This window comes from Uranotaenia lowii, chromosome 1, assembly GCF_029784155.1.
Source record: "Uranotaenia lowii strain MFRU-FL chromosome 1, ASM2978415v1, whole genome shotgun sequence".
Lineage (NCBI taxonomy): Eukaryota > Metazoa > Arthropoda > Insecta > Diptera > Culicidae > Uranotaenia > Uranotaenia lowii.
This window is the reverse complement of record NC_073691.1, coordinates 192,189,284-192,319,658: the sequence shown is the minus strand read 5'-3', so window position 1 is coordinate 192,319,658 and position 130,375 is coordinate 192,189,284. Positions and strand designations below refer to the sequence as shown.

Here is a 130,375-nt window from a genome sequence, read left to right as displayed (position 1 = left end):
CAAAATTGTCAAAATTGTCAAAATTGTCGAAATTGTCAAAATTGTCAAAATTGTCAAAATTGTCAAAATTGTCAAAATTGTCAAAATAGTCAAAATTGTTAAAATTGTCAAAATTGTCAAAATTGTCAAAATTGTCAAAATTGTCAAAATTGTCAAAATTGTCAAAATTGTCAAAATTGTCAAAATTGTCAAAATTGTCAAAATTGTCAAAATTGTCAAAATTGTCAAATTGTCAAAATTGTCAAAATTGTCAAAATTGTCAAAATTGTCAAAATTGTCAAAATTGTCAAAATTGTCAAAATTGTCAAAATTGTCAAAATTGTCAAAATTGTCAAAATTGTCAAAATTGTCAAAATTGTCAAAATTGTCAAAATTGTCAAAATTGTCGAAATTGTCAAAATTGTCAAAATTGTCAAAATTGTCAAAATTGTCAAAATTGTCAAAATTGTCAAAATTGTCAAAATTGTCAAAATTGTCAAAATTGTCAAAATTGTCAAAATTGTCAAAATTTTCAAAATTGTCAAAATTGTCGAAATTGTCAAAATTGTCAAAATTGTCAAAATTGTCAAAATTGTCAAAATTGTCAAAATTGTCAAAATTGTCAAAATTGTCAAAATTGTCAAAATTGTCAAAATTGTCAAAATTGTCAAAATTGTCAAAATTGTCAAAATTGTCAAAATTGTCAAAATTGTCAAAATTGTCAAAATTGTCAAAATTGTCAAAATTGTCAAAATTGTCAAAATTGTCAAAATTGTCAAAATTGTCAAAATGGTCAAAATTGTCAAAATTTTGTCAAAATTGTCAAAATTGTCAAAATTGTCAAAATTGTCAAAATTGTCAAAATTGTCAAAATTGTCAAAATTGTCAAAATTGTCAAAATTGTCAAAATTGTCGAAAATGTCAAAATTGTCAAAATTGTCAAAATTGTCAAAATTGTTAAAATTGTCAAAATTGTCAAAATTGTCAAAATTGTCAAAATTGTCAAAATTGTCAAAATTGTCAAAATTGTCAAAATTGTCAAAATTGTCAAAATCGTCAAAATTGTCAAAATTGTCAAAATTGTCAAAATTGGTAAAATTGTCAAAATTGTCAAAATTGTCAAAATTGTCAAAATTGTCAAAATTGTCAAAATTGTCAAAATTGTCAAAATTGTCAAAATTGTCAAAATTGTCAAAATTGTCAAAATTGTCAAAATTGTCAAAATTGTCAAAATTGTCAAAATCGTCAAAATTGTCAAAATTGTCAAAATTGTCAAAATTGGTAAAATTGTCAAAATTGTCAAAATTGTCAAAATTGTCAAAATTGTCAAAATTGTCAAAATTGTCAAAATTGTCAAAATTGTCAAAATTGTCAAAATTGTCAAAATTGTCAAAATTGTCAAAATTGTCAAAATTGTCAAAATTGTCAAAATTGTCAAAATTGTCAAAATTGTCAAAATTGTCAAAATTGTCAAAATTGTCAAAATTGTCAAAATTGTCAAAATTGTCAAAATTGTCAAAATAGTCAAAATTGTCAAGATTGTAAAATTGTCAAAATTGTCAAAATTTTCAAAATTGTCAAAATTGTCAAAATTGTCAAAATTGTCAAAATTGTCAAAATTGTCAAAATTGTCAAAATTGTCAAAATTGTCAAAATTGTCAAAATTGTCAAAATTGTCAAAATTGTCAAAATTGTCAAAATTGTCAAAATTGTCAAAATTGTCAAAATTGTCAAATTGTCAAAATTGTCAAAATTGTCAAAATTGTCAAAATTGTCAAATTGTCAAAATTGTCGAAATTGTCAAAATTGTCAAAATTGTCAAAATTGTCAAAATTGTCAAAATTGTCAAAATTGTCAAAATTGTCAAAATTGTCAAAATTGTCAAAATTGTTAAAATTGTTAAAATTGTCAAAATTGTCAAAATTGTCAAAATTGTCAAAATTGTCAAAATTGTCAAAATTGTCAAAATTGTCAAAATTGTCAAAATTGTCAAAATTGTCAAAATTGTCAAAATTGTCAAAATTGTCAAAATTGTCAAAATTGTCAAAATTGTCAAAATTGTCAAAATTGTCAAAATTGTCAAAATTGTCAAAATTGTCAAAATTGTCAAAATTGTCAAAATTGTCAAAATTGTCAAAATTGTCAAAATTGTCAAAATTGTCAAAATTGTCAAAATTGTCAAAATTGTCAAATTGTCAAAATTGTCAAAATTGTCAAAATTGTCGAAATTGTCAAAATTGTCAAAATTGTCAAAATTGTCAAAATTGTCAAAATTGTCAAAATTGTCAAAATTGTCAAAATTGTCAAAATTGTCAAAATTGTCAAAATTGTCAAAATTGTCAAATTGTCAAAATTGTCAAAATTGTCAAAATTGTCAAAATTGTCGAAATTGTCAAAATTGTCAAAATTGTCAAAATTGTCAAAATTGTCAAAATAGTCAAAATTGTTAAAATTGTCAAAATTGTCAAAATTGTCAAAATTGTCAAAATTGTCAAAATTGTCAAAATTGTCAAAATTGTCAAAATTGTCAAAATTGTCAAAATTGTCAAAATTGTCAAAATTGTCAAAATTGTCAAAATTGTCAAATTGTCAAAATTGTCAAAATTGTCAAAATTGTCAAAATTGTCAAAATTGTCAAAATTGTCAAAATTGTCAAAATTGTCAAAATTGTCAAAATTGTCAAAATTGTCAAAATGGTCAAAATTGTCAAAATTGTCAAAATTGTCAAAATTGTCGAAATTGTCAAAATTGTCAAAATTGTCAAAATTGTCAAAATTGTCAAAATTGTCAAAATTGTCAAAATTGTCAAAATTGTCAAAATTGTCAAAATTGTCAAAATTGTCAAAATTGTCAAAATTGTCAAAATTGTCAAAATTGTCAAAATTGTCAAAATTGTCAAAATTGTCAAAATTGTCAAAATTGTCAAAATTGTCAAAATTGTCAAAATTGTCAAAATTGTCAAAATGGTCAAAATTGTCAAAATTTTGTCAAAATTTTGTCAAAATTGTCAAAATTGTCAAAATTGTCAAAATTGTCAAAATTGTCAAAATTGTCAAAATTGTCAAAATTGTCAAAATTGTCAAAATTGTCAAAATTGTCAAAATTGTCAAAATTGTCAAAATTGTCAAAATTGTCAAAATTGTCAAAATTGTCAAAATTGTCAAAATTGTCAAAATTGTCAAAATTGTCAAAATTGTCAAAATTGTCAAAATTGTCAAAATTGTCAAAATTGTCCAAAATTGTCAAAATTGTCAAAATTATCAAAATTGTGAAAATTGTGAAAATTGTCAAAATTGTCAAAATTGTCAAAATTGTCAAAATTGTCAAAATTGTCAAAATTGTCAAAATTGTCAAAATTGTCAAAATTGTCAAAATTGTCAAAATTGTCAAAATTGTCAAAATTGTCAAAATTGTCAAAATTGTCAAAATTGTCAAAATTGTCAAAATTGTCAAAATTGTCAAAATTGTCAAAATTGTCAAAATTGTCAAAATTGTCAAAATTGTCAAAATTGTCAAAATTGTCAAAATTGTCAAAATTGTCAAAATTGTCAAAATTGTCAAAATTGTCAAAATTGTCAAAATTGTCAAAATTGTCAAAATTGTCAAAATTGTCAAAATTGTCAAAATTGTCAAAATAGTCAAAATTGTCAAAATTGTCAAAATTATCAAAATTGTCGAAATTGTCAAAATTGTCAAAATTGTCAAAATTGTCAAAATTGTCAAAATTGTCAAAATTGTCAAAATAGTCAAAATTGTCAAAATTGTCAAAATTGTCAAAATTGTCAAAATTGTCAAAATTGTCAAAATTGTCAAAATTGTCAAAATTGTCAAAATTGTCAAAATTGTCAAAATTGTCAAAATTGTCAAAATTGTCAAAATTGTCAAAATTGTCAAAATTGTCAAGATTGTAAAATTGTCAAAATTGTCAAAATTTTCAAAATTGTCAAAATTGTCAAAATTGTCAAAATTGTCAAAATTGTCAAAATTGTCAAAATTGTCAAAATTGTCAAAATTGTCAAAATTGTCAAAATTGTCAAAATTGTCAAAATTGTCAAAATTGTCAAAATTGTCAAAATTGTCAAAATTGTCAAATTGTCAAAATTGTCAAAATTGTCAAAATTGTCAAATTGTCAAAATTGTCGAAATTGTCAAAATTGTCAAAATTGTCAAAATTGTCAAAATTGTCAAAATTGTCAAAATTGTCAAAATTGTTAAAATTGTCAAAATTGTCAAAATTGTCAAAATTGTCAAAATTGTCAAAATTGTCAAAATTCAAATTGTCAAAATTGTCAAAATTGTCAAAATTGTCAAAATTGTCAAAATTGTCAAAATTGTCAAAATTGTCAAAATTGTCAAAATTGTCAAAATTGTCAAAATTGTCAAAATTGTCAAAATTGTCAAAATTGTCAAAATTGTCAAAATTGTCAAAATTGTCAAAATTGTCAAAATTGTCAAAATTGTCAAAATTGTCAAAATTGTCAAATTGTCAAATTGTCAAAATTGTCAAAATTGTCAAAATTGTCGAAATTGTCAAAATTGTCAAAATTGTCAAAATTGTCAAAATTGTCAAAATTGTCAAAATTGTCAAAATTGTCAAAATTGTCGAAATTGTCAAAATTGTCAAAATTGTCAAAATTGTCGAAATTGTCAAAATTGTCAAAATTGTCAAAATTGTCAAAATTGTCAAAATTGTCAAAATAGTCAAAATTGTTAAAATTGTCAAAATTGTCAAAATTGTCAAAATTGTCAAAATTGTCAAAATTGTCAAAATTGTCAAAATTGTCAAAATTGTCAAAATTGTCAAAATTGTCAAAATTGTCAAAATTGTCAAAATTGTCAAATTGTCAAAATTGTCAAAATTGTCAAAATTGTCAAAATTGTCAAAATTGTCAAAATTGTCAAAATTGTCAAAATTGTCAAAATTGTCAAAATTGTCAAAATTGTCAAAATTGTCAAAATTGTCAAAATTGTCAAAATTGTCAAAATTGTCAAAATTGTCGAAATTGTCAAAATTGTCAAAATTGTCAAAATTGTCAAAATTGTCGAAATTGTCAAAATTGTCAAAATTGTCAAAATTGTCAAAATTGTCAAAATTGTCAAAATTGTCAAAATTGTCAAAATTGTCAAAATTGTCAAAATTGTCAAAATTGTCAAAATTGTCAAAATTGTCAAAATTGTCAAAATTGTCAAAATTGTCAAAATTGTCAAAATTGTCAAAATTGTCAAAATTGTCAAAATTGTCAAAATTGTCAAAATTGTCAAAATTGTCAAAATTGTCAAAATTGTCAAAATGGTCAAAATTGTCAAAATTTTGTCAAAATTGTCAAAATTGTCAAAATTGTCAAAATTGTCAAAATTGTCAAAATTGTCAAAATTGTCAAAATTGTCAAAATTGTCAAAATTGTCAAATTGTCGAAAATGTCAAAATTGTCAAAATTGTCAAAATTGTCAAAATTGTTAAAATTGTCAAAATTGTCAAAATTGTCAAAATTGTCAAAATTGTCAAAATTGTCAAAATTGTCAAAATTGTCAAAATTGTCAAAATTGTCAAAATCGTCAAAATTGTCAAAATTGTCAAAATTGTCAAAATTGGTAAAATTGTCAAAATTGTCAAAATTGTCAAAATTGTCAAAATTGTCAAAATTGTCAAAATTGTCAAAATTGTCAAAATTGTCAAAATTGTCAAAATTGTCAAAATTGTCAAAATTGTCAAAATTGTCAAAATCGTCAAAATTGTCAAAATTGTCAAAATTGTCAAAATTGGTAAAATTGTCAAAATTGTCAAAATTGTCAAAATTGTCAAAATTGTCAAAATTGTCAAAATTGTCAAAATTGTCAAAATTGTCAAAATTGTCAAAATTGTCAAAATTGTCAAAATTGTCAAAATTGTCAAAATTGTCAAAATTGTCAAAATTGTCAAAATTGTCAAAATTGTCAAAATTGTCAAAATTGTCAAAATTGTCAAAATTGTCAAAATTGTCAAAATTGTCAAAATAGTCAAAATTGTCAAGATTGTAAAATTGTCAAAATTGTCAAAATTTTCAAAATTGTCAAAATTGTCAAAATTGTCAAAATTGTCAAAATTGTCAAAATTGTCAAAATTGTCAAAATTGTCAAAATTGTCAAAATTGTCAAAATTGTCAAAATTGTCAAAATTGTCAAAATTGTCAAAATTGTCAAAATTGTCAAAATTGTCAAATTGTCAAAATTGTCAAAATTGTCAAAATTGTCAAATTGTCAAAATTGTCGAAATTGTCAAAATTGTCAAAATTGTCAAAATTGTCAAAATTGTCAAAATTGTCAAAATTGTCAAAATTGTCAAAATTGTCAAAATTGTCAAAATTGTCAAAATTGTCAAAATTGTTAAAATTGTTAAAATTGTCAAAATTGTCAAAATTGTCAAAATTGTCAAAATTGTCAAAATTGTCAAAATTGTCAAAATTGTCAAAATTGTCAAAATTGTCAAAATTGTCAAAATTGTCAAAATTGTCAAAATTGTCAAAATTGTCAAAATTGTCAAAATTGTCAAAATTGTCAAAATTGTCAAAATTGTCAAAATTGTCAAAATTGTCAAAATTGTCAAAATTGTCAAAATTGTCAAAATTGTCAAAATTGTCAAAATTGTCAAAATTGTCAAAATTGTCAAAATTGTCAAAATTGTCAAAATTGTCAAAATTGTCAAAATTGTCAAATTGTCAAAATTGTCAAAATTGTCAAAATTGTCGAAATTGTCAAAATTGTCAAAATTGTCAAAATTGTCAAAATTGTCAAAATTGTCAAAATTGTCAAAATTGTCAAAATTGTCAAAATTGTCAAAATTGTCAAAATTGTCAAAATTGTCAAATTGTCAAAATTGTCAAAATTGTCAAAATTGTCAAAATTGTCGAAATTGTCAAAATTGTCAAAATTGTCAAAATTGTCAAAATTGTCAAAATAGTCAAAATTGTTAAAATTGTCAAAATTGTCAAAATTGTCAAAATTGTCAAAATTGTCAAAATTGTCAAAATTGTCAAAATTGTCAAAATTGTCAAAATTGTCAAAATTGTCAAAATTGTCAAAATTGTCAAAATTGTCAAAATTGTCAAATTGTCAAAATTGTCAAAATTGTCAAAATTGTCAAAATTGTCAAAATTGTCAAAATTGTCAAAATTGTCAAAATTGTCAAAATTGTCAAAATTGTCAAAATTGTCAAAATGGTCAAAATTGTCAAAATTGTCAAAATTGTCAAAATTGTCGAAATTGTCAAAATTGTCAAAATTGTCAAAATTGTCAAAATTGTCAAAATTGTCAAAATTGTCAAAATTGTCAAAATTGTCAAAATTGTCAAAATTGTCAAAATTGTCAAAATTGTCAAAATTGTCAAAATTGTCAAAATTGTCAAAATTGTCAAAATTGTCAAAATTGTCAAAATTGTCAAAATTGTCAAAATTGTCAAAATTGTCAAAATTGTCAAAATTGTCAAAATGGTCAAAATGGTCAAAATTGTCAAAATTTTGTCAAAATTTTGTCAAAATTGTCAAAATTGTCAAAATTGTCAAAATTGTCAAAATTGTCAAAATTGTCAAAATTGTCAAAATTGTCAAAATTGTCAAAATTGTCAAAATTGTCAAAATTGTCAAAATTGTCAAAATTGTCAAAATTGTCAAAATTGTCAAAATTGTCAAAATTGTCAAAATTGTCAAAATTGTCAAAATTGTCAAAATTGTCAAAATTGTCAAAATTGTCAAAATTGTCAAAATTGTCAAAATTGTCAAAATTATCAAAATTGTGAAAATTGTAAAAATTGTCAAAATTGTCAAAATTGTCAAAATTGTCAAAATTGTCAAAATTGTCAAAATTGTCAAAATTGTCAAAATTGTCAAAATTGTCAAAATTGTCAAAATTGTCAAAATTGTCAAAATTGTCAAAATTGTCAAAATTGTCAAAATTGTCAAAATTGTCAAAATTGTCAAAATTGTCAAAATTGTCAAAATTGTCAAAATTGTCAAAATTGTCAAAATTGTCAAAATCGTCAAAATTGTCAAAATTGTCAAAATTGGTAAAATTGTCAAAATTGTCAAAATTGTCAAAATTGTCAAAATTGTCAAAATTGTCAAAATTGTCAAAATTGTCAAAATTGTCAAAATTGTCAAAATGGTCAAAATTGTCAAATTGTCAAAATTGTCAAAATTGTCAAAATTGTCAAAATTGTCAAAATTGTCAAAATTGTCAAAATTGTCAAAATTGTCAAAATTGTCAAAATTGTCAAAATTGTCAAAATTGTCAAAATTGTCAAAATTGTCAAAATTGTCGAAAATGTCAAAATTGTCAAAATTGTCAAAATTGTCAAAATTGTCAAAATTGTCAAAATTGTCAAAATTGTCAAAATTGTCAAAATTGTCAAAATTGTCAAAATTGTCAAAATTGTCAAAATTGTCAAAATTGTCAAAATTGTCGAAATTGTCAAAATTGTCAAAATTGTCAAAATTGTCAAAATTGTCAAAATTGTCAAAATTGTCGAAATTGTCAAAATTGTCAAAATTGTCAAAATTGTCAAAATTGTCAAAATTGTCAAAATTGTCAAAATTGTCAAAATTGTCAAAATTGTCAAAATTGTCAAAATTGTCAAAATTGTCAATATTTTCGGTCAAAATTATCGTTCTCCGCATGTCGAAAATTCGGTTCAAAAACCAATTTGTGCGATTTTCGTTTACTGTCTATACTGAACTCCCTTCTAATTATCATCATTCTGGATGCGAATAAATCATACAAGTTGTGCGAATGCAACACGAAGACCGAGGAACAATTAGTTAAAGTTCATTGCTGCCCGAAAAGTAATAAATAATGTTATTGTTTGTATGTATTTAGCATCCCATTTGAACGTTTGATTCCCAGCGGCATGCATTGTGTTATCAACAACTTAGTCTAACTGAAAAAAAATCAATTCACTCTTAGTAAGTATGTAGGGAAAAAAAACTCCAATACACTCGGAGTCTCAAAACACATTTCAACGTACAGCTGGTTGATGTTATCAGGTGGCCCAGTTTGGTACAGATCTAAGTTTTTTAGTTTTGGGTGTATATCTCATTCCATTCATGTGTAGATTTGATAAGCGATATTCTAAATTTTAGATTTATTTGAATCGGATCGTTGTCTCGTGAGTTGAGAAAATAAAAACATGAATAAACCAACAAAGGTTGCCATTAATCGGAAGCCGTTACGCTATCAGCGTAACGGCGCGCGTCGTTGTGCCAAATTTGAATGAATTAATTTGCATAAATTTCTGACGCATATGAGATCATCCTAATGATGATCGTCGGGCGCTTTTTTTTTCCTGCTAACCCGAGGGCTGGCAAATAAATAGTCTGAAATGTTTGGCTCGCAGGAAAGCAGCGTTATTTTTCAGCGTCCTACGAACTGCCGGTTTACACAACCTAATCGTATCGTCAACGCTTCTTGTTGACTGGTGAAAGCTTGTCTGGTTTAGTGCCTAACTTGAACTTGTACTAGCCAAGCCTGCCGGTTGATATAAGTGATATGCGTCGCGGTTTAGTCATTGAAAAATTAGCCCAAGTGATAGATAGGGATAAAGATACGTTCTGTAAGTTGCTAGTAACTGTCTGACATTCACGTCTAGGGCAGGTACTGATAAGCGATTGCGATAAAACCGACGAGTGTTTTAGTTTCAATCTTCATAGTTATTCCGAAAAAGTCAGTTGGAATTTCCGATTTCCAGATTAACATAAACTTAGAAGAAGAAAAAACTTCCGAAAAAAATGTCAAAGCAGGAGGAAGATGGAGATGCTGCCTTCGATCGGATCATGGAAATGGTGGGTGATGCGGGACCCTTCCAGTGGCGATACAATCTGATATTCAACGTCGTTGCGGTGACGTTTTTCGCGATGAATGTGGTCAACATTCTGCTCATTCTCACGGTTCCGGAACATCACTGTGCCGTCCCCGGGATGGAGTTGTACAACGTGAGCGATCAGGAACTGTGGAACAATTTGACACTTCCCAGGTGGGTACAGTTGGTAGAAAGAAGAAAAAAAAATCGGTTGAATTACACATTGACATGACACACATCATACGAGATCTGCAATGAGCCAGTAGTTATGTATGCTAATGACCTAGCAATCGTGCGATTGAATGATTTATGGAGCATGAACGAGTGACTGACAAGATAATGAGCGTGTGCTGAGAAAGAGTGAGCTAGAGACCAGTTTAATTAGTGGCTTAGAAAATAGATTGTTGTTTTTTCCTGGAATAATCTACGTTAAGTACAAAGAAAGAATTTAAAATGGTATTTTAGAAAATTGTTTTTGGATCATAGGCTTAAATATATAATGAACAATCCAAGCGAAGGTACTGTTAAAAGAACACTTTAATTTAAACCGGTTAAGCCAGTTTGAAAGTTAAGCATGTTTTGATTAGAAGTTGTATCTTAAAAGCCTAAAGCGCCTCTAGTTCTCCTTCGAGCAGGTATTAGCAAATATGGCTTTAAAAGTTATCTTGGCAAAATTTTGATGTATAATTTCTAACCTACAAAAAAAAATGCAACGATTTAGGACTGAAATTTTATGTGCATATAATTAAATGGAGTTCAATATTTAACTAAAGGAGTTTAAACATTGGTTGTGATGATAGTTAAAACAAAGAAAACAATCATTCCCAAATAAGTGAGCAAAGAGATTCTTAAAAAAGGTTACATTGGAAGTGAGATATCCAATTTTTGACGGTCGCCATTCAAGGAACACATTCACCAAACACAACGTAAATTAAATCTTCGATTTCTCTCAATCATATAAATTCCGCAAAAGATACTTGAACAAAAGGAGGAATAAAGAGTGGAGTTCCCTACCAAACGCTTCTTATGGTTTATGTACAATAACTTTATACAAAAATCATGCAATGCTCAAATCGTAAAAAAAGGTTGGATCTCACCAGATACTTCCCTGAATTGGAACCGTACATCTAATTTTGGCAGGAGCCAGGCTGATGCTGTTTGATATTGGAACTTACTGCAACCAAAGTTTCTTAAGCTGATACGTTTCTTCCCACATCCTAAATAGTTTTTTTTTCTCAACAGCACACGTTCCTAAAAATTTTGTAACACTTTTGCGGTTATTTTGAAATGAATTGGTGGTTCTTCCTTACCTTAACTTTTTCCTTTCTCAGTTAACAACTTTTTCGCGGATCGAAAATTGTTGACGTCTGCGTGAGTCAACGCCTACTCAAACTTTTCAAATGACACTGCGAGCCACTCCTGAAGAAACTAATCTTAAAAACTGAAGTCATATGATCTTCTTAAAATTAACTCTTAATTTCAAGAAGATAGAAAATCAAAGCTTTAAAAAATTTTAAGCTTAATTTAAATTTTCGGATTAACCATAAATTAAAAGTGTATTTTAACAGAAATACTTGCAATTAGGATTTATTAAAATCAGAAGCCATAACTTGTTGAAAACCTTTAAAACCAATGAAAACTTAAACATTTTTTTCTTTTGAAAAACAGTATTAGAATTTTTTTTTACGTCAATAAACTACAGTAATAGAAGTTTGAACATATTTTATTTTCATCTGTTATAACCTTAGTTTAAATTCTAAATTGATCCAAAAACTGGTTGAAACATTTGTATTTTGGAACGGTCAACTTTGAATGGAAACATAACAAATTATCATAGATGGAAAATTCGAAACTTGGATTACAATTGAGAGCTACTCATGAGATTATCTTAAACACAATTCGCTATAAACACGCATTTCATGATTTGAATCCTTTAAAAAATACAAGCTCGAACATTTCTGGACAATCTAAACTTGGCCCAAGAAATCAATTTAAAATTTTATTTTATAATGCGTTTTTTTATCTGACATTTATGTGAAATCGGCTCGATGAAATACTTTTCCAAAATCAAAAACTCAAGCCACACAGCCAAAATTATTTCCCGTAAAATTACGCAAATGTCCTGTAACAAAAAGGAGCAGGACATTTACCGTAATTTACAGGTCGAAAAACAAATTACGTGACATTTAATTTTCAGTGTACAACTTTTTTACAGGACATTTGCTGTAATAATAAATGAATCTTCGTTAACTTTCCAGGAAAACAATTTAAACTTACAGGTTTTGTTAATGACAGGTTGATTTATTTTAAAGGTTGCAGTTTCAGTGACACGTAATAGTAAAAAAAAAATTTCTGTGCACAATTTAATGCTAGAACCTGTAACATAAAAATAGAATCAGAAATCAAATTTTTTGTTCTAACTCAGAGATTAAAAATTTTAACCCTCTGCTGCCCAAAAATGGTCCCGAATTTTTTTACATTTTTTTATGCTTAATTCAGTTCTGTAAAAGATTTCAAACAATTTTCATGCATCAAAAATACAATCATCAAATCTAAACCCTATATTTTCACCATCTTTTCAAAATAAAGTTGCCACTTGATTTTGATTAACATTTCAAAAATTCTTTAATTTTTGATTGAAACGAAGTTCACTAACTAAAACTTGGTTGGCCAGTTCCAGCTGTTTGAATTTATTACAGACTATTTCTGAAGCTTGGTAATTTGAATGTTGGATACCTCTGGTACAAGCTTGTAAACAACTAGCGAACCAGAGTTACCAAACATAAGTGACCTTCAGAGAGAACAGAACTTCAGGTAGATAAACGAAATTTCGAACCCGCGGCACCAATTTTCGTCACCTACAACCCAAATCCTTTCACAAGAGGAGTCGCAAGTTGAAATCGGAGCTTATGTTATTCCTACCGGCACTTACACTAGTAGCTTGTACTAGCGAACTTATGACCCTAATTTTCTTCACCTACAAGTCAAACCTTTTCACTAAAGGGGTCGCAAGTTGAAATCGGAACTTATCTTATTTCTACCGGTACTTACACTAGGTAGCAGCTTGTAGATACTAACAAACTCGTGACACTAATTTTCGGCACCTACAAGCAAGGTTGCCCACAAAAATTCTGTGTTTTTGAGAAAAAAACTGACTTTCTGTGATTTTAGCCAAAAACTCTGTGATGGTTTTCTGTGATGCTATTTCCGTTAAATTCCTTGAAAATTCATGATAAATAGGATCTTTTTAACATCTTAGTGGGAAAAAATCAATTAACATTACCAATCTTATAATACTTTTCTAATTCTAAGAAGAAATCTATACTTTATTTCGGCCAAAAAAATTAGAATTTTGGAAATCAATTTAAAATTCAAAATTTCTGTGAAATCTGTGAATATTTCAAAATTCTGTGTTCTGTGACACGGATTCTGTGATTAAAATTTGATCAAAACTCTGTGAAATTAAAGATCTTTCTGTGATTTCGGCAACCTTGCCTACAAGTCAAAACCCTTCACTAGAGTTGAAGTTGAAATCGGAGCTAAACTTATTTCTAGCGATACATTAATATTAGAATCATCTACTCAGGTCTCAGGTCTCAGGTCTCAGGTCTCAGGTCTTAGGTCTTAGGTCTAAGGTCTCAGGTCTCAGGTCTCAGGTCTCATGTCTCAGGTCTTAGGTCTCAGGTCTTAGGTCTCAGGTCTCAAGTCTCAGGTCTCAGGTCTCAGGGCTCAAATATCAGGTCTCAGATCTCAGGTTTCAGGTATCAGGTCTCAGGTCTCAGGTCTTAGGTCTCAGGTATCAGATCACAGGTCTCAGATCTCAGGTCTCAGGTATCAGGTCTCAGGTCTCAAGTCTCAGGTCTTAGGTCTCAGGTTTAAGGTATCTGGTCTCAGGTCTCAGGTTGTAGCACTAGCCACTAGTCAGTCGGCAGGCGTCCCAGAGATTCCCTAAACAATCCCTAGGGTCGGCAAGCTTACTGATCAAGCAAAATGCAGGGAATATTCGGAGGAAGAAAAACTCCACCTTCTAGCTTAAACTTAAATTTATTGGGGAGCACAATCCAAGCTTTAATTCCACCACTTTGAATAATACACTCATGAGTAACAATAATGGGTATCTGACCTTATTACGGCTACCACCTGGTACTGGTCCTCGGGTTGGTCCGACCTTGGGTTCGGTGAGGTCTAACTCGGTCCAATGACGTTGACACGGCGATGTAGCTGGCAGCGTACTAGGGTAGCGACCAGCGGCAGGCGCGAAGCAGTTGACGGGTAAGTTGAAGTGTACCTGGCCCCACCTTGGGTGCTGAACCAGGCACGGAAATGTCGAAAAGCGAGGCTGTCGCAGGGTAAGTTGAAACGTACCTGGTCCCACCTTGGGTGCTGAACCAGGCACGGAAGTGTTGTTGGTCGGATCAAGTTCGCCAGCGAGAAACTCACCCGAACTAGCGACGGATCGATATGGCGAAACCAACGGCTGATTTAAATCCGTCTAACGGTGGATTTAAATCCGGAAGCGATGGGGTTACCTCTATTGTAGCGGCAGACGTAACCTCCAAGGCGCAACGGTTTAACGGCAGATTCAAATTGTGGGTTCGTATTTGAATCCGATTGAACGGTGACGGCTCGGCAGTGGGTTATTATTCCATCCCAAAACAGCGGGGTCCTAAATATAGGGTCCAAATATCAGATGATATCGATGGCGAGAGCAAAATGGCGAACTTTACCTGCTGTCCGAATATGTGACTTCAAACTTATCACAATATTCCAAATTTCTTCCGAAGTTCTTTCGCCAACGTTCAAATTTCAAATGACGATGGCCGTTCATATCACGGGCTTTGGACAGCAGGCAATCGTTGCTCTCGCCTCGCGCCTTTTTTTATCTCGTCTAAATCCCATTCGCCTCTTCTATTTCCATTCGCCTCTTCGCTCCGCTGGGTAGCTTGCGGTCTCTGGCGGTGAGTGGTGGAACCAGTAGTGGTCGTGGCTGCGTGCTGTTCGTGGAAGTTTTCGCCTTCCAGAGGAATAGTTCAACCCCCAAAATACTCACTGCATATAAAATTACAACTACAAACAAAATCGCTGAGACCTCTTTCGAGAGACTAGCAACGCTTACACTCTCCCCCTGCTTGGGAAAAAAATAGTTACGAAGTAAATATTTTTTCCTACGAACCACTGCAAATCAGAAACAATTACACCAATAACACATAGCTCTGAACCTGCACTGCACTTGTTTTACTGCGCACGGACTGAATTGATCGAGCTTTACGGTAGCTGATAAAATATTTTAAACCGCACGTACTAGATCCCGATTGACAAAGTTCAGAGGAAAACGTGTATAGTTTCTAAGAGTGTGATTGGAGTATCGGGGTCATAAGTTATCATCATCGGTAAAACCGACTCCTCTCTGTTTCGAGACATATAGTCTTGTACTGACCATCAGCGTCGTTAGACTCCGGTCTCCAGCGATTAAATATCAAGCCACGGGGACTTGATAACTCCCACAACTCAATTCCGCTATACAGAAAGCTTAAAGTAAATGATTCAAATTTATTAATCCACAAATTCCAATTTTAAAACAAAACAAATGAATATAAATTCCAACACTAAAATAAATAACAAGAATTAAATTATAATTTAACTTAAAATGGAGCTAAAAACAACAATTTTATCACAGTCATGAGAAACATGAACATTGAACAGAACTAATCTATGTGTCGGAGTCGGAGTAACAAATTCATTTGAAACTACTGATTGAATTTTGCTCAGTGTAAGTGCTCGAATTTTATCTGTCAGATGGATTTGTCGGAGTTGTCAAATGAATGTCAAAGTCGGAAGATGAGAAGAAGAAAAATAAGAAGTTGAATGTGAAAACGTGAAGATGGTGTGGAAATTTTTTTATACGGTGAACTTCCGGGTGCGCGCGTTGGGAAACCAGACGAAAATGCAGTTTTCTTCTGACTACGGGCCTATAGTTCTGCTTCGCTTGAAAGTCCGCTGGTTTTCGGGGAATAAATCCTGGAAATTCATCTGTAATTATAGGTAAAAGAAAATCTAACGGTGTGACTAGTGAACTCTTTTTCGTAGCCATACATGACCTTGACCTTGATTCGGACGTTGACCTTTGATCTATATTAAATGTAAACATTACTTCTTCTTACAGTGACTGTGTGACGATGTTTTTTTTTTTATACTAAATCGAAAATTAAAATAACCTAATAGAACATACAAACATAATAAATTATCAAATGCATTTTAGATTATCACTTTGCTGCTACTTCTGGAATGGATTTAAGGAACCAATGGTGGTAAAGTTCCCGCAAGATGAAAAAGCAACAAAATATACAAGAGACGGATTATACCTTTCACAGCTTTCCTTATCAACGAGTATAATAACTGGACATTTACAAATCATAGAACCTAATAAGAAAGACGAGGCACAATTTACGAGAATGTTGTACGAAAGGTAAGTGTTTTTTTTTTTTTTCTGGGAACATATTCCTGTTTCTATTCTTGATTGATTGCGCCTGACGATGCGTTATAATTTTTTTTTTATAAACGCGAACGATAGATTGGTCATTTTGCAACCTATTTTTGGGAAACCACTTTGTTCCAAGTTTTAATTTCGGTTTTATGCCTTAAGATCTGCGGCTGAAAAAACCCCTAGTGGTTTACCGTGCAAATCCGCGACTGCGTATGAACTAGTGCCTTTTTTCTCCATTATCACGCAGGGCACAAATTGTGGGCCCAGTTTCGCGTTGAACTTCCGGAAAGCTGATGATAGTTGAAAGTTGCGTTTGAAAACTCTCTGCCCTACTTGAAAAGTTGGCGAATAGCGTTTATGGCGAAGATCGTATCGCTTCTTAGTTTCTTCGTAGCTTTTCTTCAGTTGTTCAAAAACAAGTTTTTCGATTTTGCCATTTATTCCTTTAAATTTTTTTATTCGTTCTTCGTCGGTCAAATCGGTTGTTGGTTCTAGCCGATGGTCGGATCCTTTCACTACGATTTCATGACCGAAAACAATGCAGTGTGGGCTGTATTTAGTTGACGAATGAACAGTATTATTGAGTACGTATTCTATTTCCGAAATTTTACTGTCCCACAAAGTTTGATCGGTTTTCACGTAGGACCGGATCATGGAATTAATGGTACGGTTCAAACGTTCAGCCGGATTTGCTTGGCTCCTGTGGCGAGCGTTTGTCCAGTGCTGAATGTCGTATTTTGCAACAAAATTTTGAAACTCTTTAGATAAGAAGGTACTCGCGTTGTCGGATATTATGATTTGGGGAGTAGAGAATCGTCTTAACCACTGCTCTTCCAAAATTTTGCATAGATTAACATTCGATATTTTTCTCACAGGAACAAGCAGGCAGTACTTTGAAAAGATGTCCATAACGACCAACAAGTGACTGTTACCTTGCTTGCTCCGTGGTAAAGATTGAATGTAATCCATGCAAACTAATTGGAAGGGCCTGGAAGCGATTCTCTGCTTCCCCATTTCTGGAGTGCTTGCAACTGTGGAGTGCTTGTTCATTTTGCATTCTACGCATTTGGCTATGTGCTTACGAATGTCGCTGCACATCCGCGGCCAATAAAAGCGACGCTTCACTTTCTCAACACACTTATCATAGCCTATGTGCAGATTGTTTTCGTGTTCGTTTTTTAGGACTTGGGTTCTTTTTGAAGCTGGGACGCACAATTTCCATTCGAAATGGTAATCCATGGTGTCCGCCCTTGATGCTACAAATTTGTACAGTTTTCCATCCACGATTTTAAAATCCAAGTATTTTTCTGGATCTTTCTGAATTCCTAAAAGTAGATTACTGTACCAGCTATCTTCCGATCTATCATCTATCGTCTCGATTGAGCGCGATAGTGCGTCGGGAACAACATTTTCTTTCCCTTTTCTGTGGCGGATTTCCATTTCGTATTGCTGCAACGTGATTGACCACCGGCTCAATCGGGAGGATGACCGCCACTTCGCACGCATGATAAAAGTTAGGGCAGAAGAATCGGTTACCAAAATAAATTTGGTTCCCTCAATATATCCCCTAAACTTCTCAATACTACGAAGCGCGGCCAGTCCCTCCTTCTCGGCCGCGTGGTAGTTCAGCTCAGCTCCTTTGAGCTTCTCGGAGTGAAACGCGATTACTTTTTCCACTCCTTCTTGGATCTGGGTAAGAACGCCTGCAATGGCAGTGTCGCTTGCATCAGTTTGCACAGTGAACTGAAGTGCAAAGTCCGGATTGGCCATCACGGGTGCGGATATAAGACGTTCTTTGATGATTTGGAAAGCTTCGTCTGCTGCCGTGGTCCACTGCACCCTCTTAGGCTTATTTTTCAATAAGTCAGTAAGAGGTGCTGTAATCTGGCTGAAGTTTTCGATAAACCGTCGGTAATAATTCGCCATACCGAGGAATCGCCTAAGTTGTCTAATGGATTTAGGAACCTGATATCCAACGATCGCTTGAACGCGATCGGGATTAGGCCGTAAACCATCTTGAGACAAAATGTACCCAAGATACGGCAACTCTTGGCAGCAGAACTTGGACTTTTTAACATTTATACACAAATTAGCTTTCCTCAAACGCTTTGCCAGGTCCTCGAGTCTCTGCAAATGCTCCTCAAAGGTTTGAGTAGCGACGACAATATCGTCAAGATAAACGAATATTGCCGGTTCGAGTGCACCGTGGTCTAGTATCCTATCCATACACTTGCTCAAGGTTGCTGGTGAATTGCAAAGGCCCATTACACAGCGGGTCCATTGAAAAAGGCCTTTCCCTGGAACGGAAAAAGCCGTGTATTTCCGGGAATCTGGATGCAACGGTATTTGGAAGAACGCTTGAGACAAGTCTATGGTAGAAAGATATTTGACTGGACCAAGGTGACTCAAAATCCGGTTTTGGTGTGGCAAGGGATACGCATCGCGTTTTGTTCGCTCATTGAGCTTGCGTGCGTCGAGACAAATTCGGACTTCCGACGTATCCTTCTTTGCGACGGGGATCACCGGAAGAGACCAATCAGAATGCGACGGTTCGACAATACCATCCCTGAGCAAATTATCCAAGGCCTGATGGAGTTTGGTTTGAATAGTTGGACTCCAAGGGTATGGGTTTTGTCGCACCGGCGGCGATTCTTTGAATTCTTCTTTGAATTCAATTACATGTTCTAAAACATTAGTTTTTCCAAATTTTCCTGGCTCTGCATTGATGAACATTTTTTTTATTTCTTCCAGGTTGCGTTTCTGATCATCAGTAAGCTCTTCTTCTATTTCTGAGACGTCGTTGGCTCCATCATCCAAAACATCCATTGGCTGATCCCGAATTGATGGAGAAATTCCGAATTTTCTCCAGAAATCATACCCCAAAATGCACCTCCGATTGAGTTTTGGAGCAAAGAGCAAATTCAGGATCTTGGTTGAGCCGTTGAAGGAGACTGGAATGTCGGCGCATCCTAATATGTCGAGGTCTTCTCCGGAAGCCGTCTTGAGATTAATTGAGGTAGGTTCTAGCTTTAGATTTAGTGCTTTGATTATTTTGTTTGCCCCAATGCCCACTACGGTTCGGGCAGCTCCACTGTCCAGGAGGCCTATAAGTTCAATCCCCATCAGTTGAATTTTTGTAAATGGTCTGGCGTCATTGCTAAGTTTGACGAGCAACGTAGCAATCTCTTCAACTTGCTCACCGTTTACCATTTTCGAATAGCCAAGCTGCTGGAGATAAACCGTTGGATCCTCTGGGAGTGAAGCCTGAGGTCTTACTGAATTATCCTGACTGCTGTGCCTCACTGAGCAGTCCGTTTGGAGTTTTTTACCTCACAATACGGGCATTCGGACGTGGCAAAGCCTGGGAATGCACAACTCCAACAGAAGATATTACGGGGTTTCCTGCAGTCCTGAAAAGAATGCCCATCTTCGTGGCAATTATAACAAACTCCTTTTTTTATCGGAATGTAGGCCTGAACAATCCTTTGGATTGCACTGGTTCCGCTTGGACCAGGTTTTTGAATTCCTTCAGAAGTGAAGTTTGATGTTTTATAGTTTGGATTTTCATATTTTGAACTACGTTTCGCTTTGTCGTCCTCTCTATACTGTGGATTTCTTGCCGTTTTATTCTGAAAATTCGGTTTGTTCTGTGAAAAATATTGTTTAGTTTTATGATTCGCGTTTCTATTTCCCTGAAAGTTGGATTGGCGATCATAACTATTCGCGTATTGGTATTTTTGATTTTCTGATTCCTCGATTTGGGCTTTCGATCTCCCCCCAAATCGGGATACCTGTCCGTACTGAAGCTTTTGGTCGTCTAATTCCTCGATTTGGGCTTTCGATCTTCCCCCAAATCGGGATACCTCACCATACAGATAATTTCGATCTTCAAAATCCTCGGTTTGGGCCTTCGATCTCCCCCCAAATCGGGATGCTTCTCCATACTGATAATTCCGATCGTCAAAATCCTCAGTTTGGGCTTTCGATCTCCCCCCAAATCGGGATTCTCTTTCATACTGATAATATTGCTCGTCTAACTCCTCGATTTGGGCATTTGATCTCCCCCCAAATCGGGATTCCTTTCTAGTGTATATTTGCCAGTTAATAGCATCGAATCTCTTACCGAATATTTTCATTTTAGGTACTGAATCAACATTCGCGGCGAGCATAGCTGTTTTGCAGTCTTCTCGGGTGTTTCGGAAGAGGACATCGAACTTACGAGCATCATCCCATTGCACGGACATTCCCCGAAAAATGCGGACCATATCGAGGTAATAATCCTGAAACTTCTCGCGATAACCCTGCCTACGCGTGTTCGCTAAACGTTCATATTGGAAATCCATGTCGATTGGTAGGAACTCGTTTTTAAGTTCTGTTACTAGATTCTTCCAAGTACCAAGTTCATTCGAGCCATTGATTTCCATGAACCATGCCCTTGCTTTCCGTGTAAAGAGGTGGTGTGCCGAAGCGAATAATTCTGCCTCTGAGAATCCTTCGGATCTAGCATTAAATTCTACCTCCTTCAGGAATTCATTAATGCTCCTCCCATTATCCATACCATCGTATCGTATTGTCCATTTATGGACGGGTAGGCGATCCTTTTTCATTATCACCTCCGATTCTGCTAGACTTGGTAATGAAGAACCTTTTTGCTTCAACCAGTCTTCAAAATTGCTTGGTTTAATTAAATTTTGTTTTTCATCCGTTTCCGATCTCATAGAGCTACTAATTTGTTTCATTCTGTCGATAACTATCTTTTCATCCTCGCGCACCTTTTCAAGAACCGAAATACGCTCGAGTAATCGACTAACTGTCGTTTTCAATTTCTCATTCTCGCCTACAAGCTTAATGATAGCCTCGTCTTTCGCGTCTAACATTCCTTCCAAATTTTCCTGATCCACCTGACTGTGTTCAGAAACATTACCGTCCGAGTGGACTTCATTGTCATTCTCTTCATCTACCTGTTCATTGCCAGCAAAATCCTCAATGGGAGGCTGAACACTTTCATTAATTAAACTCAATTCTGCCTGTCTGATTTCTTGAATTGGGGACACGATCGAAAAGTACGTGCTAAGAAGTTTGATGCATTCATTGGTGATTATAGCAATGCTATTGAGTTCCTCATCCTCTTTAGTTTGTGCTTTAAGACGTTCCACTCTAAAAAGAATGTGTAAAAGTTTTGTTTTATGTAATTGGTCTGGAATTTTCTTTGCTTTTGCACCTTTTAAGGCGTTTCTGGTTTCCTGTAAATTTAGGCCACATGTATTTATCTCGTCAGTCACTTTTTCCCAAACATTTTGGTAATTTAAATTTCTATTTTCTTTTTCAGATTTCAACAGTTCGCGCAATCGACGTTCCTGTTTAGTACGGGACTGATCGGACATGATGACGCCACGCACACGCAATTCATGGTCAAGTTCGGCATTGGATAAATGGGCGGGATTCATCGTGAAGTATTGCGATCTAAGATGATCTTCCATATTGGCCGGTAAACAATTCACAATACTTTTACTAAACAAAATGACAAAATCCAAAGAACAGACAAAGAAAATACGAAATGAAAAGAACAGAAATGATATAGTAGAACTAGCTATAAGTTAGAAAAAGTAATTGAAATAAACTATTACCCTTTCTGGTCTTTTTATTTCACTTTGAGACACGTGACACTGATTAAAATAGCTCCAAAATCTTATAACTAATTTAGAATTTCAAATATTTAGGTATCTCCTCTCCGGTTTACTTTTTAGCAATCTTGTTCTCCTCGTTCCTCTGACAACAGAACCCCTCTGTGTAATTTAGAATATTTTAAAAGCTGTGTAAATCGAATCAATTTGTCCAATTATTGTGCAATAGAACAAAAGCAAGCTTGGATGTTTTCCCAGAGAATTCTGCAACGGATACTGGTGAATTGCCTGTGTATTTGCAAAGTAAGGCAGTTTTAGTTGGGCGCCAAAGTGTAGCACTAGCCACTAGTCAGTCGGCAGGCGTCCCAGAGATTCCCTAAACAATCCCTAGGGTCGGCAAGCTTACTGATCAAGCAAAATGCAGGGAATATTCGGAGGAAGAAAAACTCCACCTTCTAGCTTAAACTTAAATTTATTGGGGAGCACAATCCAAGCTTTAATTCCACCACTTTGAATAATACACTCATGAGTAACAATAATGGGTATCTGACCTTATTACGGCTACCACCTGGTACTGGTCCTCGGGTTGGTCCGACCTTGGGTTCGGTGAGGTCTAACTCGGTCCAATGACGTTGACACGGCGATGTAGCTGGCAGCGTACTAGGGTAGCGACCAGCGGCAGGCGCGAAGCAGTTGACGGGTAAGTTGAAGTGTACCTGGCCCCACCTTGGGTGCTGAACCAGGCACGGAAATGTCGAAAAGCGAGGCTGTCGCAGGGTAAGTTGAAACGTACCTGGTCCCACCTTGGGTGCTGAACCAGGCACGGAAGTGTTGTTGGTCGGATCAAGTTCGCCAGCGAGAAACTCACCCGAACTAGCGACGGATCGATATGGCGAAACCAACGGCTGATTTAAATCCGTCTAACGGTGGATTTAAATCCGGAAGCGATGGGGTTACCTCTATTGTAGCGGCAGACGTAACCTCCAAGGCGCAACGGTTTAACGGCAGATTCAAATTGTGGGTTCGTATTTGAATCCGATTGAACGGTGACGGCTCGGCAGTGGGTTATTATTCCATCCCAAAACAGCGGGGTCCTAAATATAGGGTCCAAATATCAGATGATATCGATGGCGAGAGCAAAATGGCGAACTTTACCTGCTGTCCGAATATGTGACTTCAAACTTATCACAATATTCCAAATTTCTTCCGAAGTTCTTTCGCCAACGTTCAAATTTCAAATGACGATGGCCGTTCATATCACGGGCTTTGGACAGCAGGCAATCGTTGCTCTCGCCTCGCGCCTTTTTTTATCTCGTCTAAATCCCATTCGCCTCTTCTATTTCCATTCGCCTCTTCGCTCCGCTGGGTAGCTTGCGGTCTCTGGCGGTGAGTGGTGGAACCAGTAGTGGTCGTGGCTGCGTGCTGTTCGTGGAAGTTTTCGCCTTCCAGAGGAATAGTTCAACCCCCAAAATACTCACTGCATATAAAATTACAACTACAAACAAAATCGCTGAGACCTCTTTCGAGAGACTAGCAACGCTTACAAGGTCTCAGGTCTCAGGTCTCAGGTCTCAGGTCTCAGGTCTCAGGTCTCAGGTCTCAGGTCTCAGGCCTATGGTCTCAGGTTTCAGGTCTCAAATTTCAAGTCTTAGGTGTCAGGTATCAGGTCTCAGGCAAGGTTGCCGAAATCACAGAGAAATCTGTGTTATCACAGAATTTTGAGCAAAATTTCCTCACTGAATCTGTGTCACTGATCACAGAATTTTTTAAATTTTCTCAGAATTTTGAGATTTTCTAAATTTTGTACAGATTTCTAAAATTATTAGTTTTTATGTCACTCTCATCACTTTCTATTTCAGACTCGTATTCATGAAAATATGAAAACAAGGTAATGTAAATTTATTTTTTCTATTTAAACTGTCAGTAGTTTTCAATTTGTTGATATTTCATTTTATTTTTTTCGATGAACTTCATAGAAATAGAGTCACAGAAAACCGTCACAGAATTTTAGGTTCAAATCACAGAATTCGCGATTTTTTTGTCAAAAACACAGAATTTTTTTCGGCAACCTTGGTCTCAGGTGCAGGTCCTAGTCAGGTCTCAGGTCTCAGGACTAAGGTCTCAGGTCTTAGGTCTAATATATCTTTGGCTTAAAGTGTCATGTTTCATATCTAAGGTCTCATGACTCAGGTCTCAAGTCGGAGATCTCAGGTCTCTGTTCTCAGCTATCAGGTCTAAGGTTTCAGGTTTCAATTTTCAAGTCTCAATATTCTTTCAGTTTGAAAAAAAAACTATGTGTTTTTCAATAAAAAGGATATTTACTCTGAGAAACCGCATTAAGTGCGAAAACCACGTAAAAAAATCTCCGTTACTTCTCGATAACCGCGTAAAAATCCTCTGTGTCTATTGAAATAGATTAGTTTTGATTCTTGAAGTGAAGTCCAAATTGAGTTGGAAATATAAACACTCATTTTTGACCTTTCTCAAAAACATAGATAATCATAAATTTTCTTTTTTCTTCTGAAGCTGAATTCATATTTTTATTCGAACTTTTGAAGCTGATTTTAATGTTTGGAAAGTTGATCAGGAAATTGGAATAGGATGCTGAAAAAGTGTGGTCAAAGTGTGACCGTAAAGAATCCGATTGATAACTCTTAACGATTGTGATAATATGAATAGTTTGACCTGTTTGAATTTTAAATTTCCTAATTTAACACTTAAAGGCTCATGGTAAAAAAAGTCGGCCTATTAAATTCAAACGGCTATAGCTTGAGTTTCAATGTGTCAAAATATCGTTTGTTTTGGAAATTTCTGCTGTAAGTAAAAGTGTTATTTCATAATCTATTAATATCTTTTTTTCGAAGACTCGCAAACAAACATCTCTTATGATGAAATCAAAGCACTTTAGATGCAGTTTTATGTGAAAGATTAACTTTTCTTCTTTGTATATGCATAATTTTATTGTTATTTTCTTTTACTTTGTAAAAAAATGATATTTAAAATATAAACACATTTTCCAGGATTAAGTCTGTCTTGGACAAAAGGTTAGGAACCCTATAAAATGGTAAAGTTTGAGGAAAAAAAGAAAATTAGAAAAGTGGGAAGGCCTTGAGAATTTAATTAAGGTGAAATTTCATTTCATTTGTTACCTAGCTAGAATTTTTTTAAATTTTTGCCCCTAAATTTATGCAATTTAATCTTTCGATTCTAAATGTTATTGAAAAACGCTATATAGCAGTTTGAGCTTAAAATAATACTAAAATTGATACTTTTATGTGCTCTTTGCAAAATGACTCCAGAAAAAAAATATTTCAAGATGTTGGGATACGTAAAACGTCTATGAAAGAAAACTTTATTTTTCAAAAATTAGCATTGCTAATTTTTGCACCATTCGAAAGTTGAGACTTTCCTTTTTAATTCGAATTTGAAATAATCAATCGGGGTTGTCGGGAATTTTAGCTTCATCCCTACAGAGAGTTTTAAAACAATTTTTCAAAGATTTTTAACCATTTGAAGGGTTTATTCAGAGAATCATACTAATCCCTGTTAAACACTTGTCTTACCATTTGCATTATTAGAAGTTCTATAACATGATTTTATAGGAAAAATGGTATGCTACAAAATTGCACAAGACATCAAACTGATACAAATTGAGAGAAAAGAGTGCACTGAAAATAATTTTCACCCAAAATATTAGTAATTTTTGACCATACGTAATTTCATGTAAATTTTAAGTGACCTTCAAGTGAAAATTCTCTTAAGAGAGTGGTCAAGTGAATTAGAAGTAATCGAGCATATGAATTGTAAGTTTACACTCAGGTCTTCAAATATATCTGTAAAAACGATTTCTGTGATATTTATATAAATTTATTTTGAGGGTTGTTTTTATCTCAATTAATTTCAATAAATCAGACATTAAGAATTCAAAATAAATTTTGATTTGATGTTTTGATTTCTTTGACAAGTCCGCCGTGAAAAAATGTTACGATTCCGAGAAGCTGGAACTTAATTTTTAACAGAATCTGAAAAATATAAAAAAATTGAAAAGATACAACCATTGATTGATTTTTATAATAACTTACAAATTACAACAACGATTGCAATACTCACCAAATTGATTGATGATTTCTTATGAAAATTGCAAATTTTTCCAAACTTTCAGTTCTTTTTCCTATATTTGTGAATCGTTGCAAATTCCGAATGACATTGTCAACAAGCTCTGGAAAATATCATTGCTTTAAATCCAATAAATTCCTTTTTTGCTATACTTATATACTCCGTTGAGTTCAGTGGAAACCAAAATAAAAACAATGTTTCTAAGTGCAGTTGATAGACGATAGAATTTTAAATGCCAGTCAATTCAAATTCAGATGATGAATAAGTATTGGACCGTTTACTGAAAACTTAAGTGAGAGACAAGTGAAATGTAAATGAGCCACTTGAAAGGAAGAGATTCACTTTTACCTCACTGTTAAGTGCGTTCTCAAGTGTATTTTAAGTGAGAATTTGGGTTCAGTATGGTAATTTTACAAACAGAGGGATTATTATTTCATTTGAAAAATCAAATAAAACTTTTCTTCGCTGATAAGACCAGGATTTGTATCAGAAAATGTTCAGCATGGTTTATTTACAATAAAATTACATTATTTGTGAATTTTTGATTAAGATTTTTCAAAGGTAAGAATATTCTTGGGGTCTTATTATGAAAAAAGACTTCTACAATTTTTGAAGATTGAGTAAGTAATTTACGCTTTGAGCTAAGTTAATCAACAAATATTTGGAACTAAGAAACTTATTAAAAAAATTGTATGTCATTTTAGCCCAAATTCGAAAATAATCCTTCTGTATATCAAAACAAAATATCTTTGTTGAAAATGTTTCATCCTTTTTGATGATTTTTTATAGTTTTCAGTGTCAAATTAACACTACAGGGTGACAAAAAAGTCCTGTCACACTTTTTTTTGGGTCGCCTGTAGCCTATACGTTGCATCTCTCTGGTGCCATCTATATGTCAAATGAAAGGGCTAACTTTGCTGCCCACAGTGGCAGAGTTTCGTTCCTGTGCAGTTTGTGTACATCAAGTTGTGAGTGGCAGAGTTGAAAGCAGCTGTTATCGCTGAAAATGTGAGAGGGTACAATCCCGGACACATGTTCAACACCTAAAAACGCTCGTAATCAACCGGAAATTCGTGTACCAGACCATAAATCGATACCTAGAGACCAAAGGCACCAAGGACAAGACACGATCTGGACGACCAAGGTCTGTGAGAACTCCAAGGTTGAAAAAGATTATTCGAGACCGGACGTGCGCGCCGCTTACGACGACTTTCCGAGACGTCTGAAGCTGGTTCCATCGGAGAAAGGTGGTGTAATTCCGAGATATCGTCTGTGAAGTATTTTGATGAGTAACTGTATAAAGCTATGAAAGTCAGATTCTGATTTTCTTCTTATTCTTTGAAATATTGAGATTTTTCTGTATGACCAGATTACACCCTGTATTAATCGATTTTTCAACCTTGGACACGGATTGCAAATTTTCGTAAAAACAATAAAAAAAATCAAGTATTTATTCATGTTTGATTGCATCAATGAGCGTTTTTAGAGATTTCGTGTATGTAAAAATGTGATCAAATTTGAGTTTACAATTTGGACAATTTGGTGGAACGGCTCGAAACGCATGCCACGCTTACATATGGCTTGACAATCTATTGCATTTTCACCGAAACAGTGTAATACTGGTCACTCGGAAGCGTTTTATAATCAAACTTGCAATAGGTTACATCGTCGATGAAAACGACCTCGATTTTGCACACAGAAGTTAATCATATTATTTACGAATCCTTGGTTTGACAGAAGTAGCTTGGTTTTGACTCCGCTTCGGCTTCTACTGCTTCTCATATGTCTTTAGCCCCTAACTAAACTTGGCACAATGGCCGGTGCCTAGGGGGGATTCACTATTTTAATCACATCCCGAACTGCGGCAGTTTTCCTACTGGTGTAAGCACGCATGACCCATTCGGTCCAAAGTTTTGTCCACCGGACCCAATTTCGGCCAAAAATTGTTTCTCTACGCAGCTGCTTTCCAATGCTTTCTTCTTCCATTTTCACCAACTGATTCCGCGAAATGTTGAAAAAAGCACAACATTTGTGCACGATACTTTTGCGCTCTTCCGGGAAACTGCTTCTCATTTTAACGAAAATTTTGAAAACTTGAGCCCAAGATATCCAGAGTTTTAACAACACACACAAAGCAGAAATCAGATGTTTCAACCCATAACCTTTGAAAATTTGGCAATCATCTGGTTGAGGCACTAGTTAAAGTTTAGAACTTTAATGGTGATTCAAAACATCATGCGATTTTGAAGCTACACGGGTGTTCTCAAAACTCCAAGATGGTTCTTGTAGAATTCTGTAAAAAATAGATTATATTCCATTTGGAATTAAAAAAAAATTACTGATTAAGAAATGTGAGCCTTCGATCCCAGATAACTGTTCTATCAAGATTCAAATACAACTGATAAATGTTTTCCTCTTGCAGAGCCCCTACCAGTCGAGGAGACCTCGGGTACAGTTCCTGCACCATGTACAACGTGTCCCTTTACCCGCCGGGAACCGATCCCGCCCAATTGGTATTCGGTGAAAACGACACCATCCCCTGTCAGTACGGCTACTGGTACGATCGACAGTATTACGATAAAATACCGGCAACCCAGCAGAACTGGGTCTGCGAAAAGGAACTCTACGCTACCAACGTATTTGCGGTGATTCGGATGGCCGAGGTGTTGGGTTCGTTTGCACTCGGGCAATTGGGCGATCGGTATGTAGCTTTGAGATCGAGATAAACTTTTTTCGATGTTTAATGTTCGAACTGATCAAATGATCTACCCTTTTCTCTTCCTTTCAAGGATAGGTCGCCTGCCAGTGTTTCTGGTCAGCATAGTGATGATTCTTGTCGGACGATCGTTTGCGGTGATGACGGATGAAATCTACTGGCTGTTTGCTTTGCTTGCCTTCATCGGTAGCTTCGGAACAAATACCAGCTTTCAATCGCCGCTGATCGTTGTCATGGAAATATCGCGGGATGAAGATCGAGCTGCCCTTTCACTGTGGCAGCTTGTCGGATGGACTCTAGGAGTTTCTCTGCCTCCGTTGGCTTTCTGGTGGCTGCGTGACTGGGTCTGGTTCATGCTTCTGACCAGCATTCCTTGTGCACTCTTCATCCTGATACCGGGATACACGATCGAATCACCGAGGTGGTTAGCGACTCAGGGACTCTACAAAAAATGCCTGACCGAATTGAAAAAAATTGCTAAAGTAAACGCAAGGCAGTTTCTGTTGACGGAAGATGAACTTCGTGAACGAGTTCCGGTGAAAGAAGTGGAAAAGACCTATGGCATAGCATCTCTCTTTAGCGGATGGCATATGACGAAATTGTCCGGTTTGCTTCTTTTTAGTTGGATCTGCAATACAATTCCGACCTACACGCTGCTCCTGTTCAGTATGCAGATGGGTGGTAATCCCTTTTTGAACGTATTCTGGCAGGGAGCTATTGAGTTGCCAGCCTATTTCTGCGGTCAAATGTTGTGCAACAGTATCGGCAGACGAATTACGAATTGTATAGCCTTCATGGGTATAGCGTTAGCATGTATTCCGATTATATTGATCATCCAAAATAGTGAAACCGAAATATATGTCACAACACTAGCCGTGATTGTGAAGTTCTTCGTGTGCTTGTCGTACTTTGCACTTTATCTGCAATCATACGAGGTCTACCCCATTACTCTGCGACAGACGGGCACCTCGTTCGGACTCATCATCAGCAACATTTTCGGCACCTTGGGACCTTACATCGTGTATCTAGGAACAAACAATGATGTGCGTCTACCATTTGCGGCAATGGGTTTGATCGGCCTGGTAGGGTGTTTTGCTTCGAGTTGCCTGCCGGAAACTTTGTACCAAAAACTGCCAGAAACCATGCAAGAGGGAAGACTTTTTGGCAAGGGTCAGAAGTTTTGGTCCCTGCCACAAAAACCTCGGGCCGAGCAGCCGCAACAACCGGCTACCAACAGAGATTATTCCAAGCTGAGCCAACACGAATCCGTTCCAGAGTCTCAGAGTGATTCCGAAATTGCTGCCTAGGCAATGGAGTGCTATTTTGGGAGCGTTTATTGAGATGTGTTTTTTGTTGTTTTGGTGATAACTTTTGATCGAATAAATATACAGTATTCAAATTTTTAAATCGAAAATCATCTTCTCAAGTAAGAAATTGGCCCATGGTATTTATTTTCACATTAAAAAATATTAATCTAAATATTCGTTTCGCCGAATAGTTGAAAAGGTTCAGTCGGCCATTGGCCGAGTATTACTATTTGATAGGGGATGACTCTTTAGGGTAGACTCAACAAGTTATCAGTAGTGTATCTAATTGCTCTGTTGTTACATTAAAAAGCTACATGTTAAACAACTTTAACATCAATAACCAGCATCTTGACAGGGTATTTGAAGTTGACGACGTTCGATAGTCGAAAATCTTCAGTTATTAGTGTGTAGAAGCTTAGTCCGCATCGTAGAGAATCACCGAGCACAGCGATCTCTGTCAACCGAACACCTTCACTGTCGCATACCGAATGAGGCCCGAATGCGAGCCTTTGTCGACTCGTCGTTGCTGACAGTCAGTGACAGTGTTGCTTGAGGTTCAGTTGTGTCATCCGCGACTGCGTCCGACCCGACAAAGCTATCGGTCGCATGAGCTATAGTATTCAAGCTAATCATCGGCTACACATCTCCCCTTTACTTGTTAAAAAATAACCATTTTGACAAACGTATTTTCAAATTGGTACATCTAAATTTCTCCGTGTTTAAAATTTAATAATAATAATGTTAAAAATCAGAGCGGAATGAAAAAGAATGTATTAACAATTTTACAATGCACGTTGAGTTATGTCTCTAACCAAATCGTTATCTTCTTTTGCGTCAAGTTCAACGAGGTCGACGGATTCCAACGCAACATTTGATTGCTTATTCAATCACAATCCAATTTTAGTTAGATCTCTTTTATACCCGGAGAACTATTGCTTGGTTCACAATCTATCCTTTCCTTTCAGAATCAACCTTTTAAAACTACTAAAAAAAATCTTGACTAGATGTAATCTAATCAAATTTCAAATAAACATCTTCACAGGCAACTTCATCAGCATCAGTAACTGTTTTTCTAATTTGGTACTCCGATATCTGTCTCTACTACGGTTTGAGTAAACTATAGGATGAAGTTTCTAAGACTCAAATATCGTGGTTTTTTTTCAGACATCCGTAAACTTTCCTCAATGCTTAGTTTCGGCATATTTCAGAGAAACTTACTACGAGTATCTTATTCGAACCAAATCTTCTATTAAAAATCCATTCCAACGATTCTATTGAATTTATGTATCCTAACTATTACAATGACTACTTAAAAGAATGAAGTTCCTGAAAGGACATTCAAGATCTTTTGAAATCAGGTTTAAAAAAGACGAAAAAACACCTTTTCTCCTACCAAATTAATTTAGCAACGAGATCTGGCCTCTCCATCGTTGTATACTTTCGGCCATCCCGAGCCAACGGAAATTCATTAAGTGAACCTTCAGAACACTTCTCATGTTGGTCTTCCCGATCCAACGAAAGTTAGTGAAGTGAACCTTCAGAACACTCTTCATGTTGGTCCTCCCGATCCAACGAAAGTTGATGAAAAAAACCTTCAGAACACTCTTCATGTTAGTCCTCCCGATCCAACGTAATTTGATAAAGTGGACCTTCAGAACACTCTTCATGTTGGTCCTCCCGATCCAACGAAAGTTGATAAAGTGAACCTTCAGAACACTCTTCATGTTGGTCCTCCCGATCCAACGAAAGTTGATAAAGTGAACCTTCAGAACACTCTTCATGTTGGTCCTCCCGATCCAACGAAAGTTGATGAAGTTAACCTTCCCAACATTCTTCATGTTGGTCCTCCCGATCCAACGTAATTTGATAAAGTGAACCTTCAGAACACTCTTCATGTTGGTCCTCCCGATCCAACGAAAGTTGATGAAGTGAACCTTCCCAACATTCTTCATGTTGGTCCTCCCGATCCAACGTAATTTGATAAAGTGAACCTTCAGAACACTCTTCATGTTGGTCCTCCCGATCCAACGAAAGTTGATAAAGTGAACCTTCAGAACACTCTTCATGTTGGTCCTCCCGATCCAACGAAAGTTGATAAAGTGAACCTTCAGAACACTCTTCATGTTGGTCCTCCCAATCCAACGAAATTGATAAAGTGAACCTTCAGAACACTCTTCATGTTGGTCCTCCCGATCCAATGAAAGTTGATAAAGTGAACCTTCCGAACACTCTTCATGTTGGTCCTCCCGATCCAACGTAAGTCGATAAAGTGAACCTTCAGAACACTCTTTATGTTGGTCCTCCCGACTCAACGTAATTCGGTAAATTGAACTTTTTGAATCGAACTACCATTGCAATCAAACTTAAGTCGGAACTTTTATCACGACTGGAAAACTCAAACCTTTGATTGGGACTTCCATCGCAATCAAAGTCAAAACTTCTATCAAGAAAAGAAAATAAAATTTTGATTGAAATTTCTATCGTAATCAAACTTCAGCCGGAACTTCTATCGCGACTGGAAAGTTTAAACCTTTGAAGGCAAAGTTTTCAAAGCACGGGTAAAACATCAAACAGTTGTCGCAATCATTTGATCCATACTCGGCTTCCATTTTTGCAACATTTAATTCATCTTCCGTAGTGTTTTTTTTTATTTTAAAGCTAAAATATGAAAAAAGGTCTCTTTGCGAAGTTTTTTTAAGTTTTTTTTGTTTTTCAAAATAACAATCTATTTTAAAATGTTATTATCATAGTTTGATTTCGTTTGATTCTGGTTATAACACAAGATTAGTTGGTATTAATGGAAAAACATTGATGTATGTATTAAATTTCTTATTTTCTTATTTCTTATTCTTATTTTCCATTGGTCAAGCCGTTAATATACGTAATTTTTGATAAACACTAAAGTGCTTAAAGTTAGTTAACAACCAACTTCCATTTGAAAACACATTAGCTGTTTCAATTTATTTGTTCGTCCATTCAAGAGTCATCATTCATAACAAGCATTAATAAATATCGTGATGTAAATATAATATGATGCAAATATAATAGATCTAGATGCAAATTTTCCAAAGAAAATTACGAAGTTATGGTGTTCGTTTGCTACTGCATAGGCCTTAGCTCCGCTTCCCTCCTTGTCCGGGGTAAGTTATTATTTCTTTGCGCTCGATTTCGTCAAAAAAAGTTTAACATTTCAAAGAAATCAATCCAAAGCTTTAAATAAACATGCCCATCTCTTGTTCTTTTAGCATCTAATAATGCTATAACTTTTTCAAAACAAACAAATAAAACAATATTTTACTTACCGAATAAAATGGTATCAAATAATAAATTTAAATCCGGGCCGTTTTCTCAATTGAAATTCTATCCACTGCTCACCACTAGCAAAAATAGACATAGCCTGTACCGCTGAAAAATAAATAATCTGAGGCCGTGGATCACAACATGAATTGGACCGACCACGTCAACAGTATTTCATCAAAAGTTTTCCTCACTTTCAGAGCTTACCGTAAATTCCAATCCGTGCCCACTGTTCCAATTCGTTTGAAACTGGTCCAATCTATTATTGTTCCATCTTTTTATACTGCGGTACAGTTTACTTCCCAGGTCTCTCAGCAACCTGTAAAGACCAGCTGATAAGGTGTTACAAATCTGTGGCAAGATTTGTCTTCAATCTTAACCGAAGAGCGATTTCAGAGACCACCAGAAGACTCATACTTGGCTGCGATCTTCTGGAGAACTATCGGAGGCGTAAATGTTGCTTCATGCGCCAAGGTTACGACCAAAAGCTTCCTGGATATCTCCTTTCTCACCTCCAGCGAGGGAGGAACGAGCGATCCAAATGTTTCATCATCCCCCAACATTCCACAACCTCAAGAAAGAGTATACTGGTGTATGACGCCTCCTGTTGGAACAACTTGCCTTTGGCGACAAGACAAAGCAGTTCGCTAACCACCTTCAAGACGGCTTAGAACAGAGCTTCATAACGCGAATATTAGATTTTCGATATCAAAACATTTATTAACATTCCACGCGTTTTGTTACACAAGTAATTTCCTTAACCTGAATAATAGTTAATTGTAACCGACAGGCTGCGTTCAAGTTAATAAAATAACAAATTTCAAATTACAAATATCTCGAAACGTCGAGGTCCGGAATGCTCGGAATAACGATTAAAAGTGTTTAAGAATCCAACGAAAATGCTGTTGGCCCCATAGTTATTTGGGCGATTGAGAACGTAGAGCTGCAGATGCTGTTTTCTTAATCCTCAGGGTCGTACACTGAGAGAAATGACCTCCAGCAGCGCGGAAGAGTCCATTCTCGATGCCAGCAGGTCAGCAACGACAAGAGCTCGAGTAGCGGTTCTGCGAACTTGAAGCGTATCCAGGTCTATGAGATTTTTCATAGTTTGTTAAACGAAACGTCCACAACAATCTTGAATTTCAGCCGTTGATCAAGGATAACGCCCAAATAGTTAATGTAGTCTACTCGGATGATAGTTTTGTCTCCAAGGATGTACTTCGCAATAAAGAGTATGCCGCTTACGGGAAAACGTTATAACCGAGCATTTACCGCGGATCAATGGCAGGTAGGTCATGTCGTGCTAGTGAGCAAATACGGAGAATTGCTGCTATAAATAGTCGATTTCGTTTTGATTGTTTTTGGCGTGAAATAGTTTCATGTCATCAGCATATGCAAGTTTTGTGCCGTCGAGAAGCGAGAGAGAGGATTACGAAAATTATCGGTCCTAAATGGCTTCCTTGAGGTACTCCAGAGGAATTTCCTGGAAAGGAATTCACCAGCTCGAACGGATAACTTCCGTCTCGTTGAATAACTACGGAACCCATCCAGTAGAGATCCACATAACCCTAAGCATCCGAGCTTTGCGATAGCAATATCATGCGGTTCACTTTGTCGAACACAGCAAAGAGATCGGTATAAATGGCATCAGTTTGGTCTTCCTGACAGTCTTGAACGAAAGATGTGAAGCTCAATAAGTTTGTTGTTGTGGATCGTTTAGGCATGAATTCATGATGGTCATTCGAAATGTGGAGCCTGTTATATGATTTTAAATCGCCGTAATTTTTGTGAATATAATTTTTAAGTGGCATGCTCGGCGGAATGAAAACTAGAGAGAATTTTTTTTTAATTTTTTTTATAGAAATATGAAAGAAAGATGGATAGACAGGCATTAGTGTGCCAATAGGAGAAAGCTTGATAGCTGTTAAAATTTTAGGCTAGAGAGCATGTTGATGAAAAGCTCCCATGAATTGTCCCGCCTTTGCTCTATACTAGCTTACTGTACATGAGAAACATGAGAAACTGAGAAACAGAGTTCCCATGTATAGCGAGCCCAGTGGTTTGAGAGCGTGGTTTTTACACACACTTCAAGCGAGCTTAAATTTCCACACCTAGCAAGCTTTCTCCTTGGTGCATTAATGCCTGTCTATCCACCCTTCTTTCATATTTCTAAAAAAAAAAATAGGAAACACGCGCTCACGAATGTTCGCCACACCGTCTGGAATCCTCAGGGGAGCCACCTCGGACCTCTGCTGTTTATAATCTTCTTGAATGACCTGTGCTCAACACTTCAGTTCGATACACTCCTTTACGCCGATGATCCTAAGATTTTCCGGAAGATTCATAACACTGCTGACTGTTTGGCCCTTAAAGCTGACATCGCTAGACTAGATGAGTGGTACTGCTTAAACGGAGTGCTAGCAAACGTGAAGAAGTGCAAGGTTATAAACTTTTCTCGTGCAAGAAGAACGATCCTTTTCGACGATCAACTAACCGGAGTAAGGCTGGAGAACGTGAAGTCTATTCTCGACCTCGGAGTGAAGATCGACAACAGGCTCACATTTGCTGAACATGTCGCGCTTACTTCTGCAAAAGGATTCGCTGCTCTAGGACTCCTGCGTCGCAACACCAAGGATTTTGATGACATTTACGCATTGAAGGCCATATACTGTGCATCAGTACGTAGCATGGAGTTCGCCGTCCAGGTGTGGGCTCCAGCACAGAGGATACAATGTCACCTTCTTGACGAGCTCAACGCTGTTTCTTAAGATACGCTCTACGGCGTCTTCCCTGGAACGGCCCGGTCCAACTACCGCCGTATGAGGAAAGGTGTGCACTGATATGCCTAACCTCACTCGAAAAGCGTCGCATCGAGCTGCAGCAAGGTTTTATATTTGACACATTGACCAACCGTATTGACTGTGCTTACATTCTAAAACGTGTTAATATTTATGTACCAACGAGAGCTCTTCGACAACGTCAGTTTCTTTCAATATCTCACCACCGTACTGCTTATGGTCAAAACCAACCTATTGACAAGAGTTGTGAACTTTTTAATTTAGTGTATCATTTGTTTAATTTTCGTAGTTTTAAAGTTATCAGTCTGTACGGTAATTTAAACCAAAGACGAAATAAAAAAAATTATCTATAATCTGACGTAGAATCGCTGTACTTCAGGCATCTAAGTAGACGCTTAAGGGTGCCGTTAAAGAAGAACGCACAGGGTCTGGAAACAAAAATCCGCCTTGGGAAGAGCACCATTTCAAGCCTAGCACGTTGAAGTCGCCGATGACGAGTATGTCATCTTTAGGAGAGCGAATAGAACAAACTTTGGAGAGGCTACGTGTGACAAACGTTGTTAACGTGTCAACGCACCTTAATCCAACACAAACATGTTTAGCAATAAGATACACCTCAAACCATAACCCTTGCTGCCAAGTGTCAAACACTCCATCGAGGCGAACGCGCTACGAAGACAATTTGCGGGAAAGTTACTTGTGCAGGGAAAACGTGGTTATTATCGGATATTAAAAAAGCCGGTTATTAGCAGATATACATATTATATTTAACAGTTTCGGTAGTCATTATAAAATCCCAGTTATAGGATACACGAAACTATCGTAGGTACACATTCGATAAATTATAAACAGCTTTAAACTCATGCAGACATAAATTTCTAGGTTACCTACTGACTATTAAAAACCTGGTTCAAGATTCCTCGTCAGATCCGGTTTTCACCTATTGAAAGACCGCTCTTGTAGAAAGGTAACATAAAACAGGATAGGCTTGAATATCAGAATAAATTATAAAAACATTGTTATCACAATTATAGACAACGGCAAGGTGAAACACCTATTGTAGTTTCCAGTTCGAGTACGAACAGTTAAAGAACAAAAACGTAAGTTCTCATTGAATTATTGCAACCTAAAAAACCTAATAATGAAATATGTTTATAACAGGAATTTTTTAACCGATCAGTGGATCGTAATAAATCGGTTTAAGAAAACGGAAAACCTTTCCTTGTTCTATTTCGAACACTACGTGAAAAAAAATTCTGCTACAACCAAGTCTCCGGAACTTTTTTTGTATAGGTCTCCGGAACGATCAGAAGCCACGTACACTACGCACACAGAGAGTTTCCGATCACCAAGGTCGATGCGGATCCAAAGAAGTTCCAGATTATTCCAAAAATCGTCTTAACACGTTCGTTGCCACGTCACCCATATTCGGCAGACGGGTGTATTTCCTGGGGGGGCCCCGTCACATAAAAAAGCAGGTGACGCTCTCTTACTTGAGTTTACCGCTCAGCTGCGCCACACGTTTCAAATATGGAAGTTCTCCCTCTTTGCTTTCTCTCTCTGAAAATTTCTTTGGGCCCGGCTAGCAAAACTACCAAAATGAGCGTGGCGACGAACGTGTTAAATTAACAGGACCGGGTGTTCAGATTTATTAGCAAGTAACACTCCGCCTCCGGTTGATTTAATGCTGTTGAGAGGGCTACGATCATGGAGAACCTCTTCGCCACGAACGAACTCAACGCCGGGACGACTGTTGACGCTGGCAGAAAACAGCACGACTCAGTCGAAGGGTTCAAATCTCCAAAGAGCTCAAATCGAATGAATGATCAACTTTAGTGCTCCTTCGAAGACTTTGCGAAATCAACCTTTTTCATGGAATAGAACCCACCGAACATCCTAAGACCATTATGAATCAATGCAAATGAATTCATAATGGTCGTTAATCGGTGTCGACAAATCTTGCCGACGGAGTTTTCCTTTGAACAGAGAAGTTTTCCATGTTTATGTATTTTTGAGCCATTAAGGTTACTCGTACTTTAACCCGTAGGGTCAGACAGGTCAGTATGTTCCAGATTGCCGAACATGTACACTAGAGTGCCCCACATGACCCGACTTTTGAAAAAGTTATGTGCTGCAGGCTAAATTTGATCCTACACACTTAATCTTTTCTCCTGTGGTCAGGACGATTTTGTCCTGTATTTTCAACAGCTGAAATTACAGGACGATTTCAGGACAGAAAAACAGCTCAGGAAAATAACTGTCACATGCACCTGTAGGTTTTAAACAGTTTCCTCCTGTAATTTGCAGGGAGTTCCGAAGTATTCCTGTAGGTTCGGAATGGCTTCTACCAGATAAATATTTAAATGGAATTCGGATATTTCTACACTAAACATAACAAAATCTTTTTTTTAATATTATTTAAATTTATTCACAGTTAATAAAACCTAAATATTTCTATTTAAATTTTTAATGTATACACAAAATTCTTTTGCTGCGAATCCTAGAGATTGATTATTTTTTATTAGGTTGACCTGAAAACAAACAACATGCAAATCTCAGCTTTCAATCACTTCAAATTGATTTAACATACTAACCTGCTCCAGCGCCATAATTTGCTGCTGATCTCAGCGGATTTAATCTAATCGTCAGGTCCTCTGGTGGCCTAATTTTGTAAAGATCTCCAGCAGCCAGCGGCGGCTTCACCGGTATCATCGGCACTCAACATTTCAAGCAGTCAAAATTGGCTTCATCGGTATCGGTATAGAACGATGCGAAAACAAATTCCTCAATAAGTTGGTTCTTACCCGTCAGGCTTTCTGCAACTACCGCTATTTCAACCGAACGACTATTAGTTTAGTTTAAAAGGGAAAATCATTTGGTAGATTACGCATAAGATAGAAAAGGATGGATCCACAGAAAACTTTTGACAGTAGAAATTTTACCGCAATACAGGACGATTGTTAGAGTGCCTGTGCATTCGTTGAAATTATGTCCCGAAATTCAGGAGAAACTAAGCGTCCCAAGATTCGGAAGGGTTCTCACACGAACTTCGAATAAATTCAGCTATTTCCCTGTTGTTCGGAGAGTCATTATCCCGAGGGGAAAATTAGCAATCTTAGTGTGTAGATCTAGTGCAAGATCTAACGCCAAATTTGGGCTAGATCGGATCACGGGAAGGGGTCGCTCAAGGAGCCTGAAGTTTGTATGAGATTTCGAGACATTTTATTCAGGAGAAACATGAAAAAACAGTTTTTCATCAATAGCTTTGGTTCCCGTCTTTTTTTTTCAAGTTTTTCCCGAAAATCCCATACAAACTTCAGACTCGTTGAGCGACCCTTTCCCGTGATCCGATCTGGCCTTTGGTATGAGATATTGCACTAGGCCTAGGATCAATTTTAGCGTGCAGTGCATAACATTTTACAAGTTTTGAATTTCCCATACAAATTTTGGGCAGTCTAATGTACACCAATTGGGGGTGTTCTCCAGCTGGTTCATAAATCAAGTACGCCAGTCGACATTGTTTCACTCTAAATCGAAGTGTTATGTTTATATCCTATCCTAATTTATAAATATAAGAATATGATGTGATATAACAAAAAAATTACTAATTCTTCCACACTGTGATTTATTGTCCCTCAGTCATGAGCACTACTTCGTTCCTCTTTTTCGGATTGTGCAAGTGTTTCCTGTTGACTCACCGTCTCGTAGCTTCCTTTAGCGTCCTGTTGCCGCTCTCCGTCTTTCCGAGGTCTGCGTGGTAATGACCAAAAGCGTTGATTCTTTCCGAACCGTCGACACTCTTGCATCGTTTCCGGTAGCTTTTGGTGGAGTGTTTCTGGTAGACAGCTGCTAGAGACAAACCCAATCAAGCCGATTAATCCCATTACAATGAATGGTAATCGAGTATCATAATTGGTACCCAAGTAGACTACGTAGGGACTGACGACACCGAAGATTTTGCTGATGACGACAAAAAACGCAGTTCCTGTCTGCCGCAGAAAGACAGGATACATCTCTTGTGACAGCAGGTACAGCGCGAAATACGCTATACAGACAAAAGACTTAATGATGACGGTGAATGCCAGCACTGCTAATTCAACGTTGTGCAGCTGAATAATAAACACCACGGGAATGCAGGTTAAGGCTAGACCTAGATACGCCACGCTAGTTGAAAATCGTCTCCCAATCCTGTCGCACAACACTTGACCACAAAAATATGCAGGGAATTCAATGAGGCTTTGCCAGAACACGTTGAAAAAAGGATTGCCATCCATTTGTAAGCTTATCAGAAACAGGCAGAAGTACGGAATTGAATTACAAATAGTACTTATGATGAACAGACAGGATATCTTGGTCATGTGCCATCCACTGAACAGTGATACAAATCCGTAAGTCTTTGCAACCTTTTGTGCAGGCAGCTCATCACGAAGATCAGCTTCAGTCAGTTGGAAATCCTTTTTATTCACCTTTGCAATTTTCTTCAAATAATGTAGGCATCTTTTGTACTGACCCTGGGTTGCTAACCATCTAGGAGACTCGATGCAGTACCAAGGGATAAGTACAAACACGACACAGGGCACACTGGTAATCAGCAGGAACCAAACCCAATCACGGGACCACCACAAGATCATCGGTGCCAAGCAATTGCCTATGGTGTATCCTAACAGTTGGCACAGAGAAATGGTGCCTCGGCTCTCTCCTCGGGAGATTTCTAAAAGCACAATCAGTGACGATGATAAGGCAGTGTTGATCACGAAACTTCCAAGGCCTACGAGCACGGCATACAACCAGTAGATATCCAAGGTTAATACTGAGAAGGCTCGACTAAAGGTAGTCAACAGTATACTGGAAATATAAATCGGAAGCCGACCTATCCTTGAGCGGGCGAAAAAATGTATAAGTTAGGAGAGTAATTTTGGATAACTCACTTTGTCACCTACCGATCGCCCATCTGTCCCAGAACAAACGTACCGACTCCTTCGGCTACGCGAGTGATGGAAAAAATGTTGACTCCGTAAACCTCTTTTTCACAAACCCAATTCTTTTGAGTAACCGGAATTTCACCGTAATACTGCCGATCGTACCAGTAACCTCGTTGACAGGGAATGATGTCCTTTTTACCGAACACCATTCGAGCTGGGTTGGTCCTCGGTGGATATCGCGAAACGTTGTACATGGTGCAGGAATCGTAGGCGACCTCACCACGACTGTCGATTGTTCTGGTGGAATGGATCGAAATAGGTTTTGAATTGCTGTGGAAGTGATTCATCCCACCCCATACTCACTTCGGAAGGGTCAGATTATACCACCGTTCACTATCGATGATGCTGTACAGTTCCTTCCCGGGGACCAAACAGTGATGCTCCGGCACGGCCAACACTAACATCACGTTAACCATGTTCATGGAATAGAAGACGACGCCGATCGTGTTGAAGATCAAATTGTATCTCCTCTGGAAAGGTCCGGCGTCACCGACCATTTCCATAATCCGATCGAACGCAACATCAGTATCCTGCCCCGATTCTGCCATGGTTTCACCGTTTTGCGGATAATGCCGTTTTGAATTTTTCAATAAGTCACATAAGCACCAGGTTAAAAAAAATTAATCTACACACCTAGAATAGTTCGGCAGATTTGTCTAAACTCTCAATGATTCAATGTCTTTTTATCACTTTCAACGAGTATCTTTTATTCATAAAAATGTTAATTATTACATCTATTTTTTTGTGAACCACCAAAATCGTCAACATAAGCAGTGGAAGCAATAAATCAACCTCCAAAAGTACAGTATCTCCCATTATGTAGAGCTTAAAATATGATGTAATAGCAATGAGATCGGAATAACCCCAAGTAAGTTGATGAAGTGGGACTCCCAAAGTCCATCGATCAGTTGTTGGTCAGTCATGGTTTCGAAGTTTAACACTGTTGATATACTTTTTTTTCTCGCATGGCAATCGATATGATAAATCAAAAAATCAATTAAGAACTTCCTTTGGATGTTTGACAATAATTTTAAGTTAGCATTCTTAAAATCACTGGATCAGTTGCAAGAACTTTGTGAGGAATTTATGTGATAAATAGTAAGTAATACCTTACAGATTTTTAAGTGTGTCTTCAAAATGAAAAGTTATGAAATTTAAAAGCTGTCAACTGCACTCGTTGGTGAGTTTTGGGAATTACCTCAAACAATATTTTAACGGCTTAAACATTTGAGATAAAAAAAAAATAATTTGCAAGTTTTTGATCTTTTTTTAACCAAAAAAATAACATCAACAGTTGTTAAACTTTTGTAATTTGGATTCTCTTTAGATTAATGCCAATAATCCCTTCGGAATACTTGTACCATTGCCGCCGACAACCTGCATAAGCTCATACGGCTCACAATATTTTAATCACAGTTCTGTCATCTTTATTTCTATCATCTCTCGATGCGAGCACATCAAAGCAGGCGAGCAATCACTTGCTGCTCTGTTAATAAATTGGTAGTTTTTAGAGAGAAACGCGTTTCGGAAACATTTACCATATCGCAGTGCGTCTCGTAGCTATTATGAATCAAATATTATTAAGAGGGTTCACCGGTTAAGTTTGAAATGCAGTGCGATGCGCTACTTACCGGTCTAGGAATCTGCGTGAACGATTTTCAACACAAATGTGAGGTGTGTACTTTTCATGGAACAGTAGTTCATTTGCGTCTAGATATCATTGACAAAGAGTCAAAGGGTTTGCCAAATTTATTCGACTTTTTTCCCGTTTAACTACCTAAGTTGAAGGTATTCCAAATCAGAGGTCTCAAGTTACCATTGCAATGCATTGTGGTCCTTCGAGCCGGATAATAAACAATCGACAAACATAGAATGACGTGTGCGTGAAAACTGGACCGACAGTCACCCAAATCCCATTGAGAGACTCAAAACAGCTGGAAATCAACTATGCGGTCAAACTCATGTGATAAATGTGGTGTGGTGAGGATGTGGTTAGGAAATGCCAGACTATAAGAATTTGAACTTCGGACTTTTGAAACTAGAACTCATTAACATAGAGTGGTCAAGTATATTGAAACATGAAGGAAATGTTGATACAACAGTTGAAACCTTTTATAACATAATGATTAAGCTAATAAACAGTGATGTACCTTCAAAATTTAAAAGACGGTCCTACAGCTCTAAATAACCTGTCTACACACAAAAAAAAGCATAGTAAAATTACTAGATCCGTGGTTTAAACGAACAACACGCAACCATATTTTTGAGTCAATAATGTTTTGTTCTTGATATTACCATGCACATAGTAATTTTACTTTGTGTTAATTTTGGCTGCGCATAGTAATTTCGACTACGTTCATAGTAAAATTGTCAATGAAATCATGAGTATTTTTTACATCATGCATGGTAAAATTAATATGTTCAATTTTGAAAATAGTATGTGTTATGATAGAAACAAGCATATTAACACGATCCAAACAGTAAAATTACCATGAAGCATGGTATGAATATCTCGTAGCATAATCGATTTTACTAATTATTGTGATATTTTGAGCCCTTTAATTGAAAATGCAATTTTTCCATATCACGTTTTTATTTCATAAGTAGTGTTTCACTTACATAACTTTTCTTCGTGTGAAGCACAGTACGCCGGACCGAATCACATCTGATGATTAATTGGAATATTCTGAAAACAAATTTATAAAAATCAATTAGTGGGCAAATTGATATTAATTATTTCAACTTACGCTTATACCGCTGAATCTCGATTTTTTTTCCATACCGATTTGGGATGTTTCGGAACTCCTTTTGGCCATCGATGATAAACTTCCGGGGTGGGGGTCTGGGACTTGAGCAAGTGCCTCTTGAAATCGAAGTGCCAATGAATAAAATTCGGCTTCCGGCTCCAGCACTTCCAGTAGATTTTTTTTTTGCGATTTGAGCCGGGACCGAGAGTTGGCCGGGTGGAAGGCAGCTTTATGATCACAAATTGATTGTTAAACTAAACACATACAATTTTACCCGCGCCGGACAGCTTGTTCGCGTTCCTAAATCGCGACGAACGACCGAAAAGAAAACAAAACACATTCAAACGAAGCGCACAATGAAGAATTTACCATGGATTATTTCCGACTTCACAAAAGACGATTACCATGCGCATAGTAATTGGAAGAACACAAATCGAGCAATATCTAAGTATCATGCGCATGGTAATTTAGATACGGGAAAATTACTATGAGCTGTCAAAGTTCGTATAGTAAAAATACTATGTTGTAGTACTTTAAACCAGATTTCTGGTAGAAAATACTAAATCGTAGTAGAAAACACTAGATCGTGGACATAGTAAAATTATCATGATCCTGTATTTAGAAAACCCATGCAATTTTTTTCCGTGTAGTATAACAACGAATTGAAATACTTACAAAATAGGAAAGCTCATAAAGTCTACAGAAGTGATAGAAGGGTTACAAATCATCAAAATTATATAAATGTATGCAAACAGCTCAATTCATGTATGAAAAATTCTTTTGAAAAATACAATCAGAAAAATGAAAATGATATTAAACAAAACCCAAAAGCGTTCTATGGCTATACTAGAAGGCAGATGAAAAATTCAAACTTTCCTACTCAGTTGACACTAGACGGAAACATTGGGAATAATCCACTGGAAATTTCTAACTCATTTGCAACTTTCTTCAAGAAGTGTACACTTCTTTTACTGAGATTGACCGAGATCGAGAATACTTTTCAGTCATTCCAGATTTAGAGTGTGACATTCAAGTCAATGAAATTGATTACAATAATGTTTTCGAAGGACTTAGAAAACTTGATGCCTCTAAAGGAGCAGGGCCTGATGGACTTCCCCCATGTTTTCTTAAAAACTTGGCGACCGAATTGACTGAACCTTTTCTGATTCATTTTAATATGTCTTTAAATTATAGAAAAGTACCCAAATTTTGGATAAATATCTTTTCCAATTCCAAAATTCCAATTTAAAATTTCAAGTCCGGAAAAAAATCAGATATATGAAATTATCGAAGAATAGCTATTTTGTCTTGCATCCCCGAACTCTTTGAATCAATAAGAAATGAAAAAAATTATCTACAAGTAAAAAATATTATAACGAGTAAACAACACGGTTTCTTCAAAGGACGCTCTGCAGTATCGAATCTTCTCGAATTCGTTAAATATGTTATCAATTCAATGAGCAAAGGTATTCATGTTGAGGCTATTTATACCGACTTTCGCAAAGCATTTGATCGCATTGACATACTCCTTAATCTTCAATTTAAAAAAAAATGGCTTTCATTCAAATCTCCTCTCTTGGTTACAATCATATACTTAACCGATCGAACACAAATCCTCGTGTCCAAAACGAATTATCCAAATCTGTAGTTGTAACCTCTGGTGTGCCTTAGGGGTCCCATTTAGGATCTCTCCTTTTCATACTGTTCGTTAATGACATTTCGTTTATTCTAAAACGGATTGAATACCTAATATACGCCGATGATATTAAACTATTTCTGAAAATAAAAACAACCGAAGATGTTGAAACATTTCAAAACGAAATCAATGTTTTCTTTGAATGATGCAACAAAAGTTTACTTCAATTGAATGTTAAAATCGTTCTAGAAGTCTAGAAGGATCTAACAGTGAGCTAAAATTTAAATAAAAGTAAGAATGATTAATTTCATGAAGGTATGCAAAGTGAGGGGTTTAACAAAGCGCCACCTGAACCTTTCAATTGGAGAAGTGGTAAAGCAAGTAAATTTTTCTGTCTGATTCAGCAAACAAACAAAAACCAGACCAAATATTGTGAATTTCAATAAAAATTTTAGAAACGTCGCTGGTGAACTGGCAACAAAACACAGACTTCCGACAATCTAGTACTTCACTTTTCTTCGTCGGAAGTCTTTTGGAAGTCGGAAGTCCGGACTTCCGAAGTAAAATTTAGTGCTGGCGTATCTTACGGATGAAAAAGCTGACCACCGATAAAATAATCAAAATTCGCTGGTTAAATCATGCGCAAAATGGTAGATCCGTTAGCGGCGTGAAATTTTGAAAAATTTCGTGGAAGAAATCGATAAGAACTTTGTAGTGGACAGCTGGGTATCTCCTGTCAGAAATTTAGCATTGAAAAGTGACTTAAATTAAAGGAAAATAGACTCATAATGATGTTAAGTTTAGACCTAACTATCGATAGCAATTTTAGATCGAAAACACATGGACCATGGATTTCTAATGCTCTAAAAAAAAAGAATATTTACATATATTTTTTTTTAAACCTTTTAATAAATTTCAAATCTTTATTTCACGAAACACTTTTGGTTGCAAGTCCCGATTTTAACAGAAAGCATCTTAAACCCCCCTTTATTTTTCTTTTCAAAAGACAATTAAACTGACTAGACAATTTCAAATAAGAAGAAGCATTTAAAATAAATAATCACACAAGTAGTTTAAAGATGTTCACAACACAAAAGCTTCAGCTCACATTTTCTCCAATTATCCGATTTCATCTATCGAAAGCGCTTTAGCCGTTTCCACTTATCAGTACTATCTTTCCTGTCTAATGATTCTACTTCGAATTCCATATTTCACCAAAATGTCCAAAACTAAATATGAGAATGAGAAAAAAAAAGTAAGAATTATTATAAACAAAACATTTATATTTTATTTGAGCCGTCATTATACTGAAAAATGAAGGTTTTTCGTAGTTTAAAGTATTTTCAAAATTCAAAGTCAAAATATTGTAACAAAACTTTGATTTCAGAATAAAAATCGAAAATATAAATTGAAAAACCAAAAATAGCATTTTAATTTCCAAATAACTCAGATTTTTTATTCATAATCAGTTATCGTTGAAAAATTAGTTATTAAACTCGAAAAATAAAAATTTAACAAAATAATAAGTGTACATTTGGCTTCCGATTTACATTTTTCCATTTTAAAAACATCTTTCGAAAAACAGAAATCGAATTACTTGATTCGAAAATATAATATTACGGATTTATAAATTCAGAACGTTAAATCTCTAGAAATTGCAGCAACAATAATTTGAATTAAAGAGTTAGTTTCAAGTTTCACACCAAATGATATCGTCGACCTATAGTTACCAGATCACTCATACAGTGATGATTAAAATGTATCGTTATAATCCAGTTTAACCAAAAAGGTGATTATTTCAATCGCAATTTATGAAAAATACAGTAAAGATTAGTTTCAATTCAACAAGAGAACAGCATTTTTGGTGCATAACTTATTTTGGAATATTTTGGAAACTTTTAATTGTTTTGTCCCGCTGGTTTTCCAGCAAAATTTCCAGAAATATGAATTGCTTGAAACGATCAGCAAACTCAATTGCTGGAAAACCATAAATCTGAAAAAAAATATATTCTAGAAACCTTCAAATGTTCGGTTCAATGTATGGTTGTAATCATTCAAATTTTCTAAATTCAAAACTTTTGAATGATTTTGTTAGATATAATCAACTTTATTTATAGCAGACACACGTAATATGAAGAATCTGAATGTTTTACTGCCCTTAATAATGTTTTGGCCCACCAGTTGCCGTTGGAAGTCGTTTTCCGGCTGGAAATAAAGATTAATAAACTAGAGGAAACCTGTTTAAGACGCACCAGCGGGGTAAGCTGGCTCATGCCATTATTTTTTTTTTAAATACGCCACTTATGGCTACGATGTTTTTCTTCATTTGTGTTGCGGAAAACAAGCTTCTCTGTCGTTTCTTAGGTGAAAATTTCATTAAATCGGCTTATATTCTTAGCAACAGAAGGATTAATAAAATCTGCGAGAAACTTGTTATTTTTCGTGGATTAACATTTAAGGATTTATGGCAAACCAAAATGCGCAGACTGATAAACCTTTCGGATGAATTCTTAGTATTGAATCTTTAGTATTTCATTTAGTTTTCACAAATTTTAACTAAAAACAATCTTATCAAAATTGGGGCAGAATGCGCGCCAGAACAGGTTCAATTCAGAATGCTTTACACTTTTGAGGAAAACGGAATATCAAAGCATAATGTCAATCTTGTTATTTGCTGACTCCCAAATCCACGACCCCCCCAGAATATCAGCCAAGCAATTGAATTTCGTTGCCTACTTGAAGGCGTTTTACCTATGTACATGTAAGGATATCGAATAGTTTTTTTCAAAAAGCGAAATTTTCGATACGTTTAGCAATAACAAATGAATTTTTGCCAAAGTATGCTAATTTTACAAAAATGCGATGAACATCCCAGGCAACCAAAAGTCACACTTGAATGAAGGCATTGAAAGTTACATATTGGCTGACAAAGAGAAACAACTGCCCAATTCCCTTTAGTGAACTTTACGTACTCATTAACAAACTTGAAAGTTGCAAAAGTGATATATACGTACGTTATTCTGGACTTACATAAAGGGCACAAAAGTGCTCGAAATGGGATTTGGTAAGTCACATAGAGGGCACAAAAGTGCCTAAAACGGGATTTGGTAAGTCACAAAAAGTGCATTGATGGGGTTTCAAAATTAAATCATCACTTCGAGTTTTAGTTTCAGTTAGAACAACATCTAGGCGTGGTCTTGTGGTAGCGTGTTCAATTTTCACCACGAAGGTCGAGGTTCGATCCCCAAGCCGGGCAAGTTTTTTTTCAGTAATAATTATTGAGTGATCACTCTGATGTGATATATGTAGGAAATGTAGGAAAGAATCAATTGAGCAATTTGTCGAGTTTGGAATCCAGCGCGCGGCACCATGTACAGAACATAGTAAATAATCAACAGAAGGTGATATGAACAGAAGGCAAGGGTTCAGTTGAGATAGAGAGAGATTTTTTGCTCATTTTGCGATTTTTTGGAAGCTGAATGAAAAGGCTGCTGGAAGTTGAATAGAAGATCATTAAGAAGATCATTAAGACTTGAACTTGAAAGTATTAATAATAACTTAAATTTTGAGCTGCATAGAACGTACTTCATACCAATAATGATGGGGCTGAGTAAGCGTTTTTGTACCTGTTTTATGAGACTTTTGGTTGCTTGGGATGTGACTAAACATTTGATGTAACAATCATTACATTCCTTATAATCATTATTTTATTTCTGACCACCCTTCCGGTAAGATGCGTTCTGTCCACTAGTTTCAGCGTTCTGCCCCAAGGTGTGTTCTTTAGTTGGTTTAGTTTTAAACAAAAATATAATCAAAATTGAGTATTTATCGTTATTTTTCTTTTTAGTAAGACCTAAAATAAATCTCTGAATCGTCTTAAACGTTCAATTCGGTTCTCACATGGTTTTTGCACTGTAAATAGTATTAATGCCTAACTGGTGCGTTCTGTACAGTTTTCCTCTACTTCAACTGGGATATTTGAAAAAATATATCTAACCTCGACGCTTTTTTAGGAAGTTTTTCGAGACAAATACTATGTAGGACTTTTCTGGCAAATTTGAAGAACTAGAAAAAATAAAATTCTTTTGGCTACGGCTAGAAAATTAACACAAGATCCAATTTTGACAAATCGATTGCTGGTTTTTCAGCAATATTTCCAGCAATTGTTTTTGCTGGAAATCGAGACAAAAATTTACTGTGTATATGAAACTAAAAAATTGAATATAAAGCTTTTTATTATCCATTATTAAATGAAGGATCTAGATTATGCCTAGATTTCCTAGTTTCAGAGATAATTTTCTTTAGAAAAATGTAATTTTAAGAAAATTCAGCTGAAAATGATCTGACTATTTCTGACATTAAAAAGGGTTAAAGATTTTTTTTTTAAAGTAAAGATTTTAATTCATTCAACAATACTGTAGAAGACTGCAAAACGATTTGCTTCAAAAATATGAAAGATTCATTTTGGTTCAAAATTTATTTGAAATTTGGTCAAATTCCTGGATTTTCCTAGAACTGGAAAAAATCGAAAAGAAAACTTATGTAACTTTCTCTTAGAAGTCAAAGTTGCTCGCAGCCGAATAAATTGATTATTGGTTCAAAACCTTTATTTTCAATTTCCTCGTAACATTTCACAGGTTTTGCCAAGAAATGCACGAACTTTTTTTTAGCCCTCTCAAATCAGTCAAAATCACCTTTAAAATTTTTTGCATTTCGGAAAAATGTTAAATTTGTTTCTTTAAATATGCTATCAATAATCAATCCTTCATTTCATGATTTTTTTATTTAATTTCTCAAAAATCTTTTTAAAAATATGCAAATTTGTCAAGAGCGAGCACTGAAACCAAGCACTGTCCCAAAGGAACAAATCAAGTATCTTAGTTGTGAATTTTATTAACAGGCTTCAAAAAAGTTATAGAATCAACCCTAACTTGAAATTTTTTTTGAATCGTTTTAAAATTTGTTTCTAACTTCCTAATGATCAGTCTCCTTCTGAACTATAAACTTATGTTTAGTAATCTGGATTGTCTAACAGCACTCCGCTGACCTCCCGCTGGTCGAGCATTCGCCCTATGAATAAATCCCGAATAGACCAAGACCATGGTTCTACATTGTAATAACAATGGTTTTCGTCTTAACAATGAAAAACAATGTTAATTCTCGATCCCTTCAAAAAGTAAAATTTGTGTTGTATTGTGAAATTATCGTAAATATGGCGATAACCATGAAATAGATGGTTAATTAATAATATTTCACTGTATGTATTACCTAGATAGCTGGGACTTCAAGATGAGCGTGTACGGTTTGTTGTCAGTGTGAAAATTTTCTTTTTTTGTTTACGCGTGAGTGCAGGTTTATTTTAAATGATTTTTTTTCGGTTTGTGATTCATTATTTCGTTGAAAATGTATCCGAAGTTATTCAAGGTAAGTTTCAACTACAATCAAAATGAACAACAGTAGTACATGACTTGTCGTTTTATTTTCAGGAGATTAAGACGTTTTCATGGATCAGATTTCCAAAAACTTTTCCGAAGGCCTCGGCTGTTCACACGGATCATATGGAAAAACGGGACGACCGCAGTGCAAACAGCACCAAAAATGTTTCTCCAGTTTTATGAGAAATCCGTGTTATAAAGTGAGTAAGTATAGAGATTTGTTTAGTAAAAAATTAAACTCAATCCATTTGTTAAGCAAAAGCAATCTATAATGATGATGACATAACCCAAAACTAGCGAAAAAATCCCACCATTTACAAACCCTGAACAAGAATTTTTATTTCACCGGGCAAACAATGGAAATATACGGATTTTCATGGTTTTACCATGAAAAAATGGAAGCTGTTATCACCATGAACTTTATATTTTTTAGCTTTCTAATGTATGGGAAATCGTAATTTTTTTCATGGTCACGCTGCATAACAATACCCCTTTTTCATGGTTATTTTCGTCAAAACGATGAAATTTATGGTCGTAAACTATGAACTTCAATGTGTTTTCACGGTATCGTGGATCGTAAAAGTCATGGTGTAAACCATCACATTCATGGTATTGTGATTATAAACTTCATGGTTTTTTCACGGTGCAAGTCTATTCGGGATTTCATTCCGAGAAAAACAAATTGGCTGCAAACGGAACAACTCTCACGAGCTGTGTTGCAATTTTACACCTTCCCCATATGAAAACACCTTCTGAAGCTCAGCTCAGCATACGTTTTAAAAATGTGTGCAAGAGAAGATGTTTTCCCACCCGTCAGTGGGTGCAGAAACCATAAAAATGAAAGGTAAGAACAGGTCGTACCATAAAAGAACCGCCCCTACAGCATCATCATCATCGTCCTTGGACCTAGAGGGCTGCACCAAAGTTTGAATTATTTCATTTAAAACCCCGCGTTCCAAGCGAGGGCGTTAGAAGCAAGGGTCAGAAAGCGACCCTTGGGCGAAACCGAATATCCAGGTATGTTGGACCCCTCGTTAGAACACTTTTTTATGACCTTGGACGGGTATCATTAAAATGAAAAATTCTGCATCAATAGCCTTCGGTATGTGTTTGTTCTTCCATTTCTTACATATAAATTGATCACAAAATTTTGAAATCAAATTTGAAAAACATTGTGGGACCCCTCGCTGCCTCACTAAATAAACCACAATTCAGCAGAATAAATAGTTTCATGATGGCGATGGCTTAGCAACTGTCTAGAGTCTAGGGTTACAGCCAGTTAGGTGGGAAAATTTTAAATACAGAAAAAATGCACACCTACGTACCTTCCAGTAGTAGTGAAAAATGTTGTGTTCTGTTTTGCGGAGGATCAGCAGCAGCATCTAGTGTGAAAATTTATGCTTTAAGGAACGGTACCATCATGTGAGTTTGGAAAAAAAAACGTAAGAAAATGCTCTGCGAAACCAAGGAAGTAGTAATAAACGCTCCATAATCATAGCTAGATAAGATGTGATATACGGCACTCATGAATCAGGACTTTCGAGGTGTTACCGTTGACGTAAGTATGCTACTCTTGTGCTATAACGTTTGTGCTTTTAGTTAAGCTCGCATAAGCGAGCGACATTAAAAGGTTTTCTCGCTGTCCACCCAGATTAGAAAATGTTACCGAAAATAGCTACAAGTTTTTTGACCCAATTAAAATGTCGCAGACCCCCTTTTCCGAAGTGCGATGGTGGTCGGTCACGTAATAATCGAATCGGATGCCCTCCAGTTTTTCTATCAGCCATAAAATCGGTTAACCCGACGAATAATAATACCTGATGGTTCTGTGTTTGGACAAAGCCACCGATAGATGTGGAGGTGATTTTAAGAGAGCAATTGGATTTTATTGGCGGTAACTGTGCTGTGGTGTGGTCCTGTGGTTATAATGAAATGGGTTTTCGGTGTGCTAGTTGTGGGTGGATTACTGCGCTAGTTCATCGCAACTGAACCAACTATACATGCATGGCTCCATCGTCCGGGAAACTAATTTATTGCTGGGAAGCTGGAACCATTCCGGGCATCACCGTGAGTTCATCAATCTGTAGGGAACACGAAAACACCAAAGGGTACATTTAGTTTAATTGGGATCACGATAGGTAGCAGTTTGGTGTTGAGGGAAAATAGGAAACATTTAAAAAAGCAGAACGGTTTTTCAAGTCAGTAGGATATTAGGTATTTGCATCACTTCCAGGATATTTAAAACAGTTGATCTTCTATCTATGCAATTATTCCGTCCTTTGTTCACTTGTTTCAAAATGTTTAGGTCCCTCAAATAGTTTGAAACTGTTTTCACGAAATTTTATCTCTTTTCTTTTTCTTCTTCTCTTTCTTTCTGTTATCGTTTTGCATGGTACCCCTGAGAAGCAAGTTAGTTATCTGAGAAGCTTCCAGTAAACTGATTTTAGGTTGTAACATCACTTATGAAGTATCCTAAACAATAAGTTCAAATTAGGGCAGAATCGAGTATCGAAATCAAAGCGTGTAATTTTGCACACATTTTTATTGATGTGTATTGTTTACATGCTGTCAAACTCGAAGTCGTGTTTTTCGATTCAACGAAAATGGAAGTGAACCAACGCAAGTCGAGAGAACAAATTCTTTCCAAACACCTGGAATTTCCTAACCTGTCGCACCGGCAGTTGGTAAAAATGTTGAATATTCACCATTCAACCGTCTCCAGAGTGTTGAAGCGGTTCCAGGAGCGGTTGACGTTGGACCACGGCAAAGGAGTTGGAGGCAAACCAGGACTGGAGAAGCTGAAAGCTGAAACGGATGATTAAAGCAAATCCCAACGTTTCAAGCCGTGATTTGGCTTAAAAGATCGGCGTGTCGCAGAGCTACGTCCAGAATGCAAAGAAGAGAGCTGGAATACATACATACAAGGTACAGAACTTTCCAAACCGCGATGAGCTGCAACAATCGACGTCTAAAACTCGGGCACGGAAGCTCTACGAGAAGATGCTGATAAAATATGGCTGCTGTGTGATGGACGAAGAAACGTATATAAAAGCCGATTTTAGGCAAATTCCGGGTTTGGAGTTTTTCACCGGCAAAAGCAAGTTCGATATGAACGACAATTTTAAGAAGAAGTTCGCCTCTAAATATCTCGTTTGGCAAGCCATCAGATCTTGCGGACTGAGGAGTGAGCCTTTTGTGACAAAGGGCACAGTAAATGGCGAGATCTACAAATCAGAGTACCTCCGAGAATCGCTTTTTGCCGCTCTTGCAGCAGCACGACGAAACTTCGCTATTTTGGCCAGATTTGGCATCATGCCACTATTCTAAAAGTTTCCTGGAGAGGTATGAGGCCAATTCTGTCCATTTTGTTTCAAAGGACATAAACCAAACAAACTGTCCAGAGCTGCGCCTGGTGGAGCAGTACTGGCCAATGGTGAAGCGGGAACTTAGGAAGAGCAAGAAGACAGTCAAAGACGAATAGGACATGTTTTATCTTTTTGTATGTAAAATTATTGTTGATTTTTTATTTATTTTTGTCATAGTTTTGTTTTTTTTTTGTATAGTTTTTTTACCACATTTGTCGTATTTCATTGAAAGTTTTATCATTTGTCACTTTTTAGTTTGTCATATTTTTGTCATAGTTCTTGCAGATTTTTGTCATTTGATAGTCAAACTTTGTTCGTTCGCACTGCAAGTTTTCCTTGTGGGGCGAACCACGCTTGGCCTACTACCTAATATGTGATGGTAGATGCAACTCTATCTGTATCTACTACTTCATAGTATTTGGCCCGTGCTGAACAAAAATAGTACAGGGTAACGGACTTATTTTGGACCGGGTACATATTTTGGACCACCTTGTAGCTTTTTGCCAATATTTCTCTCATAAATCATGTTATTCATTAAAATGTTGATCAAATATAGTTAAAGCTACTTCATATGATTCTAATCACATCTAAAATTTTATTTAAGTAAGTTGTTAACGGAGAGAAAATTGAAAATTAAGTTTTTATTTTTCACAGTTGGACCGAATCAGGGCCATTTCAGGAGGACGTACCATTATTGGAGCCAAGTTTCAAGAGGTTTGCTGCAGAGCTGTGATGAATTTTACAAATACAAACATGTTCACAGCTATGATAAAACACGTGAAAACTATTTTGCAAGCTCGAAAAAGCAAAATAACTGGTTTTAATAGTAATTTGACCCATGCCGAAAATAGGTCCTACTTTATTCCTTAGGTACTTATTTTGGACCACTCACCATAACCTGGGTATTTAACTTGATGTTAAATGTTCATGAACGTAATAAGACGTTGTACGACGATATGGATGAATTATGCACACTATTTCAATCACTCACTATGAATAAAATTTGAAATTTAAGCATGATTTTATTCAATCAGCTCGCCAAAGCCCAAACTCGCCATTAGACGAGGTTCACTTTAATCGGCACAAAACCAAGCCAATCATAGTTTTAACTTACTTTTTGTGTACTATGCTTTGAATCACGTGAGTCTAACAATCTACATCAATGGCAACTGTTTGATAAGCAGTTGTGAAAAGCTACAGCCTCAAATCATGAAAACTTGCACTTGCACCATTTTTTTTTATTAAGTCATTGTTTTTTATGCTTCATGAAAAATTATTGAAAGTTTGGTCTAAAAGCACAAAGTTTCAACCATTTAGGATTGCCAGTAAAATGAGTGCATTCAGGAATGATTTTCGAGGAAAAAAAATTGAGTAGGTAGAAGAAACGAAAAATAAAATTCGTCCAAAGGAGGGGTTTGGAAAAAACGACAACAAATCGCAAATATGCAACGAGTTTAATTTTTGTAAAGTTGAAATATCTCAGTTAATATTAGAATAATTTTATCAAATAATATATTCAATTATAGCTATATATGTTTCAAAACTTGGGAAAAGGTGGTTGGAATGTACAATTTTTAGAAGCGATAAACTACTAAAAATCTAGTTTTCAGCCCCTGTAGTTATGCAATTAAAAAAAACTGTTGGAATTACTTCAACGATAAATTTTATCCTAGAACAAAGTTAGTATCAAACTTAAAACTGAATTTTTGTGAAAAAACTGGCTTTTAGATGGCTAAAAAGAAAGCATAAATTTCGCACATTTTTATCTTTTTGAATCTATCTACAGATCTGAAGCCAAACCAAATCCACTAAGATTTTGGAAGTCAAAATGCATCAATTGATGTCGCGAAGTTCATGATGTCAAACTTTTTCAACTTATCATTGGGTCGCCTGAAGGAGATTTGCGTTCTGAAAATTGAGCCTAAAGATAAGCCAACTGGCCAGTATTGAACACTGCAGAACAAATTTCGTCAAGATTTCAGTGTGCTGTCAGAATTTTCATAACATTTAGTGTGTTCTATATAACAGGAATTTTACTGTTTTCATTCTTATCGAACAAACAAAACAAAACAAAACTAGTCTATAACAATAAGAAAAGACAAAATTATCTGAATAATTAGCATTATTGCGCATCAATCGCTATCGAAATATATCAAAATTAAGAAAGAAAAACTTATTTAGTTTAAGGGTGGTCCAAAATAGAAACCTGGTGGTCCAAAATACTGACCACAGTAATGATTGAAGAAACGTGTTTTTAGGCTTAAATCTTGTTATATTGCATCAAACGGCGATATGTTTCGATAGAAAAAGCCTTGATCTTCGTTATGAACGGATAAAGCAGTCGAAAATTGTAACATATGCTTTTTTATTCCAGAAAATTGCATAGCCACTTCCCAAAGCGGTCCAAAATAGGTCCGTTACCCTATGTGATGAAACCCGCTCATTTTTCATTTATTACAACTTTATATCCACCTATAAAATTTCATAATCTTAAGATGTCCCTACTAAAAAGGACATCACTTTTCACCTGTAAGGCCGATAACGTATGCAACAAACATGAATTACGGTGATTAATCTCTTCATAAATTAAAAAAAAATATTTCAAATTTTTTATATTTTTTGTTAAATTTTTGCCAGACAGTCATTTTTACCAGCTTTTCTAATCTCCAGTTTGATTAGAAAGAAAAACCACTTTTAATTGGTCTGAACAGTGAAAATTCACTGAAAACTGAGTGCGAACTCAGCACGGAGAAAAAAAACGACAGTTGTTCCAATTATTTCAGCTTGTTATACCAATAATTGAAATGCAGTTGATTTTTTCGCATTCAACTACTTTTATAATAGATTCAACTACAAACTTCTGATTGTCCTTACGCAATCAACTATCAATATAATGCATTCAATTGTATGATTTATTTTATGCATTCAACTATAAATACAATAGATTCAACTACAAATTGCTGATTGACCTTATGCGATCAACTATGAATATATTAGATTCAATTGTAATGGTATAATTGATTCAATAGTAATGGTATAATTGATTCAACTGTAGATATGATAGATTCAACTACAATTGTATGATTGATTATAGGCATTCAACTATAAATATAATAGGTTCAACTGTAGCGGTATAATTGATTCAACTCTAAATAGGATAGATTCAACTATAGTGGTATAATTGATTCAATTGTAAATATGATAGATTCAACTACAAATGTATGATTGATTCTAGGTATTGAACCATAAATATAGTAAATAAAACTATATTGTTATGATAGATTCTGTGTTACTTGAATACTATAGTGTTCATCAGCAAAAACAAAAAAAAATAGTAAGTGTGGGACCCAACACGTGTTCCCTGTTGCGATCGTATCGCTGTTTTTAGGGCTCAGCCGATAATTCCTGACATCGGTGGGAAAACGCAAGTGCTGTCTGGTAATGGGGAAACATTTTCCCTTACCAGTTCGTGGCAGCGGTCGTGTAGAAGGCCGACAGTTTTTGGAATTGAGAAAAGTACACCTACTCTGGCTGCCCGGGAAATCGACGTGGGTCTCGACGTTCTTTTACACGATCCTGGCAGGATCCCACAGGAAACTTGCATTATGGTAAATCAACGTATGATAGATTTATATCATGATATTGAGTAAATTTTCCTCCTAAGGTCAATCTTCGCCGGGTGCAGAAGCACGGACGTCTTTCGGGACCGGTTAGTTAAGACGCACAATTTCCTGGGCAACCATGCATCATGATACAAAAAGAAAAACAGCGGATGAACCATGACGTGGATTTCGGAATTTCCAGTCAGGTTTTCTAGCATCATGGCGGCTAGAACAAACTAAATGCAAAATGCTGAAATAATAAATTATAAGAAAATAAAACGTAGCCATAAAATTATTCCGAAAAAGTCCTTCAGATATGATAACTTCCAAAATAAACAGAAATTAAATGTACAATATTTATAGTTGACCCCAGTGAATCAATCATAAAAATAAAATTGAATCTATGTATCATATTTATAATCAAATCAATCATTTTATTATAATTGAATCTATCATATTTATAATTAAATCAATCATATAATTATAATTGATTCTACTATAATTATTGTTGAATGTATAACATCATTCGTGCATTATAGTTGAATCTATTATATTTATAGTTGAATGCACAAAATCAATCATACAACTATAGTTGAATGTATTATATACATTGTTGACTGTACGAAATCAATCAGATTGTCTATTATATGTATTGTTGCAAATTTAACAATTATAGTGAGCCGAGAGACAATTGGCTGGTAAACGGTGGATAATGTGCAACACGAGACCCCATAGTGGTCATATCACCTCTTATTCACAACTCCTATCTCTACCTCCCCGCGGTGCCGGCTGGGGTGCGAGTAACCTAAGCGGAGATCGGGTACCCAACCCCGGTGGATGCTTTGGTCGCATGCAGACTGAGAAGGTGGCCGCACGCGTCTGTTCCCCAGGTCAGAGGCGGCGTGCAACAACAACCGAGCGTCTGTTCTCCAGGTCAGGGGCGGCTCAAACAGCGTCTGTCTTGCAGCAAGCGGCTGAATTTATGAAATGCAGCTCCCGCCAGCTAAGTCCAAGATGGCAGCCCCATCGCGGGATAGGGACTTTAGGCTAACAACCTACTGCTCCTGATACCTTATATTGTTACAGAAACTGAGAGAAGAAATAACCGAATTGGAACTTTGGCAACGACTTTTAGCATGAAAACACGGACTAGAATTGGAACTTGGAATGTTTTGACCCTTGCCCAGCCAGGAAAGCTGGCTCAACTTGCTAGAGAAGCTAGCCGCCTCAAGCTAGAGATATTGGGACTGAGCGAAGTCCGTTGGCCTAACACTGGAGAACACAAGACACAGTCCGGGCAAGTACTGCTTTACTCTGGCATACGAGGAGAACATGCTACTCGGGAACGAGGAGTTGGTTTCCTGTTAAGCCCGCAGGCCCATGCGGCCCTCATAAGATGGGAACCGATAAACGAAAGAATAATCGTAGCCAGATTCAGAACACGGGTTAGAAACCTTACAATGGTCCAGTGTTATGCGCCAACTGACGTTGCCGATTTGCAGGAGAAAGAGCAGTTTTACAGTCAATTGAACAGCGTGGTTGAGAGAATTCCGAAGGGTGACATTCAAATCCACTTAGGCGACTTCAACGCAAAGATTGGCTCCGATAATCAGGACTTTGAGCGCATCATGGGGCGCCATGGTCTAGGACAGATGAGCGAAAACGGAGAGCTGTTTGTAGAATTTTGTGGCAACAACAACATGGTGATCGGTGGATCGCTCTTCCCCCATCGACCAGCACATAAGGTCACTTGGGTATCCCGAGATGGCCGAACAGAAAATCAAATTGACCACATCTGCATCAGTCGAAAATGGAGAAGGAGCCTTCTTGATGTCCGCAACAAACGAAGCGCAGACATTGCATCCGACCATCACCTCGTCCTTGGCGAGATACGACTGAGGGTTGCGCGTGTCCAACGGCGCGAGGAGAAAGTCGGGTGTCGATACGACGTCCGCCGGTTGGAGAATCCAGAGGTGAAAAGGGCATACGTTGAACAGCTAGAATCCCGAGCCTCGGAACTGCCGACAGACGGAACAGTCGAAGAACAGTGGTGTGGAATCAAGAATGCCTTTATCACGACGAGCCATGGTACTCTCGGTAAAGTTTGTGGAAGACGAAGTGAATGGATGTTGGATGAAACCTGGAGGATGATCGATGATCGGAGAAAGGCGAAAGTCGGAATTGAGCAGGCATGTACCGGGTCAGCCAAAGCAGCCGCCCGCTTACGATATGCGGAGCTGGATAAGGCAGTTAAACGAGCTTGTAGACGAGACAAGAGAGCCTGGACAAACTCCCTAGCCGAAGAGGGAGAAAGAGCCGCCGCCATTGGAGATATCCGATTATTATATGATATTTCTCGCCGCCTTAGTGGTGCAAGGACTAATGCAAGAATGCCGCTGAAAAACCGAGCAGGTCAGCTGCTGACAGATCGAACAGATCAGCTCAAGCGTTGGACTGAGCATTTTGATCAACTTTTCCGAGTTACAAATAGCAATGGCCAACAGAACCCGCAGCTCGAGGCGCCCACAGTAAGTCGCATTAATGGCGTCAACTCGGAAGCGCCCACGCTGGCTGAAATAGAAGCGGCAATCAAGGACATGAAATCCAACAAAGCGCCTGGAATCGATTGCATTCCTGCTGAAATGCTCAAAGCCGACCCTGCCTTGTCAGCACAAATGTTGCACCGTCTTTTCGCTGACATTTGGTATACTGCAACATTCCCGGCTGACTGGATGCAGGGTATCCTCGTAAAGGTCCCAAAGAAAGGAGACCTAACAGAGTGCGGTAACTGGCGTGGCATAACTTTGATCTGTACAACCCTTAAAGTACTCTGCAAAGTGATCCTGAACAGGATCCAGGAGAAAATCGACGCTACACTCCGACGGCAACAAGCTGGATTCCGATCCGGACGATCATGTGTGGACCACATCACAACGCTACGAATAATACTGGAACAAATCAACGAATTCCAGGACTCTCTTCTGCTGGTGTTCGTTGATTTCGAAAAAGCATTTGACCGACTGAACCACGAAAACATCTGGGCTGCTCTTAGACGACGAGGGGTCCCAGAGAAACTAGTCCATCTCATCGAAGCACAGTACGAGGCATTTTCGTGCAAGGTCTTACACGACGGTGTCTTGTCCGAACCAATCCCGGTAACTGCTGGAGTGAGACAAGGATGTATTTTGTCACCGCTGCTTTTTCTCATCGTAATGGATGAGATCTTGACTGGATCGATTGACTGTAGACCAAACCGAGGATTGCCGTGGAATCCTTCAACCATGGAGCAACTGAACGACCTTGACCTGGCAGACGATATTGTTTTGCTCGCCCAAACACAACAAGACATGCAGAGCAAACTCGACGACCTCACCGAAAGCTCCAAGGCAGCAGGTCTCAAAATCAATGTCGGAAAGACCAAGTCGATGGAAATCAATACAGAAAATCGTTCCAATTTCGTGGTAGCTGGACAACAGGTTGAGACAGTGGAGTGCTTCCAGTATCTTGGTAGCCAGATTACGCCTGATGGTGGTACCAAGAAGGACATCGAAACCCGGATCAGAAAAGCCCGATTTGCGTTTGCGAGTCTCCGAAACATCTGGCGGTCACGCCAGATCTCTCTACGAACTAAGATCCGAATCTTCAACTCAAACGTCAAATCCGTATTGCTGTACGGGTGTGAGACTTGGTGCACATATGCGGTGACGACGCGAAAACTGCAAGTTTTTGTGAATCGGTGCCTGCGGAACATCATCCGCGCTTGGTGGCCTGGCAACTGGATCTCAAACGTTGAACTTCATCGCCGGTGTCATCAAAAGGCGCTAGAAATCGAGATTCGGGAACGTAAGTGGAGATGGATTGGGCACACGCTGCGAAGAGATGAAAACGAGATTTGCAGAGAGGCGCTTGACTGGAATCCAGATGGGCATCGAAGAAGAGGCAGGCCCAAAAGCTCGTGGCGGCGAAGTCTAGCCGCTGAAATCCGCACAGTTGACGAGAACCTTGGCTGGCAGCAAGTGAAGACGCTGGCTCCGGATCGCCAGCAGTGGAGATCTTTTATCTCAGCCCTATGCGCCGGTCAATCGGCGCTGGACCCTTAGGTAGGTAGGTAGGAGAGACAATCAGATATATGATTGAATATAAGTGGAATATTGTTGGAAATACTATACTTTTCTCTCCGAAGATTACAAAGAACAGGATAACATTTCAAATTCCAAAAAATACCGCAAAATAAACAAATTTGAAAATTTTTTAATTTGAATTTTTTTCATCGTTCTTGTGTATTACGTTTGTGTAACACGATTTCAATTATTTAAAAACTGACTTTTAATATTGTTTAAGCTGTTTAAGCCATTTAAAACGTTTAAAATCTCTTTGTGGTAACTTTCTTCGCCTATAACGACCGTAAAAAAACACAAATAATTGCACTTTACTGTGAATACTAATATAATTTTTATAAAAAGAAGACACATCATGTGTCTAAATACAAATCTTTACGTTTTCCGAAAATATTGATTCAACTTGTTCATTCTCAGGCAATGTTCGACTTGATTTTGACTAGATTTTAAATACGCCATTCAAAATTTGATGTGAATACTATGTTTCATAATTTACAGATTATATAATCGGCATTTTAAAAAAAAAACGGAGCTCCGCGTTTCTTTCTTTTAATGGCCGCCCTTTTTGAATCGAACCCATGATGAATGTAATTCAATCAGTCAGAATAAGAAAAACCACAGAAGCGTCACATTTCTATGCTTCACCACCGAACGAGTTGTTTGCGTTGTGTGCACCACCCATAATTCTTTAATTTATTGTATAACAAGCCGGTCAGAGGCCAGCCAACACAAATCTTCGGAAATCCAGACTTATTTAGTGAATTTTAAGCACAACCGACTGGGGAGCAGGGTAGGAGGGGATGGCGAACAAATTAATTAAACTTACGTGAACATCCATCGGGGCGCTCAGGCAATGAAGAACGTTCGATGTGATGTCTGCCACATTCAGCTTGGGAAGCCGTTGAGCCAGCGCCGAGTCAAACACTTTGATCATATCCGTTTGAACCATTCCCGGATGAATACTCTGAGGATTTTTACGAAAATTATTAATTGATACTTTGTTCGAAAAGAATCCTTACCGTAACGCGAACTGGCAACTGGAAGAACATCATTTCTTTTCGCAGAACGTCTGCCAATCCAGTGAGGGCAAATTTCGACGCCGGATAAGCTCCGTACATCGGGACCGATACGTCGGGGATACGCTTGCCCAGGATGCTGTTGACGATGAAAATGTGTCCCGAACCTCCACGCTCCTTCATATCTTTCACAGCTTCACGAATGCAGATGCAGGTACCGACCACGTTGACGTTAAAGGTGTCCCGGAAATCAACCGAATCACTCTCTACAATATTCCTCAAAATTCGTTAGCTTTTTAAGAGGTTTCAGCTGGATTCAATTGAACTCACGCGTCAAGAAGTTACACCGAAACACCCCAGCGTTACAAACCAAAACATCCACGCCGCCTAGTTCCTCGCGTATCCAGGAAAAGGTCTGCAGCAGTTCTTCCTCATTGGAAACATCACACTTCCGGCAAAAGATCTGTCCAGTTCCGGTAACTTTTCCCACCAAAGCTTCCACCATTTCAACCCTTCGAGCTATTCCGACGACCTTCATGCCCGCATCGGCCAATGCCAAGGCCAGATCCTGACCTATCCCTGCGCTAGCTCCCGTGACCAGAGCTATCTTGCCAACCCATTTGTCCATGATCAACCTTTTTCTAAACTTCCTAGCAGCGTCAACGACTGAACGATACTAAACCTGCCGGCGGTTGCCAGTAGGGCATTTAAACTCAACAGCTCCCCCTTCGTCCAGGGCAGGCATTTTACCTCGTCGAAACCTCAAACGAATCCTCGTTATGACATGCATTTACACCCACAGAAATGTGTGAACTCTCCATGTACTTGTCTTTGGGTTGTGAAGATAAAAACTTCATTCGTCCAAATCAAATTACTTCAAGTTTGGGTGCAGTTCATCATGCTTTGTCCAAAAAAAAAAGGCAAACCAGAATATTGAATTACATTCTGTCACACTGCGTAATATCAGCTGGCATCACAAATCGTGTCTATGTATGAGGTTTACGCATGGACAAGTCTATGGCAGGTTACACTGAGTGACAAAAAAAATCGTTTGAAATTCATGTGATCCTACAGTTAAAAACGCCAATAAATTAATAAATAATTCAAAATATTAATGCTTCTATATTTAAAAAAACAGTTTCTTTTGTCAAAATCCAAAAATATTCAATTCAAAGAATTTTCTTTTTTTTCAAAATTTTTGTTTTAAAATCAGAAACAAAATTTTTTAATTAAAATAAAACAAGAGTTTTGTTAAAAAACAATGAATGTTTTCAATCAAAGTCAGTTTTGTTTTGTTTCAAAAGCCTTGTTTTCTCTGCGTGTACTTTAGCGCATTTTATTAACTCGTTTCGTGAACAATTTTTCGGGATGTGACGAATTAATAACAAAGTCAAACAAAAAACCATCATCTCTTTCCACCACAGAAGACTTTCTGTTTTTTTTTTAAATAATTTTCAAATGAATTAATCTAACTGAAAGAGCAAAAAAGAGTCTCATAAAGTCTGTTCAAAACTTGAAGATTCCATGGTTGATATTTGTTTATTCTTTCTAAGATGGACCATTTTATTTTTAAAAAGTTAATAAAATTCGTAGTTGATTTATAGCGTAGTTTTATAACGCCTTTGCGGATTCATTAAAAACTAGGGCAACAAAATTCACATTTTTCCGAGGTGCAAAGATTTTGGAACTGATTTTGACTAGGCTTTGGCGGTGAATCCAAATATGCAATTAGTTTCTTTTATCAGCTCTTGCTTTCGAGATGACTTTCATTGGTAAAAATTCAATAAATCATTTTGTCAATTTTGTCAATTTTGACAATTTTGTCAATTTTGTCAATTTTGTCAATTTTGTCAATTTTGTCAATTTTGTCAATTTTGTCAATTTTGTCAATTTTGTCAATTTTGTCAATTTTGTCAATTTTGTCAATTTTGTCAATTTTGTCAATTTTGTCAATTTTGTCAATTTTGTCAATTTTGTCAATTTTGTCAATTTTGTCAATTTTGTCAATTTTGTCAATTTTGTCAATTTTGTCAATTTTGTCAATTTTGTCAATTTTGTCAATTTTGTCAATTTTGTCAATTTTGTCAATTTTGATAAATTTTGACAATTTTGACAATTTTGACAATTTTGACAATTTTGTCAATTTTGTCAATTTTGTCAATTTTGTCAATTTTGTCCATTTTGTCAATTTTGTCAATTTTGTCAATTTTGTCAATTTTGTCAATTTTGTCAATTTTGTCAATTTTGTCAATTTTGTCAATTTTGTCAATTTTGTCAATTTTGTCAATTTTGTCAATTTTGTCAATTTTGTCAATTTTGTCAATTTTGATAAATTTTGACAATTTTGACAATTTTGACAATTTTGACAATTTTGACAATTTTGTCAATTTTGTCAATTTTGTCAATTTTGTCAATTTTGTCAATTTTGTCAATTTTGTCAATTTTGTCAATTTTGTCAATTTTGTCAATTTTGTCAATTTTGTCAATTTTGTCAATTTTGTCAATTTTGTCAATTTTGTCAATTTTGTCAATTTTGTCAATTTTGTCAATTTTGTCAATTTTGTCAATTTTTTCAATTTTGTCAATTTTGTCAATTTTGTCAATTTTGTCAATTTTGTCAATTTTGTCAATTTTGTCAATTTTGTCAATTTTGTCAATTTTGTCAATTTTGTCAATTTTGTCAATTTTGTCAATTTTGTCAATTTTGTCAATTTTGTCAATTTTGTCAATTTTGTCAATTTTGTCAATTTTGTCAATTTTGTCAATTTTGTCAATTTTGTCAATTTTGTCAATTTTGTCAATTTTGTCAATTTTGTCAATTTTGTCAATTTTGTCAATTTTGTCAATTTTGTCAATTTTGTCAATTTTGTCAATTTTGTCACTTTTGTCAATTTTGTCAATTTTGTCAATTTTGTCAATTTTGTCAATTTTGTCAATTTTGTCAATTTTGTCAATTTTGTCAATTTTGTCAATTTTGTCAATTTTGTCAATTTTGTCAATTTTGTCAATTTTGTCAATTTTGATAAATTTTGACAATTTTGACAATTTTGACAATTTTGACAATTTTGTCAATTTTGTCAATTTTGTCAATTTTGTCAATTTTGTCAATTTTGTCAATTTTGTCAATTTTGTCAATTTTGTCAATTTTGTCAATTTTGTCAATTTTGTCAATTTTGTCAATTTTGTCAATTTTGTCAATTTTGTCAATTTTGTCAATTTTGTCAATTTTGTCAATTTTTTCAATTTTGTCAATTTTGTCATTTTTTTCAATTTTTTCAATTTTGTCAATTTTGTCAATTTTGTCAATTTTGTCAATTTTGTCAATTTTGTCAATTTTGTCAATTTTGTCAATTTTGTCAATTTTGTCAATTTTGTCAATTTTGTCAATTTTGTCAATTTTGTCAATTTTGTCAATTTTGTCAATTTTGTCAATTTTGTCAATTTTGTCAATTTTGTCAATTTTGTCAATTTTGTCAATTTTGTCAATTTTGTCAATTTTGTCAATTTTGTCAATTATGTCAATTTTGTCAATTTCGTCAATTTTGTCAATTTTGTCAATTTTGTCAATTTTGTCAATTTTGTCAATTTTGTCAATTTTGATAAATTTTGACAATTTTGACAATTTTGACAATTTTGTCAATTTTGTCAATTTTGTCAATTTTGTCAATTTTGTCAATTTTGACAATTTTGTCAATTTTGTCAATTTTGTCAATTTTGTCAATTTTGTCAATTTTGTCAATTTTGTCAATTTTGTCAATTTTGTCAATTTTGTCAATTTTTTCAATTTTGTCAATTTTGTCAATTTTGTCAATTTTGTCAATTTTGTCAATTTTGTCAATTTTGTCAATTTTGTCAATTTTGTCAATTTTGTCAATTTTGTCAATTTTGTCAATTTTGTCAATTTTGTCAATTTTGTCAATTTTGTCAATTTTGTCAATTTTGTCAATTTTGTCAATTTTGTCAATTTTGTCAATTTTGTCAATTTTGTCAATTTTGTCAATTTTGTCAATTTTGTCAATTTTGTCAATTTTGTCAATTTTGTCAATTTTGTCAATTTTGTCAATTTTGTCAATTTTGTCAATTTTGTCAATTTTGTCAATTTTGTCAATTTTGTCAATTTTGTCAATTTTGTCAATTTTGTCAATTTTGTCAATTTTGTCAATTTTGTCAATTTTGTCAATTTTGTCAATTTTGTCAATTTTGTCAATTTTGTCAATTTTGTCAATTTTGTCAATTTTGTAAATTTTGTCAATTTTGTCAATTTTGTCAATTTTGTCAATTTTGTCAATTTTGTCAATTTTGTCAATTTTGTCAATTTTGTCAATTTTGTCAATTTTGTCAATTTTGTCAATTTTGTCAATTTTGTCAATTTTGTCAATTTTGTCAATTTTGTCAATTTTGTCAATTTTGTCAATTTTGTCAATTTTGTCAATTTTGTCAATTTTGTCAATTTTGTCAATTTTGTCAATTTTGTCAATTTTGTCAATTTTGTCAATTTTGTCAATTTTGTCAATTTTGTCAATTTTGTCAATTTTGTCAATTTTGTCAATTTTGTCAATTTTGTCAATTTTGTCAATTTTGTCAATTTTGTCAATTTTGTCAATTTTGTCAATTTTGTCAATTTGGTCAATTTTGTCAATTTTGTCAATTTTGTCAATTTTGTCAATTTTGTCAATTTTGTCAATTTTGTCAATTTTGTCAATTTTGTCAATTTTGTCAATTTTGTCAATTTTGTCAATTTTGTCAATTTTGTCAATTTTGTCAATTTTGTCAATTTTGTCAATTTTTTCAATTTTGTCAATTTTGTCAATTTTGTCAATTTTGTCAATTTTGTCAATTTTGTCAATTTTGTCAATTTTGTCAATTTTGTCAATTTTGTCAATTTTGTCAATTTTGTCAATTTTGTCAATTTTGTCAATTTTGTCAATTTTGTCAATTTTGTCAATTTTGTCAATTTTGTCAATTTTGTCAATTTTGTCAATTTCGACAATTTTGTCAATTTTGTCAATTTTCATGAGCCCTTAAATTCTAAAATCCGGAAACCGGAGAATTACAACCGTGAGTTTAAAATGTCTTTTTTAAAGACCGACCCCTGGTTTTCATAGTTTCACGTATCGATCACTAGGTGTCGCTAGTTTCTACGTGACTTCCACGTCAAATCTTCTCTCTTTTCGGGCCAGCTTTGTGCGTAGCTCTCCGAAAACCCCGTTTCTCTCTCGATTTCTCTCCGGATTTGGCCAAACGTCAAAAACCCGTTCGAAATCTTGTCGTATACTTTTTCAGAAAGTTGAAACCATTTTATATTTCATTTCAAATTTGATGTTTTGTTTATAATCATTGTAAAATTTAACAAACCTTAGATTTTTATATCTTTCTGATTTAAAGACTTTTATTTTCAATTCAAGTTTTCTGTTATTTTTTAAGAAATAAGAGTGAATTGTTGTCCGTGGCATTTTAGACCAATTGAAAAATTCTTCTGAAAGAGTCGTTTGACAGTTTGTTAGTGACGACACGAAGACGAATGGGAGCGAGAGAGCCATTTACTGGCGAGAGAAGGCCAGGCCATCATTATCGTCTGGTGAGGAAAAAAGACTGTTCAAGAAAGAACCACGGAGCAACATTTTCGGGGTGCGCAATTACAATCCGGAAATTCCTAGTGTAATCGGTTAACCCTCGGCCGGAGTGTACTTCCGTTCGGTAGCAGCCATTACAGATTCCCCCTGGCAGCAGGTAAGCCCCGGATTCTACCCGCAAGATTCGCATTTGGAAGGAATCAATTTGTTGACTATTAGTTGGCTGCTCTCCCTTGCCTCAATCCCATTCTCATTAGCAGCTTATGGTGGGTTTGCTGAGCTGATTTTTTTCGATGACGGTTCAATGATTGATGATGAGACACCTCAACCTTCAATTTATGAAAATGATTAAATTTAGTACGATTGCCTTCATGTTCTCTGCTATGGGGAACCTTGAACCGATTATGTCCTCGGTAACTGTGTCGTTGAGCATAAACACTTTGCGCCATCGAATTGCTTGTTTGGGATATGGTGACGGGTCATATTTTGGGGATGTAGCATTGTTGTCATTGGATTGGAGCTCTGCTGCTAACGTGTTCGAAAGTATATAAGCTACTGCTCCACGTCTCAAGATCGCGTCTACCTTTTTGGTTCATTAAGCTGATGGTTAAACGTACAAAATAATAATCGACGCCATTCTTTTGATTGTTGAATAAAAAATACTTAAAAAGGCAATAATGCGGCACGTACGCAATGTGCCATATCATCAGCTGCACAGGTCTAGGCAGGTAGCAATCTTTGAGCTCAAGTGTTGCAGTTGTTTTTCAACCTAACACTATTGATAAATGAAACGAAGTACAAACTAACAAGTAATTGCTCAAACAATACTGATAGAACGTGAAAAGCTATTTAGGCGTTTTAGTTGTTGAAGTCAATGAAATCAGTAAAAGATGAGAGTCATCATTGCATTAAAAATGCTCGATAACAGTTACCTTTAACGCAAAATTGACAATAAGGTTCACCAAATTGTTGAGCAAGTTGAGAATTTTATCTTCCGAATTACTGACCAGTCACGATTAAGAAACAAAAAAATCTACACAATCATACATCACCGATTGGACAAGCGTTTCCAGCTCCCATTGACCGAGCGATGGGTCTTTATACATCGTCATTCTTGTTCGCATTGAGACAAAGTGCAGGGTTATCGCGAATGTCTTCTTAAGACGTCATAAACTCGCTTGCTGTTGCGCGTTGCGTCGAGGTTTCCATTGCTTGTTTGTGCTGGCTAGCAGGACTTATTAATACTTTGTTCGGCACCATCTGTTGATAACTGATGATGGCTAGAATGTAAATATAAACACTGTGCCAATTTTGGTTATCAGTGAGGATTTTAAATGACAAGAAGGAAGTGTTTTGTAAGGTATTGAAAAGTTCCTGAAATGGCTTACAACAATGTCCTGCCTTTGCTTTTGATAAGGTCTAATGTAACGGAGAACGTTGAATTAACGTTGAAACGTTCTAAGAATTGATTCGAGCAAAAACAGCTGTATTAAGTGACTGGTATCCAACAATCGGAAGATCATATTAAAAACTTCATACAAACGAACTCATAACCCATATTTATCTTAAATGGAAATTGTAGGGATGAGATGAAGAATAAGTTGAATTCGGAAACACCGAAGAAAAATGAAATAAAATGAATTCATATAGCAACGTTTTATATTTTTACAACTCTAGGCAAGACAAACAAAACAAATTCTGTCATTGATCTATTCTTGTGAGCGCCATATGTGTCTGAGTGAAACATTGAATTGAGAACCTTAAAGAAAGACAGAAATGACCTTATATCTTAGGAACTACTGAGCCGATTTTTTAAACTTTACAACTGTTATAGTCGATCATTTGGGCTCTCCATTTGAGAATTCATTCGTAGACAACCGATAGCTAATCCAAACATGTGTCTAACTTGCGGCAAATCCTCCAAAAATGCCGGGAACACCAAGTCCCTACGCACCATCTATTCATCGACTTCAAAGCCGCATACGACACGATCAACCGTAACGAGCTATGGAAAATCATGGACGAGAACGGCTTTTCCGGGAAGCTGATCAGACTGATCAAGGCTACGAAGGATGGAACGCAGTGCTGTGTGCGGATCTCGGGTGAATTGTCGAGTTCATTCGAATCGCGCAGGGGGCTTCGACAAGGTGATGGTCTATCCTGCATGATGTTCAACGTGGCGCTAGAAGGTGTTATTCGACGAGCGGTGGGCGAAATGCGGGGCACGATTTTCAACAGATCCAGTCAACTTATCTGCTTTGCCGATGACATTGATATAGTCGGCAGATCATCTGCGGCGGTGGAGGAGATCTACCGCAAACTGAAACGCGAAGCAGGAAGGATTGGGTTGATGATTAATACGTCCAAGACGAAGTACATGCTGGCCTGCGGATCCGAGACCGACCGAACCCGCTTGTCCAGTAATAACAAGGTCACGATCGACGGCGACGAGCTGGAGATAGTCGAAGACTTTATCTATCTCGGCTCACTGGTGACCGCAGACAATGACACCAGCCGTGAGATCCGGAGGCGAATTATCAGCGGAAGTCGTGCCTACTATGGACTCCACAAGCAACTGCGGTCGAGAAGACTTAGCCCTCGCACGAAGTGTAACCTGTATATGACGCTCATTAGACCGGTTGTTCTCTACGGGCACGAGACTTGGATATTGCTCGAGGAGGACCTGCGTACACTCGGGGTATTCGAGCGACGAGTGTTAAGAACCATCTTTGGCGGCGTACAGGAGAACGGAGTGTGGAGGCGAAGGATGAACCACGAGCTCGCGCGACTCTACGGCGAACCCAGTATCCAGAAGGTGGTGAAGGCTGGCCGGATACGCTGGGCGGGACATGTTGCGAGAATGCCGGATGACTGTCCTGCAAAACAGGTGTTCGCCACGAATCCGGTAGGAACAAGACGAGCAGGGGCGCAACGAGCGAGGTGGTTAGACCAAGTGGAGCGTGATCTGGCGAACGTGGGATGCCCGAGAAATTGGAGAACGGTTTCCATGGACTGAGTGAATTTTAGGAATTATGTTCGTCAAGTTATGTCGTGAGACGGAATACTATGTAAATAAAATAAATAACTTGCTTTTTATAATGATTTTGTTTTTTTATTTGATTTATTTTATTTTTTATTTCAAGAATTAAAAATTATTTTCTGATATTTTAGAAAATATGCAACTCACCTCGCATTTCCTTTGCACGGTCATACGCAAATTAAAAAAAATATGCCAAAAAGATATAGCTTTATAAAATAATGACATGTTCATAGATAATAAAATGTCAAATTCTTATCCGAATGGATCTTGACGAATTTTCATCAGGCCTTGACCTGGTTTGGCCTGACTTGTTTAAAGTTCAGGGTTTATTTTTTTACTTTCCTTCGTCCAGTTTATCGATATTTTTGCACCCATCGACGGTCGTTATTTTGGTAATAGCGATGACCTACAGCATGATCTGGTCATCCATTTTTTTCTTATCCTAAAAAGCGTTTTCTGTTGCTTTGTCACTCCGAAGATATGACTCTCAAGTCCCAACATACTCAAACAATTCCGCTTTCTTTACAATATTCCCAATAATAGTTAATTTTTCACAAATTCTCTTTTCTTTGCAGATTTTCCTATCTTGATCCGCACATAGACTTCAATCAACTTCCTTGTCCCGTTTCCACAATCTGTAGCAAATCAACAGAAAAGCAAAATGTTCATCTGGGATTGGTTCACCGGTGTTCTAGGATACTTGGGTAAGTCACCAACTAAACCACAAACACCTGCCGTCAAACTAAATTACTCATGTTTTTCATTCAAAGGTCTCTGGAAAAAATCCGGCAAGTTGCTCTTCCTCGGGCTGGACAATGCCGGTAAAACAACGCTGCTGCACATGCTCAAGGACGACCGGCTAGCTCAGCACGTACCCACGTTACATCCGAGTACGTTTACTTTTCCTTAGTTCCCAAATGTGATATTTGAAATTAATAATTTTTTCCATTGAAATTTTTAGCGTCCGAGGAACTGTCGATCGGTAACATGAGATTCACCACATTCGATCTGGGTGGTCACACACAGGGTAAGCACGATTCTAAGGCAAAGAAACTTTTCAAAGTTTAACGGTATGTTTCTTCCTGTTTTTTTTCGCAACGTTAGCCCGACGTGTCTGGAAGGACTACTTCCCGGCGGTGGACGCCATTGTGTTCCTGATCGATGCCTACGACCGGAACCGTTTCATCGAGAGCAAGAACGAGCTGGACTCGCTGCTGACGGACGAGGCCCTGTCCAACTGCCCGGTGCTGATCCTGGGCAACAAAATCGACAAACCCGGCGCGGCCAGCGAGGACGAGCTGCGAAATTGCTTCGCCCTGTACCAACTGACCACCGGCAAGGTAGGGATTAGTACTGTGATAATATAAGATTTTTTATTGATTCACACTATTATTTTTGTACCCACAAAAAAGGGCAAGGTTGCACGTAACGAGCTGCCCGGCCGCCCCCTGGAACTGTTCATGTGTTCCGTGCTGAAACGGCAGGGCTATGGAGAAGGTTTCCGCTGGCTCGCCCAATACATCGACTAATCGGATAGCGAAGCGTATAGCAAATAGGAAGTGGTGTTCGTCTTAGCTAGAGGCCAAGTTTTCAAACTTTACCGAGGGACAACAACGATGATGGTGGTCTACTAGAAGCATAGAATAAAAAACAACATCCCTTGCATGGCGGTGACAGCTGGTGTTGCTTCCGTTGCTACCACCCTATTTATCAGAAAATCACATACACCGAGTAATAGAGAGGACCGATAGCAGCGATTAGATCGAATCCATTAGGAACAGATAGTATGGGGCGTGCGTGAGGACGTTTGTCGGGCATAGGGATTAATAAGTATTTAGGGATGCGTGATATTTAATAAAAAAAAATAGTTGAAACCAATTTAAAACAAACCGATCATATTGAATCACATTAAAAAAGCAGAACAATGGAAATAGGGAATAGTTCAAACCAACAAAAGCATTCAGATATTTTCCGAATTAAGGTTCCAAACTCTACTTAAAGCAAAAGGGGAAAAAACATTGATTGGTGGAACGTTTCACGCTAAAGCTATCAGTAACATTTTTGTTCATTTGTTGTCTTAAGTTGTATTTGTAGAAAGATTTGTTTATATTTCTTTTTTTGCATTAAAATCAAGTGTTGAAAAACGCTGCTGCAGTTTGTGTGCTTGCCGTTCGGCATTTAATTCTTCTGGGGTTTCCTCAGAGCTTAACTATAAACCGGGAATTCTAGTTTTTCCAAGGGTTCTTGTACCTAATATGGAAGCTAGGATTACTAAACAAAAGACATCCTGTATGAAAACTTGTCAGAATGGGAGAAAATTTGAACTTGAAAAAACAATTCATTCAGTATCAACCAACTACAATAGAAACAACAACTGGAACGGTGATCGCACGTTGGTTTATTTTAAATAATTGAATTTCAATCCGAACTTGGGGCAGCGAATATAAATCTAACAGAATCGCGATCAACCAGAAGAATTGGAAAAGAAGCAAAATCATTAAAATTACTATATATACCGATCAATAAAACAACTCCACAATTTTTAGATATAAAATTCTAATCTGTAAAATTCGGAAAGAAAAAGCCTATCATTAGAAGAAAAAAAAAAGATTTGTGAAAATCCATGAAATCGTCATCATCCAACAACTCTTTCGAGATTCTCGAAAGGCTAAATTCAAAATTAGGTTCAGAGCCTTCGTCAATGACCAAAAATGATGATATCTCTACCCAGAAACCAATTTTTCTATCTGTCGTCGTAAACAAAAATATAAGGAATTTTTGGCATTCCGCCGAATCGTGGAATTCAAAGTAGAATTGTTAGATTTTAATGGAAGGTGTAAAGGTCAAAGCTAGAACGCTTTGGGTTTGAGAAATCGAATAGGCGGTGAAAATGTGAGTTAGCTTTGACCACTAGAACTCAAAGCGTTTGCGTGAGATCAACTCCTACGTTGGGCGGCGTGGGTAATCAATAGGAAGATTATCTGCCTCTTTCGGTGTGCCTCAAGGATACCATCTAGGAACAATTGTTTTCTTAATGAACATATTTCAATGACGTGCTTCTCTTCGATGGCCCACAACTTTGCAATGATGAGGGCTGCTGTTTTAAACCGTAAGCAGTTTTACACCGTAAACGTCCTGAACAAGAATCTCGCGCATTGGCTTAGATGAGGGATGAATGACATCCTGGTGTTAAAATCCTTATGATCAAATAAATAAAAAAAGCATTGGCTTAGATGCTTTGACAAGATGTTCGATTGTTAGTCAAAAGTGTCGAGGATGTTTCGAATTCAGAAAAAAAATCAATTTATTGAAAAACACATTCTTTATTTCCAATCTCCATTCCAAGCCTCATTCGGGGCTCCACAGCTTAAACGTTCGATCGTAGGAAGTCGTCGCAATGTACTGCGAATCCGGGGAAATGTCCACGCTCATCAGCTTGCTGTCGTGGCCGGACAGCGTCTTAAGCGGTTGCCACGTTTTGTTGGACCATATCTTGGCGGTGTTGTCGTAGCTGGCCGTCACCAGAAAGTGGCCGCCATTTTTCTGATACTTCACATCCGAAATCAGGTTCGTATGGGCCGGAATCGTATAAACCGGGTTTCGTCGTCGCAGATCCCAAATTTTGCAACTATTGTCCTGGCTTCCCGTCACAATGTGATATCCGTTCGGAGAAAAATCCACCCCATAGATGGCACTCAGGTGACCCTCCAGGAACATTATACATCGACCGGTGCGAAGATCCCAAACCCGACCAAAAGCATCCAATCCACCGGTCACGCAAACGCTACCATCGATCTGAAACGCAATACAATGGACGGCTTTGGCGTGTCCTTCCTGGTGAAGAACTTCTTGCTTCTGTTCCAAATCCCACAGCCGCCAGGATGCGTCATAACATGCCGTTCCCAGGAATCTCCCGGACGGATGGAATGCTAAACGGGAAACTCGATTCGGTACATGACCGTTAATATCGGCTATCGCTTCTTCGCTGTCGAATGACCAAAGCTTCACGGTCCCGTCATGACAACCGGAAGCCATTGCTACCTCACCCTTGGAATCGGTAGCCACACCGTTCCGAAATGCAATAGCGCTCACATAGAACTGATGTCCCCGTAAGGTTTGTACCAAATTACAATCCGGAACAGACCAAACCTTACACATGGAACTGAAGCTCGATGTCATGAGCAAGCTGGAGTCCTCATTGAAGCAACAGTTACTGATGGGACGAACATCTCCCACCTGACTGCACTGAGGGGCCAACGATTGGATACGCTTCTGCAGTTCCACCATACGACCGGCTTTGGTAGCACTAGGGATCGACATCAACTCACTCGCATCCTGGAGCCGCTGTTTGGCCCGGGGCAGAGAATAATGCGCCAACCAAATCCTCGCCACTCTCAGCGATTCCGGTCCCTCATGGTACCAGGTAGATTCCTGTTCCTTCTGGGCCGGAGCCCTCTTCTCGTCCTCCTTGGTAGTCTTCTGCGGTATAGCTCCTTCTCCAAGCGAGGAAAGCAGTTCCTTCAATCGAATTCGCCGCTCAGCCGGGCCTTCCCCAAAGTAACAGATCGGCTCATTCAAAGCCCTCAGATTTTTCTTAACTTCCGCATCATCCGTACTGACGTGGATTTGCCGGGCTTTTTTCTTCCGCTCGAATTCCTCCAACAGAGCGGCCTTATCCTTGGACACTTCAGCTTCCAAATCGAAATAATCGCTAGAGGTAAAAATTTGACCCAGGTCACTGCTGCTGCCGGCACCAGTTCCGCTGCTACTCGCTCCGTAACTGTCCGTTCCACCCGACGCCGATTCCTTCTGCTGCCGGGAGCGCTCCGAATCCTCCAACGAACCATAGTGAATGGTTTTAGGACGTTTCACGTAAACTAGCTCTTCATCGTCGGACATCGTTCGGCTTACGGGGGGTCACTTTTCAATCAGGAATCGGTAAACGGAACCGAAGGAAGCGGATAACGCGTAACATAAACCGTAGCGACAACGTTTCGGGTACGATTTCCGCGAATCGTGATTGTAAACAAAAAGCATGAATGGGATTCGTGCCAATTTCGTATAAAAGCCGGTTTGCATAATTTTGCTGCACGCTAAAACAACACAATGGATTTGTGTCATTTCGAATAAACACGCTCCTTTTTGGTACTCAAAATTAAGTTTGTCCGTTGTGCAAAACATATTTCGATTTTATAACTGAAAGTTGAGTTCAATTTTTCCTCCGTGCGATGGTTCAAAACGGAGTTCGAATTGCGAACTCAAAACATCCCATTTGTACTTCATGTTCTGCGATTGCCCAGTTAACCTCAAACCTGAGGGTTGCCACTGGAGTGCTGATTTGAACCAAAACAACTTTATTTTAAGTTTGAAAAAAGAAACCCCGTATGCCGAATTTAAATATATGAATAAAGAATCAATCCAAATTTTACCCTGAATTCTGAATCAAATTCAGAATGTCAAGTCTGAATATGAATTCCGAACCTGAGTCCAGAAATCTGAACCTGACTCCTGAATGTGAATTCTGAATATCTTTAATCTTAAATTACAGCGTGTTCATAAATTGGTTTTTTCTTTCGAATTGGTTTTTTTATCGATGATAGCGTTCGTAAAATATCAGCAAACGTATGGGAAAGCATTGGAATGTGATCTCTATAGACATCTACCAAAAAAATCGATAGACTGATGCATCATCCTAAAAAAATCAATTTATGAACACGCCGTTATAATCTTAATTTTATTTCTGAATTTGAGTTCTGAATCTGAATTTTGGTCCTGAAATTTGAATTTTGATCAACTAATTCTGACTTTAAATTCTAAATCTTATCAGGGTTGAAAAAACTCACATATTGAGTTACTTCGAAGCAGCGTGTTTTCAGCGACAGCGCTGTCAATTTTCCGCGACTTTTCTCCTTTTTTTCCCTCTCGCATGTTTCGCTCTGTTGTTTTTCTCGTCTGGTGGTGTGCAAATGTGCAAGTTTTTCACCGATGAGCTAAGGTGCGATTTATTGCGAGGAGCCATCGTCCGGTTGTAATTCTGTAATATTATTTCTCGATAAGTATTATTTCATTGCCAACGAACAAAACGCGTGCGGGTGAATCGTCAAAGAAAACCAAGTCGTCGAAAACAATCAACCGAAGCCCAACCTAGAAGTTGTGAAGCCGTAGTGAAAGCAGCAAAAAATGTCCTCTGCACCGTCGCCACCGGAAAGCTCTGCCGCAGTAGCGGCCGACGTGAAGGATGCGAGTCCGGAAGGCCCGGAAAAGTCTGCCAACAAAGAAAAGGCCGAAGAGTTTAAAAACCAAGCCAACGAGTTCTTCAAAAGTAAGTTTTTCTGGGCGATTTTTGGCTTCCCGGTAGCTGAAGTTTTTTTTTATGTTTTTCTGCTGCTGATCAACGCAATCCCCTAACCTTAAAATTATCGCCTAAAAGGGGTTAACATTAGATTAGATATCGCCAAAGGGTTGAAATTTAAGTTTTGTCAATAGTTTATTCGAGGGCTCTTATTTTTAGAATACTGTTAGCCCGGCTTATGTCGGCACCTTTTGGCGAAACCAAAAGGGTATCTTGAAAATTAATTTGACGTCTAACTTAGTTTATTTGTTTCGATCATTTTAAATATCTCGTCAGGTCAATATTATGTAACTTTGGGATCTAACTGTGGTTTAGTTCTCAAGACTATAATACTGTAATCCGAAATGTTTTCAATTAATTAAGAATTTCCATGTTAAAAACACTCATTCCAGTTTTTTCTCATAACTTAAACCGCCAGTAATAATCGTTGATTATATTGGCGTTCAAAAAAGCTTGGAAGAACATCTAGTTTGAACGTATCTCTATTGTTCTTCTATTGATGAAGATAGCCAGGAATCAATTGAATTTTTTTTCTGGGATTTTCATCCTGTCGGATGATTCATCCCAAAGTTGAAAATATTCATTTTAAAAGCGATATAATACATTATCACAAAAATACATTTACATATTTTGTAATATTCAGATTATGTTGGTGATCACTCTGATTTTAGTTTGTGGAACAAGCAATTTGATCAGTATTGAATATTTCTGATCATGTCCCTGTTTTGAAATACTATCATCTAAAAACGGAAGTATGACATTTGGCATAAAGCCATTTGGCATAATGCTTTATGCCAAATGGCTTTTATGCCAAATGACCTTTAAGCCAAATGGCCTTTATGCCAAATGGCTTTTATGCCAAATGGCTTTATGCCAAATGGCTTTATGCCAAATGGCTTTATGCCAAATGTCATACTCCCTCTAAAAACAACACGATGAATACCACTATAACGTCCATCAAATGCTGTTCTAAATTCATTTTCATTACCAAAAACGCCTGAATGTGCACTTGCTTCCTAGGACACCATTTAACGCCTGAGCTTAGGCAATGTTATGATATTGTTTTTTTTTTGAGAATTAAAATTAGATTTATCCCATTCTTCCAACATATGTTTGTTTTAAAATTTCATGTCTATATAAACTTTAATGAATCAGTTGAATGTTTTAGAAGATCTAGACCTAATTTAACTTCACCTAAAACCATCATTCGATAAACAAACGTTTTGATGACTACTTGTATTAATATATGTTTTTTTTACTTATTCCTTATGCTCTGTTTTCTACATAAACGGAAAATTCTGGTAAAAACCTAGTTATGGTTTAAAGCAATTTATAAAATTCAAGAAGGCGAAAAGCTTGACAACTTGTTTCAAAAACATTGCCTTTCTAAAGAAGTCTGAAGTTATTTGATTGATACATGAATGCTTCTTTCAATTCCTCGGAATTTTAAATCTAAAGTGTCCGGTTCGAAGGACCAGATGCTGGCTCGCAAATCAACTCTACCGGGTCGAAGTACCGAAAATAATTTTAGAATTTAGATGGACGAACGTGCCAGCTGGAGTTAGGTCTCGGGAGAGAGCTCTATTTTGAATTTAATAGCTAGAGGGGCTCAGCTTTTATAGCACACAATTATTATAGTACAGTTATCGTTCCAACTATGATTTTTAAAATTTTTTTTCTTACTTTTTGTATTCCTTTTTCAGGCAAAGACTACGATCAGGCCGTGATGCTGTACACCGAGGCGATCGCCCTGGATGAAACGAACGCAGTGTACTATGCAAATCGCAGCTTTGCCTACCTGCGGCAGGAAGCCTTCGGGTATGCCCTCTCGGATGCGGTGCAGGCCATCAAGTGCAATCCGGGCTACCTGAAGGGCTACTATCGGAGGGCGGGCGCCCACATGGCCCTCGGCAAGTTCAAGCTGGCCCTGCAGGATCTGGAGTTCGTGGCCAAGCGGTGTCCCAACGATAAGGACGCCCAAACCAAGTACACCGAGTGCAAGAAGATCGTACAGAAGATGGCCTTCGAGCGGGCCATCGCCGTCGACAAGCAGGAGAAGAGCGTGATGGAGATGTGTCGGGATCTGGAATCTGCGAGTGAGTTTTTGCTTCTTTAATCAGTTTGACAATTGAAGAGGAATTGATTGACGATTTTCTTTTAGCCATCGAAGCCGATTACGACGGACCAAAGCTGGTCGACGGTAAAGTAACGTTAGATTTCATGAAGCATCTCATGGAATGGTACAAAAATCAGAAGAAGCTACACAAAAACTTTGCGTATAGGGTGAGTCCCAATAGAAAAATCATTTTCAATAACCTAATTATGTAAATATATTCGAATTTTGTTCGTTACAGATTCTATGTGACGTGGAGGCACTGTTCAAAAAGCAACCATCCCTGGTGGATATCACAGTGCCCGATCAGAACAAATTCACCGTTTGCGGTGACATCCATGGTCAATTTTATGATTTGCTCAACATTTTCGACATCAACGGCATGCCATCGGAAACCAATCCGTACCTGTTCAATGGGGATTTCGTCGATAGAGGTTCGTTCTCGGTGGAGTGCATCTTTACGCTGTTCGGATTCAAGCTGCTGTACCCGAACCACTTCTTCATGTCACGAGGTACGCTTGTTTGGTTTGTTTTTCCTGTCAAGTACTTGAAATGATTGAAATGAATCTAGTTTAGTTTCATCGTTTAGAGATTAAAGCAACTAATCCAATTGCATTCCTGCCACAGGTAATCACGAGAGTGTGAACATGAATCAAATGTATGGCTTTACGGGGGAAGTGGTGGCCAAATATTCACAATCCATGTCGGAGATGTTTACCATTGTGTACAACTGGTTGCCGCTGTGTCACTGCATCAATGGTAAGGTTCTGGTCATGCACGGAGGTCTGTTCTCGAAGGACGAGGTATCGTTGGACGATCTGCGGCACATCGACCGGAACCGACAGCCACCGGAGGAAGGCCTGATGTGCGAACTGCTCTGGTCTGACCCACAGCCACAGAATGGGCGGTCGCAATCCAAACGCGGCGTGGGTATCCAGTTTGGACCGGACGTATCCAAGGCATTCCTGGAACGGAACAAACTCGACTATATCATTCGGAGCCACGAGGTCAAGGATGAAGGGTACGAGGTTGCCCACGATGGCAAGTGCATAACGGTGTTCTCTGCACCCAATTATTGGTATGAACAGGCTCGGTGCTTCTATGAGAAAAGCGTCCTTACTAAAAAATTTAATTTCAATTTTTCAGCGATGCCATGGGCAATTTAGGTGCATTTATCAATCTGAGAGGTGACGATTTGACACCACAGTTCAAAACTTATTCAGCAGTCGTAAGTTCATCGCATCAGAATGGAGAGAAACGAGTCTTAAAATACCTTTTTTTTTCTTACCCAGCCGCATCCCCATGTAAAACCGATGGCTTACGCCAGTGCTCTAAGCATGCTTGCGTAGTATAGCTGCTCAGCAGAAACTTGCCACTGTTTCCCAACCGGGAACGGACCAATCCAACCGGAACAAGACGACGGGAAACGTTTATCCCACTCATCACACAACACAGGCGTAACTATCACTGCTACTACTAGTAAAGAACAGTATCCAAAAAGATGGAAAGGAAATATTTCATCCAAGTTTATTGAAACTAGGTTTGTTTTTACCACAACCATACAAATCGGCTCAAAGAGACCTTTCGGTAAGTACGTATGCATTTTGTTTCTATTTCAAATGCCCCCTTTTAATTGTGAGTAGATCAAAACACACCACATCTCGTTGATCTAGTTCAAATTGTATAGCTTTAGAACGCAAGAGTACAATAGGATCATGCTTCGATTTTAAGAGTGCATTTTTTACACCAATAAAATATGTTATCAAAAATATTCTTATGTTTCCATCATAATTACAAATTGAAAGCGGATCTCGGAGACGAACATTAGCCATGCAAAAGTAATGCTAGCAGAAATAAGGTGAATCAAAATCTGAAAGGAGAGTAAATATGTTATGTGTTTTTGCATTTGGCTGGTATTCTCTTCGAGCTATACTTTGGGGATTGGTTTATGGATTTATTGCTAGCAAAAACGGATGAAAACAATCTAATGGATCTTTTAACTTAAAATTGTTCTAAAATTTAAAAAAAAAATCAATCTTTTGATCCAATCCTGAAACGTTCTCAATAGTTTGAGAAGGAAATAACAAAAAATAATCTAACAGCTCTACAAACCATCAATTTTATAAAATTTTATACCATTAATTCGTAACTCTACTGGAAATCACTATCAAATGGTGCAACAAAGTCAAGGCAGCAATCGAGCAACACAGGTCGAAAATCTTCTTCAAAGCAAAACTAGGTGAAAAAAGACGAAATAAACCAACAAAGACATTCTTCCCAAAAATTTGCTATTGCAGCTGCTGGCAACCAGCAGCGTAGCATGGTAGCAAAAACTAGGGTGACCCCATCAACTTAGGAAAAGGCAAGTTTTGTGTTGTATGATGTAGAAACGAAAGCTAATTTCTAATTTTAGACCTCTGATAGGGGACCCGAAAATGCTTATCGATTCTCCAAGAATAAAACCTTTAGTCGCGATGGTCTAGCAGAGCCGGCGGGAACTCTTCTCTGAGTTTTCTCTTTAGTTTTTTTCTATATAAAATCTAGAATACGTGGGATGATGATCACTGCAAGGTCACAAGTGTTCCCATCATTACCCGGTGCAAAACGTGCGTAGGTGGATGGACGCTATCGTATTAAGTTTTAGGTGATAATGATGATGATATAATAAATACCAAATTGTTGCAAGAGTTAGTGTTTTTCGGTTCGTCTTAGGATTCTTCGAAAAGTCTTGACTTAGTATACTGAGCTGTGGAGCTGGACTCCACAATATAAATAGAAATCAGTGAAGCTCAAAACCAAATGAATTCGTGAGCGAGCGCTCCAATCTTGATGATAAACTTATCGAAGGGGTCTCTGGGTTATCAAGACAACTACACGGGCCAACGAACCAATAAAAACTGTCGTCTATTACAACAACCAGTTGATGAGGGGGCGTCACTGAGGAAATACATAAACCTGGAAACTACAGAATCTGATCCCGATGTTTCGAGACTTATTTTTCTGAACGCGAAAACGTGATCGTACATCAAAGCGGTTTAGGGATGAATCAGGACAGGATGGAAATCTCAGAAAATAAAAGTTGATCAAAGGATGAGTGTGAACCGTGTGAACACATTCTGCAGAAATCCTCTAAAATTAACCCTATCTGACAACTAGATGGTGCTACACTCCAGGAAAACAAACCTCAAAAACGGCTCTCACAAAAAATCAGTGCAGTGCAGGGTTGGCTCTCTTCGATGTTTTGTGAGATGCGAAGCATCAGCATAGAAAAAGGTGAGAAAGGTACGGGTGAGGTATGTATGTTTTATGCTGCTCTTCACATAGCTAATTGACCCAGCATCCCGCATCTATCTCGAATGCGACTCACAATCATCGCAATAAACGTTCCTCTCTGCTGCCAGTGACTGTGTGATGGTTTGTGGGTCGTTTTTTTTTTCCTTTCATCCGCTACTGATGTCCGCTTGAGCACGAGGGGCTGAAAATCGTATTGTTGTGTTCAAGCAAGTCAGAGCAAGAGAAAAATAATACAGCTCAACTTTGCTCATCTATACGTGGTCCCACACCCTTGTTGATGTAATTGAAAATAATTTTGTTTTAATTAATTTTTAGGGTCAAGCACGCCCGAAGAAAGCACCGAAGTGATGCAACAACACTAACACCGGATAAAGAAATGTCTCAAAGAGTTATTGCATCGTTTTATCCTAGATTGGCTAACGGAATCAGTCAGATTCTTCTGCAGCATGGTCTAAAAACTGCATTCAAGAGTGGAAACACCCTCAAAGACAAGATCTCTGACGAGGATAGATCCGGAATTTACGAAATTTCCCGGCTCTGGTCAAACTCGCCGTAAGTTCAAAGTCCGTCTCAAAGAACTCAAAAATGCCTTCGAGAATAAGAGAACTTATGAATCGGGTGTTGCGGCCCACACAACAGAATTTGATCATTCCATCGATTGGAAAAAAAAGTTCAAATTTAGGAAGTTTGTACGAAAAACATCACATCTGAATGCTTGGGAGTTGATGTTCATCAGCATTGCCGAAAAACCGTTGACGAACGAAGACGATCCGGCAATCATTTCACCTCTCTTCAACTCGATGAACCGAAAATATTCATCAAGTATGAAACTTGAACGAACTATAATTATCCTCTGTGTAATCAGTCGGACATCGTCCTGTAGATGGGCAACATCGAGAACGAAACCGGTCGACAAAAAGGTAATTTTAAATCCTTCTTCCATAAAGTAAGAACGTTCTCTGTCGTGTCATGTAAAATGTCGTATAGGTTATGTGTGTATTTTATCATGTTTTTGACGAATTCAGAACTAAATTTTTTTATTTTGTTTATGTTTGGATATTTTTGTCATATTTGTAATTTTACATAAGGGGATTTTTTTTTTATTATCTGACGGGTTTGCGCCGGGGTCTTCAGATTTTCCCCAAAATTGAAAATTTGGTTCATTTTTGCGACTTAAAAACACATGCATTTTTTCAGATTTCTAACATTTTTATTTTTTTAGTTAGCTTCGGTTATTTTTTTTTGTTAATAAAAAATAACCAATTTTCAAAGTTACATAATTCTGTTATTTTTCAAAATAGCACATCAAAATGCATTGAAATTTTATCTGCTTTCCAAATAAAATAGTTGAAAAAAATTAAATAATGACTTTCAACGTGAAAAGTTGTAAGTAAACTTTAAATGGCGTCTAAAAGTACCGTCTGCACCACCGAATATTTTGCAAAAAAATACCATTGTATAGCTCGATTCATGATGCAACTTTCATCTGAAGACACCAAAGTGGGCCATTAACACCTTGAAGAGTTATGAAAGAAATAACGACAATAAATCTCTTTTTTTGCATCGAAAACAAACAATGGTCGAACAACTGCACTCACATATGGAGATAGCAAGCACTTCTAACAAAATGGAAACAAAAGAACTTATGAAAGCTGGTAAAAAACACTATTTTTTCGTCCTTTTCCGACTGCCCCTACTCGCATAACAGTCCCATATGAATTTTCGCCCTTTTAGGTCAACATAAGGCTTCAAAATAAAACACTTAAAAAAGAGGTTTTGTTCTAGAAATTTCGAAAAAAAAATCAATTCGTGGCTGTCCTATATGAAATATACCTGAATAACAGTCCCATATGTGAAATACCACGGACTTGGTTACTTTTCAATGCTTCTTTCGGCGAAATAGTCTTTGGTTTATTGCTTTGAATCATTTAAACATTTTTTTAATTCATTTGATGTCGAATGATGCATAGTAGTTTTCGAAGGCAGGTCTGTTTTTCTTAGTAACGACTTCCTGAGCGAAAAACTATCGGATGCAATCAAAAATCGTAAAAAGATTCAACTAACAATGTGGAATTCACGATATTTTTCCAAAAGTATGTTTTTTTTCTGACAATTGCATTTAGAAGTTCACACATGATCAAATTTAAGTCCTAGAAAGTAGCTTGGTGCAAAAAAATATATTCTGTATGGGACTGTTATGCGAGTAGACTTGAAAAAGGTTTCAAATATGGTCGATGACCAGTCCCATAATGAATAAAAATGGTGCTCTCGACCTTACCAATAACCCAATTTCGAAAATTTCAGGTCTAACGATTTATTATGACAACCTAGAAACGATTTGCGTTTATGCTGAAAGTGATGATCACAATTTAAAAATATATTCCACAACAGAAAAATCTGATTTCTTCGCTTGCTTGTTTTTGCATATGGGACTGTTATGAAAGTAGGGGCGGTAGAGTGTTGCTGACTTCATGTCATATCAAAAAATCTAATAATGTATTCGTTTATACCCAATTTTGCACCAGGTCACAACAAGTAATGCACATTTTACTGTCATTTTTAGAAGTTTATGCGCTAAGTTTTGCATCCGTAATTCCCCAGATTTGATTTAAAATGGACGGTGGAACACTGAAGATTCGTGCGTGAGCGATCGAGGTAGCAAAACACTGACGACGAATTATGTTCGTTCTAGTATGGTAAACCTCAAAACTGGGCGAATGTAGAAAACGAATACGGTAAAAGTATCATATTTTCATAATTTTACAACCTGGGCTGGCCATATTGAGCTCTTCTTGTTATTTCTACAACATTTGTGCCACTTTCTCATACTTTTTTGATCAATGGGAAAGGATTTTGGTGTCCAGTGCTTAGCTCCCAATATAAAAACTATGTAAAGCCCGTCTATGTTTCATTTTTTAATCACATTTTTGTGATCCCAAACACAGGGACTGAACCTTCTACTATTGGCATTGATTATGCTTCACAATGATCTTTGATCGAAAAGTTAATAAGTTATATAGTATATGACCAGGTTGTAAAACCAGCACATTCCCATTCGGGATGAATAAGCCATTGTTGCTTAAAATCCCTTGAGAAAAAAAAGCACATTCCCATTATTAGTTATATCACATTACGATACAATACGATACTAAGAATTTTGGTTAAAATTTAAAGTCAGTTTTGCTGCAAACACTCTGCAAAGCATGAAAAAGTAGTGTTTTTTACCTGCTATAGTAAGTTCTTTTGTTTCAATGTTGTTAGAAGTGCTTGCTATCTCCATATGTGAGTGCAGTTGTTCGACCATTGTTTGTTTTCGATGCAAAAAAAGAGATTTATTGTCATTATTATTCTTTCATAACTCTTCAAGGTGTTAATGGCCCACTTTGGTGTCTGTCTTCAGATGAAAGTTGCATCATGAATCGAGCTATACAATGGTATTTTTTGCAAAATATTCGGTGGTGCAGACGGTACTTTTAGACGCCATTTAAAGTTTATTTCAAACTTTTCATGTTGAAGGTCATTTTTTTTTCAACTATTTTATTTGGAAAGCTGATAAAATTTCAATGCATTTTGATGTGCTATTTTATAATTTCCGTTGAAAAATAACAGAGTTATGTAACTTTGAATAATGGTTATTTTTTATTTACAAAAAAATTTAACCGAAGCTAACTCACAAAATAAAAATGTTAGAAATCTGAAAAAATGCATGTGTTTTTAAATCGCAAAAATGAACCAAATTTTCAATTTTGGGGAAAATCTGAAGACGCAAATTGTCAGATAATAAAAAAAATCCCCATAACTTTTTCACAAATTTTTGTCATTTTTGTCTATTTGTCATTTGTCACTAATTTTTGTCATTTGTCATGTATTAGTTTTCAAATAAGGTATATGGATTTTTTATTATTTTTGATCTTCGTTCGATTTTGGCATATATTGGCCAACTAATGTGCAACCAAGTTCGAGAAAGTATTATAATAATCAATCATTGTTTTGAAGGAATTCCAAAACTTGTTTCCAGATTTTGGAAACGCATTTGAATTTAAACAAACAGCTGCATTAATATACAGCTCAAATAAGTCCTGTCGTCAATAACAAAAATCAACACGTTCTTCATTTGCGACTTTTTTTCCCTTCTCTGATGCCTTTTCGAGTTGCTGTTTATTCGCTTCTATCTGGCTATGATTGAGGAGGTTCAGCCATCCCTTCTAAGTATGGGTGTATGTATGCATGTTGTTCCAGAACTGCTGGTTTCTACCCCTCCCCTAGCCTGGGCTGGGTACTCTCTCGGGGTGGAAGCGAGGCCGCGAAAAGTATGGACAGGCGAAACAGGAGAAAAAAAAAAGATAAAACTATACCATCGGAACCACAGAGAGCCAACGAAAGTGAACTAGGCCTACCACATTTCCCATATGGAAAAGATATCTAGGCACAACCTCACCGACTCACCACCTAGTCGTTGTGCTTCAAATAAAAAATATTAAACTCCAATGGAATTGCAGCTCACAACATCAGTGGGACGAGGAAGAGAGAATAAGTAATTGGAGGCCTAAATCGTTGAGGAAAATGTGCATTATTTCGATTTTGGACGTCGCCAGTGCCAGCCCGAGTACGCAATTCAAAACAAACCTTAAATAGGTAGCAGAGGAAATTACAATAAAAATGATTGTGATAGTAGCTGAGCGGTCGTGCTAAGTGTTTCTTCATTTGGTATAATATTTGCTGCGTTGGAGGTCATACGCTGAAAAGTGTCACTCCGATTCCACCTTCCCCGAGTACCTGGTGAATCCAGGTATAGCCATCAACCTTGCGAAACAGTGCACAAAGTCGGTCACAACAGTTGGAGCACAACCTTCAGAGAAGGCATCGAATTCAATCTAATCTGACAAGTATTAGAAACTAATTCCACTTATCAGCCACTGTCTCAGTTTAGAGCTTAGAGAATTGCCATCGGTGCTCGTGCAATAACATCAAAACATCGCCGTGTAGCTCCTCCAGTTATCAAAATCTCGACAAATGGAAAACCAGACCTGCCGTCACAATCTTCGTCACTAGCACTTAATTTGACGTCGACGTTGTCTCGCTGGTGACAAAAATTACAGTTACTTTCGGAATCTCTGGGCAGATCAGCAACAACAGCATCTCAAAACATCTTGGAGAGTGTGGTACTGTGCGGTTAGAAGAAAACCACATCGCCCAAACCAAACCGGATCGGTCGGTTTGTTTCTGGCAGCAAAAAACTTGACCATGTCTACCGCAGCTTTGGCCAATGGCCTCAACCTAACAGTGGACCGGGAGTTCCGATACATAGTCCAGTGGTTCACCGAGTGGAGTGAGTTTCAGCGAGAGGATTTTGTTCCGGTTTTGGCATCCCATCTGGCCAGCCTCCAAGGCGGAAATCAACCGGCCTATGTAAATGGAATCATCAGTGCCATGGCAGCCGTCAGCAGTCAGGATAAACCGATGAGCCTGTTCCAGTGTCGTGTAAGTACCAAAACAACAGTTGTTTCCTTATCACAAAGCGCGGAACTTTTGCATGTTAACGAACGAATAAAAAAAAACAGCCCGCGTACAACCGAGCTGGAACGCTGTTTAGTAAACATATGAAATGAGCCGGAACCGATGGAGCGATTAATGGCTTCATTAGAGCTGACACCGCCGTAGTGGGCCCAACATTTCGCCAAACCATTTCAGTCCGGCTTCTGTTGGCTAACTTACATATCATCAATGACCATTGCACGTTCAATAGTTTTATTTTGTCTGTGGTTTGATTGTTATCTTTTTTTAATCGTTTAAAAACTTGTGTTAAAACTAAATTTTTAAAACTGATTTTCTCAAAATAGAAAAGGCTAAAAAAATCAGTCAGTACAACTTTACTGTTTGAAGATCAGGAGGTTTAATTTCGTAGTTCTCTGGTATTCATTCTGATAACGTGAGCCTTATGAATCCATTGAATATCCTTTTGATGATTATTGACTGTTTAGTGTGATTTTTTTTATGAAAAATTATAATTTTATTTGTTGAAGGTAATCAGTTATTCGGTTTTTATTACCGGTTTTCGGTTAAAATTACCGAGCATTCGGTAAGAAATTAACGAACGCTCGGTAATGAAAACAACATAATGGTGATAACTAGCGAACATCAGTCACCTTTGTAGATTTTTTAGTGAAACTTGTTTGTTGTATATAGGCACTACTTAGCATAATCACAGTCACTCGGTCATAAAAAAAAAACCTGACTGATCAACGTACTGTACGCCATTTTGAAAGTTCGGTGAAAAACTACTGGTTTCGGCGATTCCCGTTCGGTTGTATACTGTTTACCGGAATTCAATTACTATACTATTTACCGGACTGTACTAGTTACATGAATTTCATTTGCCGGAACTACCATTTACCGGATTTTCTTTAATATGTATAGACTAGGGTTGTATTCCATTTCACCGAAAACAATTCTACAGAATGAAAAGTCTCCAGAATTTCAATCGCCAGAAAAAACTATTTCCCTTTTTATTTACTTTACTCATATTACAAGATGGACGTTATTTGAAAGTAACAATTTTGACTCAGAACTGATGCTTAAATCTCGAAAACTAGTCCTTAATTCGAAATTCTGTTACAGTTTAGAAAAGTCACTTGTAGAAATTCAGTTCTGAATATGAATATTAAATTTTCAATGAGATTTAACTCCCAAAATTGATGATGAAAATATCCAGTTGCTTATTTCGTTGAGGAATTCAAATCGCAAGAGTTAGCAGTTTTGATTATTAATTCTTTTTCAAAATTTTAAATTTTGAATCGAAGTCTGTTTGTATACACAACTCAGCTGAGATCATAAAGATTAAGAAGAATTTGCAAGTGTTATTTTATAGAAATACCTGATTTATAACTTTTTTTTAAATCATTCCCCGGGATTTAATTATAGAATTGAATTTTAAATAAGGTACACCGGGGTAAGCGGGGACGGTTTTTCGTATAGCTCAACTTTAAAAAATCATTAAAAATCAGCAGTGGATCAATTTTGATAAAATCGCATTCAATGTGATGCAGAACATGTTGTTTACAATTGCTGAAGAGATGAGATTGATAGACGAAAAGCGAAAAAAGTTATCACGTAAATTATTTGGACTGCTGGTGTCTTCACTTACCCCGCTTTATGGGGTAAGTGGGAACGGTATATTTTCCCTTTGATTTCTCAGGAAATTTTCAACAAATTTGTGTTTTCTTGGTTGAATACGTTACTTTATTACTCGAACCGTCCAAAATTTTTAAAAAAGTTCATGGTAGTAATATATACTTATTCCAGAAAACACAAGTACTTTTCCAACTTTTCATGATCCGAATGCTAAATAAAGCTAAAATGTATTGAATGAAGGAGGAAAAATTGGAAAAATTTGTAAACATCAAGTATATATAAAACCGTCCCCACTTACCCCAGGTAGGGTTTGCAGATAACATTTTAGATTTTTGAAAATAAACTCTTTTTTCTTTATTTTAAATCGTCGTTTCTTTTCCTAACTTGTTGTTTCGAATGTAAGGATTGTTTCAATGTAAAGTTTTTCGTCAAGAGCCAGCTAGTTTAAGAGAAATTTGCGATTGAAAAAGATGCACATCAACTCCACGTCGTAGTTAAAAATAGAAAATTAACGAAAAGTCACCGTAAACATCTGCTATTGTCGAAACCGTATCTCTTTTACAGCTGTTGGATAGATTACACGTAAATTTAACATTATGCATTAAAAGTTTGAAAAAATAGTTTACAGTATTGTTTTAATAGCCACCGTCCCCACTTACCTCGGTGTACCTTACATCTGATAAAGAAACATGTAATCCTCACGTAAAAATTCTGCTGGGAATGCCATAATCCCTCGGTGTAATGCTGAACTTTATGAACATTTATTTTTTTTTAGTCAAAGTCCTAACTAAGATCTTAAACCTAAATCGAGTTTGCACGAATCAAGTTTGAACCGCAAAAGATTCATCTTTCACTTTTTCTTTTTGAAAATAAATTTGCATTCATAGATGGTTGAAATGTTTGAATTTGTTCTAACATGTTGTTGTTGAGTTTGGTATATTTATTTAGCAAATTTTATATGAGCATGGAATGATTTTGTTTTTCAAGGAAAAACTTTAAAAAAAAACTTTCGCTTTGCTCAAATCAAAAGCCTTCATCAACCAGACTCTTGAGCAAATTCAAAGCCTATAAGCATCAATGGTAGTTACTTCACTTTTAATTTACTGTGATTTATTTATTGCTTCGTTATACAAATTTAGCTCACCATTTTTAAGATTCTAGGACGTTTTTTTACAAGTGACGATATAATATGAAAAAATGTATATATTGTAAATAATAATGCAACAAATTAAAGATGGATAATTAAATCGCAATCACAGACCGATCACGTTTTGATAGACAGCCGGCACTTCTCGGACATCATCGACGTCAGATCCTATCGAGGTTCCAACATAGAGTCAGACCACTATCTGGTGATGGTGAAGATGCCCCCAAGAATCTCCGTAGTGAACAACATACGAAACCGACGCCCACCTCGCACACCCATATCGCACGACTGAAGCAACCTGAGGTCGCAGCAGACTACGCGGAATTGCTCGAAGCAGCGCTGCTGGCAGAGGGCAAGCTTGACAAAGCCTTTCTCGAGGAATGTTAAGATACCATCAAGACAGCCATCAACAGCGTTGCGGAGAACGTCATTGGGCATGAGAAACACGACACGACGGGTTCGACGAGGAGAAAACGCCGCACGGGCGGCAGTAGTGCAAAGAAGCACCCATCGAAACGTGGAAAATCGTCGAAGCTGTAGACGAAGCGAGTCCGAATTTTCCAGGAGAAAAAAGCATCGTCTGGAGGAGGACGAACTCGAGAGCTGCTGCATCGTTTCCCAAAAAACACGAAAGTTCTATCAAAAGGGGCGAAATCTCGGCTCACTGGTGACCGCAGACAATGGCATCAGCCGTTAGATCCGGTGGCAAATGATCAGCGGAAATCGTGCCTACTATGGATTCCGCAAGCAACTGCGGTCGAGAAGACTTTGCCCTCGCACGAAGTGTAACCTGTATATGACGCTCATTAGACCTAGACATTGGTCTCTACGGACACGAGACATGTATTGCTCGAGGAGGATCTGCGTACACTCGGAGTATTTGAGCGACGGGTGTTTAGAACCATCTTTGGCGGCGTGCAGAAGAACGGAGTGTGGAGGCGAAGGATGAACCACGAGCTCGCGCGACTCTACGGCGAACCCAGTATCCAGAAAGTGGCGAAGTCTGAATGGATACGCTGGACAGGACATGTTGCGAGAATATCGGACGACTGTCCTGCCAAACTGGTGTTCGCTACGAATCCGGTAGGAACAAGACGAGCTGGGGTGCAACGAGCGTGGCGGTTAGACCAAGTAAATTGTGATCCGGCGAATGTGGGATGTCCGAGAAATTGGAGAACGGTTGCCATGGACAGAGTTAATTGGAGAGATGTTGTTCATCAAGTTGTGTATGACGGTATACTATGTGTTGTATTCCCGCTTAACGAGGTGATATTACACTATTAAAACATCGGGGTACAAATAATAAAACTATATTTTAAAACGGATAACTTATCGCGTGCGTGCTCTTTGAGATTGCGATTAATGATGACGACCTAGCACATGGTTGCATGTCATCCACTTGTGACGTCGATCCAGGTGACAGCTCAATGTCAGCGAAGGAGCCCAGTGGTAAAAACCCTCTAGGGTGATCAGGTGTCCCAACACTATGGAAATAAATAAATACTAGGAACTAGCCAGTTAGAAACTCGAACTCTCGGCGGCAAGAAATGTTGAGAATTTTACCGAAGGTAAAATGTTGATCAAAAGAAAGTTCGATCCAATGGAGGCGTTACCTTGGCCATTGTATTATGGGCTAGGAGGACGAAATCGTAGACGAAGAGCCGATCAGGAGGCCGTTGTCAACTCTCTGTCAGAGCCTGCCGAAGACCAACTTCAGTTTGGTCATGGATGCTAGAAACGCAAAGAAGGCTTGAGACAAATTGGAGATGGCTTTTAAAGACGACGGTATCTACAGAAAAATTAGGTTGCTTCAACAACTCGTATCGTCAAGGCTAGGAAATTTTCCAAACACCAATGCGAGGTTGACGAAATTATTTCAACAAACCACATAGGGTCAAGTGGGGTAATTATGAACACGGGGTAATTCCGAACAAGTGCCATACGCGCTGCTCTGGGGGATGAATGAACACCAAAAGTTCCAAAACTGGTAGTTTAACATCCGATTGATAGCTGTAAGGTGTTTCCGATCTGTTTTTAAATCATAATGATATCATTTCAGATGTTTTAAAAAACCATTACCTCGTGAAACGGAAATCGTTTCGGACAGTGTTGAATGTTTTGAATATCAGATCATAGAAAATCCTGCTAGAATATTGTTATCCACTGTTTTATATGCAGCTTATGATGCTTTGTCTGGATTTTGAAGAAATTTTGAAAAATTTTATTCGCACGGGTTTACAGATGAGTGTTCATATTTACCCCATAGTTTCCGTCCTATGGGGTAATTATGAACACATCTTCTTATGCATTTCCTGACATTTCTAATGCTTTTTAATGGTCAAATGATTTATTCATCAACTTAGGGGGCCATTCACTAATTATCCAAGCATTTACAGACCCCTTTCCCCCTTCTCCCCTTATAAGAAATTTCTTAAAAAACTACTCCCCCCCTTTCTGTAACATCTCAACATATTAACAACCAGTTTCTCTTCAGCCTCGAGTGAGATCGGACGCTTTTTTCCCTTCTCTCAAGATAAAGGCAAAAAAGATTTTCTATTGTGTTTCGTTGTGTGAGGTGTTAGTTGTGTGATGAGTCCATCGCCGGGGGATCACTCCGGTAGGACGATACCGGAATGGATGGATTTGAAGAACTTGAACGGTCGTCTCTACTACATGGTTCTTAAAGCAGCAGAAGGACACGTGCTTCCGAAAAATCCATTTCTTGTAGGCCGATCCGTTGAACAGATTGGAAAAGTTGAAGGTGCGTTCTACGAAAAGAGCCAAAACTGGTACGTTCTTAAGCTCCGTAATAAGGAAAAAGCTAAAGAATTCATCAAGTTAAACAAATTGATTGATGGAACCCCAATCAAAATCAAATACCACCCCAGACTGAACCAACGTAAATTCGTCGTCACATGCCCAGAAGTCGAAGGTATGTCGGACAAAGAATTGCTAGCCGAACTAACGTCTCAACAAATAATCGACGTACGTAGGATCATGAAAAAAACATCCAATGACATCGTTAGCACTAACACTCTAATATTAACAATCTATAGTACGATAGTTCCCGAGTTCATAAACTTTGGGCTTCTCCGAGTTCGGACTCGGCTCTATTACCTCTTTTGTGTAGAACCTGCCTAAAATACGGTCATCCGAAGAGCAAGTGCACAGCCACACTAGCCTGTAACCGCTGTCATTCCTCTGACCATAATAGCCAAGCGTGTACGAAGGACCCCTACTGTGGAAACTGTAAACAAGAAGGGCACACTCCGTCTATTCGTATTTGCTCAATATGGGTAGCCGAAACTGCAGCGCTTAAGCTAAGCACCGAAAAAAATATAACGATAGCAGAAGCTCGAAAAATGGCACAACAAATCAACAACATCAACACATATGCGAATATTTTAAAATCTGACCAACCGAAAACAATAGGAAGCGTAAAATCTACACCAGCCCGTTCAATCCAGACACAACAACAACAACAACAACAACAACAACAGCAGCAGCAGCAATTACCGAACCAGAAACGATCACCGCCAGCTAACCAACCCAACACCATATCTCCCCCTCGGAAACGACTTACCTCGGACCCTTCACCAGAAGACAAGGCAACCAATATCGACAACACCAGTGGAAACCTCTGTTCCCAATCGAGGGAAATGATTTCATCAAACACTCCAACTCCATCCAAACTCCCTTCTCCCCCTTCCAACCCATTCCAACCTTCCCCTAGTTTTAATAATAAATTTGATCCTCGGCACAGAAAAACTTGTAACAAGTAAATTGGCCTTTAAATATACGTTATTGAATAATAAAAAAAATATTAACAACCGTGAAGAAATCTTAGTCGGGAAACATCAACCCTCGGCATTTATACCCCAGAATCCACTGGACCAAATTTAATAAATTTCATAATTAAATTAGGTCTACAATGTGTTAAATTTTGAATTTTTGAGAAATTTTTTTTTCCAAAATTGAGATTCGGATTTAGAAAAAAAGCTCTACCAGTTCTTTTCAGTCTTTGCAAAAACTTTTGAACCCCATGTTTTTTAAACTGAAAATAAAGTTTCAAAAGTGAAAAAAGTGAATAGAACAGGAATTTTGAAAAAAGCTCAATCTGTAACCAAATTTAAACAGGTCTTAATTTTGTTTAAATAAATAGTGATGAAAACTCGATTTTCGTTGATAAAAAAGGCAGTCAATAGTTTTACCGGTAATACCAAAACCGAAAACCTGTATCGCAGGAGTAGTTCTCTTATACCGAGTATAGGTTTTACGTGCTTCCAAAACCAGGTTTTTTGGTAATTGATAAACAATAAGGTTATAAACCAGAAATGTTTAATTTGACTATAAATTAAATACCCCTTTGTTTACAAAAGGTTTGCTGATCGAACTTTTATTCATAACTGTGTGAAATTTGACATAACTATGAACCTTAAATCTCTGTGGCAACACTAAAATATATGAAAAACTTTGATAAATTCAATTGGTGAATAAGTCCACAGAGCAAAGATCAATTTTCCTGAATGTTTGGACAACGTGCTGCATTAGAATTACAGTAAAAAAAATTTATGTGTTAAATCCGGAAAAATCTGTTTTCTTGCAGTCTAATTTTTTATGTAGATACTTTTTTCAATATTAATTTAAGCCTACCCCTTTTCTGATACCTGATAGATACTTTTTTCAATGTTAATTTGTTCGAATATTTTTTTTTAATTTGGTGCAAAATTAACATCTTTTGGTTGAAGATTTTCTCTTTAAGTTTGTTGAGGAAAACTTCGGTTTTTTTTTTTTTGAAAGAATAGAACTACTTATGTGAACTTTCAGATAGTTGATAAAAAAATTTATAAGTATAAATATTTTTCAAAACTTTCGATCATATAGAACTGACAAGAATTGTAAAAATGACTGTTCACTGATCCAAGAAGATTGTAATAAGTGTTTTTGTGAAACTACCCTTTTGAAATATTTTCGAATTTCCTGTATATGAATAGGTTTCAATTTCATAATACCTCGCACGAACGTGAAAAGCGTAGTCCACGACATTTTGGTGAAGATTTGATGTTTGCTGCGCAGGACATTTTAAACGGATCTTAAAACTATCGAGTAGTCTAACTCGTCTAAATTTTCACACGTATGGAGAGGTCCTATCAAATAAAATGTTCTGTAAAGACGTAAAGAAACAAAAAAAGAAACCAACCAAAACGTAAAAGATGTAACAAAGGAATTAAACTCTCGAAACAGAATTAAAAAGAAAAATATCAATTAAAAAGAACACCAAATAGCAATTTTTCTATTGTTTTACATCTTAATTTTGATTACATTTGTTTATTTTGCAAGTTTTATACATGAATTGGATTGAGTATTCATAAAACAACCCATTTTCTTGTTAATGCTAATTATTTTCATTATTTAGTGTTGAATTGAGAGATTCTGACACCATATAAATCATATTGGACAAGTCTCGGGGTAAATATGAATATAGTCCGGGGTAATTATGAACAGAGTTTGGGGTAATTATGAACATAATTTCTTAAGTAAAAAATCACCATACACTGCTTACTATGGATAAATGTAACGTATAACCACTGTTACTTTTCAAAAAAATTTGACCAAGTTCGTAATCCGTGTTCATAATTACCCCCTAGAGAGTGGGGTAAATATGAACAGACGGGGTAATTATGAACAGACGTCCCAAGGACAGAGGTTGCGACCAAAAAACAAAAGTTTTTCTACAGAATGATTAAGAGCACGGAAACATTCATTGATGGTAGCTTTTCAAAGTTTGTGATAAGAAATTAACATATGGTGACTGTAAGTGTGCCAAATGAAGAAATTTTGTTCATAATTACCCCACCTAGCCCTACTGTCGGAAATTAATTTTGCTGTAAGCGACGAATGAGTGGCTTAATTTCTGCTGTAGGGTTTGTTACTCCCCGATGATGATGGGACTAGAATCGTCCGGTAAAGTCCGGAGTTGATGAAAAACCTGTTGACTGTTGAAACGATTTTCGAGAAGGGATTGAGAGTTGTTTTCATAACCAACGATTGCAGGATTCTCAACGAAAATGGTGAGATACGAAATTGCTATCATGCCTTGTTAGCTTAACTTGCTATTGTTTTACGTAGAGATGTACCGAATAGTGGTATTCGGCGAACGGCCAAATACCTAATATTGACCTTTTCAACTATTCGGCCAAACGAATATTCGGTCGAATATTTTGTTGAGTTTTTAATAGAAATTAAAAAACAACAGTTTCATTTTTCTTCTACTTCTTCCAACTTATTACTCCTTTTTTGTGAATCGATTATTCTCAGCCAGTTGTTCTATACATCAAATCTTCTTTAAATAGAGGTCTCTTTAATTTTCAAAATGTCAATAATAGTGAGAAGGACATCAGATGAGTTATCGCTTCTAGGACGTTTATCACCAAAGAGAATGGGTTCCAGTAAAATCTGGGACAAAACATGTCAAAACAGGTGCCAAGCTAAATATTTGAAATTGCTTATTATATGTTGAATCAGATGAAAGTCGAATTTTATCTAGATGTCTTCAGAAAGTTGCCAAAAAACGATGATCTTCAACTTTAAGAATACCATATTTTCTACCAAACGAATCCACACGGCCAGTTCTGGACGATTTTTTCTAAATTGTTTAAAAAAAGAGGATATCTCAGCAAAATCTTCGAATTATATTCTAACATACAAAAGGATAAAGAAAGTAAATTACTTAAAATTTAATGTTTCCATCGAACTACAGCGGAGCAATGTTAAAATTGTATCAAAAGGTTCAAGAATAATTTATGGTTATATTTAAATTAACTATAACAGTTGCGTGCGAGAAGCCGTGCAGTGCGGGTCGTTTGTTAGATGTGCTTCGTTTTCGGTTCGCGATTATGAGGGAAAACACGAAATTTTCCGCTTCACATCTTGGAGTAGATCGGCAAAACGCGTATTCCACTTTCTTGCCGTAGTATCAACATTTACCATGTATAAGTAGTGAACTTTTTTTTCTGATGATGTCTCGGTTAAAATGGCGTCTGAATTCAATCCTATGGGCTTGGATTGATTGAACGTAATGGTGAAATTTGTGAGCAGGAGAGCAAGCGGGATGTCATGGCTGCTTACTTGCAATTTTCGTCGCGGGTCTCTTTTAATTTCATAGGCATTTTAAATGCCCTTCAAAAGAATATCCGAATGAATATGTTAATTGAAGTGTTGAAAATTCTAAAATGTTGAGTTATGTGAAGAAATGGGGTTCAGATGGTGAATTGATAGAACCTTCAAAAGAAAAAAAGATATTTAGTGTGACAAGAAGTTTTCGTGTGGAAATAGCTATGAAAATTAGGTGACGCCGGCCGATTCTTGTTCAAACATGTTGGAGGAGAGAACGAGATGACATGTTTCAAGTTGGACGAAAAACCAAACGAACCCGGTGAGCTTGTTCCAAATTTTTATCTGCCTTTTATCTCTTTCTTTCATATGTGCTTAATCAAGATATAAGTTCTCTCTTTGCCCTTTGCTGTTCTCAGCCCTGTGTGTTATTATTTTAGCTGTGTTCAATCGTTGGTGGGAGTCGGTTTCTGGCAACTGGTGGATGTTCGCCAGTTGGTGTTTTGGTAGAGACGTGTCGGGTCTTTGTTCGGTGGAGAAGGTTGGGACTGGTCGAGACCAGTCCGGCTCGGCGGTGGGATTCGTTTCGACCTGGTGAAGGTCGGCTGGATGGGGACAGGTGGTCGGCTGTCAGTCCTTTTGTGATTGTTTCGACCAGACTACATTGAACAGACTTTTAATGATTGATTGGTAGTACTAGAACACTAGCAGGTGAAATAAAGAGAGAAAGTTGATGATGCATTTAACGTGAAGTCTGGTCGAAGCGGGCCAAGGTGGGATGGACTGACGGTTGATTGCCGGTCTCTTTCCAATTCACTTCGACCGATATCTACTGGGTTGAGGAAGGTCCTGCTGCTGGGCTGGATCGGTTTCAGCTTGTTTCATTGAGCAGCGGCCCTGCTGGTTTTGATCGGAACATTGGCTCGTTGGGCTTCTGCCGGTTGACGGAGACTAGCTGATGTGAATTTTTGCCAGCAAATGAATGAAGCTGTGATGTGCGCGTTCCAGCAATAGGTAGCCGTCTCAATTGTTCTCATTTAAAATAGATGGTGACAGTTGAGATTTGAAATGGTGGTATTGCTGGAAAGCGGACAGCGTTTAGATGTCATCTGCTTAGCTGAGCAAAATAAACGTATAACGTATTAATTAGAGTAAGACAACCATAGAATTTTTCCTATATCAAATGGATGAAAGTACATCACATCTCACTTCTACGCGTTTGGAACTTATACCGAATGCAAAGATGAACTGAACGTTAATTGGTTTTGGGATTCTTGAATCTTATGGGGGTGACAAACTATTTATTAAATTAATTATTTAAATAAATTAGACATGCGAAATTTTAGAAATACCTTACGAAATAAAAAGTCTTCGTATTACGATAAGCTACGGTGTTGCATCCATTAATCGATTGTTTCATTTCAGTTGGTTCTATTTGTTTGGCAAAACATATTTCAGAACTTATTTTTAAAATATATTATCTAAAAATTGATTAGTTATGTTTATCAATCATCATTTAATAATTCACAGCATTTCGACCGGACAAAGGAAAAACTAAAGAAAAGTACTAGATTTTCAGAAATCAGCGATGTTTCTAAAATTTGTGTTTAAATGTACAATACAACCCATATCATAAGTTTGTGAAATTATTGTTGTACATTTATTTAAAATGCTGATATTTTGTACCACTAAATTGTTCAAATAAGATTTTTACATGATTTTTCCAGCATCACAACCATTTTAGGTTTCGGAAGTCACAAATGGAGGAACCATATAAACAAACATACACATATGACAATTTATGGTACGTGTTGAAAAATATTATAATAACGTGAATTAATACCATTTCAGTAGTAAACTTGCTTACGTGCGTCAAAAATAAAAATGTCATTTAAATATTCTTCATTGAAGAGTGTTCTAATTAATATTTCACTTTTTCAGATAATGCTTACTCAAAACATTGCCCAATAAATTTACCATCGTGACACTTATTTTCAAGGATTCCATAATAAGCCCTTTACCCTATCATAAATTTCTAATTTATTTAAGTTTCAGTTTTCAAAATATATTCAGGAGAAGGTCTGGTATTTTGGAGGAAACAAACAGACATTGATATGAATCTGTTAATAAAGTGTTTATTTAATTAGATAACATTTTTATTAATTTTTTTTTTTCAGATCAACTATTTTGAAACACATTGAGATAAATCAACAAAATAATAATCTATTCTTAACATCTATGTATCATACATAATGTTACAATCTTCACAATGAGTAGATATTATCATAGAATTAGATATCCTTATATTTTCATACTATAATTTTTTTTTAATAACATATTATAGACATATTTTCAGCTATATTTCTTATATAAACTTATATTTGGTCGGAATTCGACCAGACTGAACTGCAAGGCCATCATTATTTTTTTAAGATACTTTGAGTGCAAATATTTTCATATTGAGACAAAATCATTGATGTTTATCAACCAGAGTCGATAGTTATAAATCAAGGAATTCATTTTAATCGATAGAATTGGCCCTTTGATCTAGAATATGAATTAGAAAAGATTAAATTTCTGTTGTTACTATGTTTTCTCATGGCGCTCAGTTCGGTCTGATCGAAGGCCGACAATTAACAGTAGATGACTTTTGGATATTGTACTAAATTATTTTATTTTAACACAACATCATACTCATTACATTACTGTGCATATGCTATAACATTACAACAATTTCATATTATATTTCATTGTATAATATATCTATTGTACTATATATCTATTGTATTATATTTATATCTAGGGTAGGGGCATCTGGGTATCCTCGTTTTACAAAAGGAGCGGGTTACCGTGTATGCTAGTACCGTTTCAAATACTGGACGTTCCTCAATTTATGTCAAGGGAATTTGGCATGGTTGAGGAAAAGAAAGTGTTTGATTACTTTTTGTAAAATAAGGACGCACTCTTTTTTCGGAAGCCTTGGCGGCGGGATTATAATTTGCATGCTATCTTGGTTAGTCAACAACATGGTTATAGCTTCTCGAGACTTTCCCCCTTTTCACCCTGGATACCGTTAGTGCCTCTGCTTACGATTCCATTCCCTTAGAAGTCTCATTGAGTGGTTATTATTGTTTTGCGTGGTAGCCAAGATGGACGTGTGGGTTATTTTTTTTGCCACAACCGCGGCGCTGCCGTAAACCCAAGGTGGATACAATACATACATACATACATATTTAAATTAACTATAACAAATCGTTTTAGAACGCAAAATCTAAAAAATTCCAAAGAAAAATTTAAGTATTTATTTGATTAAGCAAATAATCTGAATAAACCCTAGTAAAATCCAGGAAATTTCAAATAATATCAGGCCATCCCGATCAGATTTGACTTTTTTCGAATTTTTATTGGATTCATGAACAAGCCTGAATATATGAAAAAAAAAAAAATGAAATAAACGATTTTGTAGCTTTTTCAACATTACTTTTGGATATTTTATTTATTATCCTTATATCAGTTGACAAGTCAGTTAGTTTATAAAATTTGAAAATATTTTCATATTTTCAGCCAAGTATTTTTTAGCCAAGTATTCGGCCGAATACTTGGCTCAACTATTCGGTGAGCCGAATATTCGGCCTAACGGTTTTTTGGCGGTATTCGGCGCCGAATATTCGGCCGACCGAATATTCTGTACATCTCTAGTTTTACGGAATGAAAGTTGTACAACACCGAAATTTTGTTTTACATGTGAGGTAAGCACAGGTATGCCAAATTTTGGTTTCAAAGAAAGCTTATTGATACCTTGTTTGACAAGTGTTTTCCAAAGGAGTTTTGAAAGCACAACGATATCAAATTTAAGGTGTGGTCGAGACAAAAAAAAGCATCATCATCCTCTCAAAATTCGTTTTGAAGTTGTGACTATACAATTTTTAATTAGGGTTTCAATGAAACCCACACAAATTTTACATCGAGAAAAATGATACCAAAATTTACCTTAATGGCCTGATAGCAAAATTCGGTATAAGTTTGCATAAAAATCTGCTTAGGTAGCTATATTTTACGACGAATTTGTTCGCTAGTTTCCGGGGCAGATCGGCACTGAGCCAGTGGAATATACAGATGCGCTATAAGAGAATAATTTCACTAACCAATTTATATGCAGCTCAGTGATACTTACCCCTTTTTTCTGTTGTCTTAAACCGCGTCTAAGTTTGTTACAATTTCTTAAACTTCTCAACAGTCCATCTTAAACTATTCATCTTTTTTAGGTTAAACTATTCAACGAATGGTCCAGCAAATGGCCCGAAGGCCAGGGTGCCAAACTTCTGGAGCGTCTGACGGAAATTGACTCCGACTTCGGCCACCAGGTGGAACAAGAGCTTGCGGGTAACGGTCGATCAACGCAGCAAAACTCAAACGAACCGTTCACGAACTTCAGCGACGATCCGGAGGAATCTTCGACCCCGCAACTAGTCGTGACACCGTCGGTATCCGAACATCACAGCAGCAATGGCAACAACGTGACGATTGTGAGCATTTCGGCACCCGATTCTGATCTGATGAATGCAGAACCGATTGACTTGGTCATTGGGGAAGATTGAACCTTCCCCCTTCCGATCGTTGAATCATCCCCTTAGGTTCCTCTTCCCTGGGCAGGGAAAATCACGCACGGAACACACGAACTGAATCCATATCTGTTACAAATTAGCATTGTGAAGCAGCTCGTTATATTTATTTTTAATCCAAGCTTGACCTTTTCCACATTCCAACTGCAGTGCTTTCTGCTTGAAACAGAATCTGCATATTTAACTAGTAATTTATTGTAACTGATTAGCATTAACATTTTCCCTCGACATTGACGAATATCGTATTAGGTTCTCTTTCATTTATCAATCCAAATCTAGCTTTCAGTTCTATTTATCGCACTGAAGTAAAGAATCTGCAACTCCCACACAAAACAACGTTGTTCAAATGCATAACGCAAATATCTTTCCTCTAACATATGTATGTATTTATCGTGTTGGTAGTCGTTAAGCAATTGATGAGAGAAGCAATTATAAATTTGCCATACTAAAAGTTCTCAATTATAAACTAGAATCTATATTTTAAAAAGTTTTTTAAAATTACAAGAATAAATACAATCAAACAAACGAGCGAAGAATAGCTGTGGTGATTCGAAAATCTTCTAAAGAAAGCCGAATAGGTTTACGCTACGTAATTTGAAATAAAGAATCAAAATAGTTGAAGCCACTACTTAGAGAGGTTAATGAAAAACAACAATTCACTGGTTAGAGACGCTAGCAAACACTAGAGGCAAAAACATCGTTAAACTCAACATTCACATTCCGAAGCGTTCGAAGAATGTTTCAGACAAAGCATACACTGAAGATACAAACAGACGATAAAAAAAATTAATTTAATGAATTAAGAAGGCGTGATAAATATCTAATAAAGAGACACTCACACCGAAGTAAACGGAAACCATGCTTATTTTTTTTTATTTTTTTTTTTTCAACGTAAACCTAAACACCCTTGCTTTGCCCTATAGGGTGCGGGTTAAGCCAAAACCAATACATTTCAGAAAACGGTTACATACAGGTTACATATCACGTCTGTAGATGATTGTACGTCTTCAATAGAATTCAGGATTTCAGGAAACTGCATACGGTAGCTGCAGTGAACAAAATCTTGCTAAACTCGACCGTTTGCAGAAAAAAGCCGCGCGATCAATCACTGAAACCGACATGAGTGCAGACGCGTGTCTAAGCGGTGGTGCGTGCTTCAACTGCGCACTCAGCCATGGCAAGTAGGGTGAACCCGGCGGGTGTTATCTCTGATAGACGTTAGTCAGTAGCTTGGAACCTCGAACGTTCCCATGAGAGGATCTTCCCATAGCGCCCATGTTGAAATTTGTAATTCGCAGATCAATCAGACTGCCAATCTACTGTTCACACCTTGTGACAGCATGATGTTGATAAGTTTTGCTAAATGGATCACGATCATGTTAAATGATCTTAATTAGGGTGTTTTTTTTTAATTCATAAAGCGATCATGGAATTCAACAACCAACAGATGTTCATTTTGAAAAAAAAAAATCGATTTCCCGACCTTTTTCAGTGTTATTGTGCGATTTACATCGAACTTCGTGAGAAGTTTTTGGCAGTTACAGTCGATGAATTTGCGATTTGGGTTTTTATTTATTTTTCTGATCTTTCGCAATTTAGACCGAAATTTGAGATCACTATTTCAAAATGCATTCTATGGCTGTTCTAAGCGTTTTTTTTTTAAATTTTTTAATCATTCTCAGTATCTCGAGTAAGACCAATTTTCGCACTTTGTTAAAATATCAAACTTATGGCCATTATAAGCGTTTTTGGATTGAAATCGAATTTTGTGAAACCTTCTATGAAACTCACTTTACCAACCATAGGCTTGTTTTTCGATTTGAACATTCATCGATCATTACAATTTTTTTCATTATCGGTCTTCTGTTGCCCAGTGAAGCGATTGTGAATTTCAATCATTTTTAATATGAACATCTTGATAAAGTTTATCATTTAAGTACTTTCTTTTACAGTAACTCTTGAAACTGACTTGACTTGACTTGACTTAACTTTGAAGAAATAAAAAAAATGCCGTTCCGGAAGCCACACGTTATACATCACGTTGCCAATGCGTTCCACAACCTCACCAGCAATAGACTCATCTAATAACTAAACGATGAAAATTCGACATTCCTTCGAGAAATGCGGATGTTTTTTAAGGGTCTTTAAATGTGTGAATTTGTATTGAAAATTAACCAACTTAATTAAATCATTTGGCAAGGAACCCACGAGAATCTACCGACATTTTTTCCATGCATTTAGATTAGGGATGAGCAACCTTTTAAGCCAACGGGCCAATATTAGTTACAAATTTTGTCGGTGGGCCGCAACATTACTGCAGATAATCAGCAGTTCGTATGAACATAAGACCAAAATAAATAAATATCAACAAATATCTTTAAATAAAATGAAAATTTAAAATCATAAGAATGCATTTTACATCATTCAACAGATTGACCAGGCAATATCAGCCGAAATTTATTAGGTAGATCACAAAATAAAAGTCAGTTTTTGTGGTCATTTTAAAATAACTATTTTTTTTTTCAAATAGGTAATTTGGATTTTTCCCGTACCCTAGGCTGTAATGGGTCACGGCGACGGCGTGCATTACTGTGTTTATGGAAGTTGAAGGTTTGGAAACAGACTCCAAACTAACATAAACCTGAGAGGGCGGTTGCACGTAGCCTTATTCGATATGAGATCATAGAAAATAAATTAAAAGGTGATTGAATATCGTATACTTTTTCTTAGATGATCCATGTTGATAAGGTGAATGGGAGTTGAAACACTTGCCCTCCCTTCCGTTGGACAACAACAGCATTGCGCAGTGGAAATATCACAATTTGTTGTTTTAATGTTGATATTTCCACTTTTCTATTATGCGCAAGTTAGATTAGAATAGACAGTATTGTAAATGAATGATAACTGCCAAAATTAGATAGGTTATTTAATTGTACAAGAATTAGATGGATGAGGATGTTAACAATTGGCATGGTTAGGTTCAATGTTCAATGTGCTACTAGGCAAGGTAAAGTAACAATTTCCTTCTCCCCAATGCTCTAGTAAGTGTGCATTTGCGGTTTATGAATTTCGAAGGCTTATTCTTAAATCAAGCATTTTACAAGAACTAGAGGCTTATTGGATTAAGGTGCTGTTTAGATAGTTTTCTGTCAAAAATATTTCCTTTGCGTTTCAAAACTTTTTGATAGAATTGTCTATTTTTTGGTTTGGTATGAAATTCAAATAATGAAGTAAAAGATAGATGATAGCACAGCAAAATAATATTGGAGATTTATAAATAGGAGTGTAATTTATTTCATCCGAAAAAGATTGAAGAAAGTTGTTCTGTGAAGTTGTAAATGTTCGAGATTTTAGAAGAACAGCATAGTTCTTTCTCGTTTTAATACTTTTTTATTGTAGTTCGATCTTATAGCTTGATTAGGTTTGCAATTCAAATAAGGAATGTAGAAGATAGAAGGTATGATTCTGATAAACAAGAACCTACTCGTCCAGGAAAATAATATCGGGGTTTTAAAAATTGACATTCATTTTAACCAAACCAAAGATTGAGGAGGTTGTTTGAGAAGTTGTTCAAAATTAGCAATGAGGTTTTAGAAGAACAGCATCGCCATTTGCATTATGGTTTAAATCCTGTTATTTTGATAAGTCAATGATAGTACAAAAGATATTGAACATGCAATTCATAATTGTATCTCTATATTATTTTTTAATTTCCAAAACATTTGGTACAATTATTATTTGTGTTTAGCGAAATTCTATTAATTGCTGCATTGAGAGATAGCTTCTTATCTGGATGTTTTGTTCTGAATTCGAAAAATATGTTTTTTTTAGTCAATCTAAAACGATAATAAATTCAAAGTTATTGCATCGAGTAAGGTTAGGTGGCAGGGATAACTCAACTACGGTAAGATAGTGAACCCTTCTGACAATGATATCGAGACGTAAGCATATGATAACTTTTGCTACCATACTGTTACTGCTCGGTTGAATTAGAGGTTGGGTTAACTCGAAGCTCATGTAGGGCCCAATTGTCCCAGTCCGTCGAGCACTATCTTAACGCTTCCCTAAACTGGTGCTTCAGAACCCTCGGGCTCTGTTGTCGCTATCCTACTCTAAGCTATTCTACTCTCATGTAAATTTTCCTCTTCTGTCCCCCGATCTGTTTTTCCTTTCCGGGTCAGCCAGGTAGCTCATAAACCCATACAAAAAAAAAAAAAAAAAAAAAAAAATAGGTAATTTGGATTTTTCCCCCCCAAACGATCGTCTTTTTGAACAGAACTTTTTAAGCTTAACTTTTTTTCTACTCAAAAAGGAAAATTTTCCAAGGTTTTTTTGCGGAACTGCTGTCTTTTCAGCGTTGGAAGTTGATTCGTTGTTTAGAAAAATAATAATTGCAATCTAAGCCCTGATTTTTTTTACGGTAAAAGGAACTTTTTTTTTGTCATGAAATTTGTAATAAGATGATGAGCAAAAGCTGTCGATATGCGTGAAAAACTATAATCACAGAGAACTATAATTTCACAGAACACTAAACAAATTTTGACAAAGAATCTTGGTTGCAGTCTACGTTCTCTATTGGTTAATTGTTTCTAAAGATTCGAAAAGATTTTCCTAACCAAATTTTCATACTACTGGGATAGGCCTAGGATTAAGGACATCATTACGTGATATTCTGGGTTAGAAGGATCGATGGTTTCAATTAAACTCATTTTCGAATTTAAAAAAAGAATGTTGGCTCACCACTCTAAATCCGGAAGAGAAATCATGCACCTGAGGATAAACTGACAACGATTGGAGATAAGATTGGGAAATGCATAATTCAAGACTGAAAAACTGTAGTACTTAAAATTGAACTGCAAAATCCAGAAATTATAGTATCAATTGAAAACAAAACCAGAAGAAATAAAAATATTCAGTTTATAGAATGTTTAAATACTTCTTATAAAATTTAAAAAGTGGTCGGCTCAAAATGATTGGATTTGTATCGCTGATTTATGAGAATCTTTTGAATTTGTTATTTTCAAAATGAAAAGAAATTTCTCGTAACAGATATTTTTTACTTTAATGATTCAATTTTTTCCCAGAATTTAAGTGTTACGAAATTAGCGGCTTTTACCTATTTTTTTTTTAATTTAAACAAAATATTTGTTCAGCAAATTTATCACACAGCTTCATCTACAGAAGTGAAAAAACTGTAACCAAAAGCATGTGCTCATTTTTTTTAATTTGCATTTATCGAAGTTTGAAGTCTTTGAGAAACATGAGTAAAGATATTTTCTTAGTAAAAAAAACCTCAATAATGTTAGTCAAAACTTTTGACTAGTATTTTATGATAACTGAAAATCTATATTAGGAAGATTAGAGAAATTAATTCGCGATTGCTCATCCCTGATTTAGATAATAATCACAACTGATACTCCTCGAAAAATGAGGTATTGCAAACTGCGACTAAGAATTCAAAAAATTTATGTTACAGTACTCAAAAACGGGAGCGTGGGGACAAATAGTTTCTGGCTAAGTTTGTAGTACTTAAATCAAGCTTGAATATGCGATATTTCGTTTATGGATCCATTTGCCCCCTAAAAGTTCACAAAATTCAGGAAAAATAAAACTAGAAATATCCATAACTTCGGAAGGAAAGGTCGTAGAGACTAAGATCAAGTGCAAAGTGTGAATATAAAGTGTCTGAATAAATGTTTTGAACATTATATTTATGCTAATTCAAAACTTACAATAATTAAGTAAAAAAAAATTTTTAAGTATGTTTTAAACTAAAAGCTTCATAACTCTGCACTGAATGGAGATAGATTAAGGTTGCCAGAATTTTTTCAGTACCTATCCGGGCCGGACAAATCCGGGGATTTTTTTATAAAAACCTGGCAAAATCCAAGCATTAGATTTCAAAATTGACGACCGAAATCCGGGCAATATCCGGGCAAATTTTGTCATAACCCAAAAAATATTCAACAAATATCTTGGAAAAAAAGATTGAAAAAAAAGTTTTTTCGTACATCGACAGATTTAAAATCGTATTAGACGCTTCCAAAAAATCTTTCATGATTATTTTTCATAAAACTTGCTCAAAAATTTCGTTTTGAAGGCATAAATTATCTATTTTTACAACACTATTTGTTTTTTATTTTTTTATTTGCCAAATAAAGTGAATAAATCCTGACAACATCCGGGCATTTTCCAATGAAATCCGGGCAACCGGGCCGGGCCGGACTGTTCCCAAATTTTGTATGAAATATCCGGGCAAACCCGGATAAAACCGGGCAATCTGGCAATCTTAAGATAGATACCTTATTTTACCTCTACTTCCTAAACATAAAAGTTAGTGTTCTTGTTGTCTGTAAATAGTTTTCGACGATAAGCGGAGGGCGTGGCGATGTTGTAGCTGGCTCCACCTTGGGTGCTGAACCAGGTAGAGGAGTGTGTAAACCCGACGCGTCAAAATTTTTGACTCCGATACTTTTCAAAATTGTTGAGTTGTCATAATTTCACGTCATAATTTCACTGAAAATAGCTTATTTTTATTTCCAATTTTTTTTTTTTATTTGTACCTTAAGAACATGAAAAATTTTAATAGCTCAGTAAGTAAATCCATGTATTGAAATTTGCTGCAAAATCTTTCACATCCTAGAAAGATTAATTGAATCTTAAATCATCTTAAAACTACAATACAAATAAAATTGAATAAAACATATTGAAATGGCAACGCTCTAGTGCTGATAACTTTTTCAATTTCCGTTAATTAACGTGTCAACGTAGAAATTTTATGGCAGATGAGAATTTCAAAACAATTTCTCAAAAACTGATCACAATTTTGAAATTAAAGTTTGTAGCTTTCTTTCCTAAATGATCATTTATTCTATCAATGCATGGTTGTTTTAACACAAAACACTGATTTTACATTTTACACGAGAAAGACACACTTTATACTTCATATTTCTTATTTTTTTATTTGTCTTTTGATTATGATTTTGATTTTGATTTTATTTAATACTAGCTGATCCCAGACGAACTCCGTTTCGCTTTCAATTTAGAATATGTCATCAACAGTTTGAATGAATGTCAATTTACAGGCATTTCCATATGCAGTTCCGAATGTATTTTTAATCAATAATTGCAAAAATGTTGAAAACGTTATATGAACGATCACTTTTTCTGTCGTTTGCTACTAAATTTGAAATCAGGAATCAATTGACCGTGTCAAAACACCCCCGTTTATGAATTTTCGTTTCGATGCGATACAAACTCACGTAATTATTGCAAAGCCAATTTGACAGTTCATAAGCCCCCTTTTTTTGTCGTGTGATACAAATATTGAAATCAGAAATCAATTGACCTTCCCAACCCCAATAAACCGTGTATAAATTTCGACTCGATCATTGCCGATCAGTGGCCTCTTTTACGAACTTTGATCTCTGAAATCTTTTGGCCTTCCTTCAAAACTTCCGTGTGCAAATTTTTGAACCGATCCATTGCATAATAACGTCAATATCACAAAAAAACAGTGAATAGGTCGTACGAACGTCCTCTTTGGCCGACCCTTGAGCCAGAATTGGATAATTGACATCAGTTGTTCGTCTTTTATAATTTGAATTTCTATGTGCAAATTTGCATCTCAATCCGATGTACGTATAATAAGGTCAATATCACAAAAATATTGAAAAGGTAATATTGATGCCCCTTTTGCCGATCCCTTACACAAAATTTGATACCTGAAATCGTTTTTTGTTCATTTAAATTCTCGTGTACCAATTTTCATCTGAATCCGATGTATAATAACGTCAATATCGAAAAAATAGCGAACAGTTAATATGGACGACCCCGTTGACTTTCCCCTTATACAAAATTCGATACCGGCAATCGATTGCGTGTTCCTAGAAATATCCGAGCGCAAATTTTCTTCTCAATCCGATGAATAATAGCGTCAATATCATAGAAACATTGAAAAGTTGATATGGACGACCCTTTTTGCCGACCCCTTACACTGAATTCGATACCTGGAATCGATTGCTTGCCATTCGAAACTCTCGTGTACCAATTTTCATCTGAATCCGATGTTTAATAATGTCAGTATCACAAAAATAGTGAACAGTGAATATGGACGACCCCTTTGGCTGGCCCCTCACACAAAATTTGATACCGGTAATCGATTGCCCGTCCCTAAAACCATCTGAGCGCAAATTTTTATCTCAATCTGATGTACACTAACGTCAATATCACAAAAATATTGAAAAGTTAACTGAAAGTTTTGCCGACCCCTGTACCAAAATTCAATACCTGAAATCGATTTCTCATCTCTAAAAACTCCCTTGTGCAAATTTTCATCACGATCCGACAAAAAATAACGTGAAAAACGATCATTCCTGGTCCTAATGAGCCTCCATGCCCAATTTCAGCTCTCTAGCTCTTAAGACGGCTGAGCCTATAGAGGACAAACAAACAAACAAACAAACAAACAAACAAACCAACAAACCCACAGAAATTGCTTTTTATATATATAGATTTTTAAAATAAAACCATAAAAATTTCTTATTATTTTTGTAGTTTTCAGTGATTTTTGTGAAGTTTGATCAGCAAAAAGGTTCTAAGATTTGATCAATAATCAGAAGAATATTTGAGAAACCGTAATTTAATAATGATCTGGGATTTATTTCTCATTAAAAAATTACACAGAAATTCGTACTGCACAAATAACACACGACGTATTACAGGACACGACACTTAACGTTTTTACTAACGGAAAAAGGAATTAAATTTACCTTTTTTGTCGACCGGTTTCGGGCTCGATGTTGCCCATCTACAGGACGATGTCCGACTGACTAGATGAAGGAAAAACACTAATACATGTTCATACTATCCAATAGTATTCGTCGAAGGGTGGTCGGGTTGTTGAAAACTTGGTTTGAGCAGGTTGAAAAGCGGTGATATGATTGGAGCCTCATCCTCGTTCATAAGTGGCCTTTCCGATGTAGTGATATACATGGATTCCCATGCGTTTAAATGTGACGCTTTGCGTACACATTTTTTGAACTTAACCTTTCCCCAATCTATGTGATGATTAAGTTCTGACGCGTGGGCAGCTACACTTGATTCGTTGCTCCTGTTGTTATCTACTGCGTTTTTGTGCTCTTTGATTCTGGTTCTGAATTTCCGTCTGGTTTGCCCAATATAGACGGCCGGGCAGTTTTGACATGGAATCTCATAAATTCCAGATCTCTCTTCCGGTAGCACTTTGTCTCTTTTAGAGAAACCAGTCGATCTTTCAAAGTGTTTGAACTTTTGTAAGCCACTTTCAGACCATGTTTAGAGAGAATCTTACTGATACTATTTGTCAGTGGTGGGTGGTACGGCAGGCTGACTCTTTGGGATTCATCTCTTTCTGGTTTGAATGTGGTTGCGTTGCTACGGAGCTTTTTTCTTTCGTGTTTTCGGAGGATTTTGCTGACGAATTCTTGATCGTATCCGTTTAATTCACCAGCCTGCAAGATTTTTTGCTTTTCTAGTTCGAATTCATGGCTCTCCATCGGTATGTTGTACAGACGGTGGGCCATCGAATGAAAGGCAGCTTGCTTTTGCGCTCCAAAATGGTTTGAATCAACCGTAATATAGCGATCTGTTGACGTGGGTTTACGGTAAATTCCGAATTTCACCGTGTTATCTTCTTTTCTAGAAATTAACAGGTCGAGGAATGGAAGTTTCCCATCAACTTCTTTTTCGACGGTAAATTTAATCGAACTATGCTGGTTGTTCAAAACCTCAAGCGTTTGCGGGAGATACCGTTCCTTTACGGTGGCGAAGATATCATCAACATAACGCCACCAAACACGAGGGAAAAGTTTCTCCCGTTTTTCGAGATCTGTTTCGAAGTCACTCATGAAGAGTTCAGCCAGTAGGGGGGATAATTTACTTCCCATGCTGAGGCCGAAGGTTTGCTTGTAGAATTTACCCCGAAACAAGAAGTAATTCTGATTCATACAAACCTCGGCTATGGTGACGTACGCTGCTATTTGGTTTGGGGGTGCGCGGCGTCGCTCCAGGTGTATGAATCAGAATTACTTCTTGTTTCGGGGTAAATTCTACAAGCAAACCTTCGGCCTCAGCATGGGAAGTAAATTATCCCCCCTACTGGCTGAACTCTTCATGAGTGACTTCGAAACAGATCTCGAAAAACGGGAGAAACTTTTCCCTCGTGTTTGGTGGCGTTATGTTGATGATATCTTCGCCACCGTAAAGGAACGGTATCTCCCGCAAACGCTTGAGGTTTTGAACAACCAGCATAGTTCGATTAAATTTACCGTCGAAAAAGAAGTTGATGGGAAACTTCCATTCCTCGACCTGTTAATTTCTAGAAAAGAAGATAACACGGTGAAATTCGGAATTTACCGTAAACCCACGTCAACAGATCGCTATATTACGGTTGATTCAAACCATTTTGGAGCGCAAAAGCAAGCTGCCTTTCATTCGATGGCCCACCGTCTGTACAACATACCGATGGAGAGCCATGAATTCGAACTAGAAAAGCAAAAAATCTTGCAGGCTGGTGAATTAAACGGATACGATCAAGAATTCGTCAGCAAAATCCTCCGAAAACACGAAAGAAAAAAGCTCCGTAGCAACGCAACCACATTCAAACCAGAAAGAGATGAATCCCAAAGAGTCAGCCTGCCGTACCACCCACCACTGACAAATAGTATCAGTAAGATTCTCTCTAAACATGGTCTGAAAGTGGCTTACAAAAGTTCAAACACTTTGAAAGATCGACTGGTTTCTCTAAAAGACAAAGTGCTACCGGAAGAGAGATCTGGAATTTATGAGATTCCATGTCAAAACTGCCCGGCCGTCTATATTGGGCAAACCAGACGGAAATTCAGAACCAGAATCAAAGAGCACAAAAACGCAGTAGATAACAACAGGAGCAACGAATCAAGTGTAGCTGCCCACGCGTCAGAACTTAATCATCACATAGATTGGGGAAAGGTTAAGTTCAAAAAATGTGTACGCAAAGCGTCACATTTAAACGCATGGGAATCCATGTATATCACTACATCGGAAAGGCCACTTATGAACGAGGATGAGGCTCCAATCATATCACCGCTTTTCAACCTGCTCAAACCAAGTTTTCAACAACCCGACCACCCTTCGACGAATACTATTGGATAGTATGAACATGTATTAGTGTTTTTCCTTCATCTAGTCAGTCGGACATCGTCCTGTAGATGGGCAACATCGAGCCCGAAACCGGTCGACAAAAAAGGTAAATTTAATTCCTTTTTCCGTTAGTAAAAACGTTAAGTGTCGTGTCCTGTAATACGTCGTGTGTTATTTGTGTAGCATAAGTTTTTACGTTTAGCACAACCAGTAAAATGAGTGAAATTCGTACTGATAGTGCTTGAAAATTTGATATGCATGTTTCATGAATCGATTTTTGATAAAAATGAACCTAGCTAGAGATCCTATTAAATATCAATCTACAGGGTGACAATAAAGTCCGGTCACACAGAAAAATCTCAATATTTCAAAAAATAAGAAGAAAATCTGAATTTGGCTTTCAAAGCTTTTTTCAGTAACTCATGAAGATACTTTACAGAAAATATCTCGGAATTATACCACCTTTCTCTGATCGAACCAGCTTCAGACGTCTCGGAAAGTCGTCGCAAGCGGCGCGCAAGTGCTCCATCGGCATCTCGTCCCAGATTTTCGTGACAAATCGCATTAATTGCTCCAAATTTGTTATTTTATAGTCGTTCAGTTTCGACATCATGTATCCGCACACGAAATAATCCAGTGGATTGAAATCCGAAGACGACGGAGGCCATCTATTCTTCGAAATGAAATCGGTCAAGTTTTTTTCACATCACGCCTGAACAACCTTTCGGGGTGGGATGGGACGCCATCTTGCTGGAAGCAGTAGTAATCGTCTTCAAACAATAGTTCAGCTTGAGGCAGAACATTTTTCTTCAAAACCGTGTCCAGGTAGTACGCTGCGTTGATTTTGACCCCTTTATCGATAAAAATAAGAGACAGTTTACCTGTCTTGCAAATGGCTCCCCAAACCATCACTGACGTCTTATTTTAGAACCGGGAAACGTTCAGCTTGTTCGCAGGAGCTTGCTGGAGGCTCACACTCCAAACTCTATCATTTTGGCGATTGACTGTTTGCTCCAAAACGAACCGCTTCTCGTCCGAAAAATAATATCGTCCTCTGCGCGCCAACCGAGCAGCGATAACAGCTGTTCTTAACTCTGCCATGGCTCACAACTCAATGTAAACAAACTGCACAGAATCGAAACTCTGCCACTTTGTGCAGCAGAGTTAGCCCTTTCATTTGACATATAGATGGCACCAGAGAGATTCAACATGTAGGCTACAGGCGACCCCAAAAAAGTGTGACCAGACTTTTTTGTCACCCTGTAGTTCGTGATCTGGGAGGTTATTTGCTTACACGGAAAATAAAAAAAGGTAAAATTTACCTTTTTGCGAGGTGATTTTTTTCCACCCCTCTTTCGAGGTAAATTTTACCTTTTTTTCATTCACCTATCAAAAAGGTAGATTTTACCTTGTTTCAATTCACCTAGCAAAAAGGTAAATTTTACCTTTTTCGCATTCACCTACACAGCAAAAATTATTTCCTGTAAAATTACGCAAATGTCCTGTAACAAAAAGGAGCAGGACATTTACCGTAATTTTACAGGTCGAAAACATGATTACGTGACATTTAATTTTTAGTGTACAACTATTTCACAGGACATTTGCTGTAATAATAAATGAATCTTCGTTAACTTTCAAGGAAAACAATTTAAAATTACAGGTTTTGTAATACAGGTGATTTATTTTAAAGGTTGCAGTTTTCAGTGACACGTAATAGTCAAATTTTTTTTCTGTGTAGCAAAATAGTAAATAATACCGTTTTTCCATTCACTGATATAAAAGGTAAATGCTAGTTGGTTTGATTGGTTTCTTCAATAAAAATAAAAACAAAATTCATTCAAATTCATACCTAATATTTATTTTCGAAATTTAATACCACGTTTGAAAAAATTATTGAGGACAGTCCTTTTTTGCCAGGCGTGGCAATTCGGCTTCGCGTTCTTCCGCGCCATAATGGCCACTGAATCCTCCTGCACTGCGTTAACACTTTCATGCTCTTCTCCGTTCGACAAATCCGGTGAGGCGCGACCGGAACAATATCTGGAGGATGACGTAGTGGAATACACCTCGAAGCTGGGCCGATCTGAAACAAAAGTATAGTATTATGACGAGAACCAGCACAACTAAATGATATCTAAGAAAAAACTTATCATTCTGTTCCGATTTTCTCATATTGGCACGAAACATAACTTCCCTTCTGAACGACAAAACAGCTTTAACTTAATCTCAATAAACGGATTCGTCAAATAGTTACTTTTGTTCGAGTTGAATTGTACCGTTTTGTTTAGCTCAATCCAGGTCAATTTCACCTCGCTACGAGGTAAGTTTTACCTTATTTGGGTTTACCTTTTTTTTCTAGATGAATTATACTTTTTTACTGAGCTCAATTCAGGTGAACTTCACCTCGCTTCGAGGTAAGATTTACCTTTTTTGGATTACCTTTTTTCTCGGTGAATTGTACCTTTTTTCGATTCAGGTAAATTTTACCTCGCTGTGAGGTGAGTTTCACCTCGAAGAGGTAGAAGTTACCTTTTTGGCTTTCACGAGCGTTCACCTTTGCTAACTCGGTAAATTTTACCTTTTTATTACTTTCCGTGTTAGAATTCAAATTTGAAGAAAAAGGTAACCAACTCTTCAAAATCGTTCTCCAAAAATGGCAAAAAAGGCAGCCCAATTACCATTTTTTTTGTATTCCAGAAATGTGGGAAACTATCAACGTAAAACTAGAGTGGATTTATGTGAATTTTTTTTAAATCTCTAGTTGAAATTTGAAAATCTAAAATATTTATCGTGCTTTGCAACTAGGTTTCATATAAAAAAAAATCAACTTTATCCCAATACACAAATGGTTATTGAATTAGGTATAAAATATGTCTACCAAAAATATAAAAACAATTGCAAATAAAAATATATTCGCGATTTTATTATCTATTCGTGATTCAATGTTACAGCAATTCCTTGCAAATTTTCATAAAATATTCAAACTTTTCTTAGCATTTCTTTGAGTACTCCTGAACGAGTAAATTTTCATGATTTTATGTAGCCTGAAAATGGCTGAATAAGGCTATGATCATTTAGTATCCGGGCACTTTACTTTGGTGATAGCTGCGTTAATAGAGCTCGGATATGCAAAAATTTAATTGCGTTATATTGGTTATGAAAAGGACTATCTTGCCTATTTTTGATAGATTTTTAAGTTTACGTGTGTGTGAGATATTTACTATGCAAAAAGACATGATAAAAATAATTTCGCACAAATTTGCTCCTTTTGCGCATTTTGTGCCTCGAAAATTCTTCATTGTTGACTCGAAAGCTCATGAACTGTTGATTTTTTCTGATTTTTTTTCGTACCAAATGGTTATTAAGTATAAGGAGCCACTCTAGGATCCACACGAAGTTCAAATCAACTATCGGAGTGCAACTCTTGATCTTAAATATGGTGAAAAGTTTATGGTTATTTTGGATAACTGAATGAAGACTCCCTACATAGTGCAAAAAATCCATTTCCGGAAGAGGCAAAAAGTTTTGCCTGACTAGTAGACACCAAGTTAATAACTAATAATGATCAGATCCAAAGATCGCAATCTGTGCATCCGGTTTTTACGCAATATGACAGATGTGTTCTGATGGACAAAAAAATTTATGTTGAAACCGGATTTAAGAGATCAAATTCTTCGAGATACCAACTCATGAAAAGGATCCAACCAGATTCCAATTGCTTTTTCCAGGTGAGATTGTGTAAAATATCATGATTTTGCAAAAGTTTTGGTTCTGTGGTAAAAAAAATAAATCAAAACATGACTGAAAAAAGTGTGCAAAGATAAAAAAGAGATTTTATGAAAAAGTTAGAGTATTTCTTGAAATCATTGATAAATATTTTTTTTAATATTTTTAGTTTAAATGTCATATTCATTTCCTCCATAGAAAGTTTTTCGATCAAATGGATAGTTTTTTAAATACACACGTTAGTAACTGCCCGGATACTAAATGATCATAGCCTTATGATGAAATATTTGAATAGATCAGGGGTGAGCTTGCGGCCCTCGAGACCCTATTGTGCGGCCCGCGAAGCCTTTCTGAAATTGGATTAATTTTTCCAATTTTTCCTGTGATAGATCCTTAATTAATATAAAAAACCAGTCAATAAAACCAAAAATAGTTGATATATTGATGACTTGTTTAAATATGCACTTCACGTGTTTTTGTTTGGATTTATCCCACACTCATTATGATTCGTGACTTTTTTTTTTGAAAAACTTAAGTATTCAATCTGTTTTTTTAAAGGGTCAAATGCAATTTTATATTCAGAAACGTTATATTGGGTTTTTTTTTTCTAATTTAAAATACAGTTTTCTTAACCATTCCTTCAAGGTTTTCCAATTGAAAATCATTAACCAATACCAAGTCGACAAAGGCAATTAAAAAAAATCGGAGGACTACTAATCAGCACATGATGATGGGTTGTTTTAAATTTCTGTCACAGGTTCAGTTGTATGATAAATTAACTTAGCAGATTTTTTTTTTTTGAAAATATGATTATTTTATTGAATTGTACGGAAATGCTTATTTCATAGGTAATCAAATTCTAGCAAAAAATTAAATCATTAACAAATGGAATGCTTTTGCTTATTTAAGCGTATATGACTTTCCTCGTTTTGATAATAAACATGGTTGAGAAATTGAAGATTTCATATCGACATGACTAAGCATTAAAATTGTCGGAAAAAATTTGTTCATGATTTATCCCATAATTGTACTTTTTGATTAAAAAAATCTGTGAAAATGTTTTGAGATGTTTGTGACGTTGAAAATTTAGTGTTTTCACATGGAAAATAACAATTCCTATTGACAAAGTCAAGAAATATTCTTAAACTAGCGTTAGAAATCCTATCCCAGTAGCACCAAATTTAATTTATAATATTTTTTTAAAATAAGTTTAAAATAAAAAAAAATGAAGAATGTAAACTCATGGACAAAATTTACTTCGAAATCTGTAAAATTATTGTTATTCCCAGGATTTCAGCAAATATCATCATCATTTTATGTAAAAAAAAATCTCACTTATTCTACTAAAAAAATCAGGGCTTCGAGGGCAACTGTGGAAAGACTTTATGGAAATACGCACAGAAAACCGAAATTTTGATTAGTGAATTTGAACAATTTTTTTTTTTTTCTTTTTGATAGGAGTTTAACCCGTTAAGGTCATTCTTCCTCGGAATTTGAACAATGATTCAACGTCCAACGCTGAAAAGACGGTTTCAAAAATGAAAAAAATATTTCATTCTTTTTTGAGTTATTGCTGTTATGTATTGGATATACATAGCTCTAAAAAAATCTTCGAATTAAAGTATCATAGGTACTGTAACGGTTTAAACAAGAAAGATTTTTATATGGAAACGAGAAAAACGCATCGAAGAAAGATCTTTGAAACAAACCGTTTTTAGGGAAAATGTGATATAAATGATAAAAATATGGTCTATGCTTGGAAGAACGAATGATTGCAGAGAAGTTCAAATTAATTGAAAAAATAAATTAATGTATTCCAAAACGACAACAATCCCTGATTTTGATTTAGTGACGGACATATTCAATTTCAGCTGATATTGTCCGGTTGTTATACAAAAATGATGTCAAATTTCTTTTCGAATAATGTCAAGTAAATCACCCATAAATTCGTCAGATTTGAAAAAAAAAACGTCAAACATTTGTATTTGTAACAAATCAACAGTTTTTATCTTTGTTTTATTTTAATGTGGCCCGCCGAAAATATTTTGAATTAAAATCGGCCCGTTGGTTAAAAAGGTTGCTCACCCCTGGGATAGATGATTATGAGCACTTCAAAAATCAACTTTCTGACAGCTTTTCTCGGCTTTGGACTTTTGTGCGAAGGGCGGCGCCAGATACTTAGGTAGGTAGGCAACATTACTTTTATTGGAAGATTTTAGCCATAGTTTTATCAAATCAGATTAAGTTCTAAAGCTTGTCGCCAATCCGGATATTTCGGGATTCAGAATATGCTGACTAACTTAACGATCGGATATTTTTCATAATCATGGTATTTTGTGGTTTCTTTTTTTGTTCCCTCACGGAACTGGAAGGATGACCACCACCAACCGCAACTAATCGCACTCGACCCGTTTGAATTTATTTATCCGAACAACAATAACAAAAAAAAAAAAAAAGAAACAACTAAGCCACACACCGTACTAACATTAGGGCCATTGTCGAACATACCTACAACGTACAAAGCTTCGGAATATTTAGCTTAACGCAAAATCGGTGGTTTCTGCTAGAAGCAACAGCATCGGGTGGGAATCAGATACAATTTTCGCGGCCGGTCTCATCCGGCCACACACCGGGGGCATTTCAAAGACGTTGTTCGATTCTTGCCGCAGCCATTTGAGCCACTTTATCGCCACCACCCAGGGTAATAGGGCGATTAATTCCCGAGCGTGAACGATTAAATGTTATTTAAATTAGTTGCGCGTACTCATCCTAAATTAAGCTGGAGAGAAGACGAACTTAGCAGCCTCAGAAATGATTTAGCAACGAGGAAAGCATGTCAATGATCTTCACACAACACACACCCAACAAACGCATTCGATTGATCTCGATTGGGCATTGGATGTTTTCATGTTCAAGGTCGTCCGGCAACAATACGCTTAAACTTTAGGCTTGATTTCAGCTTTGCCTGCATTTAGTTTGCAAACACAATTAGGCAGCGGATTTTTACGGCTGCTGCTGCAATTATTAATGTGGATGCGTTCGCGGTTATAGTTTAATTTTTTTGTTGTTGCTGCTTTTTTCCTTCGACTGTTCGTGTTTTCGACTGTGGTTAAGGTGAAGGTCTGCATTTGGTATGAAATTCGGTACCAGTAAAAATTTGTTTTACTGTGATCTGAGAACGAAATTCAAAAAATCTTATCATTTGAATATCCCAACATTCTAGTAAAAAAATTTTGTTACGGATAAAATTCTTTTATATAGTTTTTTAACTTAATTTTTGTTACTGTGTACAATGTAAATTCAATTATCCTACTAGTTATTTTATGACTCTTAATAGCAAACTTTTTTTCTCCAGTGTCTATCTACGCATGTTTGTGGTGCGGTTTCGCGAATTCAGGTGAGTAATTCACACCCTGCCAAATGAGTGATTTGCGAGGGACCTCAAAAAAGTTTTGCATTTTTTGGCATACTTTTCTTAAAGGAAGAAAAAAAGGCACACGAACGAAACTACTATGTTAATGTTAATTTTTTCTGCAGATTTTGCTTCCTGTACCTACACACACGCAATTTGAATGCTATCTATGCAAATCTGGGAACCCCTAAATTAGATCTGGCAAACCTTGGAGACGATATGGGTGCAGCAGCCAGCAACCCCATTTGCACCTAAATTGTTTTGATAGGAACCAATTTGTTCCACTCCAGGTGAGATGTTATGAATTTTATACGCTACTTCTAAACTCCACATGAGGTTCGTTTTGCGGTTTCTGGGTGTCTCATTGAGATCGACAGACGATGACTCGGCAAATTTTGAACTTCCTAACCAATTGGTGTCTACCTGAATTGGATTTTGTGGAGCCTTGCTAAAAAAGAAATGATAAACTTTAATGTCAAAATTAATTTTTTTTTTCGGAAAAAGTGACAAAAATGACAAAAATGACAAAAATGACAAAAAGGACAAAAAAGACAAAAATGACAAAAATAACAAAAATGACAAAAATGACAAAAAATGACAAAAATGACAAAAATGACAAAAATGACAAAAATGACAAAAATGACAAAAATGACAAAAATGACAAAAATGACAAAAATGACAAAAATGACAAAAATGACAAAAATGACAAAAATGACAAAAATGACAAAAATGACAAAAATGACAAAAATGACAAAAATGACAAAAATGACAAAAATGACAAAAATGACAAAAATGACAAAAATGACAAAAATGACAAAAATGACAAAAATGGCAAAAATGACAAAAATGACAAAAATGACAAAAATGACAAAAATGACAAAAATGACAAAAATGACAAAAATGACAAAAATGACAAAAATGACAAAAATGACAAAAATGACAAAAATGACAAAAATGACAAAAATGACAAAAATGACAAAAATGACAAAAATGACAAAAATGACAAAAATGACAAAAATGACAAAAATGACAAAAATGACAAAAATGACAAAAATGACAAAAATGACAAAAATGACAAAAATGACAAAAATGACAAAAATGACAAAAATGACAAAAATGACAAAAATGACAAAAATGACAAAAATGACAAAAATGACAAAAAATGACAAAAATGACAAAAATGACAAAAATGACAAAAATGACAAAAATGACAAAAATGACAAAAATGACAAAAATGACAAAAATGACAAAAATGACAAAAATGACAAAAATGACAAAAATGACAAAAATGACAAAAATGACAAAAATGACAAAAATGACAAAAATGACAAAAATTACAAAAATGACAAAAATGACAAAAGTGACAAAAATGACAAAAATGACAAAAATGACAAAAATGACAAAAATGACAAAAATGACAAAAATGACAAAAATGACAAAAATGACAAAAATGACAAAAATGACAAAAATGACAAAAATGACAAAAATGACAAAAATGACAAAAATGACAAAAATGACAAAAATGACAAAAATGACAAAAATGACAAAAATGACAAAAATGACAAAAATGACAAAAATGACAAAAATGACAAAAATGACAAAAATGACAAAAATGACAAAAATGACAAAAATGACAAAAATGACAAAAATGACAAAAATGACAAAAATGACAAAAATGACAAAAATGACAAAAATGACAAAAATGACAAAAATGACAAAAATGACAAAAATGACAAAAATGACAAAAATGACAAAAATGACAAAAATGACAAAAATGACAAAAATGACAAAAATGACAAAAATGACAAAAATGACAAAAATGACAAAAATGACAAAAATGACAAAAATGACAAAAATGACACAAATGACACAAATGACAAAAATGACAAAAATGACAAAAATGACAAAAATGACAAAAATGACAAAAATGATAAAAATGACAAAAATCACAAAAATTAAAAAATGACAAAAATTACAAAAATGACAAAAATTACAAAAATTACAAAAATTACAAAAATTACAAAAATTACAAAAATTACAAAAATTACAAAAATTACAAAAATTACAAAAAATTACAAAAATTACCAAAATTACCAAAATTACAAAAATTGCAAAAATTGCAAAAATTACAAAAATTACAAAAATTACAAAAATGACAAAAATTACAAAAATGACAAAAATGACAAAAATGACAAAAATGACAAAAATGACAAAAATGACAAAAATGACAAAAATGACAAAAATGACAAAAATTACAAAAATTACAAAAATTACAAAAATTACAAAAATTACAAAAATTACAAAAATGACAAAAATTACAAAAATTACAAAAATTACAAAAATTACAAAAATGACAAAAATGACAAAAATGACAAAAAAAGACAAAAATGACAAAAATTACAAAAATGAGAAAATTTAAAAATTATAGGTATGGAAATTTTAAAATTTCAGATCGGAATTCTAATATTTAAAGGTGAGTTGGACATTTCAGCTTTTTCCGAAGATCATAATTTTAATTGCAGTTTGTCATGTGAAAAATATAATATACGCAGTTATTAGGATTCAATTGTGGATAAATGATATGCAGAATGTTGAAATATGCGATTTTCTTTTATGTTTGGTTTTTTTTTTTATTTTTAGGCCGATGTTTGACATGTGAATCACCAAAATGCATTTTGGCATGCCAAGATAAGGAGCATGCCACGTTAAAGCTCACTTTCCCCATATATATGTATGTTTGTCTGTCTAAGTGAGGTTCTAGTAACAGTTTTTGGCCCCTCCCACCTAAGAAAAGGGACCCTCCAATACAACTTTCGCTTTTATTCCCACGAACCAAAACTCATGGCACCCATTTTTCATACGATTTTTTTTTCTCTTTGACAGGGTTGTTTTCACCATCACCATATGGGCCGACCTTTAGAAACGACCATCCAAAGCTTACGTGTACTGGGGAGAAAATCAAAGCCTGCTAGTACTAATGATTAAAAATTTGATAGCGGAAATTTTTGACGGGTTTTTTTTTCTTCAACTGTTTGTAGCACGGGGATGAAATATTGAGCCTACCTACCGGATGAAAAAAAACTACTCGCCTGTTAAGCCTAGTCCACACTCGGCAACTTGAACTGCGATTCCGGTTGCTGAGATTTGTTTATGTTTACATCTTGGTTGCTGAAGGTCTCCCATATCTGTCGGGAGACTTTAGACGAGACATCATCAAATGTAAACAAAAACAAAGTCTCAGCAACCGAAATCGCAGTCCGAGTTGCCTAGTGTGGACTAGGCTTTAGGAATACCTACATTGATTAGAACACTGTTTTGGAACTCACTTTTCAACTCAACAAGCAGTTTGATCCCCATTGCACTCAACGATCGGGCAGATGAGCGTCGAATGAACTTTCTGAGTTCTACCGGTGCTGATGTTCGGGAAACCCAAACAGCTGGACCGTAGTTTTTTTCTTTCGATTTTCTGTTTTGGTCATCCTCAAGCCCCCAAGCAGTGGGTGGTTTGACGTCGTTCGGTAGTAGGCATGGTTTGCAATTGAACCAGTTCGTACCGGAAAGGAACGCGTCGTTGCCTAACCGGAGTCCATGTGAGTCATCGTAAAAATGACACCTCACAGGAAGAACAAAGTAAAGTCGGTGGTATTTTAATTATGCTCAACGATGAGTTTTCAGGGTTAATCCCCGCCTAGAAGTTCTGCAGCTAGATGAAGAAGCACTCTTCCAACATGACTAACATCCTACTAGAAAAATACCAAGAGACAGCTATCAGGGGGTTGATTTTTTTTTAAGATGAGCTATGCTTGAATATGAACTTGTATCAACTCTAGACTTAGCTGTTTGAGTTCACAACTGTTTGAACAAAAGATCAGATTTTTAAAGGCCAACTCACCCACAAAAACATGTCTAGGGGGCTTTCTTTCGAGTTAAAAAAAATCTTCCTTCAATCCGTACATCGAACCGAAAACAATCAACCCCCAAAAAACGTCATCTTCAAACAGTTTGCAAACAGTTACCTGTGCAAATGTCAAACCGAATATGGACGACCGTCTTGAAATTCGTCGACCAATTTATGACGTCCGTGATGCAAGGAAACTTGTTACTGTATACAAACAGAAAAATTTATAAATATATCAGCAATCCAACTACGCGTCCACTATAGATCATAAATGCTGAGCCTAGGGCTGAATTTGCCAAGACCCTTGCCAAGAATTTAAGCAGGGAAAATATTTTGTTATTTCTTAATCCTCCGCTACATGCAAAATTGTTCAGGACCAATAAGGTTTCAGCCAGGACGAGTGATTTCGTGGTCGGAAAACTAATTTGATGCTCGCTAGGGAAAGTTCGTCCTGGCCCTGAAAGAAAACGAAAGTTTTCGTTAGAATGATGCCAATACTCAAAAAATGTTAAATAGCTTACGTGAAGATTCTCCTCGTTGTTTTCTCCTTGCACCATCCGGATTGGTCTTCCAGAGATCAAAGTTTGCCTACTGTAGCATCTTGTCCAAATCAAACTGTTTTGGAAAAGAAAAACTTTATAAAAATAAATCAATTGACTTTTACGGATCCTGCTGGCCAACATTTTCTGCACAAACCAACAAATTCATCTTTCTACTGTTTTTCTTTGTTTCCTGATTCAAACACAGTAGTTTTTCGATTTTATCACTGTTCGTTTTTATCAATACTGGCCAAATTCACGATCGATTTTATCACGGTTATTGTTTCGATTTTATCACACTTTTTTTTTAAATCATTCAGAAACCATTTCCAGGACCTTAATTTTCTTTCAAAAGCGTAGAGCGCCTTTGTTCATGATATTTTTTATGATTAATGTTATGGTATATAGATATTGAATAATATGAAAATGCCATAGAACTGCTTATTTTAGCTGTACAGTGTGAAAATCGTCATTTGGATTTTAAAAACACTTGAAATAATCGACATAAGTATTTTAACGTCACGCTAATGCTAGTTATTTGTGCTTTGTAAGCCGCAATCCGATTGATGGACAGCCTTTAGTATTGTCTGAATGGATAGTTTTAGAAGATCAAAATAAAATTCTTCTAGCTTTGCCTTAAAATGTGTAAAAAGGACTAAGATTTATGTTTTTCTACATATGAAAAACCGATCGGGGTACGAAAAACACGTGCTTCGATCCATCCATGTATCATTGTATAGATCAATGCAAAGTCAGCCTATCGACTTTGCTTCTTCTAGACAATAATACGATGTGGGACAAATGGTCTTGTGCGGCAAGAAGTTTTCTCAAATCACGCTCTTGGCTCATTTTCAACACCTTTCATGCTTCCTTATCTTATCTATCCGTCTATAATTTTCATTACTTTCATTTGAAATTCTTCCTATTAGAATGTATAGTTCACCGAAATGCCATTAATCATTAAAATTAGAGATGTACCGAATATTCGGTCGGCCGAATATTCGGCGCCGAATACCGTGAAAAAACCGTTAAGCCGAATATTCGGCTCACCGAATAGTTGAGCTAGGTATTCGGCCGAATACGCCGAATAGGCCAAATATTCATTTTTTTTTTCATTTATTCAAGAACAGACTTGCCAAATTTTTCAACTAATTTTAGATAATTTATAAAATATCCAAAAGTAATTTTGAAAAGCTTCATAACAATCAAAAACTTTTGGTTTCAGTAAAATATTTTAAATGTTTCCGTGTATTTTTCACTGTAGATAGCTTAATGCTTTGGTTAAAGTTTATTCAAAATTTTCTTGATATATCCTGGCTAGCTCATAAACCAAATAAATATTTATTACACATATACACATATTTTTTTAACTTTCCTGATTTTACCCGGGATTATCCAGATTTTTTGCTAAATCAAATCAAAAAAATCAAATGTTCCTTTGAGAATTTTTAAACTTTGTGTTACAAAACGATTTTAAAAGTAAATTTATTCGTAAGATACAATTTGAACACTGCTGTTGTAGTTAGATGAAACCTTAAATTTCATGTTATTTTATTTCTTCTCATCTTGTTTGTTTGAGAATAATGCCTAGTTTCTGTTCAGACTTTCCCATTTTTTAGGATTGTTTTTTTTTTAGAAAAATAGTTCAGACCCGGCCTTGTGGATACGTGCCGTAGAAAGTATTGTTTGTTTAAGTTAACGATCATCGTTCTTTTTGGAAACTTTTTTGATGACATCTAGCATAAATAAAACATTCATCGAATTCGATTAAAAAAGCATTTTCAAATAGCTTGGCACCTGTTTTGTCCCAGATTTCACTGGAACCCAATCTCTTTTGTGATAAACGTCCTAGAAGCGACAAGTCATCTGATGTCCTTTCAGTGAATAGTGGCATTTTGAAAATCAAAGAGACCTCTACTTTAAAAAGATCTGATTCATTTGGTTGGGAAAAATCGACTTAAAAACGTGAGGGGCTTAAGATGGATGAATTAGAAGATTTCTATTAGAAATAGAAGAACAGAATATTTGACCGAATATTTGTTTGGCCGAATAGTTGAAAAGGTCAATATTCGATATTCGGCCATTCCCCGAATACCACTATTCGGTACATCTCTAATTAAAATTAAAATCATATGAAAAACCAAGGATTATCTATCTGCCCATGGACCAATTTCGAGAAAGGCGCTTTAAAAGCCAAAGTTACGCAAAATTCGAAATATTTTTTTTGAAAAGGTAAACTTTTTAGTTAATCAAAGGCGTGAAGATTGAAATATAGAAATTTGAAATTTACAGAAGAAATTATTTTGATGCATTTTTTTTTAACTCTTTTTCATTAGAGATAACACCTAATAAATTTCCATAAAAACTTAATTGTTCACTTTAATTAGATGTGACTATAATTAGATGTATATTCTACACGTTTTTATTTCAAGAAAATATCTTAAAATTGCTGAAGAGAAGAATACATTAACTGAAATCAATCCTTTGTGTTTAGTAATCTTTGATTATTACATCTTATGATCAAAATTTATTGATACAAAACGTTTCCACCACTGAAAATATTATATATTATTTATTAAAGACAATAAAAATACTTTTTTCCACTTTAATTTTTAGTTTCGCCAAATTCACGGTTTCGCCATATTCGCAATGAAATTTTTTTCGACCGTGATAAAATCGAAAAACTACTGTAAAAGTCTTGCTTGTTCATCTTAGAATTAAATTTTGGATGTTCAAAATTTGAGGTCCAATTTAACATCAACATATTTGAGAACTAACTGTTAGTGTACTGGAACGACTTGAGTTGAATAGCCAAATCTACCATATGTTGGTTTATTGTAGCGATTAACAGTTGGGAAATCCTCTACAGCCAAATCAACTTTAAACACACGCAAATTTGTACTAATGTATATGTCGATGTTGATTGAGCAAAATGATAGTTCAGTTCAGTTAAAAACTAGTGACAAAGAACTGCCAACTATGCTAATTCAAACATGTAGACTTTTTTATCCGTGTAAGCTTACCAATACTAAGGAATTAGTTTTTATTTAGTTGAACGATTCGGCTTCCAAAACCAGAAATTGAATTATCTATAGACTGATCACAGTCAATTTGAAAGATAAAAAATTGCAAACCTCATATACCTACCTTCAAGCTGCCATTCAGGATTGATTGATATAAAATTCACAGTGACTTCAACGTGCTACAAGCTACGAACCAGCGTACAGTTATTCATTCTTAACTTTCTACTGCATGGACTATGAATCCGTTGAAGAGAAATATTTTCGTCAAAAGGATTAGCTTTTCTGACCTCTTACTAAGCAATTTATGCAAAATTTATTAATGGAGTAGTATTTTCCACGATTGTGTTAACCATTGCTATTATTAGCATTTAAATTTTTATATCGATAATGCTATTATTCACACTTTTTTCACTAGCGAAAGGAAAAATTTACTACGAAGCAAAAATTCGTGACATTCATCTGAATCAACGCCTACTCAGTGTACCCAATCTACCCTTATTTTGTTTCTATATTTTCATTGCTTTTCTTTAATCTTTCTAGACCTGAAATTTTGTATTTTCGTAAAATTATAATAAGAGAAAAAGTATTTCAATCATCACTGGAAGAAGTTAAGGATTGTTCATTTTATAAAACGGACACCTATATATTGCGATAAAAAGTTGACGATTAACCCAAATTTGATGAAACTGGTTTCATCGTGTATAAAAGTTTGTTGACAAAGCACTGACATATTTTTTTTGTGAGAAAGCGACTGGATTTCGTAAAATGGGACGAATTGATAAAGAAACCCGTGTTTTTATAATTCAAAAGTACTGCTCAGATGGACTATTGTATAGAAATATTGCAAAGCTTGTAAAACGATCAAGTTTGCGGTTTATCAAATCATCAGGAGGTTTGAAGAGCACCATACTCTTGAAGATTTGCCAAGATCCGAAACCAGAAGAGGCACAGTGAATCCACAAATCGAGAAGAAATGGGTTAAGCTTTTGTTGTCACATGAACACAACTCTGTTAGAAGAATTGCCAAGAAACTGAAAATTTCCCTTGGGACCGTCCAAATTATAAAACGAAGGAACCACATTAAGACCTACATGCAGCAGAGACATCCTAAACAAAACGCGGATGTTGGAGCCTCGATACGATTTTGAAGAAGCAAAGTAACCGTTGCATTTTGGTGGACGATG

The 130,375-nt window shown here is 36.2% G+C and overlaps 7 protein-coding genes across 14 annotated transcripts; 4 read left to right on the top strand and 3 right to left on the bottom strand.

Moving 5' to 3' along the window:
- The first annotated feature begins 9,346 nt into the window (after positions 1 to 9,346).
- LOC129741813 (solute carrier family 22 member 7-like) lies at positions 9,347 to 30,152 on the top strand. 4 transcript variants are annotated; one of them, XM_055733613.1, is made up of 5 exons: positions 9,847 to 9,979; positions 19,041 to 19,305; positions 20,431 to 20,560; positions 28,452 to 28,730; positions 28,819 to 30,152. In XM_055733613.1, the coding sequence occupies exons 3-5, from the start codon at positions 20,544 to 20,546 to the stop codon at positions 30,050 to 30,052; spliced, it is 1,530 nt and encodes a 509-aa protein (XP_055589588.1). In that variant the 5' UTR covers positions 9,847 to 9,979; positions 19,041 to 19,305; positions 20,431 to 20,543; the 3' UTR covers positions 30,053 to 30,152. The 4 variants fall into 4 exon arrangements, with proteins under 4 accessions (XP_055589581.1, XP_055589588.1, XP_055589594.1 ...); XM_055733619.1 differs by lacking the exon at positions 20,431 to 20,560; XM_055733606.1 differs by lacking the exons at positions 19,041 to 19,305; positions 20,431 to 20,560 and having other exon boundaries at positions 9,347 to 9,979.
- Positions 30,153 to 38,604: 8,452 nt separating this feature from the next.
- On the bottom strand, positions 38,605 to 52,899 carry LOC129741785 (solute carrier family 22 member 4-like). 4 transcript variants are annotated; one of them, XM_055733591.1, is made up of 4 exons: positions 52,765 to 52,899; positions 41,433 to 46,741; positions 41,088 to 41,366; positions 38,605 to 41,022 (listed from the first exon to the last, which is right to left on the bottom strand). In XM_055733591.1, exons 2-4 carry the CDS (start codon positions 41,675 to 41,677, stop codon positions 39,783 to 39,785), a joined length of 1,764 nt encoding a protein of 587 aa, XP_055589566.1. In that variant the 5' UTR covers positions 41,678 to 46,741; positions 52,765 to 52,899; the 3' UTR covers positions 38,605 to 39,782. The 4 variants fall into 4 exon arrangements, with proteins under 4 accessions (XP_055589566.1, XP_055589554.1, XP_055589559.1 ...); XM_055733579.1 differs by lacking the exon at positions 52,765 to 52,899 and having other exon boundaries at positions 41,433 to 43,815; positions 43,877 to 52,666; XM_055733584.1 differs by lacking the exon at positions 52,765 to 52,899 and adding an exon at positions 52,273 to 52,666.
- Positions 52,809 to 63,739, bottom strand: LOC129741805 (farnesol dehydrogenase-like). Its single transcript, XM_055733598.1, has 4 exons — positions 63,379 to 63,739; positions 63,052 to 63,314; positions 62,859 to 62,996; positions 52,809 to 53,028 (listed from the first exon to the last, which is right to left on the bottom strand). Exons 1-4 carry the CDS (start codon positions 63,674 to 63,676, stop codon positions 52,978 to 52,980), a joined length of 750 nt encoding a protein of 249 aa, XP_055589573.1. The 5' UTR covers positions 63,677 to 63,739; the 3' UTR covers positions 52,809 to 52,977.
- Positions 63,740 to 68,613: 4,874 nt separating this feature from the next.
- LOC129739512 (GTP-binding protein SAR1b-like) lies at positions 68,614 to 74,215 on the top strand. The gene is made up of 6 exons (XM_055730986.1): positions 68,614 to 68,778; positions 72,237 to 72,365; positions 72,432 to 72,551; positions 72,623 to 72,688; positions 72,766 to 73,001; positions 73,074 to 74,215. Exons 2-6 carry the CDS (start codon positions 72,323 to 72,325, stop codon positions 73,188 to 73,190), a joined length of 582 nt encoding a protein of 193 aa, XP_055586961.1. The 5' UTR covers positions 68,614 to 68,778; positions 72,237 to 72,322; the 3' UTR covers positions 73,191 to 74,215.
- Positions 74,216 to 74,964: 749 nt separating this feature from the next.
- On the bottom strand, positions 74,965 to 76,677 carry LOC129739511 (U4/U6 small nuclear ribonucleoprotein Prp4-like). Its single transcript, XM_055730984.1, has one exon. It carries the CDS (start codon positions 76,558 to 76,560, stop codon positions 75,010 to 75,012), a length of 1,551 nt encoding a protein of 516 aa, XP_055586959.1. The 5' UTR covers positions 76,561 to 76,677; the 3' UTR covers positions 74,965 to 75,009.
- Positions 76,678 to 77,600: 923 nt separating this feature from the next.
- Positions 77,601 to 82,813, top strand: LOC129739510 (serine/threonine-protein phosphatase 5-like). Of its 2 annotated transcripts, XR_008735883.1 has the most exons (8): positions 77,601 to 77,983; positions 79,717 to 80,109; positions 80,175 to 80,296; positions 80,368 to 80,638; positions 80,754 to 81,204; positions 81,273 to 81,354; positions 81,419 to 81,605; positions 81,667 to 82,813. XR_008735883.1 is itself a non-coding variant. In XM_055730983.1 (7 exons), the coding sequence occupies exons 1-7, from the start codon at positions 77,842 to 77,844 to the stop codon at positions 81,473 to 81,475; spliced, it is 1,518 nt and encodes a 505-aa protein (XP_055586958.1). In that variant the 5' UTR covers positions 77,601 to 77,841; the 3' UTR covers positions 81,476 to 82,813. The 2 variants fall into 2 exon arrangements, 1 of the variants encoding a protein (XP_055586958.1); XM_055730983.1 differs by having other exon boundaries at positions 81,419 to 82,813.
- A 4,889-nt stretch (positions 82,814 to 87,702) lies between these two features.
- Positions 87,703 to 104,292, top strand: LOC129741776 (uncharacterized protein C14orf119-like). Its single transcript, XM_055733562.1, has 2 exons — positions 87,703 to 88,901; positions 103,077 to 104,292. Exons 1-2 carry the CDS (start codon positions 88,665 to 88,667, stop codon positions 103,407 to 103,409), a joined length of 570 nt encoding a protein of 189 aa, XP_055589537.1. The 5' UTR covers positions 87,703 to 88,664; the 3' UTR covers positions 103,410 to 104,292.
- The last annotated feature ends 26,083 nt before the right edge of the window (positions 104,293 to 130,375 follow it).

What these genes read in the sequence shown, in the direction of transcription:
- LOC129739512 (XM_055730986.1), top strand. Translation starts at nt 72,323, where the DNA reads ATGTTCATCTGGGATTGGTTCACCGGTGTTCTAGGATACTTGG. An exon ending in TCTGGGTGGTCACACACAGG is followed by an intron (nt 72,689 to 72,765) that starts GTAAGCACGATT and finishes TCGCAACGTTAG; the next exon opens with CCCGACGTGTCTGGAAGGAC. An exon ending in ACCAACTGACCACCGGCAAG is followed by an intron (nt 73,002 to 73,073) that starts GTAGGGATTAGT and finishes CCCACAAAAAAG; the next exon opens with GGCAAGGTTGCACGTAACGA.
- LOC129739511 (XM_055730984.1), bottom strand. Translation starts at nt 76,560, where the DNA reads ATGTCCGACGATGAAGAGCTAGTTTACGTGAAACGTCCTAAAACCATT.
- LOC129741776 (XM_055733562.1), top strand. Translation starts at nt 88,665, where the DNA reads ATGTCTACCGCAGCTTTGGCCAATGGCCTCAACCTAACAGTGGACCGG. An exon ending in TGAGCCTGTTCCAGTGTCGT is followed by an intron (nt 88,902 to 103,076) that starts GTAAGTACCAAA and finishes CATCTTTTTTAG; the next exon opens with GTTAAACTATTCAACGAATG.
- LOC129741813 (XM_055733606.1), top strand. Translation starts at nt 9,735, where the DNA reads ATGTCAAAGCAGGAGGAAGATGGAGATGCTGCCTTCGATCGGATCATG. An exon ending in AACAATTTGACACTTCCCAG is followed by an intron (nt 9,980 to 28,451) that starts GTGGGTACAGTT and finishes TTCCTCTTGCAG; the next exon opens with AGCCCCTACCAGTCGAGGAG. An exon ending in CTCGGGCAATTGGGCGATCG is followed by an intron (nt 28,731 to 28,818) that starts GTATGTAGCTTT and finishes CTTCCTTTCAAG; the next exon opens with GATAGGTCGCCTGCCAGTGT.
- LOC129741785 (XM_055733591.1), bottom strand. Translation starts at nt 41,677, where the DNA reads ATGGCAGAATCGGGGCAGGATACTGATGTTGCGTTCGATCGGATTATG. An exon ending in TATAATCTGACCCTTCCGAA is followed by an intron (nt 41,367 to 41,432) that starts GTGAGTATGGGG and finishes CCATTCCACCAG; the next exon opens with AACAATCGACAGTCGTGGTG. An exon ending in CTGGGACAGATGGGCGATCG is followed by an intron (nt 41,023 to 41,087) that starts GTAGGTGACAAA and finishes CGCCCGCTCAAG; the next exon opens with GATAGGTCGGCTTCCGATTT.
- LOC129739510 (XM_055730983.1), top strand. Translation starts at nt 77,842, where the DNA reads ATGTCCTCTGCACCGTCGCCACCGGAAAGCTCTGCCGCAGTAGCGGCC. An exon ending in CCACTTCTTCATGTCACGAG is followed by an intron (nt 80,639 to 80,753) that starts GTACGCTTGTTT and finishes TTCCTGCCACAG; the next exon opens with GTAATCACGAGAGTGTGAAC. An exon ending in TCAAAACTTATTCAGCAGTC is followed by an intron (nt 81,355 to 81,418) that starts GTAAGTTCATCG and finishes TTTCTTACCCAG; the next exon opens with CCGCATCCCCATGTAAAACC.
- LOC129741805 (XM_055733598.1), bottom strand. Translation starts at nt 63,676, where the DNA reads ATGGACAAATGGGTTGGCAAGATAGCTCTGGTCACGGGAGCTAGCGCA. An exon ending in TCGGTGTAACTTCTTGACGC is followed by an intron (nt 63,315 to 63,378) that starts GTGAGTTCAATT and finishes GGAATATTGTAG; the next exon opens with AGAGTGATTCGGTTGATTTC. An exon ending in GCGCCCCGATGGATGTTCAC is followed by an intron (nt 53,029 to 62,858) that starts GTAAGTTTAATT and finishes TGTTCCCTACAG; the next exon opens with ATTGATGAACTCACGGTGAT.